The 144179-nt window shown below is 37.0% G+C and overlaps 1 protein-coding gene across 2 annotated transcripts; it reads right to left on the bottom strand.

Annotated features, from left to right (window-relative positions):
• Positions 1-26359: 26359 nt before the first annotated feature.
• TRPC6 (transient receptor potential cation channel subfamily C member 6) lies at positions 26360-141867 on the bottom strand. Of its 2 annotated transcripts, XM_019714510.2 has the most exons (13): positions 141104-141866; positions 71170-71944; positions 63361-63546; positions 58082-58246; positions 52617-52833; positions 47422-47655; positions 45301-45565; positions 43889-44084; positions 42955-43158; positions 38275-38349; positions 30252-30335; positions 28940-29015; positions 26360-28402 (listed from the first exon to the last, which is right to left on the bottom strand). In XM_019714510.2, the coding sequence occupies exons 1-13, from the start codon at positions 141271-141273 to the stop codon at positions 28251-28253; spliced, it is 2799 nt and encodes a 932-aa protein (XP_019570069.2). In that variant the 5' UTR covers positions 141274-141866; the 3' UTR covers positions 26360-28250. The 2 variants fall into 2 exon arrangements, with proteins under 2 accessions (XP_019570069.2, XP_019570070.2); XM_019714511.2 differs by lacking the exon at positions 30252-30335 and having other exon boundaries at positions 141104-141867.
• Positions 141868-144179: the final 2312 nt, after the last annotated feature.

Below are 144179 nucleotides of genomic sequence, written 5' to 3'. Positions count from 1 at the left end.
GATGTTGTCTTTGTGAATAAGATCATAAGCCTGAGTTAATAGTCTTTTTCTGTGGAAAATGGTCATCTGAATGTCCCCCAGGCCATGTAAGTTCTTAGAATTCTGATAATGCCCATTCACCACAGTCCTTTTTAATGCAAACCAAGAGTTGTGGTCTGTGTATTCAAATCTCTTTATTTCCTTAGCAATTTTTACATCTAGATAATTTTTGATAACCTTTACTGTCTAAGTAGCAACACCTAGAAAATACATCAGTATCTCTTCAGTGGTATTGGAGAAAAAGTTTGTGTTGTGTGAACTAATGAAAAGTACACAGAATAACCTATTATGCAAATGTTATGCTCCTACTGGGGCTGTGAAGACAAAGGACAGAGATAAGCGAAGGACTGAATATGAGCAGTTTGCTGTGTGCCATACCCAGCTCTTCCTTTCATCTATTCAATCACCAATCATGTGAATTCTGCTTAATACCTTTTGAATCTGTACACATCTCTTTAACTTCACTACCACTACCCCAGTCAAAGCCACCAACATCCTTCTTTGGTGTCTTGCTGTAGTTTTTTTTTAACTGTCTGCCAACATTCTCTCTGGCTACAGAAGGAATGGCCTGGGTGGAGGGTGGGAGTGACCTCTTATAAATGCAATTCTAGTCACTTCACTCCTTTGCTTAAAACCCTTTAATGGCTATGTAGGCCTTTTATGAGGAATTCATTCTTAAAAAACCTAAACAGATCAATGTCCTTTTAAGAAATCAAAAAGTTATCAAAATAACCTAACACAAGATAGATAATTTATATTTCCTTATAAATTCATCCATCTCATTTACCTATTTAAATCTGTTTGCATAGTTTTCAAAGTACTGTTAATTTCTGATAGAATCCTTTTTTTTTTCTTTCAGTGTTCATTTTTTTGTCTTTGCACCTGCTTTTTGTTTGTTTGTTTTGTTCGTTTATGTTAGCTAGTGTCATACCTATTTTATTGTGCTATTGTGTGTACCTTTAAAAGCACATTATATGTGTATTAGTGATTCTACTATTTTTCTCTTATCTAACTCACTAACCTTTAAGATGTTATTGCTTCCTTTCTTCTTATTCTTTGGGTTCATTTTGTTGCTCTTTTCTGGCTTCTTTAGTTGAGTACTTACATAGCTAAAAATTATTTAAACAATTGATTTTGAAAGCTGTGAATTTTCTTATAGTCTTAGATTTAGTCATATTTGTAGACTTTTTATATATATATTAATATTAATAGTATATGAATTATGAGTGTCTCAGATATTCTGAAATTTTGTTTTTTATTGCTTTGAAAAAAGTTATTTAGTAGAGTTTTTTAATTGAATAAATGGGAATTTTTTGTTTGTTTTGTATGTTTCTTTGGAATTATTTTCTAGTCGTATTACATTTATGTCAGATAATTTCTAGTTTGGTAAATTTATTGAGGTTTTTTTTTTTTTTTTTGGTTGGTGTTTGGCACCTTAATTTTGGTCAGTTTTCCTGGAATGTTCCATGGTCACTTAACCATCAGTCTGATGAAAATGTCTATTCTGTTAAGATACATTAAGTCATGTTGATGAAGAGAAGCTGCAGTAGTTATAAGGTTATGAGGGGATTACAAAGATGATTGATGTCTCAGAGGAATAGTCAAGGTTTAAAATTTTTGATTGGAATAATTTCAGATGGGACCAAGTTCTAAGGTATAACCATGGGAGTGGTTAGTGATAAACAAGATGATGAGAAGGTGCTATGATCAGATGCATGAACCTCCAGAGGTAATGGAACTATACTGTGAAAACATTTTTGAGGAATTAGGAGAATACTGGCTACACCTCTGACCTCCTCTTAGATAAAATGTAAGAGAAGATGCAGTGCTCATGAAAGAGACCTTCAGAGGAAGTTGCTATGATTTAGTTAAATCAAGGAGGCTTAGGGAAAGTTCTTTAAAAATAGTCAGTGTATAGTTAGGGTTGACTCTATGTTTCTGTTTGTCCAGGACAAACCCAGTCCAAAGTGTCTTAGTTTGGAAGAAAAATTACACAGTCATCCTAGAAAAAAAAAGGATTGTTTTAAAAATCCATATGAAAATCATAAAAAGATTCCAAGTAAATATTAGGAAAAGGAAAAAAATGAAAGTAATGATCAAGGGATAGGCGTCACAGAAAGGTTTGGGAATAAGAACTTTCCCTTGTCTCCAGTTTTAAAGAGAAAATTAAAGCCAACAGATGGTAACTCCTTAAATACTCTCCCACAAGACTCACATAGTTATGGAATCCACTCCTGTATCCTTCCTCTTTCTTATCCATTAAAGAGACACCACCATCCTGACTAAGGATAGCTCTCCTCTGTACTCTTGCACAGCCTCTTATTTCTACAGGTAACTACTTTCTACTTTACCAATCTCTCTCTCTCTCTCTCTCTCTCTCCCTCCCTCCCTCCCTCCCTCCCTCCCTCCCCCCCTCCCTCCCTCCCTCTCTCTCTGTCTTCCACTTGTGGCTCACCAGCATTTAAATATGCTTAAATGTGTCCTATCTTAAAACAATAACCTCTCTCCAAAATAATCTTCCAGCTACTGAATGTGGTTCTCTACACCTATTATCACTTCTTCACCTTCCATTCACTCATCAATCCTCTGCAATCTGGCCCCAGCTTCTTCAGCTTCTTTGAAACTATAATTTTAAAGAAAACCAATGATTTCTGTTTTTGCTAAATCTAAAGTCACTTTTACATTCAAATGTTATATGACCATATACTGAAGGTGCTGATGATTCCTGTCCTATCTTGAAACCATCTCTTCTCTTAGGAATAGCACATTCTCTAATGTTCTTTCTAACTCTCTCAAATTCCTTGCTAAAGTTTCCTTCTCAGCTTCTTTGTCATTGTCCCCCCCTTTCGTTACTGGCATTCATTAGGGTTTTGTCCAGGTACCTCTGACTTTCTCATTCTTCTTGGTCACTCTTACCCATGCCTATTGTTTTAACTATTATATATTAGCTGATGACCCTAAAGTCTCTCTCTCCCACCCACATCCTGCTCCCCTCTCCTGAAGTCCAGATCGGGCTTGCTGAACATCATCTCTCATTTAACTTTCCCACAAATACTTCAAATGAGCATGTTTACAACTAAAATAATTATCTTGTCTTCAAACATGCTGTTCCCCATGTTCCTCATCTAGGTAAATGGCACTGCCATTCATTCAGTTGCTCAGACTGGAAACACTGACGTTATTCTGACCACTCCTCCTTCCCCCACCCCCAATTTACATTAATGTAATTCACATTTCAAAATGCATCTACTTATCTCTATTTCCACTGAAACTACTTCACCTACAACCCATTCTCCATATGGTGCCAAGTGATTTCTCTAAATGTGAATATGATCAGACTACCTTCTTCATTAATAGAGTTCGATGTTACCTCATTGCCCTGAGGAAAACTTCAAATTCTTATAACTCGCTTCTTGGAGTGTCTCAGTTTGGTGGAGTATAACCTTGAAATGGTTCTAATTTTCTCCATTTACTGCTAGTGGTCAATATTGACTATCTCTTCCCTACTAGAACCAGGGGTCTCCTAACATTTGGGGGAGATACTTTAACACCCACGTCATTTTTTTTTCTATTAAAAATCTATTGAGTTTTAAACGCCACTCTCCTAGTAGGGATTACTGTAACCTCCTCCTCTGTTTTTCGTCTTAGTGAGGTGGGTGAAATGGTGGGTGGAAAACCTCTTTCTTGCCCTCTCTGCTTGGGTCAGATAGTGAGAAGCATGATCTGCCTCTGGGACACTTACTTCTCTTTTTTTTTAAAGTTCCAACTCCCAAGCTATTCCAAGGCAGAGTCAGGGCAGGCAGCATTGTCCTCCCCTAAGCTGCTGGTGGCTGTTGCAATCCTCTCTCCGTTGGTTGTTGCTGCTTCTGTGACTAACACTGATGACACCCTTCCTTATTTTCTGGCTTCTACTTTGCTTTCGGATATTCATTTTGAGGGAGAAGAGGCACGACTCCATCCTTCAGTTTGGGTGTCCTTTTACCACTTGATCCTACATTCTCCTCTGCCTCTTGGCTCCCTCACCTCTTTCATTTGGAGAATTGTTGGTAGGAGTCAGTCATAGGAATAATTTGTTGTTTATAGAACAGTCCTCTTCAAGGTATACACAGACTTCTCCAGAATGCCACTTCAATGTCAAGCAGGGCTTAAGGACAGCTACACAATATCAGGGAGGATGCAATGCCATGAAAATGTGCCACTTAGATCTCCAGCTGCAAGAAACATAACTGGTCAGTGGCCTCTGCTGCTGCTTTTTTGGGCAGCATGCCAACATGCTCGCCATGGGTTCCTCCCAGCTAGCAAATGAGCATGGTCAAAGACCTAATGCAGGACTATTCCAGCAAAACACAAGGACCCCTATAATAGGCAGCTTTGCTTGAGAACTTCCAATTGGCTGAAATTTTCTTAGAACTGTGCTGCAGTCAGAGACTCCTACTACTCTATTCTCTTTGCTGTCTCCTGGTCTTCACAGGTTTAAGACCTGTATCATGGACCAAAGTCTCTCCCTGCCTTCTCTAGTGATTTCTCCTGAATTCTTAATTGATGTCTCCCCCAGTACATCAAGTCCCATCATGACATCTGCTTCTCACAAGAACTGAACTAACACAAGTAGAGCTCAGAGCGATTCAAGAAAAAGGCAGTAAGATGGCAATTTGGGACTGACTTACTCATTGTCCCATGTCCAATGAGGATACTGTCCTGAGTGGTATATGGTGGTGTATGGATAGTCTCTGGCACAAGGTGGCATCTCAAATGCTAAAGATTTCATAAGTAGGGACCTGGAGAAACTCTGCAGTGGAGGGGAATATCATTGCAGGTACAGTGATTCAAGAGTTTAAAAGCTATGGGAATGCAATGTCTATAGAACAGCAGAGCTGCTCAGTGACTGCTAAACTATACCGATGCCGGGCAGGGGGCTGATGAAAAACTGAGGGCTTTTATCAAGCATTTAAATGTTAAGTGTGAGAGCCAGTGGGCTTCTCTAGTAGCTTATCTCTTGCAGTGGAAAAGCTGACACAGTTGAGTAGCTTATTGGATCTTCGAATGTTAAAGACAGAGCTCTTAAGATGTTTAAATGTCCAGAAAGCTTTGAAAATGTTGGGAAAACTTGGGACCCTGAAAAATGTGATGAGGGCATCTGGGGATAGACAAGGACCCTAGGGGATGGGCCAAACTTACTACTAGGGTGGCTATTAGAAGCCTCATGGAAGTAGTGGCCCAGCTTGAGTAAAGTGCAGATGCTTGAGTTACCTTGGAAGACAATAGAGGAAGGAATAAAGAGTCTGAGAGATGTGGGCATGTGTATATTCTGTGAGGTCATAAGACCCAGCAGAGAATTCTGTTTTACAAGAAGGTCCCGAGGGCACACCATTCACCAAGGCCATCAATAATGTGCTGATGACAGGGGCAGGAGAATCACTAGAAGATGTAGTGGTGGCTCTCATCTGCAGGCCAGGGTTGAGAGTGGGAGAGGCCGTCTTGGAGTTGGCAGAGCTGGGCTTATTAGTATCTATGGGGATGATGGAGCCTTGAAGTATTAGAGGTTAAGTGGCGGCACTTAACTGCCAGAAGCCAAAAGACCCTAATTACCATAACTGGCAGGGAAAGAGGGCAACCAAGGGGGCTTATTTTCAGGGAGTTTTGGAGATGAGGAGCAAAATAGACGGCAGACAAAAAGGCTTCTATAAAAATCTACAGCCAGAAAAAGGAAGAATGAAGGAGTGGGAGGCTGAGAACAGTTATCCCAACTAAGTCAAGATTCTTTGCTCAGTTCCCAGACCTGAGTCAAATTTCAGACGTGGAGCTGATTGACATAGCTCATCCTAGGAGAGATGGTGCCACCATTAAACACCTGAAGGGCGCAGTGGTTGTTGTCCTTATTGTATCTTTATTTAATTCAACAGTTTGGCCTCTACAGCAATAAGATGAATCCTGAAGATAGACTGCCACAAGCTCAGCTGAGTAGCAGACCTGATTACACTGGTCTATTACTTCAGTGACAACAGGATGATCAGGCAGGACAAGAAAGCTGTGGCTAGTGGAGACACATGCATTCCACAGAGTGGGAGGTAAACCCTGGGAAGATTCAAGTATCTGCCATGTCAGTGACATTGCGAGGATTCCAGTAGCCGGGGGTATACTGGGTTATCCCTTCCAAGGTACAAGACAAATTGCATCTTGCCTCTCCTACCACAAAGAAGGAGCACAGTGGCCAGTAGGCCTTTTGGGGTCTAGAGGCAACGCATTCCTCCCATAGGAGTGCTGATTTGGCCCAGGGGCCAGGTGCCATAGAAGACTACCAGCCTCGAGAGAGGCTCAGAGTGGCAGATCCAGGCAATAGTGCAAGCAGCCCTGCTCATTGGGAAATACAGTCCAGCTAACTCTGCGGGCCACGCAGTCCAGCCAAGGGTGGGAAAATATTCCATGTGGAGCTTGTGGTAAACCCATTGGGAGAATCACAATTCAGGTCCTTGGTATTCTGGAGCAGGGCTATGGCTTCTACAGCAGAGAATTCATTATACAGCTTTTGAGAAAGAGCTCCCAGTATGGAATATTTGACTGTGGCATGCCAAATGACCAGGCAACCCAAATTGTCCATTATGAGTTGGGTTCTATCAGAGCCACCAAGTAATAAAGTGGGACAGGCCACACTTGTATGAGGCTGTCCCAGTCAACGACTGAGCACGGTGGGGCTAAACTGCAGGTCCATTCTTGTGAGAAACAGGATTTCTTCCACAGGTACCTTTGGCTGCAGCATTCTCCATTGGCCTTGCTGGAACCTTCCTTAGAGCTGTACTGCATTTTGCTGCAGGTGGAGTCTCCTCCTACCCAGCCATCTTTCTTTCACCCTTTCCCTCTCAGGTGCCTGTCTCTGCCCACCTTCTCAATTCCCCTTCCCTTTACCCTTATAGTCATTCCCTTCAAAGAATCTCTTGAGCAACTAATCCAATCTTGCTTTTAAGAGGGTCCAAACTAACACAGAGGAGACTTTTGGTGTTAGTCTATGAGGGAAAGAGCCAGAAAGAGTAAGAAATTCCATAAGGACTTGTTTTTCTTGAGGAATTTTTTTCCCACTGGATATTTTCAGCAAATCTCTGGTAAACAACTTCAAAGTTGTTTGTCCCCAAGCTACCCCTATACACTTAGACTCAGAACTCTATTTCCCAAGGCTTCTCCCCTGCACAACAGTGTTATAAATTATAACTGACTACAGCAGGATTGAAGAATGTCCGAGTCAGCCTCCCAGGGAGGAAGACTCTCATTTTACGCTCAGGCCACCCATTCCAAATCAGCTTTAACTGGTGATCATTAAAATGAAAGGAAGCTTGCTGATCTTAGTCTTGTGTGGTCTCTCCCTCCCTCCGTCCCTTTACTTTTATTCTTAATGGTGCTGTAGGTGGCCCATTAGGGAGCCACAGGGCCTGTGTACACACATGGCCCACTCAGATGAATCCTTGTGTGGTTCTGATAAGGTTTCAGGATCCACCCTGTCCAGGGCTTTTGTGAGCTAACAGGAAAAGTCCCCTTGGGGTTTGATGGAAGTATCTAGAGGTGAGAGCCCTGCTATGCAAATCACCTTCCATTTGAGCCAAAATTAGCAATTAGCAATGACTTCCACCAAGTGTACCCTCACTTGTGTGCCAGAAATCACCTGGCCACTATTGACTGCCTTCATCATAGTATCCCTGATGGTCAGAGAGCATGGATTTCTACAAATATTCTCTAGTTCCCTCCTCACCTGCAAGTAGTTGTAAACATTCACTTGCGTGTGTGAGGTGCACGTAACTTTGGTATGCTTTTTCCAAAATGTGTATTGTCGAACATTGATTCCTGGAGATGTTCATATTCTGCAAAAATGATTTCATGGGATTAATTCAATTAAACAGGAGGCCATTAGACTGAGGTGGCTCTAATGCGATGGTAGACTAAGCAAACCAAAATCCAAGCCTATAAATGCCTCAAGGTTAAGAAATCGAAACCTAAGGGCAACCAATCAGAAATAGCCAATCAAATAAGTCCCTTTTTTCCGCTTCCTCACTTTCTCTATATTACTCTTTCCCCCGGCTCCTGTCAGATTCCTCCTCACCTCTTCAGTTTGTCATTGCCCGATTCAAATTGGTTTTTGCTCAAATAAACCCTTAACATTTTTAATATGCCTCAGTTTATGTTTTAACGATGGTTAAATCAAATTTTAAAATGCTGGACTAAAAAATATGTAATGGAATGCAAAAAAATGAAAACGTTTTGACTTTAGGACTTGTCAAAGTCATTAAGATTACTAAGAGCATTGTGAGTCTTCAAGAGGAAGATAGAATATATAACATTTGCCCAAATTGTTTATCGTAAGACCCAGTGAGTTCATCATGATTTCTGCAGGGCAACTTTCTATAAGTAATTCCTCAGGGACCGGCATTCATAAAATTCAAGGCTGAGTGGTAGAAAGGATGTAGGGTGCCATCCACGGTCTAAGAAGGAGTCTCACCTGGAATAAGGCATGTCCCTGTTGCCCCTCTCCATGGAGCTTCTTGCATCCAGAGCCATCAAGACTGGGAACAATTTTATTTTAAAGTCTGAGATTCTTCTCTCACAACGTAAGTGTTTAATTCCAGTCCCTGCCTTCAACCTGAAACAATAGAAGACCCAGACTATAAGGTATACTGTTCATTATTTCAGTTCCTTTTTTCCCAGATTCAATTGGGTCCTATCAGAAAACAAAGCTCATGGTGGCTGAGAAAAACAGGTCACAGATTGACTTCATTTGGCAATGAAGAATAATAGCATACGTCCCTGAATCTCTCCTTTGGCAACACTAAAACTTCCACGTGTTTGCAGAATAAACTGTCCGTGTTTATGCGACACACTGGAGCAGCCAAGAGTCCAGACTAACCTGTTTGAAGGCCTCCTAAGCTGTGATTTGTAGTCAAACCTATTGCACATCCTAACCCGATGTTTAACAAACCCCTTCAGGACACATATATTTTCAGAGGCTTCCTGGGATGAGCTGTAGTCTAAACATAACCTGGATTGCTTTAGAGTGAACATCTTTGTCAATTCCTCTCTGCAGTCAGGGGCTCATTTCCACATAGATGAGTATGACAGACCCAAGGAGGGAAGACGGCCTGGATCAAATGGAAAAGATTTAAGTGCTTGGCAGAAGCTCAAAGCAAATCCTAGGGATCTAGGCTTTGGGTGGAGTGCTCTTTCAGGAGATTTTGTTGTTGGTTGTCTTACAGTCTTGACATCCAGTCTGATGGTTGGGTATAATTTAATTTTTAAATACCCCATGGCTAACACAGGGACACTAGCCTCAGGCGACTGTCCCACAATGTAAAGGGAATTGCTGCTGTACAGTGTAATATTCAGTTGTTACAAGCAATTTCTTTTAAAATCTCCATAAATTTTTCTTCATATATAATATTGAAGATATATTTCAATATTTTTATATTTATGTGTTTTTATTTACTTCTTTTCAGTAGGATCTGAGGGCACAGTTTTATTACACAAATATGAGATTTTTCAACATACAAGCTTGTTTTTCATCCTTATGTTGCTTATTCTGCATCAGTGCCCAAAAAGTTAACTACATCACCACTCCTATAGCAATAGAACACTACGACTTTCCTCTTTCGTTTTTGCCACTTTTTTTTTTTTTTCCTGAAGAAGTGTCACGGTAGTGATAAAGTTAATTTATGTATTGGGACCCACAAAATGGAGGCCATCCCAGTGGTCCAGTCCATGCCACAAATCTAAACCTCAGTGTCAAGGAAACCTAACAAACACCAATCACAATCCTCCAACTCAGCTGTAGCTAGCTTACCTGACCTCAGAAAAATATGACCTGCTGGACTTATAAGGAAATCCCCAACCTGCTAGCCAATCGTGGCCTGTTTCTTTCTTTCTTTCTTTTTTTAATTAAAGATTATTGGGGTGACAATTGTTAGAAAGTTACATAGACTTCAGGTATACAATTCTGTAATACATCATCTGTGTATCACACTGTGTGTTCACTACCCAGAATCAGTTCTCTTTCCAGCACCATATATTAGATTTCCTTTACCCTCATCTACGACCCTCCTCCCCTTACCCTCTGGTAACCACTAAACTATTATCAGTGTCTATGAGTTTTTGTTTCTTCATTTATTTGTCTTGTTCATTTGTTGTTTTCAGTTTTATACACCACCTATCAGTGAAATCACGTGGTTCTTGACTTTTTCTGTCCGACTTATTTCGCTTAGCATAATAATCTCAAGATCCATCCATGTTCTCACAAATGGCACTATTTCATCTTTTCCTCTACTTAACCACGGATGCTAAAGACCTATACACTGAAAACTATAAGACATTTTTTAAAGAAATTGAAGACACAAAGAAATGAAAATACATTCCGTGTTCATGGATTGGAAGAATGACCATAGTTAAAATGGCCATATTACCCAAAGCAATATGCAGATTTAATGCAATCCCCATCAAAATCCCAATAGCATTTTTTAAAGAAATAGAACGAAAAAATCATCAGACTTGGGTAGAGCCACAAAATTGTGGCCATTTCTGCTTTGCTTCTCCTTAGGCTTCCAGAACTGCTCTTGCCCAAATCCCTTGGGAAGCATGCTCCATCGCTTCTGAGGCTCTGCACTCCCCCAACCCATGGACTTTTCCCTCTAGAATAATGGACATCAAACTCATTACTAAATTGTTTTAGTTTTGTCATTTGACAGTTTATACAAGGAGGTTAATTTGTTGAGATGTAACAGGCAGGCAGGCAGGGAGAGGGCCTATAAAATGTGGGTTGGTGGAAGGTGTGGTTGAGAAGGGATTAGGGGAAATGAGGACAGAATTAATGACCATGTAAACATCCACTGGAAGATGTCAGGAAACCCTGTGTATTTGACCATCTAAAGTAACCCATTTAATCACTCCCTTATCTGTACAGCATGTTGCAGCTTTTGTGCATTCACGTGGCTTAACTACATGGGATTTTGACAATGCCCTTTCCCTAAGGGAAATGTTGTCACTTCTGACCTGCAAAAGACAAGAACACTCTAGCTGAATATATTTTCCAAGATTTTTTTTTTTATGTCTAAAGGAAATGAAATGAAAATCACAGACAATTTTATAGGAGAAAAAAATAAAGACATGAAATGAAGCTGGGCGCACAAACCTTTATGGTACCCTCCTGGGGGCATAGGTGGAGCAGCTACAAGGGGAACAGTGAAAGCAAGGAGGTGTATCCCTTGGCATGGGGTGGGAGAGCTCCGGGGGTCAGGCTGGAAGGAATCTATACCTACTGGATGAGATGGTCCTTTCATCTGTCAGCTCTTTTCTAATCAGTTTACAGGAGGCAAAATTTCAGATTATGTGCTGGAAAGCCATTTGGATTCCTCAGTATGGTGTTCTCATTTCCACAACCTGAGGACTTTTCTACAATTCTCCTTATTCTACAGAAGCAGAATAAATCGTTCCTTTATCTGTACTGCATCTTGTAGCTTGCGCACATCGATCTAGTGTCACAATTACCACCCTATTTGATTACTTATCCTTCTGTATTTCAGTAATTCTGGAGGCACAGCTAGCACACCATATTCATCTCACTTCCTCAGTGCCTAGCATAGTGCCAGGTGTTTAATAAGCGTTCAGTTGATGTTTGTTAGACTTAATTGAATTGAATGTGGCCACAGTGGGAGTAGAGAGGGGAAAAGGAGAGGTGTAAACTGACTTTCTTTTTATACTCAGAAGGAAATTAAGGGCAGAGTTCTTAGAATCATTAAGCTTCATTTTTCCCACCTGCAGCAAGAAATCCGTTAACTCCTAAGTTGGTGCAGACATGCAAGCATTCACCACACACCCTACCTTCTTTATAGCTCAGCCTGAAAACTGAGGCTCTGTCTCCATAGTTCACAGCCTGAACAAGCCAATCTGGGTTTGTACCAGCCACCAGCTGCTCCCTGTCCTTGTCAGACAGAAAAATAGATACATGACCTATAGCTGTCACAAATTACAGTGCTCATGCTGCCCAGAATAGTACAAACTGTTCTTTCTTTTCTCAACAGTCAATCAACCTAGATGTGGAAAACCCATTAGGGCATCTTTGCTGCGCTTGCCCTGCCTCTCTCCTCTGCTCATCGCATCCCTGGAAGAAGGCCTCTGGGCCTATTTCTTTTTCTAAGTTAGTTAAGGTCGGGGACAGCCACTGCTACCGATGGGATGCGATTACACACACACACACACACACACACACACACACACACACACACGCAGATTTTATTCTTAATCTCTCTCCCTTAAACTGCTCCATACTCAATTTTTCACGGCTGAGTTTTGTCTATTACTCCTCATTAGAGACAGCTGTTACCTCCTCAATTCATCAGGTATTCGTGAAGTATCTTACGAGTGTAAGGCTATGTATGTAACTATTGGCAGGCAAAGGACAAATATAAACGTCATCTCTGCTTGATCTGACCATGATCACTACTGATGCGTGTAAGTGGGACAGCTCAAGACCCTGTAGGGAGGTGTAACTGGGGTAGGTGGTGATCACCTTGTTACTATTAGGAGTATTTAGGCAGAGATTTCACCCATTCATTTGTGTGTTTATTCATTCACCCAGCAGTTATTAAGTGCTCACTGTGGACAGAAACCCCTGTATTGCCCACTGTTTTACTCCCATGTCTAGGAAGGTGGCTGGATGAGAATTATGAACTGGTGGTTGTAGTGGTTGGGGGATGAGATTAAAGCTCATTCTATATCAGTTTAAATTCTCTGACTCTCTTGATAGAACTGGGCAAAGCTGATTATTCACAGATTAATCCTCTCTATATAAAAAAGTAAATTAAACCTATTCCAAGAAAGACAACATGAGATGTTGTTTTCCTTCCTGGATCGCATATATTCATTTTTATATATTTTCTACTGAATTAAAAAAAACGAACAAACAAAAAATCTTCAAAGACAGTTATCAAGTTATCTGTATCCATAAACTTCCCTATTTGCTTAAAGCAAAATTTTCTTACTGAGCTCTTGAATTTTTTGGAAAGCAGATGCAGGGGCCTTATGTCCTCAGAAGTTTGGGGACCTCTCCCCTGGGCTTCTTCCTTTGGACAAGCTGGGCATTACCACACTATAGAGAGGGACAATGATACCCTCTAGTGGCTGAGTTTTGTCAAGATGCTTTTTGCTGCTCTCCTTGCCTAGTGAATGGAGACAATTTGTTCTTTCCCCAACTTCACTGCTCACAGACAGGAGCAACTTGACCTGAGTATGGTGGTTATTTCAACATTCTTCCTCATGGAGATAGTATCTTCTTTGACCATTATGTACTTGCACGCACAAAGCACCAGCCTTGGCATTAAAAAAACAAAACAAAACAAAACAAAACACCCACTGGGATTAGAATCCTGGTCTCAAGCAAGAACAATGGTTGCAAGTTCTTTTCTCTAAACCTCAATATGGGGACTGCTGTGAGGATTAAAACACGTGAATGTATTAAGATATCACAGGTAGCACACCAAGATGCAAATAGTACATTAATCAACTATTCTCCAAAGGGACTGCTCACCTATTTTTTCTTACTCTGGGTATTAGAAATTTGACTTTAATTGTCACATGGGATCCAAATATATGAACATACCCAGAAGGGCACAGTGATTCTTAACAAAACCTTTGAAATACTTCTATAAAGTATTGAGTTAAATGCTCTGCCAGGAGAATTAAACACAACTTATTCTACACACTTACCAGAACATTCTGTGTACATCTGGGATCATTTGTAGAGCTCAAACTCCAAGTGGATCTGGGGTTTATTTTACTCAAGTGATAAGGAAATGAAAGAGAATTCAGACTGGACCAACAGCAAAACTAAGAGTCTCATCTGATTAGGCCATTCTTTGTGGGTTAGTTTTTTGTTTTGTTTTGTTGTGTTTTGGGGTAGTGGGGAACAGCGCAGAGCAGAAGCTCTCTTGGTAACCTGTACTTCTGCAGATCTCTGCTGTCACAACTTTCCTGAGGAATCATGTTCTCAGTGGATTCTGATAGTATGTGAGTTGGGAATGAAGTGGGAGCTGAAAATATATTCTTCTACTTGTGCAACACTGTTACGTCCCAGTGCAACACCATTAAACATGTGCAAACCATCTTCTGTCCACAAAAGTGGCCACAGCTATGTGAACTAAAGGCATTTTAACGCCATCACCTGTGCTCTTTCCACTTCACTGTAGTTTTCAAACAAACATGTGTTTAATTCCTGGTTCTACGGCATATTAGCTGTATGGTTTGGGGCAAATGATTTGACCTAACTGAGCTTAAATGTTCTCATCTCTGATAAAATAATATCTACTTCATAAGATTGTCGTGAAGATTACCTGAAATAATGCAGATAGCAACGTAGTACAAAATCTGACATGTATGTGTGTTGAATATCTCACAACTATCGCTGATTGCTATTACTAAATATTCTACAAATAATAAATATTTTTAAATAATAAAAATTTTAAATGATAAAATTTTAAAGTTATTAAGAATCTTTAAAATTTTAGATGTGCTCCATGGTATATTTGAACACATTTACCTGCAAAATCCAAACATCACAGCACACTCCCACTCACTGTTGGAGAAGATAATGTGACAGAAAAATTTGTACTTGGCCGTTGTACAAGTCAAGGCCATAATTGCATTCACTCTTCAGACAGTCTTCAGGGCCCCATCTTAAACGCCATGGCTATGAACAGGATTATTAGAACCTACCTTATAAAAGCCCTCCAGCCAGCCTGTGTCAGAGTTCTCTGCGCTGTCTGACAGGCTGTCCAGAAGCTGGAACATGGGCTTCCTAGGAGCCAGCCAACTAAACTGCCCGCGTCGTCCCTTCTCCACCACAGAGTGGCGCCAGAGAGTCACTCCGGAATGTGGCTCACACTGGCCAGGGCCTGCTTAAGGAGGGGGGATGGGGAAATGGGGTCAAATATATGGTGATGGAAGGAGAACGGACTCTGGGTGGTGAGCAGACAGTGTGATATATAGATGATGTTTACAGAATTGCACACTTTAAACCTATGTAATTTTACTAACCATTGTCACCACAATAAATTTAAAAAAGGAGGGTGTGTTTACAAGCGTGTTTCATTTGCCCTGAAACCCTGGCTCAAGTCAGTCAATTTGAAAAAGAAAAAAGACTCGATTTTTTAAAGCAGTTCTCTGCAGGGCCTATAATTCCTGAGGCAAGCACTGTGCTGCTTTTATTGTCATTTCATGATAGAAGTGGACAGAGAGGAAGGCACTGAATCTTCCCCTCTAATCACCAGGCAGCTTGGCGTCGGTCACTAGCTTCTAGTAGACATTTAGGAAACCCTGAGGCTAGTGCCAGTTTCAGGGCATATGAAGGGGCAAAATAGTCCATTTCAAGGGAATTATGGGGAAAGGATGTGGGGAAAGAGGAGAAAGAAAGAGTCATCTAGAAGTGTGCAGGAATGAGGAGGGAGCGGGGAGAGCGTCCGTTGTGATCAGAGAGAGTGTAAACAGGGGCATGGTTGAGCCAGTCCAGTGCCTGCAGGTATGTCAAGAGCAAAGGTATGCAGAGAACATCACCACGCTGGTCTCTGACTCAGCCAATTCTAATGCTCACAACATCGCCACACCAAACTGCCAACCAGGTAACAACGGTAATGTAAAATGAGGAAAGACAAGACACAGCTGCTAAAAAATGAGGGTAAGAAAAAGGCCCAGATAGCTGGAGAACAATCTTGCGTTCACTGACTTCAAGATCTTGCTATGGCTTCCAATTCCACTCAGAGTAAAAGCTATGGCCTTCAAGGCCCTCCACGACCAGGCCAGCACTTGTTTCCGGCCTGATCTCATCTCCTCTTGCTCTCCTCCTCCCTTCTTCTGCCCTAATCTCACTCTTTTCCTCCCTTCCTTGCTACTCCTCAACATTCCAGATACGCTCCTGCCTCAATGTCCTTGTACTCCGGTTCACCCTGAAAGGGTAGGTAGAAAGGTAGAAATGAGCAGGAGAAGGAGAGCCCTAGTCCCGGTTCGGAGGCCCCCTGCCGCTGCCCTCACTTGTTCAGCAAACACCTCGCTTGTTCAGCAAGATATTGAGAACAAGATGTGTTGTTAGAGGAAGGAAAACTGCCAGAGAGGGAGAGAAACCATCCCGCTTATCAGAATATGCATGCTGCTTCTCAGGACCATTTTTAATGAGCTTCTCAAATAAATTATAGGAAATTAACAGGTTCACACTTAATGCCCTGAGAAAAACCTTGGGACCCAGAGGGGAGGATGGGACACCTCAGCAGAGAGAGAGAAAGAACAGAGAGGGAGAGGGGGAGACAATTCTACCATAGAGATGAAAACCCTCACACAATGAAGGTGAGTCAGCTTCCCTCCCTTGGGTCGGCCTGCGCCATGTTTCGGAGTGGACTCACTTTTACTAACAAACTTCTTGCTCTTCTGTTTTGCACAAACTCTGTCTCTTGACTGAATTATTTCCTTCAAAAAGACAAGAGCCGAGGTACAAATGCCATTCCCAGTAACAGCGCTGCCTAGAATGCCCTCCTTACATGTCTGCTTAACTCCCTCCCTTACCACCTTCAGGGCTTTTGTGTGTGTGTGTGTGTGTGTGTGTGTGTGTGTGTGTGTGTGTGTGAGACCTCTTTATGGCTACTCTGTTTAAAATTGCAACTCTCTCACCTCTTTATTTTTCTTCATGGCATATGTCACCTTTTAACACACTATGTGCTTCACTTATTTATTTTATTTATAGTCAGCTTTCCCCTTCCTGAATACAAATTCCATGAGGAGGCAGAGGTTTTCCCTGTGCTCTTCATCACCCAGAACAGTGCTTAGCACACAGCAGGCACTCAGTGCAGATTTGTTGTACAACAATAAACGCTGGACTTGCTGTTCTCAGCACCATATTGGTGGGCATAGACGCTCCAGGGAGTCATCAGCCCTGAACACAGGGCCTTACACAGAGCTGTCAAGGTCAGGTTCTAACCCAGAAGGCTCTCAGAGTGCCGATGTGTATGAGACTCAGCAATAGAGTCCTTCCGGTCTGTGGCCTGATCACCCAACTGACTCCGAAGAATAGACATCAGATTGGGAGCACCAGTGTGTAAGCCCCTGTCATCAGAACACTAGGGGTGTCAGAAAATAAGCCCAGCATGAAGGTTGGTCCCCATGAGAGAGAGAAGCCATATATTGAAGGCAACATATGAAGGTCTGACAATTAAGTTTGAGAACTCATCCTAGAAAAAGTGCTACATACACCTCATTGCTGAATATCACTAAGATCACCTCTGAAGTACTCCCCTAGGGAAGCTGTGCACTGATGCCAGTGCTTAGTCTACCCTTCAAAGCAATTTTGGAACTCTTTTTCTGGAATGGCCATCAGAACTGTTGTTGTATTACCCTTGATGTCCTGAATGTCATCAAAATGTCTTCCTTTCAATATTTCCTTTATTTTCATTTAAAGAGAGAAGTCATTGGGGGCCAGATAAGGTGAGTAGGGAGGATGTTCCAATACACTTATTTATTTACTGGCTAAAAACTCCTTCACAGACAGTGTCGTGTCAGCTGGTGCATTATCGTGATGTAAGAGCCATGAATTGTTGGCAAAAAGTTCAGGTCATGTAACTTTTTGATGCAGCCCTTTCAGCACTTCCAAATAGCAAACCTGGTTAACTCTTTGTCCAGTTGGTACAAATTCATAATGCACAATCCCTCTGATATTTAAAAAAAAAAGGGGGGGGGGGGTAGCAACATCACTGCAACAAGTTTGTGAACTTAATTGTCAGATCTCGTGTGGGTCTAGAGCCAGTAGTACAGTTTCAAGGCTCTTGGTCTCACATGGAAAAGTGCTGGCTTGGGTGGTAAATGGCCATCAACTGTGATCGGATGGCCATCAGCTGTGGCTAGTTGGCCGTCAGCTGTAACCTGTGAGCCATTGGCCACTAATATGACTTCTGTGGCTACACTGGCAGCGGATAGTGGTTGGCAAGCACGGATTGCAGTTAGCAAGTGAGATTGGAGGGCAGAGAAGTGGATGGCAGTTTACAGATCGTGTGGCTCCTGCTTCCTGTGTCTCCAACCCGGCCACCAGTGAGAATATAGTGGTATGACTCCCCTATATATTGCTCTGTGGGTGTTCCTTTTTGGCCTCACCATATCCTGTGTTCTTATGTGGGGAGCAGGAGCTGAGACCCTACATGACACCCTACATGACACCTCATATATATGAAGTTTGGAGGCAAACCTTAGGATCCAGATTACCCAAGGGCTATAGACGAGATAGAGGTGTGTGTGCTTTAATGTGGCTCTCCCCAACCCCACCACTGGCAAAAGTCAGCTCACATCTCAGCCTGGTCCTTTGTGGCCCAGATGCACATCCTGAGGCTTATCCTGGGATTATTTTACAGGCGTGGATGGCATATCAAAATTGAGTTGGGTTCTGGAGTAGGTAAAAGATGTCTGACGATTATATCACCCAGTTCCTAGCAGAGATGCTCAATTGTGAGATCCTGAAAGGCCTAGTGTTTCTTGTATATATTCTTATTTTATCCTCATAACAGAGACATTTTTAAACAACTAAGGAAAATGGGCCCTGGAAAGGTTCAATGTTCGTCCAAGCTCACATGGGAGGTGACAAGTGATGACGTGGGGGTTTTCCTCCAGTTTTGTCTCTGAAGCTACGTGCATTTGTCTGAACCACAGTGCCACATGACATCAGTGCCAGAGGCTGGGCCCTTCCTGCCTGGTTCCTCACAAGTCCTGCCACCAGCCTGCCTGAACTGCTTCAGTGTGACCTCCTAGATCTGGCTGGTTAGAACACGTGGTTCAGCCAGCAGCCAGGCATAATGGGAACAAAAAGAGCCCAGATTGGTTTTAATGTATAGGATGGTAACTATAGTTAACAATATGTAGTGCATATTTGAAAGTTGTTAAGAGAGTAGACCTTAAAATTTCTCATCAAAAAAATGTGTAACTATATATGGTAACAGATGTTAACTAGACTTATTGTGGTGCTCATTTCACAATAAAGACAAATATCAAATCATTGTGTTTTACCCCTGAAACTAATATAATATTATACGTCAATTATGTCTCCATTAAAAAAAAAAATGAAGGAGGAATTTTGAGAGGAGAAAGCCAAAGTAATCAGAGGACTTGACTCCATGGACCCACAGAATATCTCCTTCCAGGAAACCAGTTAAAGGCTGGGTTGACATTTGCTCTCTTCTCATTTGTTGTAAATGAGATTTTGGTAAAAGATAGTCTTAATTATTCTAAGCAAAGGATACCCTGTAAGGAATGAAATGCCATCACCTGAATTCATTCCATCACTGGGTTTGTGTGCAAGGAGGCTGCCTAGCTCTATGGAGCAATTCTACAACACTTTAGAGACATTATTGTTTTGCACCTCACCATTATCTCAGAATGTCAAGTATACAGCAAGGATGGCTCCCCTCCTCCTACGATGAAGGCAACGGAAGTGGCAGAAATAAAAGCTGCGTCCTGCTGCCTCTTTCTTTCCAGCAATTCTGATCTCCAGGCAGACCTCTTCTCATCTTTAATCTGTCTTTCAGTGAGGATGATGAAAGGTGATCCCAGACAGGTGGGATAAGAATAAAGTCCTCACCAGTGGGGAAAAGAAAAGCCCAAGTTAAGCCAGATTTGAGTGTTCTTCCTGTCAGTGTGTAGGTAGTTCCTGTGGCAGCCAGACAAAGATAGCTTCCTCAGGCATTAGAGAGCCATGTCCTTCACCAGGTCTCGATGCTGACTGAGCCTGGAGAAGGTCACTGAGACAATGGTCCCCTTCAGGAGTTTTCTCTGCCTGAAGCCTGTTCTATTTTACTTCTTCCAGGATGTGGCTACAAGCCCTAGTGAGGTAGCAAGTGGTACCAAATGCAGAATTCATCCAGCAAATGTATTTATACAACAAATATTTTTTGAGCACTCAGTATATGCTGGAAACTCTGAAAATGCGTGTGAAATAAATCCTTGAGTTATGGGTCTCCAAGGGTCATGCAAAGTCTTTTTTTGGTGGCGATAGGAACATGAGTATTATGAACTAGGCCATATAAGGAAAAATTAGTCATTGGTGCTTGCTACTCGATGCAGTTTATGAAGGCTGCCCTTGGCTCTTGCATTTCCCACAGTTCTCTATTACATTTCTGCTTTACCTTAGACCAGAGACATTTCTATAGCGCTCTTGCTTATAAAGTAGCTTAATTGAATGTCTTCATATTCTGGATTTTTTCCTTAGAACTACCCTCATCTAAAGTTACCAATTCTGGGTCTCATTATTTAGAGGTCCAGATAAATTTATTCAGGTTAATACTCGTAATTGGTTAATGTATCACCCTTATTAACGTTACATTTCAAAACAACGTGTTATACCTCCACTTAGAGGAATGATAACTAGCGGGCAACTTGCAGAGGCTAGCTGCCTCATGAGGTATATCGGTCCACGATGAATGTGTAACTCACATCACATGTCATTTCATTTAATGGAGTGGCAGCCACCTGTGGAGACAGCCTTGTTTCCAGAGGGTACAGATATCCCCTGGTTTAACCCCAAGTAAGCCAGACGCTCCTTGATTTCAAGAGGATCCCATCCATCTCCTCTGCAGACTCCACAACAGATAATGTTTCTCAAATTTCTCTAAAACGCCATTGGAACACTTAGAATTCTGATGCGATCTATGCTTACAAAGAATGATGTCCTTGGCACTGTACATCGAGTGCGGAGGGGACTCTGCTGGTGCTTCGCCAGATGCTGGCGACCCCTTTGCAGCGTGTCCCTCCCTGACGTCAGCGCACTTTTGCTTCTAAGCGTCTACTGCTCTCTGGAGGGCTGCTCTCAGGGCCGCTGGAGCCTTTGCTGAAAGTGTCTGGGTGTGTACGTCCCCGTGGGTTAGCCCTTAGCCAAGAACTGAGGGGCAAGAGGGATGAAAGTCTCGCTCAGAGGCTGAACTTCAGAATTCCTCCCAGGACCAGGTTGACGTCACCCTTAGGAAGATTTTGCCTGAGTCACACAGTTGTTTGCCTTTCTCCTCCCCTGTTCTGCTTTCTCCAGCTCTTTCTCAGTTTTTTTCCTGGGCCTGGGAGAACTCCCTTCATAAATCACTTGCACATCCTCATTCCAGATCTCCTGGGGAACTCTAAAACAGGGTACATGAAGACAAGTAGCACACCAAACCATTGCCCCCAGGGATGAAAGCAACAGTTTCAGTCTCAATGCAGGCTTTCCCGAAATATGTTACTAGGAACCAGATACCCCTTTAACATGAAATACATGAGCACCTTCCCCAACCTTGATGTTCCTCCTGGTGGCTTTCACAGCATTTAACAGGCTACATGTCTGACTCCTGTGTCTGACTAAAAACTCCTGGGGGTAGGAACTCTGTTCTGATTATTGTTTGAATTTTAAACAATAATTGAAATGATTAAATAAACCACATATTGTGGGGCACCCACAAAGTCCCAGGAGCTCTGTTGGGCATGGAGCACAAAAACCATTGGGATGGAAGTGGCCTTAAATACTCTTTTTGTAAAGCACAAGTCAAAATACACAGAGTAGTGCGTTAATTTTCTGTTAATGCATTTGGTAGAAATATTTTTGCAATTTTGATGAAATAGTGTAAAATACTTGCAGGCTGCAGGCCCGGCCCCTGCTTGGAAGAGGAGGAGCAATGAGATGATGCAGCTTATCCTTGGTTGAAGACAGCAGCAGACAGGTTGCAATTAATGTCTAAACTCTCCCTCTTACTGGGCATTCGTGAATTGCTGAAAGAAATCATTACTTTCCCATGATGTTACAACCTCAGCCCAGATTCCTTACGGGAGAAAGTTTAAAAAATATATTTGCTGATCCTGTGACACACTAAATGCTTTTACTAACCACAAACAGTATTTCAGGACTTCTGATTTGTCCTGAGGGATAGCCATTCAAATGGCTATAAAGGGCCCTAATTGCTCCTCACACCAAAGTTTTCTTTATAAAACCGCTTTGAGATCTTAAACTGTCAGCAACAGTGATTGGTTTAAGAGGTTCAAGCTAATACGTATCCCAGAGTCAAACCTAACTGAATTGGCGATTTGTGAGGAAAAGTAGTTAGGTCGCAGAATGCATAGAATCAGGCAGAAGCAACAAACTGAGACAGTCTGCTTGTGTCTTCCTCATTAGTGAGGCTAAATTAGTGAGGCCAAATGAACTTATGCTACCAACCAAGGGTTGACCATATCCTATTAGTCAATCATGAAAGCCGACTGGATGATGTCTGTGAGGCAACTCTATTGGGTAGACCCATAAATTAATTAATAAGAAAAAGCAGCATATGATTAATTCATTACTTACTATTACTTTTTGAGTCAAAGGATAACTTTCTTATTGAATAAAGTATGAAGTGAATGAGTCAAGTTGCTTACCGTCTAAGAGGGAGATGGAAATTAATCGGAAACTACCCAAGGACTAGATAATGCCCCAAATTTCTTACATGGGTTTGGTACACCCTCTACCAATTAAGATGAAACTACAAACCATAGCAGATAAACTACCCCTACCACAGAAGGGTCCAGGCTTCATTTTCTACTTTGTGGATGTTGAAAAATTTCTTCTCAAGCATGGTATAGCTATCTGGGATGAATAAATTAAGAAGTCCTTATGGAACTAGTTTGTATTAATTAGGTCAGTGGCTTATAAATTGACTACTTGTATTCCATTTCTAGTACTGCTACTGGCAATAGCACCCAGCACATTGCAATGACTATAGTAGGTTTTAAGTAAAAGTTTTATGAGTGAGATCTAATATGATACCTACCCTAAACCATCTTATACTATTATAAAACGATGCAAAATTATTGTAATCAAAATTAATATGTAAATGTGCCCTGAAACTTTTCCAAATATTGTTCAAATATAATTCATTTTCATCAAAATGGCAGATGTGTGGCATGAAGGCCAACTTCCCATGTCCATGGTGCATCGTTCATTGTCTCTATGTCATTCTTTCCTACTTATCCTGATGGGGCCTCAGACACTTAGCACCATGCTCCGGATACTAGGTACCAATTAATCAGAGAAGCATGAGTTGAAACCTAAATTTCATTAGACTTTATGAGCTTTAAGAGGGGGTGGTTTAAGACAGGGTACAAAAGGGAATTTAAGAGCTACATCCTTTCTGCACAATTGCTACATTAACTGAATTGCTTATATATGCTAAGTACTATTTTCTGAGCCTAAAATGTATTAACTCATTTCAATATCACAAAAACTGTAGTTTTTTTTTTTGTTTTTTGTTTTTTCAATCTGTAGAAGTGGGATACTGAGGCCCAGAAAGTTTAAGAAACTTAGTGAAGAATGCACAACTGATAATTTTTAGAGCTGGGATTCAAGTCCACATGTTCTGGCTCCAGATCCTATACTACTGGGCTGGAAAAAAAAAACTCAGCAGAAGAGGTATATACATATAGAGGCTAGAAAAAACGTTAAAAATCATTGAAATTTAAAAAAAAAGAAAGAAAGGACAAGTGAGACAAGAAACAAACAAACAAAAAAACCCATATTTGTAGCATAATGTTTTTTCCTAGGAACCTAACAATGCTTTGAAAAATGTCTTTGACTATATGTTCATTATATGCATATATTATATATGCATTATGTGGTTATATATTATACATCATGACAAACTGTATATGTATATATGTGGATATATATTCTACATATCACCAATAGTAGCAACAATATGATGTTAACATTTTTTGAAATGTAAGGTAACACTAAAATTTGACCTTTGCCAATTTTTCTGAGGAGTAGTCTATTTTCTGAAGAGGGAAGGGTAAATGTCAGATGGCTGAATCACAGAATACTGAAAAGGTTAAGGCAAAAGCAGAGCACCATCGTTCTTTTAGTCTGAGATACGATAATACATAAACTTACTTTATTCTGAGATTGTTCTTATGGTGACATGAAAGTCTGTTTTCATGGACAATGATTAGGACAAAAATGCAGTGTAGTGAAGTTCAAGACTCACTTCTTGAATGTCAATATCAAGGTTTTCTCTAATGATTTAGGGAGAAAACATTCATAATGTCCTGTGCATTTCCCAGAGGACATGCCTGTCTATCTATCTGTCACACAGTTTATCAGCGGACAACGAAAAAAGCCTATGGCTTACAGGATGAGCATTAGATAAAGAAGAAAGGTGAGAAATTCTTGGATTCTATATATACCAACTTTTTGATGGTTTTACTTCAATGTCCTAGATAACATTATACTCAAGGAGTGCTATGACTATTGTGAATATATGATCATTTTAGTAGGTATAAGTTCCCTTACCATTGAATGAGATGGCTATTCAATATGATGTTTTCATGAATTTGAACAATGTGAATCAATATCCCTATGATCCACTTACACTGGATAAATTGATTATCCATCAGATAGTACTAATATGAAAACAAAACTATCATATAGTTGGTCAGTGTCTCCAGCTATTTATTCAGTTGTACAAAAATCTCTGCAAAAAATGGATTCTAAAATGAAAGCTTTTTGTGACTTGTCAATAGGTGTTGTTATCATCAAATTCATCTTGGGAAATGTTTTAGAAAGTGTCTGTGGAAACTTTTATGGCTGTAGCTGGAAATACAGAGTAAAGAAGAAAACTCAAGAAATCATTCTAATGATTCAAGAAAAAAAACCCAATATGCTTTAATTACCTAGGTCTTTCAGAGAGTCCATGGTGTATCTCTCACCTCCGCTGGTCAGACACATAAATAAAGACTCAGACTATGAGTCAGTGTTTTGTATGATAACAGATATTTAGTTTCCATCCACGGTAGGATGCTGGGCTGGACCCCTACACAACCTTTGATTAACTTGCTCCCTTGGAAAGCTAATTAGATGTTTCCTGAGTACAACACAGATGTCTGGGTCAGGAATTCATGTCCTTTTCTCCTTCTCCAATGATTCAATCTGCACACTCTACCTCAAAGGATAGAGACTCTGAACTATAGCCTAAGCACTTATATCCAGCACCAATCAACAGAGCTGCAGGCACAACTGACAGACTCTCATAAACCCAGCCTGGCGCATGATGACAAAGGAAGGCTTCAGAGTAAAGAAGGAGACTGTATCTGCTTGTTAGAATCTGAACAGATGCTGGCCATAGTTAGAATGTGGCACGTGGAGAAGCATCTCTTCCTTGGCCTGATGCTGGAAATTTGTCCTGATACGCAGTGATTCTATTAGGAGACTCCTCTGGCAGTCTACTTGGTTGGCAAATACTACCATATAGTGTCTCCATTTTAATGGGATGTTTGGGTTGTTTTTACTATTTACATGGCGGTAAAAATTATTTCATACTGGAATAGTCTAGGATTCGTGGGACCTACTGCCCAGATAAGTCAATCTGTTCTCCACAGAGTCACGGTCATTGAATATACTATTTCTCTCTGAAAACTTCCTTAGTGTTCCATACTGAAGCCCAACTCTTGGCTTGGTCACACTATTCCCACCCCTTCATATACATCACCATCTTTTATTCTTTTTTATGTCTATATTTCTTCCGAAGCAAAATCTTTTCACCCATAGCCTTCCTTGATTAATACTATTGTCTGTTTCTAAGCTAAGTATGTATTGGAACTAAGTATGTTTGTAACAAAACCCAGGCAGTCCTGGGTTTTGTTACAAACTCTGACACTTAACTCTAGGTGCAAGTTACCTAGCCTCTAAAAGCCTCCATTTTCTCATTTCTAAAATGAGGAGAATAATAGTATTTACCTCATACAGTTGTTCTAAGCACTGAGTTAGATTAAATTAGATAATGCATGGAAAGCATTTATCACAGTGCCAGGCCCATGGTAGGTGCTCAGTGAACATTTTTTATAGTTGTATTAACTCCCATTTCTTTACTTGGTTGCCAGCTCCTTGAGGTCAGACACTCATTTTCTATTCCTTTCAATTTCTGGCTCATTTTAAGCAGACAGTAGATTCTGCTAATTCATTTTATATGCTGAGTAAAATCATATTGAATTTGTGTTATTTCTCCATTTCAGAATAATAAAAACAGCAGACAGTAAAACTAGGCATTGCAAAAAGAGAGACTTCAGTTTGTTTGCTGGTGGGTCTGACATGAGGAGTAGAAATGGCTTGGACTCAAGGAGCAGCTATGTGGTCAGAGGGTTAGACACCACTGTTCTATCCCTTTATGGTACCCAAACTTCCCAAAAGCACCAAATCTGAGAGGAGAAACATGACAGAGAGAGAGAGAGAACAGTTTGGATAAATAAATTTCAACTTATTAATCACTTTATTTCAAAATGTTAAGCTGACTGCAACACAAATACAGGATTTAAAGCCAGTGGTCTTGAGACTTATGAAGGATGGTCCTGCCTATGACCATCTTTTGGTGATATACCTTTAATTAACCTCTTGCTGGAATTTTTAAAAACCTTTCTTAAAATATAATTGGTTTATCTTCTCATCTTCCAATTAAAAAGAAATGAGAAGAGGTGCCAACTCAGTTGACCTTTGAGGAAAATCTGTTGACGTTAGGACATATTAATTTTGAGCAATAACAGGTGACACTTTATGGCAATGCGTTTTACTGAAGAACCCACAGTCAAGACTGGTACATTTCCCAAAACTTTTTTGTCAGGTCAGCCCAACTTAAAAGACACTGAGGACTTTGAGTATCTTTTCTAGACTCTTCTAGAGTCAAGCTCATTTGGTGTCATAGAATGTTCCTTGTCATGAAAGCCAAGCTCCTGCATGGCACAATACAGAAGCTTTGTGGATACTAGATTATTTTAATTTGCTGATAGCACATTTGGTGGAGGTTAATTTTTGCACCCTCTGATTCAAATACTGTCACAAAACATTTGAAAATAGACCTTTTCTGTATCACTAAAAAAAAAATAACTTCTCAATAAATAATACCCACAAAGACAAAAATAACTGAATATAAAATTTCAGCTATATTTTCTGCTGGTTGTGTCAAAGTTCTTTGATTTAACTTCAGCCAAATTTGGGGCTAAACAGATGTTCTGTGACCATTTTATCTTTAAAATGAAGTTAAAATTTTGCATTTGAAGCTTCTCTTTATTGAATTTAAAGCTACACTTTCAGTTAATGGCCAGCATCATCTAAGTATTGATAGTCTTCAGGTAGTTGAACAGATGAATCACCATTTCTCTCTTTTAGTTGTTTTTGCTGTTGCCTCACATCATTGGTAATTAGTAATAACCTCTTAGTGGATGCTCACAAATGCAATTTTCTATTTTGTATATTTTGAAAGGAGGGTAAACATACTGACTATAGCAGGTAAGTATTTGCAAGTAACTTCAGCACTTTTTTCCTTTACATTCAATGCCAAATGTGGGACTTCACCTGTAAAGGCCCTTGGAAATGGGACAAAACTGCCATAATTGGGCCAAATGACCACAATTGTTTGTAGCTTTGATACTTCTCCAATAAAGTATTTTTATTTGGTCAATAATTTTTCAGTCACAATAAAAAATTATAACATAAAGAGCTTTGAGGGTCTATATTGGCTGCAAAAGCAAATAGGGCAAGAATTTCATGTGTGTGCATGTGCGCACACACAAACACACACAATTGAACCATGTTTCCAGGGTTCAGCGGAGGAAGCATTTTTTAACTGGTAAATGTAACGTTTTCAAAGAGATGAATCAGAAAATTTAGGAAAGACTTAACCCCATTTTGCACCAACATTATCAATCATATTCTATAAGGGCTAAGTGGGGTAGATGATTAAACAACATTCTCCAAATGGCCATAGATTATTTTTCTCTAGGTTTCAGGTCTGGAAATCACCATCAGGGGATCCACAGAGCAGGCAGGAAGGTGCCTGAAATCACCATCAGAATGGTATGACTGCCCCCTGCCAGCTGAGATAATTCCCAGGCAGATGCTACATGGCAACCACATCATCACAACACTTATACCCAAGAAAGCAGTTTCTAAAATAAGCACCAAACAACTGGGCATAATCTGCATCACAATCTTCAATCTCCAGCCTGAACAATGAAATTTATCCATGAAAAATATTTAATATCAGGGTTCTGGATGATAGGATGACTCAAGTTATCTTTGAACATTTTCTTATTGAAAAGGTGGTCACACTGGTACTTAAAAAAATAAATCAGAAAATAATATGGCTTCAAGTGAACAAATAAATATGGATTTTGGGGGAGTCTTTGCATTATCTATTGCTTTCCTCTTGATTTGTTTCCACTGACAATTTCTCCCCAAGTTTTCTAATAAGTTCTGCTAGATCTTCTGAATTTTGAGTTTTTTCTTCTAGGAGTTCATAGCGGAGACTTGAGATGTCCTGTTTAATTTCCTTTAGTTCCCCTTTAAAAAACAAGAGTGACAAGAAGTCAACTGTAAATACATAATGCAGAGAAACTATCCATTCTAGAGTAGAGTGAAATCAGTCCTAATTCCACACAAATCTGTATTTTGAATCCTTTCAAAGGAAATAACTTCCTAATGGGGCAGGTTTCTATTTTCTCAGCTAAGTATTTTGGTTAATGGAAAGATTATAAAGAAAAATGATAACAAAAGTCCTCTGAAAGTAAATTAAAGGGAAACGCTGGTGGCAAATGTTTCAGATATTGAGAGGAACAGCGCTTCACCTTTCCCAACCACTTCCTCCTCCCTCCAAGTCCCCCATATACATAATACTTATCTAGCAAGTGGCATCTGTTCCCCAACTGTGGAGAAATAGCCGATTTCCCCAGAATTTAATAGTATTGATGATTGGTGAAGTCCCGTCTTACCCTTGAAGCTCCCCCTTCCCACACCCCTTTCCATCCCTCCCTCAGCTCTGCATCAGGCCGCACATCCTGCTCACGTTCAGGGGCCAACTTGTCCCTGTGTTCAACTCACCTTCGTTCACTTCGTCACTCTCCTTATCAGTCTGGGCTTTTAGTACGTATCTTTTAATAAGCCTCTTCATTATTTTCTAGAGAGAGAAAAGAAAAATCCATCTCAGTTTTAGGTCCATGACCAATCTCTTAAGTGGCACAGGTTTGACTCTTTCTTCCAGTAGTGAGCACTTTAGAAGCTATGGCTACCAAAGATTAAGATGATTTACCTGCCCAGGAATGCATACTATCTCCAGGTTGTTAAAGCAATTTTCACATCACCTGGGCTAATGACTCAACAGTTAATTCTTGAGAAAAGAGCAAGTTTAGAGTAAACATCTAATCCTTGACTCATCGTGCATATTTTCTTTGAAAAGTATTAGAGCAAGACAAACCCTTTCAGTTGGACAGGTTAAAGGTGTTCAGTACTGCATGTGGAAAGGGGAAATTAAGCAAATATGCATTCATTCATGTTTTTGCCCCTCCCTTAACCAAGGAATGTAACCAGCTTTGACTTTATGCTTGCTAGAAATTTATGAATGGCCAGTTTCAACATAATACAATTTCTCCGGTACTTGGGCTTCTACCATGAGAATGTTGCTTTTACTACATACTTTTGATGAAAAGTAGGAGGCTCAGCATGTGTACAGGAAATTCTGAGGAGATATGTAGTGAAACCAAATCTTACTACCTAAGCCCAAAATGAAATGGCAGACAGTAAAATTCCACTTTCAAGAGCTTATTCTAAGGATGTAATTGGGTTCATGGACAAATATATTCATAGTAGCACTATGCATAAGAGTAGAAAAATAAACCCTTAAATAGGGGATTATTTTAATAAATAATCAAGTATTTGTACAAAAGAATATTATATATCATTAAAGTTAATATGAATATGTTACATTAAGTATTATCTTACTTGTTACATAAGCATTAACTCATTAATACAATAATATTAAAATACATGTAAAATTATGAGTATACATATACATATGCAGAATATTCACCAAAAGTAAGTAGTTTTTATTTTTCAGTGGTGGGGTTTTACTCTTTTCTTTATGATTTTAGGAAGGATAGACTTTTTACAATAAACATGGAGCCTCTAAGCTCCATGATACCAAGACTTCATTTATTTTGTTTACCTAAGAATCTCCAGTACTTAGAAATTGGCTGGTACATGGTAGTTACTCAATAAATATTTGTTGTACTAGTGCATTATTTTGATATCAAGAAAAAAAATCATAGCAGTTTATTTTCAATTAAAGAATCACATAGTTTGAGATTCTAAATATTAACCAAAAACTGGCCTTATTTATTTAAAAATTCCTGCTTACCTGATACTGTTTTGGAGGATTATTGAAACTATTTAATTGAAAATCTTCTGAGCTCCTTATACTTGATTGTTTACTATGCCCAAGCTGTAATTTGGGGGGAAAAAAAAAAAAGATTCTTATCTAATTTTTCTTTTAAACAATGTGATGAGATTTATTAATTACATATATGAACTAATAAATAGTCTCATATATTGTGTACGAGTATAAGTAATTCTATCACTATATGTAGTGCCAATTTAACTTAACTTGCTTCTTATTCTGTCTTCCAAGACAAATCATGGGCACTTCAGGTGTGTTCAGTCACTCAGTGGCTATTAGAGGTTGTCTGAGGAGTCTTTTAGACTTCATGGCTATCAATGATGTTAGCATGAGAGTCATGCTTTAACCTTCCCATAGATACATCTATGACAGAGGAAAAGGCAGACAAGTTGGGAAAATAATGGCGGTGACCTCAGAAGTCCACTGATGACAGATCAACAGGCCAGCACAATGGACGACAACATCTATGCATGCACTAGGGTGTGTGATGCGATCCTGAAGAAACATCAGGGTAAGACTCCTGTGGGACGGAATTCAGATGCTAAGAAAGCACTATCTAATCCATTTGAATTTTAGGGTCTGTGTAGTATCCCATTTGGGCAGTACTTTTCAAATAATATATTTGCTTGAGCAAGCAAATATCAAAGAATTAAAGCAATCTGCAATATAGGTTTTAACATACCATGTTAACATGCTAAGAGGATGATTAAAAAAACTGTTGAAGGCATTTTCCAAAGGGAAAAAAATGGTTTTACAAATAAACAATAAAGAGAATGTGAGTGAAACAGAGCAGCTCCAAATTTGTATGTTTTGAGTACACAACTGTTTCCAGGGAACAAGAAACTTCAGGAAAGTCTTCAGAGACAGCTCCGATCCATATTTCCCAATGACATCTAAGTTATTATAAGAATAGCTCAGTGAGATTCAATGAAAATCCTTGACTTCGATGTTTTAATTTTTAAATGCCCACAGGCTGAATTAAAACAGCTATGTACACATTCACCTATTGAACAAGTATGTACCGTGTTTCCCCAAAAATAACACCTAGCCGGACCATCAGCTTTAATGCGTCTTTTGGAGCAAAAAAACAAGACCCGGTCTTATATTATTATCTCATCTTATCTTATCTTATCTTATCTTTCCTTTCCTTTCCTTTCCTTTCCTTTCCTTTCCTTTCCTTTCCTTTCCTTTCCCTTCCCTTCCCTTCCCTTCCCTTCCCTTCCCTTCCCTTCCCTTACATTATATTATATTAAAGACCCAGTCTTATAGTAAAATAAGACTGGTTCTAACATTAATTTTTGCTCCAAAAGACACATTAGAGCTGATAGTCCAGCTAGGTCTTATTTTCAGGGAAACACGGTATTGAATGTCCTTATATTTACGGTTCTATGCTAGGTTATGGGTACTAATGAAGAATGTAAACAATTATGGTCTAGCTGAGTTATAATAATAGAAAATATGGCAAGGCTGATAAAATCTATAAAAAAATATACTATTTTGATAATATTGTTTAAATAACACCCTTTTTCATGTAGCTATTTTCCTTTTTCTTTCACCTTCTCTAAAAATATCAGCAAACTGTCCATGTTTATTTTATATTATATTTACTTTAAAAAAATTAAGATAAAATTATACAATTGCCCAAATTAACCAAAGAGAGACAGCTTAGGTTCTTAAGAAGAGCACTTGACAGATACCTGAAGACTACAATCTGGCTCTGCCACAGTGCTAGCTGTGGAACACGAGGCAAGATGCTGAAAATTTCTATAATCTCTTCTGACAATGAAGGGAGTGATCTAGTCAACCTTTCATAGGCCTTCAAGTTCTGCTAATTTATGAATTTGTGAAATTAATGCAAACTTCAATGTATTTTAATATTATAATATTTAATTTATTTTAAAATAATATAATTATTCATTTACTTTTATAATGTTATAATTATTCATGGCTTTCAAATTATGATTTATACCTTAAGGATATCATTAAATGTGATGGCCAGGTTCAAGCTCACTTTCATCCCCCAATTGTAATGATAAAGAATTGTAATGATAAATGAGGATGAGGACAGGTTCATAATCAGAGGGAAAAGATCCAGACAAAGGGAATCTTTGTGCATAATAATCAATAATTATTAATCATAATAATCAATAAGCAATAATCTTTGTGCTCAATTATTTACTATCCATTCATGAACTCACAACCTACGGTTGCAAATCATTAATTTGATATCTTTTTCTTTCAATAGAGGCTATTAATACACCCAAAAGGAGCTTGTGGAAATAGAAAAGTGAAAAAGTGTGCTTCTTTGAGGTTTTTTTTTTTAACTAAATTTATTGGGGTGACATTGGTTAGTAAAATTATATAGGTTTCAAGTGTTTCAATTCTATAATACATCAAATATATATTACGTTGGGATTTTTTTGAAGGCAAATGTATGATCCTTAATACTCTACATGTCAATCGTCTTCCATTAGGGCAGCTCCAGGACCCACCATGCCTGTGGAGATAACCTATTTTTTTTGAAAGTTAATATTATATTAGTGTCACACAGACCTTCTTTCATTCACTCTTTTCTAATTTAAGGCCTCTGGGTTTGCTGTTCCCAATTCCTGAAACCCTCTTTGCCTGGTTCTTTGCTTGACTGAATTGCTGTTTCATCCTTTGAATTTTTGCTTAAAACATAAGTTTCTCAGAGAAGCTTTCCCTGCCCAACCCATGAAAAATAGATCTGGAGCCAGCTTGGCCTTTTGTTTCTTTCATAATCTACTTCACAACTGACAATTATTTTATTCATTGGCTTAGTCACATGTTTATTGTCTACATTCTCTAGGCTCTATGGAAGGACCAACTTTGTTTAGTTCATCCCACTATCCCTGTGCCAGCACTGCCCAGCATGTGGCAAGTGCTCAAAAATTGTCAGTTGGTAAAATCAGTGAAATAAGTACTTTGGGGTCACTAATGGACTTAACTTGCTACATAAGACATGTACAGTCTAGGTTTATGAATCAGTTGGTTACAGCTCAACTACATTATAAAGATACATCTGGAAACAGGGTGAATTGGTTTCAAAGCATGAGGCAGATGCCTTATAATGTAACACACTGGATGGCACAGAAGAGGTAATAAATCTCCCCAAACCAGAAAACGATATTCTGTTCATTTGAGAATGTGTGTATGATTGTGGATTTTCCAGAGTGTAGATGTTGTAGAGACCACAGCTACAGTGTGTTGGTAGTTTCTGCCCAACACACAGCTCTCCCCTTCATGTACTCAGTGAACAGAATTTAGGGTTTCTAAATTGAGACATTTTTGACACTTTGCGCTAGGCAATTCTTTATTGTGAGGGGCTTTATGTGCATTGTAGAATGTTTAGCAGCATCCATGGCCTCTACCCACTAGATGACAATAACAATTCCCCTCTCTGATTGTGACAACCATAAATTACAAATGCACCCTGGGAATGCTGGTGGTAGGGGCGCAAAATTACCCCTGTTGGGAACTACTGGTATATGTAGTTAAATGGTATATGACTAAACAATTGTAAATTCATTTGGATCATTTTTATGTAACTAGTTCTGCTCTCCATCTGAAATATGAATTTGGACGCAGATATATAACATTTTTTTCAGGAAATTTTATAATCAGTTTCTAGCACATAGTAGGTATTCAATAAGTACATGTTGAAATTGAATAATACAATAGTATGTAAGGAAAAACTTGCTCAATGGTGCAAAGAAGCATTATTACCACTTGGTGGCAGAAAATTCTAATATATAATTGTTTCTATGTACAGCTACTAACATACACTGGAAAGTTAAGGGAATTCAATTTGCACTATCAATACTATTTAAACCTTAGGGATTTGGGTATTTATAGATTGTATTGACATGTATGACGAGATGGGAGTGGGAAGGGTGACCTGGTGGAGTGGGAGCAGGAAGAATTGGGTATAAGCTTTGTTCCTGATTAATATGCAAATATACACTCCAATTCTGAATGAGCCATTGCCTATCCTTTTTTAAAATACCTTCTACCACACATTTCCTGCATTCTTTATGTTTTGTCTCTTTTTCATTTTCATGTCCATTTCCTAGTAATTAGTTTATTAGCATTTCTCATCTTTTGGTAACTTCACTGTAGAATTAGAGTGAGGAACACTAAATAACTTGTTTGTTATTCATTAGGAGGAATGAGTAGGCTGTAGTCTTTGGAATGTATTAATTTGTTGGAGGTAGCAACAATTCTGGGTGTCTCCCATTCCCCACAGCCATTAAATGGCCTGAAGTCAGGGGCAAAACTACAAACTGAAAAGGTGTAAGCCATATACTGAATCAGCAGGAAATGCAGACATGAAATGAAACCATGTGGTACAGTGCTTGTAAACCTCTTGCTTTGAAATCAAGTAGATGAGAATTTGAATTCTGGCTCTGTCACTTGTCTGAAATGGGACTTTGGGCAAAACATTTTACCTCTATTGGATCCCAATGTATAAAATAGGGAAGATAATATATTACCGACCTTCTAGAGCTACTGCAAGGATTAAGGAGATAAGGTATGAAGAATACATAGCTTGGCATACAATAGATGTTCTACCAGTGTCAGTAGCTGTTATTATTGTACAGAAGTTAAAACTATCTACTATGTGACTTTAGGCCTATTTCATGGCTAGTTTTAATCTAGTTTATTTATACTGGAACTACTTTGTCAAATATTGCTTTTTACTGACATGCCTAAGCTCATGACTAAGTTATTCAGAGAATGAAATATTCAGTGATTCCCATACTCAGCTAAGCATTAGAATCTCCTGAGATTTTACTGACATGCGTATTTCCAGGCCTCATTCCAGGCCAGAGACCGTAACTCAATAGACCTCGAGAAGAGGACTGGGAATTTGTACAAAAACACCCAGAAAAATGGTCGTGGTGAGAGTGACAAATTGGAATCACTACTTTATGTGATTGTTTCATAGGATGATTAAAAAGCTAGCCTCTGATTTAATTAAAAGTTAACGGATATAATCCTGGATATGTAACTGATTTTTTAAAATTTCCACATCTGAGTCCAGTGCAGAATGGACCAAAAATGCTAAAATAGCATGTCTATGCTCCATATTGGCTTACTGTATATGGTGTAAAAATCTGCTCTAAAACTGACAACTTGAAAGTGATCTGTTCTGGAGCTGGAAACAGCCATTATTCAAGAAGTTAGTTGGCATTTTCAGATTTACACATGTAACACATTATGGTAGAGATCGACTTTTAATTTATGCTATCCTTTCCGACTGCATATCTGAAAAGCTAATGCTAGCAACCACCAAAGTCAGTGGATTTTATAAGTATATGATCAAAAACAATAAATAGGTTTTGCTTACTTTGTTTCAAAAACTATTTTTATACGGCTCATCCTAGTGATTTGTATGGTGTACCTGAAGCAGATGTGAAGGAAGCCTTTGTACAACCCAACCACCTTAAACTTCAAGGAGTCAGAGAGAAAACCTGAGTGAAATAGAAACTTAGCTGTGTAATTTTAGATATAGACTTTATGAAAAGGAATGAGCAAAAGCCACGTGACTTGGATAAGGAAGAATGAACAATAAGAGTTTTTCTTAGCGCATATCGGAGCTAAACAGGTTCCAGTAGGAGCCCATCTCAGTAACAAAAGGCAAAAAATGATTGGGAATGTAAATGATTGCTTTAAAAAACATTTTCTCAGGAAAATAGTTCCTGAAATAATGTATCATGAAAAAAGTAAGCTATGTGAAATTTGCCTCAACTTTTGTTCATCAGAAGCTTACATGGCAAGGGAAAATAAAGTAGACACTTGTATTGATTTGGTTCTCCAGGAATCAAATTCCAAGACAAAGTTAGAAGTGTGAGATGCATTTAGATTTATGCCTATGAGAGATAATGGGGAGTGGGAACAGAAGAAGGCAGAAAAAGCTTCCAGGCTGTGAGGCTCAGCTCCCCTGTGAAAGAGGGAAAGGTAAAAAGATTGTCTGAGAAAGTCAGCCAGCCCAACAGGAAGCTCCAGTGAAACAATTGCCCCAAGAGGGGTCCTGTGCTGGCAAGAAATGCCCAGGACCTAAAGAGCATGTCCATGGTGGGGGAGCTTAGTGGGATCCCAAAGGTGATGCAGCTGGAGGCTGTCAGCTGACCACACTCCTTGAAGCAGACTCTCTCCTGAAGGAGGTTATGAGTGACACATCTCCATGGTTGCCAAAATAAATGATTACGCAAAAGGGTCTCTAGATGGTTAAACTGATATTGGAATCAATATTTTGTTGATCCACAACTAGGGTCAGATACCAGAGGCTTTGTAGTGCTCTTACAGAGTTTGTTTTAATCTAGGATTAAAATACATGCTATTGAAAAGTGTAAGGGGATCCAAACCTTGTTTAAAAAACATAAAATGTATTTTTCAGATGATTAAAGCAAACTTTAATTTTATACATTTTTGGAGAAACTACAAAGAAAATACAATTATTTGATTTGAGAGATACTATAGCCTGTATCATAAAGAAAAAAACGCATTTGACTCTCCTTGAATTTTTCTCATATTTGCCCAATGATTTTTGGTATCATGCATTCATTATAATTTCAGCACAAGTAGTTTCTCACTGGAAAACTATACAATCCAACTTACCCTGACTTATTTGTGCTAAAGTTTTATTGAGTTATTTATACCCAAATGGCAAAAGAGCCACTTATCTACGACAAGTACTTTAGATTTGTATGGTGTTTGTAATTTACAATTTAATCCTCCCAACAATCCTGTGTGATGGGTTGTACAATTTGATCATTCCTGTTTTGTAGCTGAGGACATTGAGGTTCAGAGAAGTTCAATGAATTGCTAAAGGGGCAGAGATGAGATGATATCCCAACCTTTTGAGTACTTAGTTCAATGCTCTTATGATATCAATACTTAATTAACAGTATTCTATTTTGTTGAGGGAGGGAGCATACTTCGCTTAAAAACTAAACAAAATACCCTCCCTCCTCAGCATTTATGTCCCAGGAGGTGGCCCCTTCGCATAGTTCTGGCTAACGTGATATAACAACAGAAATTGTGGAAGGCCCTTCTGAGAGTGGTAGCAGATTCAGCGGCACGTCTCACATTTCCTTTGCCCTTATTCCTTCCCCTATGTCTAAACAGTGGATGTGACGGCTAGCGGTGAAGCTGTCATCTTGCATCTGACTATCACAAAAATCCAAGAAAATCACATAGACCCACCCTGGCAACAGTCCCGTACTGCCTAACTCTAGAGATTTAAATGGGGGCAGAGGGAGGATACAACTGTCTTGTAAAACACCGTGATGTGGGGTTTTTTTTATTATGTGCAACTGAACATAAGTCCTATGTGATACATTGCCATTCTCCCGATTAATTCATTTATAATGTCCCTTAGCAATAAGCATTTATTGTGCCCCTTATACGCATGCTACAAGAAGCAAGCAAATGTCCTCATTACTGGGGATTCTGCCACTCCAAATTAAGGAACTGATGCATTTTCAGCGCACACTGCTCATTATGAACAGTGCCGACTACAATAGCCATTGAATTCTAGTGGTGCCTTTTTTAACAGCTTCTTGATTACTGACAAATAAGGTTCTGCTAGATGTGTATAATGTCCACCTGAACTGCCAATAGTTTAGTTTATCATAGCTCCATCAGGTGCCTGGCAAGTTCTTCTATTATTTTAACTTTTCCTTCTTTACATCACTATTCCTATATTCTATCACCCATCAGTTTCCAAAAATATGTTTAGTATGTCTTAAATACATGTGTAATTCTTTTTCCTGACTAATTGAACATAAGCATTTTTCCATCTCTTAATAACAGATTCTTTGAGCTCTGTTAAAATAGTTAAATTCTTTAATGTGTCTATTAACTTTTTTTTTGAAATTGCATCTAAACATGTGTTCTTTTCTCTGAAAAGATTAGCCTGATCATATGCTTGACTTCATATTTTCAAAGATGATCTTACCTGTTTTTTATCAAGTGATAAGTTTGAAAGGTCTTCATGACTTCCCAACATTCCAAATTTCTTTTCTTCATTTCTCTTTTAAAAAAATAGATGATTAAAACACTTAACAAAATGGGTACAGAAGAAAAGTACCTCAACATAATAAAGGCCATATAAGACAAACCCTCAGCTAATAGCATACTTAATGGTGAAAACTGAAAGCTTTCCCACTACAATCAGGAATAAGACAGGGATGGCCCTGTCACCACTGTTATTCAACATAGTATTGGAAGTCCTAGGCAGAGCAATCAGGCAAAAGAAAGAAACAAAAAGCATCCAAATTGGGAACAAAGGAGTCAAATTGTCACTTTTTGCAGATGACATGATTTTTCATATAGAAAACTCGAAAGACACCACCAAAAAACTACTAGAAACAATAAATAAATACAGTCAAGTTGCAGGACACAAAATCAATGTAACAAAGATCCATTGCATTCCTATATACTAACAATAAAATTTCAGAAAGAGAAATGAAAAAAACAAAACAAAAATAATTCCTTTTGCAATGGCAACAAAAAGAATAAAATACCTAGGAATAAACTTAATAAAAGACGTGAAGAACCTATACACTGAAAACTATAAGACTTTATTTAAAAAAATTGAAGAAGACACAAAGAAATGGAAAGATATTCTGTATTTATGGATTGGAAGAATCAACATAGTTAAAAAGGCTATATTACCCAAAGTAATATACAGAGTTAATGCAATCCCCATCAAAAATCCCAATAACATTTTTTAAATAGACAGAACAAAAAATCATCAGATTTGTATGGAATCACAAAAGACTCCAAATATCCAAAGCAATCCTGAGAAAAAAGAACAAGGCCAGAGGTATCACACTCCCTGACTTCAGTTTATACTACGAAGCTATAATAATCAAAATAGCATGGTATTAGCAGAAAAACAGACACACAGACTAATGGAACAGAATTGAGAGCCCAGAAAAAAAAAACACATATAAATGAGCAGATAATTTTTGACAGGGGAGTCAAAAGAAAGCCTCTTCAATAAATGGTGCTGGGAAAATTGGAAAGCCATGTGCAAAAGAATTAAACTAAACTGGTAGCTGTCATATACCAAAATTAACTCAAAATGGATCAAAGACCTAAATATAAGATCTGAAACAATAAACTGTATAGAAGAAAGCATAGGTACTAAACTTATGGACCTTGGGTTCAAAGAGGATTTTATGAATTTGACCTCAAAAGCAAGGGAAGTGAAAGCAAAAATAAATGAATGTGACTATACTAAACTAAAAAGCTTCTGCACAGCAAAAGAAACCATCAGCAAAACAAAGAGGCAACCAACTGAATGGGAGAAAATATTTGCAAACAGTGCTTCCGATAAGGGGCTAATATCCAAAATATATAGAACTCATAAAGCTCAACAACAAATAACAAACAATCCAATTTAAAAATGGGCAGAGGAACTGAACAGACACTTCTCCCTAGAAGATATACAAATGGCCAACAGATGTAAAAAGAAATGCTCAACTTCACTAGCTATTAGGGAAATGCAAATCAAAACCAAAATAAGATACCACCTCACACCTATTAGAATAGCTATTATCAACAAGACAAGCAATAACAAGTGTTGGAAAGGTTGTGGAGAAAAAGGAACCCTCATACACTGCTTGTGGGAATGTAAATTGGTACAGCCACTCTGGAAAACAGTATGGTTCCTCAAATAATTAAGAATAGAATTACCACATGACTCAGCAATCTCGTTCTGGGTAGCTACTCAAAAAATCTGAAAACATTTATCGGTAAATATATATGCACCCCCATGTTCATGGCAGCATTATTCACAGTGGCCAACACATGGAAAGTGTCCTTTGATTAATGATTGGATAAAGAAGATGTGGTACATATATACAATGGAATATTACTCTGTCATAAGAAAAGATGAAATACTGCCATTTGCGACAATATCGATGGATCTTGAGATTGTCATGCTAAGCAAATTAGTCAGACAGAAAAGATCGAGAAGCATATGATTTCACTCATATGTGGAATATAAAACTGAAAGCAACAAATGAATAAGACAAACAAACAAAAACTCATAGACAACAGACAACAGTTTAGTGGTTACCAGAGAGGTAGGGAGAGGGGTAGTAGAAGAGGGTAAAGGAGATCAAATATATGGTGATGGAAGGAGAACTGACTCTGGGTGATGAGCACAATGCAATATACAGATGCTGTATTATAGAAATGTACACTTGAAACCTATGTAATTTTACTAACAAATATCATCCCAATAAATATAATAAAAATTATTTTTAAAATTACTAATTAAATAAAAGAAAAAATACTTTTATAGAGGAATGGCTTAAAATAGCAACACTGAAAGTAAGCAAAAAACAGAGATTAAAGCAATTGGTGAAAATTGATTTAATCAAGCATGGGATCAAACTTAAGATAAACAACTGATATCTCTAAATGGAACTGCAAACTATGATGGCCCAACTATTCGATGACAAAAATGGAACTCACACAAGTTACAGATTTGAGAAGAAGTTACAGAACAAGAGGGAGATTTTAGTCCAATATAAGATAAAACCTTTTGGCAAGTAGGGTTGCTCAATCATCAAATGCTTTGAAATAACCACAATTTGGGAGCAGTTCTATTATTGAAAGTATTTAGACAAGGGTTAGGCAACCACCTACAAAAACCAAGAGAGATATTCTTCATTGGGGGTTGGGGGGAGGATTGAACTGTATATTTAAAACCTTTTCTGACTCTAGGATTCTTGGAATTTGCAACTGGACATGCTAAAGTGGTCCTTAGGAATTCAGAAGAAAACTTGTAAAGTCAGGTAAAAATTGCTTAATGAAAAGTGTCCTGTAAATACACTAATCACTTTTGTCTCTTGGACATTTCCCAAGTTGTGCTTAGGTTATCACTTTGAACATAGTATAATTTTTCTGTCATTCATAAACTCACTATTAAATAATATTACATTATGGACAATAAAAATGATAGATAATAAAATGAGTATTGTTTCTAATTGTACATTTGGAATTATGAAGCCAATTTCATTCTTCCTTTATTCCATATTTTAAAAGTCATCTGGTCTAACTCTCCAGCAAGTTTCAATGAGAGAAACTCAACTCTTATTGGGGTCTTCCCTTTGATAAGTGCTTAGACATTTCTTCTGGACATTGCATTCTCTCAAATTGCAGTTCTAATCATACCTCTAAACTACACACTTAATTATATTATGTCAAGTACGGGAAATTTTTGCCACTCAACCCACTGAATTCAATAAGTTATATATCTGAAAGAATACCATAGATGGCATATTTTTCCCAAATTCCAACACAAAATAATTATATTACTAACTACATTAAAAGTGGGACTTAGAATTCTCAAAGCACTTTCTCATATTCATTTCATTTGATCTTCATGATGTAAACATAATTTTTATATCTAGTTGAGGAAACTAGAGCTCAGAGAGTTTATTACTCACTTGAGACCCCAAGTAGTAAGCAGCAAATGGAACAGGAATTAGAATGCTTCCCTTTTATTCAATGGTATAATCTTATAATCACAAGGCATTTTTATAATCATTTGACTTAATTGCCTACCCAGTGTAAGAAGATCTTCTATATATTCTAAAGTTGGCCATCCAGTATCTATTGATTACTTGCATTGATAGGGAGCTCATTACTTCCTAAGATAGCCCATCACTCTTTTGGCAGATTTCGTTATTACAAGTTTGTTTTTACATAGAATTAAAATTGAACTATTTGTCACTTTCACCTGTTGCCTCTCTTCCTGTTTTTGAAGGGACAAAACTCAATTGTCCTTCCTACACAAAAGTGGGAATTTGAAAGTATTAATCTGTCCCCCTTCGGTTCTCTTTCTTTAGATGAAATAGCCAGCTCCTTCAATTCCCCATCATATGAAACCCTATCCCCACCTCTCCCCATCCTGGTACTCCTTCTCCCGATGCATCTAGTCCTCCTGGACTTAGAGCACTGCAGTCAGCAGAGTAAGCACCCCTCCCCACCCCCTATTCCACACACAGTTATACACAACATTCCACATGTGCTCTAAAGATTTCTGAACATACTGTGACCATCCTATCCCCTCATCTAAGCAATACACCTCTTTTATGGTTTCTTGAGATTGCATTGCCTCATGGGATTATCGTTTCCACTTTAGTACCCTTAGATCTTTCCTGAACAATTTACTGCCAAGCCTCATCTTCCACATTGCATGTGAGAAATTGATTTCTGAACTTTTCAATGTAGAAGTTACTTAAGAGTCTGTCAAATTCCCCCAAATCATAACCAGCTACCGACACTTTACCTCATTGTATAAATTGAAGGTGAAGTGACGGACATATAGCAGCAACAGCAAAAATGGGACCCAGAATAGCTCTCCCTTTCAGTATCAAATGTAACATATATTATTTTAGGTACATTTCATTATTTTTTATATGCCTTTAAGTAGGAAATATCCAATATACTCCTGTTAAACAGACCTAAGCCAAAGGCGCATACTGAGCCAGGTGACTACTTTCGGAATGGATGGACCTGTTATAATGGACTGCTTTTTTTTTTAAGGAATGCAGTACAGTATTTATAATGGCCACAACATTTAAAAGTATAATTATAAATTATCAAGTCAAATTACCTTGTTCATCTCTGCATCCTCCTGGAAACCTTTTTTATGACGCTGGAACAGCTCAGAAATCCATTTTTTAAGCCTCAGTAAGAGATAAAACAGGGACTTTGGACTTGGCAGCAGGTTGAAGGGAACAGGAAGAGTTCTTCCCTCCTCAAAGTAGGAAAACCAAAGCTTGGCCCTTGCAAATTTCCATTCCACATCAGCATCATCCTATACAAATACACATGACAGTTTAGCAAGGAAATTCATAAACAAAATTACTGGGATGCTTCCAACATTGTGGGTTTAGATGCAAGTAATGATGCCTGAGAACACTCTCAGCCCCCAAAGACTGCTCCAAGATTTTTATCAAAATGTTAGGGCTCTATTCACACACTTTCCTAAATCTGTCTAAAATTTTATCAGGCTTACAGGACTACAGATCTCAAAACTTGCATGTGTTTATAAATACACTGAAAGATATAAATGTATTTTCCTACAGTCTAAAAAAAACTATACAAATCTTTCACTCTTTTATTCTGCAACGAATCACTCATTTGATTAATTTAGGACACTGACAGATTTCTGGAATAAAAATTTATAATCACTCTAAATTTGAGAAACGGTCAATTTTGAACATTACTCAAAAAAGAGAACAGTGATATTCATAAGCAATATATTTTTAAATGAAATATATATTCATGCTGATATAGTATTTCTAATTTAAAAAAATAATAATGAATCAGATAACATTTCTCTTCCTCTTGCCTTACTCTTCCACCATACCCATCGATGCTGCATTTGGAATGAAGGAATTAAAAATTTCTAGATTACTGGTCAAACAAGTACATCAAACAGGCAAAGAACAAAGGAGGGAAAGCAGTCTGTATTTTCTCCACCACTGCTGGTAGAATAGTTGAAATTTGTAGACACAGAATATACACGTGTATAGAGATTATACCTCAATTTCCTGGAATGAACTGTTGATCATTGCAATTAACATGTTCAGCAAAACAATGACCATTGTAACGTTATAGACTCCATAAAGAACATAACCAATGTTTTCAATGAATTTGTGATTATAGTTGATGACCACAGATTTCACTTCAGAAAGCCCAAATATAGCCCAGAACAGTGTCTTAAAACTCTCCTCGACTCTGGGAAAAAAATAAAGAGAGAAAGGAAATAATAAAATGTATAAATAAATGACAGTGGTACCATAATAAAAGTGAGTTAGTTTAATGTCTGCAAAATCTTTACTTCCTTGGACCTGAGTTGTTTTTTTCTGTAAAATAGGTACAATAACTTTTATTTCTAGTGTTGTTGCACGGATGAGGTGATATGAAGCATATAACTCAATATCTGGCACATAATAAGCACTCAGTAAATGTTAGTAACATAACTTCATAACTAAAGATATTAACATTTAAATAATCAATAGCTTTGGCATTGAAAGTGTTACATGTATTATTTAATAAAAATAATACAATTTGTTAGAGTCCTTTTAGGTTTCCTGCTCATCTATACTTCTACTTACATCCAATAAATAGCTAATAATTGTCTGCATCGTAAGGAAAATATGACAATATAAACATAGACCCTGTTACCAAAATCACCGACATGTCTTGGTAGGTATTTCAATGCTTTAGACATAATTACTGACCAAAGCTCAGCTCTTCTGCTTAACCTGGGTGGTTTCGTTTCTCTGATAAACTGCACTTCATAAAAACATGGGTAACAATAGGTTATGCTTCAGTCAAGTCTTCTCGTTGTGAGCATGAAGACCTAATATTTGAGTAAATTATTCCAAACATAATTAAAAAACAAACAAATGTGTGTGTCCATTGTGAACATAAGTGAAAACTCTAGTCACGATAAATATCTTTTCAATGATAAGATCCAATAAACTGAATTAAAGCAGTTGTTCTCATTGTCAGTGCCCCAGGCATCTCATAAGCGTGAGGGCACAGTGGTCAAGTCAGTGGACAAGGGGTTACTCCAGATTTTCTACTAGCAGCTATGCAACATTCAGCAAATTATTTAATTTTTCTGGATTTCAGTTTCCTTATATTTTGGTGAAAGGGAAATAATAAAATGGTGCATGTGAGGGATTTATTACACTGCCTGGCTCTAAACATGTTAGCTAGTATTACTTAATATAGGAAGGTGCTTATATTTTTGAGCTCTTCCAACTCATTTAAAAATCATCTCATTTTGCTAAAGAAGAACTGGAGATAAATCTTTACCAAAGCATTATTTATCCCATGGACACATTTAAACACTTTTAAGCTAACATTGATTAAATTTGTAATCATTTAAACTCAGATTATTTCATCTGAAATCACCATCAACAAAACATCTTAGGTCACATACGTTGTGAAGGCTTCATTTTGTTTTGCACCAATATAGTAGGAGTAGAGGTTGAACATTCCAATCATGAAGGCCACAAACACCATGATGAATATGACCATAAACTTGAAGATGTCTTTTACTGTTCTTCCAAGTGATATCTGCAGAGGTCCAAAGCTTTCATTTGCTGGTAAGATATAAGCTATCCTGGAGAAACTTAAAACTACAGCAATTGCATAAAGACCTTCAGATATAATTTGAGGATCAGAGGGGTCCCACTTTATCCTGGCTGGGAAAAAGCAAAGACAGTAGTTATGGTGAGTTTCTTTAAGCTGTTTATTTAGGTAACTTCTTTTCTGGTTAAGAATATAATTACATTACCAATCTACTTTCCACTGGAAGTCTCTAATCTTAAAGGGCTTATTTAAGTGTCAGGTATATTTGAGCTCATGAATTTATTGAGAAAAATGCCCCTCCTGGATTGCTGGCAATTTGCCATAAAGGTGTAGAACAATGATTAAGAGCTCAAACTATGGCCTCAGTATATGTAAAAATTCCAGTATATAGATGTAGTTATAGAGATGATAGAGATATAGAGATAGAGATAGGGATGTCTCATCTGGAAAAAACTGGTATGAATTACTTAACTTCTTTTAGTCTTATTTTGTTATGCTTAAAAGTGAGATAATACCACTCTTACCTCTCTCTTTTGTTGTGAAAATTCAATAAGTCAACATATGTTCCATGTTTAAAAAGTGTTTGGCACTAAATAAATGGTAGCATTTATTATTTAATTTTAAACTATAATTACACTATAGTGTAATTTGGGGCTGTGGAATATTTGTAATTATTTAAACTTACTAAAGTAAATTTTATTGGTCACTTAAGTCTATTTTTATCACAAAAATGTAGTAATTATGCACTTACGAATTTTTCTGACATTATTATATCAGGTCATGGAAAACCCAATTAAGAAAGCATCATGAAGAAAACACAAAAACAATGTGTAAGAAAGAAGAAAAATATGATTATAAATTTGTGTTTGCTTATTTGCTGAGAAATGGAATTAGGAGAGGATACAAGAAACTAATAAAAGTAATTTCCTTTTTATAATGTTTTGGATGTAAGTACTACATATAAATAGCTTTAACTTTTTAAAAGTCTGTATATAAAATTTAATTAAACAAAATAATTATTAAAAGTTAATAAAAGAAATCCTTATGTGATATAACCAATAAATCTATGTCTGTTGAATGTGAACTGTATTCTTATCCGAGTGTTTAAAATAAGTATTCAAAAGGAATCTATTTTTCCCACTCCAGGTTTCTACAAGAAGAGGTTCTCCCTAAGCAAGTAACTGAACCTATTTCCATCCCTTAGTCACTTTCTTCCTAGGGAGATGGAATGACTTCTTAGATTGCTAAATTGGGATGGATAATTGCATACTTGGTTTCTTGAGAATTCTCTTGAGAATTCTCCTCTGATCTTCCACAGAGGAATCGCACATGATCAAGCACGTGTTGCCATCCCCCTCTAGGGGAGGACTGCCCTGTCCATTGCTGTCTAGATATTGGAGGATACATCTGCCTAACTCTGGGGTTCAATATCATTGAGCCCATTGACAAGTAGACTCAGAACTATGTCATCCACCCTGAATTTATCATATTAGAGATGATGATCTGGCCTCCATATTAACTTTTTGTTTTATTTCTCAACCAGTTCAAAGCCTGGGAGGTGTTATTTATTGGGGGCCCTCTCAGAGACTTCAACAATTCCCTTGCTTTCCAATAATTTATATATCTTAAATGGAAGTGGTACTCAAATGTGTATTATTTTTCGTAGGCAAAAGGAAAAATATAAATATAAGACATAAGACAGACCTCCTCAGTGGTGTTTGGTAATTAGCCAAGTGATCCAAGAGGTAATTAAATGATTCTTGTGATTAAGAGAGGTTTCTATCCAGAGGAAAAATCAAAAGAAGAAGTAGAAAACTTGCTTCTTCAGATACAGATACTCTGAAGAAGCTGGAAACTAACCATCAATTCAATGAGAATTGAGTAGCAATCAAACTACTACTGACATATACTTTTATAAGAAAATTCTGCATTTCTATTAACATATATTGACTGTGTACTATAAACTCACCCAAATTGTAGTATTTCACATTGTCCCCCAAAGTGACTTTTGTCAAATCCTTCAAAGTATCATTTGCATCGATGATGCTCTGGGCTTTGGAAGCATGCCAAAATGCCATGAATCTTGCAATGAATGATGCTGCAAAGATCGCTAACATACCAAAATCAAGCATATTCCACAACTCAAACAAGTATTCCTTGGGGCCTTGAGTCCAAATTTCTTTACATTCAGCCCATATCATGCCTGCATTGGAAAGGGGTTAAAACAGCAATTCTATTTCATTCCAGCCTTAGCTCTTTAATAAGACAAATTAAATTTGAAAGGTTTCACCCTGATATTCAAAACCCTTCAAAATTTGGCCCTGAACCAACCTTCCAGCCATAATTCCCATGTCCCCCACAAATCCCACAGTCCAGCAATAGCAGTGCATTATCTGAAAACAATTTGACAAAGGCCATCAAGATTCCTAAAACATCTTTGATCCATTAACTCTATACATAAAAATATATATTAAAAAGGTGTTCATTGTAGGATTCTTTATAACGAAAATATACAAACCTACCCACACTCATAAACTCAAAATCGAAGTAATTATGGGACTTCTACAAATGGAGTAGTATGCAGCCATTTGGTACGATATTTTAATTGCCATGGAATAGTATCTCACAGACCTCCAACTACAGGAATTTAATTGAGCATGGGCCTCAGCTACTGCATTCTGAAAAATGTTGCCACTTTTGTCCCAAGGTCATGCTTCCAATGGGCTGCTCCCAGAGAACAACTGAGGGCACTCTTTCTTGAAAGATGTGGGACTCCGCTGGTGGCTGATTTTGGCTCAAGGATTTCCTGGCAGCCTTGCCAAACTTTCCTTAGACTGCACGGAGAGCTAGGATCCTTCTTCCCAACTTTCCTGACCTCTCTCCTTTGCTCAGGGTCAGACTTGCATCACAGTCTGATAGCCCTTGCAATCTTCCTCAGCTCCCTCCCCATTTTCTCTCACATAAAATTTCCCTTAAAAAAATTTCAGTCTCCCTTAATAAAGCTGTCATACATTTAATCCTGTTTTTGCATGTGCTTCTTGGAGGACCTGAACTAATACATAGTGGAAAATGTTTATGTCATAAGCATTTAAATATGTTAAGTAAAAAAGTCAAGTATGTTGTATATTCTATGACTATGTTTAAAGCAAGCAGAGTAAAAGACTAGAAGGAATTAAAGGATCCTATTAATAGTCGTTGTCTCTTGCTGGTGAAATTATTAATAATATTGCACTAAATTGAGTGTCGTACCTAGGAACATAGGTTTGGGGATCAGACTGCCATGGATTTGAGAGCTTGTCCCTCCACTTATTAGCTGTGTGATCTTTGGCAAGTTACCTCCCTCATAGGATTGTTATGAGATTTAAATAAAATAACACATGAAAATTGCACGGCATAGCGTCTGGCACTTAGAAAAAATGACTAACATTTATTGAGCACTTACTATTTTTAAATTTCTATAATTGGCACATATCTTCTTTCTTGATTTGAGGAATCTTACTTTATTAAAAAGAAGTGACTTTCCCCTTATTATCTTTAAGATACCCTACTCTCTGATATCCTATCCTGCCTCCCCTTAGATACATGTGGAGGAATACAGTCTTTGGATTTCTACAATCAATCAAAACCTACCTCCATCAAGAAGTCTTTTATAATCCCCTAGTTGAAATTAATCTTCTCCCCTTCCTCCCAGGAACCACCTGCCCCAAATTCTTACATTTGTCATGAACCTCTATCCCAGAACCTGCCGTGTGAATGGCTGTGGAGCTGGCCTGTAGGAATGAAGACAGTGCCCAAATCTCTGCTCATCAACAGTTTACTCTGTGCTTTTCTCAAAACCAATATTCAGTGAAGCACAGAGGACATGGTTTTCTGAGAAAACAACTTCAATTATTACTTAGTTTTAATTATTCCATGGTAAGAGGAGACGAGGATTAAATTGATACATATTTTAGTGGATCAGATTTAGAACAGGAACTATTACATGTGTATACTCAAACACACATATACCTCCTCCCTCAACCCCCAAAACTAGGAGCAGGCATGAAAAAATCTGAAGGCAGCTTGCCTTTTATGGTCCTGCTAGCCTCTTACCAGGACAAGGATAGTTTAGAGTAACTGAAGCATAGGGATTAGTGGGACATTTAAACTCATATGGTCTAGTTGTTTTCAAAGCTTCTCCTTCTTCCTCCCATCTCTCCCTCTCCTCTCCCCTTCCCTCTTCTTCTTCTCTCTGCTCTCTCTTCTCTCTCTCTCTCTCTCTCTCTCTCTCTCTCTCTCTCTCTCTCTCTCTCATAGAATTCTTGGTAAAAATGATATCTTACCAAAGTTTCAAAACCAAAACAAATACAGTAAACTATTCTGCCTGAAGAAAGACTTCCTGTTTCATTTCACCTGAAAGCCCCCAGTAGTTGCCAAGCATAATTTGAAATCCCCAATCTAGTCCAACTTCTCTGGCAAGCAAGAGACTTCACGGGGGTCAAGCTTCTGCTTGACTATGTCTGGATATGAGGTGCTTACTACTTCTGAAGGCTGCTCATCCTGTTGTTGAATTTTCAGAAAGTAGTCCCTCCTTGTGGATCTGTTGGTGCTCATTCAGCCCTCTAGGGCGCTAGAGAATGAATCTGCTCCCTCTGCTTTAAATTTCTTAAAATAAAACAAAGCAAAACCGCCTGTGCACTCATTAAATCTATTCTTCTCCATCAGAGGCAGGTTTACCACGAAGCTAATGAAACTTAACTTTCAAGATACTTATTTGCCTAGGCTCCTTCTAAAGCAGTTTTGTCTTCTTTTTCTCTAAATAGGGCCCTTCAAACAAATAAACTTCAGGCTCCACAATCCCTGGGTTCCACTCCTCCCCCACCCTCCAAAGCAAGCTTCCCAGTCCCCTGAAGTGCTGTCCTGTGGACAGTCACTCACTTTTCTGGTTGCTTTCCTTGGGAGGCTCCCTAGTGTGCCTGCAAGTGGTACCCAGAGCCACACACAATCCTGCAGGTGTGGTCTGGCCAGAGCATGGGACAGTGGGCAATGACAGCCCTTGGCTGCAGTCCTCTCCTTTTGTGGAAGAGTCACCCTAAGCACCACATTTGCTTTCTCTTCAGCTCACACTAGATGTTAAGTTAAAAGTGCTCTTTAGGACCTTTTCACATGAAGTATTATCAAGCATCTCCCCTGCCTGCATCCCTGCTTCACCTCCTCTCATTGATTTGGGCTCAACATTTAGCCTTGTCAAAATCCCCTGGAATGTCAAGTCTGTCATTCAGCCTTTTGACTTTCTTTTTTAAATTGAAGTTTATTGGGGTGACAATTGTTAGCAAAGATTTTTTGCCAACCAAAAATTAAATACGTTTGCTTTCTGTGACCAATAATGAGAGTCCTTTCCCTCAAGATGACCAGCATCTGAGCTAAGTAGATCACTTCTTATTCGTATTTCCAGGAGGCACAACAACTTTCTTTCATGAATAACTTCAAAAAGAAAACTACCAGCGTCAGAAACTGAACCAGGAATCTAAAATTGAGCCCTCTTCTCTTTATACCCTATATCTTTTCACCCTAGATGATTTCATGTACAGTCAGGGCCTTAAGTGCCATCTAGGAAATAAAGATTGCTGAAACTTTATAAACAGCCCAGGCTTCTCCCAGGGGATGTATTTTCTGTTATTTAGTGGACATCTTCACATGGAAATCCCATGGGCGTTCAAGGTCGATCACAACCCAAACTTTATTATCAGCTTTTCATTTTCCCAGACCCCAGGATGATCTTCCTTCTATATTCTCCCTCTTAGAGAAGTGCAGTCACCAACTAGTAATCCAAGGCAGATTCCACAGCTTGCCCTTTCCATGTACAATCATTCATCAAGTTCTCTGAAATGTATCTTTTAAGAAGCCCTCAGGGCCTTCCCTCCACCCCCTGAATTCTGGCCCTCATCCTCCTCACAGGGATCATTTCAGTTGTCTCTTAGAGTCCAGACTTACCTCTCCTCCCAGCCACCCTCTACCTCACAATCACTGTGACCTTTAAAACGTGATCTGATCACATCACCAATGTTGAAAATCATCCTCTGGCCATCTTACCACCCTTATCTCCTGTCATCCGTATCCATAAATGCACCTGTCCTCCAGCCGGGCCTAACATCATATTTCAAGTGTGCCAGGTGTTGTTCTAGTTCCAGATCTTCACCTCTCAGGCCTTGTAGTATCCTTCTCCTCCATAAATACTGGATTCAGTTAACATTTCTTTCTCTTCAAAGTCTCAGATTGAAGGTACTGTCCAAGGAGGCCTTCTCTGCCTCTTCCACATTCCACCTCATTCAAATTTAGATGAATCTGTGTACGTTCATAATTCCCTAACAGCTCCTCAATTATAGTATTCATCATTTAGGTTTTAATTACTGATTTATTTATTGACCTGCCCCCAGACTTAAACCTCCTTGAGTGTAAGGACTGTGTCTCATTCACTTCAGTATCCTCATTACCTTACAAAGGAACTTAATAGCTATTAAATTTATTCAACCATAAATATCCAATTGAAATATCTCTCTCATTTGCACTATATTTAAGGACAAGTCATACATATGATTGAATGACAAATAGTGTAGTCGTCAACACTGCATTCCCTCTGCTTCACTTGCCATCTGGAAGATCTAAAGCAAATTACTTAATCCTCACATAAATGCTGTAAAGTTGATGTAATTATTATGTTACAGATTAGAAACCTGAGGCCCAGAAAGATTGTGTGATTTGACGCATGTAAAATGCTTTGAACAGTTTCTGGTACATAATGTTCAAAAATACGAGTGGCTATTAGCTTCAGTTCCTATTAAATCTCAACATAAAATCATGTGGTTGTTTTTAAGCTTCAAGTCACAGCTCTCCCACAATATGAATGGCAGTTTTTCGTTACTGATGAGGTTTGATTAATACTGTCCTGTTCATTTTCTTCCTGGGTTTTTCTTGGAAATTCAAAAGCCCTGTGGTGTGAGAAGACTGTGGCACTGATAATGAACCCAAGATAACTCCTCTTTAAAAACACAAAGCAAATCACGGTGTGTGGTGCATTGTATCATGCTGTATACATTTGTATAACTGATGTGTGAAAGAATCATTGTCATTCAGTCCAACTGCTAACGCTGCAAAAATAAATGATGACAGAAAATCAGCCTTTACCTATTACCCACGAGATAATGAGCATCTCCATCCACGAGAAGCAGGATGTTTTCATCCTGAACAGCTGTTTTGCATTATCTGTGCTGGTTTCATTAGGAAGGAGTTTAGTGCCTTCAAATCTGTCAGCTGCATTCATGACTAGCAGTCCCAGAAAAATGGTGAAGGAGGCTGCATGCGCTACGAACTTCATAAATGGTCCACGCATTACCTTCCCCATCTGCCACAACACACACAAAAAGAAAATCTTAACTTTGTTTGGTACACTTTGCAAGACACCTACATATACATAAGACTCAACATCTGTGTATTCAGTGTTCTCCTAAGGTAATTATGTGTGTGTGTGTGTGTGTGTGTGTGTGTGTGTGTGTGTATATATATATATATATATATATATATATATATATATATATGTAACTAATGATAGAATAATAATTTTTATGCTGCTATAAAATTTTGGTCACATTTCTCATCTAGATATGTTGATATTCTGGATTTATATTTAAATAAATTAACTCTTCTATTAAATGAGATTTAAGTTCTTAAAATATTTTATAACTGGCAAAATAATATTAATATAATGACAAAAGGCAGAGCACTGTGTCATCATCATTCATGAAAAGTAAACTAATTTAAAGGGCATGAAGTATTGAGGAAGCAGCACTGAAACAATTAAACTGAGTCTACTTGACAAGGCACAGAGCCTTGGTTGGGTATTTGCCTTGCCTGTTGTCCTCGTGTATATTTCATTGACATGAGCACAGTCAGGCATCAAGTGATGTCACTATGTTGGTGATGCTGTAAGTGGAGTAAAAGTCATGAGCACCAAGAAGAGAACTCCCAGCTGAGGAGAGGACAGCAGGATAGTTCCCATAATAGACTGGATCAATGTCCTGGAATGACACTAGATTTAAAGTCCAACATTTTAGGTTCAAGTTCCAGTTTCATTCCCTCATTAGCTGAGTGGCAATAAGAGCATTTCCTAAATTATGTGAAAATCAGATTCTTCATATGAAATATGGGGACAGTAAAAGCTCTCATTCCTGTATAGTACAGGATTCATTTCCCTCTGAGATGCACAAACTCTAGCTGGTGCACAGGGGTGGTGTGTGCCAGGTTGTGTCTCAAGTGCTCTATGCATCCCCTGAAACGGTAAGCAAAACTCAGCGTGTGTGTGCAGTGTTTCTTTCCTTAGGAGAGGGACCATGACTTTCTGTTAGCAGCTTTTCAAATAAGTTTATTACCACAGATAAAGACATAAACTAATAATAATACCTACAACACAGCCAGTATTTGTTATGTGCCAAGAACTGTTTTTAAGTGCTTTACTTTGCTCACTCATGTAATCATTACAACCCAAAGGGGTAGTTGCTGTTAAATGCAAATTTTACAGATAAAAAAGAAACTGAGGAAGTGAGGGCCTGAAACTTGCTTAAAGGTCACACAAATTATAAATGGTAGAGTTGGAATTGGAACCCAGACATTCTTGTGTCAGGGTTAATTTTGTTTGCAAAATACTTTCATATTCTATCATTTAAGTACAGGTATATGTAAATTCTTAGAGAAAACAAAGAAAGTTCTTTTTAAGTCAATAATATTGCAATAATATGTAAGCTGCCAGGTATGTACTAGACTTATCGACGGGATCACTTCGTAAATGATATAAATGTCTAACCACTATGCTATAGACCTGAAACTAATATAAATTGAATGTCAACTGTAATTGAAAAACAAACCAAAAAAAATACAAAAAAGCTAAATGCTATCATAGAATGAATGAAATCAATGAAGTCAATGTTTTTTGTTCCTATAAGCTTTGTCTTTATTGTTATTGTTTTCAAAATCATACAAGTTAGAGCTAGAATGAATCATATAGTTCAGTTCCTTGTCTCTTGATATTTAGACTCTCAGGTCAGAGAACATCAGGATGTGTGTGTGTGTGTGTGTGTGTGTGTGTGTGTGTGTGTGTGTATCTTTCCATATAGTTTTAAGCAAATGGGTACATCTAGTTAGATACATTGTAGAGCCAATCCAAAGTTACTCTGTAAAAACCTCCTATAAAAATGATCTCTAAAAACCATATTTCCATAAGAATGTTCATTAATAGACCCAAAAAGCATTTTTTGTTTTTGTTTTCTTAGATCCTATTTAAATAGAACTCTCAAATAATCAAATGAGGGCAAAGTTAAAACAAATGGAAAACAAAGTAGGATTGATTTTTCCTTTGCTTGTTGTCCTTAGCTATTTTTAAAAAATATAGATTGTTAACAATTAATGCGTCTTTAATTTCTTTTTTCAATGTGTGTACAATTTTCATTCTACAATTTTTAAAAAGTGCTCAATTTATTTGACTGCTACGGAAAACTGGGATTGGGACAATGACTGTTAGCAGTGAAATCCATGGAAAATTTATTTATTCCCTGCCTTATTCCAGAAAAGAATCAGGGGCAGCTTTCAAAATACAAGAGTACGCAAAACATGAGACAGCACAAATTAAAATAGGAGAAGGAGAGGGCAAAGGAGAAGGAGAAGAGAAAAGGTTGGGGACACAGAACAGAGTTGAGAATAAACAAGCCACATTAGAGTGGGCCACAAAGCTGAGAACTGGAACTTCAGTTTTGTCGTCCAGGACACATCTAAAGTCAATGTTCACTTACTCAGGGCAGAATGTCTGATCTGTGCCTCATTCGTGACCTGCCTTGCCTGCCTTCTTCATTTAATTACTGGCCCTTATGTAATATTACTCCTTTATTTTATTCAGAAGGAGAGAGGAGAACAAAGCCAGGTGTTTTGCTCCTTATTAAACGTTCTAGCTCAAAGAAAAACAAACAAATAAAAAACAAAAAGTTGGCAGGAAACTAAAATGGTGTGTTTGGATAGTCATATCCTCTACTTCCTATTGAAAATGATTGAGAGTCATGTTTCTCTTTAAACTAAGGCAGATTTTGCCACCATTTAATGGACTTTAGGAATTTAAGTGAGTTATCCATTTTAGTAACATTTGTCATTTATATCTTCTGAGATGTAAACAAATTTCTTAAAACTAACTGTAAAAGAGGGAACTCATCAGTTGAACAAGGTGAACAATTGATATACCTGGCAAATTATTGAGCAGAAGCATTGAAAGAAATATTTGCCTTTAAATATTATATGTCAGTACTCTTTTCAAGTATTTATTGATGACCAAATACCTAACTATCAAGCACCAGTAGAAATAAAAAAGGTTGACACTAACTTAGACCAAAATAATTTGAAATCACACCATGACCTATTTTTATTTTAATGAGCATAAGACAATTGATGTTTGGGTTACAGTGGAAAAGGAGAACAAGTAAGAACAAAAACGTTTCTGAAAGGAGAAGAGAAAGCGTGAGCAAAGAAAACCAACTTTAAACAGAAATGGGACTCTGACAAGGTGCATAGGCCTGCAATTTGATCTGGCTTAACTTGCATGGATGTATTGGAAATTTTAAATATTTAAAATACTACTTTAAATAAAGACATCGATATAGTTTAAGCAATCTCCCCCCATAAACAAATCAATTCTGTAACCTGTAAATAATGTTTATATTCATTGCTAAATGAAAAAATTGTAAAATAAATTTTATCGTCATGCTTCAAAAGCTAAATAAGTCAGTAAAATAAATTTTAGATATGAGAAAAAAATATCTTGACAGTGTCCTTTTAATTTGATTATTTACCTCATTGTCATAAACCAGGATGGAAAACAGATACAAGAAAGTAACATAGCAAGGGAAGAAGAAATAGTGAAGGAAATCAGGTTAATTAGGATTCAATCAAAATTTAGGAAACGTGTAACTATAAGGACAGCCAAAAATAATCTGTCAAAACACCAAATAGTCTGGAGGGCATTATGCTTTTGAACTCACTGGTTATGGGAAAGGACAATTATTCAGTTTACAAAAGATATAGTTATAATTTAACTGGTCACAGAGTGATAACAAGGATAATTTAGAAACTCCTCCCTATTTAATTCATGTTAAATCTCTGAAGACTCAGGAAATGCGAGTAGAAGCAGAACAGAGACTCCATACATAGATGTAGCCCATGTTCTATTGAGGAAAATAAAAAATTTTGTTTTCAAAGTGAAATCTGTGATTTCTATCAAAGAGAGAAGAAACAATTATAATTTTCTAGAAGAAAAACTATGCTATATATTTGTAATTCTGGTAAATTTTACTATTTTCATTTTATTTTCCTCATTTATATTTTATTTATAAGAGATCAATTTGGCCTTATATATTTTAAGGGGGAAAAAGTCTGTGATGATAGATTTTACACTTGTGAAAAATACCCAGTTTCCAGCAGTTACTATCATCATCACTAGAAGTAATTACGAAGTTCCCACTGTAAAAGGCTTTGCACCATCTTTCTACCAAAAGCCAGTTACTATATATCTAGTGTTATAGAAAAGTCCCTATAACACTAAAGCATCAAATATGTAACTAAGTAATAAAATAGTATGTTGGTAATGGTGATACTTGTGTTTGCACCCACTTGTTATAAATGTTTGAAAATAAATCAAGTCCATGTTTAAGAACTGCATGTGATTCAACTGACATTTCCGCACAGTACATAAATAGATGGTCCAGACGACATTTCAGCTCTATAGCTTTAGAAATATTTCAGTCTGACTCGCAGAGTTGTAACTTAAAACAGTTACAGAAATGTGGCTTCAAAAACATGAAGAATAAGATTGTTGGCAATTCAAGACAGACAAATTTCTGTGTTTGTTAACAGAATCAAACATCTGAACATTTTTCAAACTTGTTTTGTTACACTAATGGAAGTCTAGGTCCATTTGGACATATTTTCACCAAAGCCTGGGCAGATTTTGCTGAAAAAACAAAAACAAACAAACAAACAAAACCCAGGTTTTCTTTGCTGCCAGGTAAAATGTCCTCTGTCTATAAAATAGATATTCTTCACTGAAACAAGAATTCCATTAATATTTACATGATTGCTTTTATTTCAACTAAGATTTATCTGGTCATATTAGCTAAAATAAATACAAAACAAAAATTTTCATATCAAATTTTGCCAGAGGATAAATAAAGACAGGAAATATGTTCATCTTTTAGGATATTATTTGAAAGATCTGCTCAATGCATCCTATAAGTTCATTTAAAAATATAAAAGTATATTCATAGACATGACTAGAGGGAAGACAAAAAAGGAAATATACTAACATAGTAACTGAGATTCCTTTTACATATTAATAGTGGTGATATTATAGGTCAATTTTCTCGTTTTTCCATTTCTTTCTCTATTCCCTAGCTAATATGTGTTATTTTTGTAACATTAAAGACAATAAGATTATTTAAACCCAACTCTGACCTTCCTAAAATTTTCATTTGGGAAATAGAATTTCCCGTGTGTAACTGGCTCTGATATATTCAACTAAACATACTTCTAGGAGATAAGAGATCCAGATTTCACAGACATACCTTGCTGCACGGAGCAAACCAGTAAATGAGAGCCAGGAAGGGCAATCCGATGGCAACAGCGAGGACTATGAGAAACTTGATTGCCATTGTCTGCTGCCGCAAACCGGAAAGGTTCTCATACCATATGGATAGAAGCTGCTGTTGACAGTTTGGATGAGCTACAAACTAGCAAGAAAGTGACAAAACATTTCAGTGTGCTGTTAAAGTTCAACATAACTTTATGTTGAAGTTCCACATAAACAATTTTACTGTGTTCTAATATTTTGTTTGGTGCTTTCCCATGAAAAATGTTGTTAGAATTAAGGAACAAACATAAAACATCTGGTTGACAGGCATCAAGTTAAATGGCAAGTCATTCTACCATGTATCATATAAATTAGAAGATTCTGATTCATCAGACTTCTCCTTTATGACAAATGGGCTTTCTTTCAAAGCATAGAAAAATTTTTGAAATTTAGTATTATAAAAAGATTCATGAATGTTTTACACAAGGACTTTTATAATTATATGTTTTTTCTACCTAGAAGGAACAATGTGAAGACCCTTCTAGTCCAGAAGTCTAAATACATTTTTAGGCTTCTGGTCAAGATGGCAAAGTACATAAACACTGTGCTTGCTTCCTCTCATGACCACAACTAAACTACAAAGCAACCATGATTGAGAATTGCCTGAAGTCTAGCTGAATAGAAATCTTATCACTAACTATATTCAGAAGCCACCTCAAGACTGGTAGGAGGGGCAGAGACATGGAACAGACTGGTCACATACCCACGTGTGTGGTGGTTAAAAATCAGGAGGATATCTCGGATGTGGAGGTCCACTGGAAGAGTGAGTGTTCCCAACCCTACATCAGCCTCCCCAGCCCAGGGTTCCAGTGGGGAGAGAAGTCCCCATGTGAAAACCAGTGGAAACTGTGGTTAAATGAGATGGAGAGCAGCTGGAGTTCCAGGTATTCCTCTTAAAAGGCCCACACACGGACTTACTCTGTGAGCTCCAGAGCTGGGACAACAGCTCAAAAGGCTCTAGGGGCATATGGGGAGGAACTGAATTGTCTGACCTCAGGGTGAGGGCTAGATGGGCAGCTTTCTCCCAGACAGAAAGTTTTGCAGAAGCCATTGTTCCTCTGTTGAGCCCTCTCCCCACCCAGCATGCGAACATAGGCAGGCACCGTATCTGAGTCTCCATCAACTTGTCTAACACTATTCATCCCACTCTAGTGATTCCTGCCCCATCCAACTTGCAGGTCCACCCAACCCTTCCAACAGCTTTTCCATACAAATGGCCTATCTTGGCTCACACTGCAGACTTTTGACTGAAATCTCTCAAAGGTTCACAAACCCCAAATAAGCAGCATCTTGCCTCAGCATGCCCTGTACCACTGGTTAAGCAGCCCCAAAGCTCAGCACCAGCAGCAGCCAACCTCAGTTCACAGCTTAGCCTCTCCAGGCACTTCCAAGCCCAGCAAAGGTGGCAACCATCTGCAGATCCCTTTGCAGCTCATGCCAAGTGGCACAGGCAGTGCTGGGCACAGGCAGTGCTGATGTTGGCCTGCAACAGAGCCCCTCCAAAAAGGCCCCAGAACCAAAATACCCAGTAGCCATCTTTGACCACACCAGAGCACCACCCAACCACCTCCACAAATAACACACCCAAAGGGCAGCCTGGGCAGGCACCAGAGCCCTGCTAAAGCAAATCCTACTCCATAGGGTCAGCCCTTGCACAAGAGCTCCTCCACTGTAGTCATGGCCAATCCTCACAACCAATCAGCCCAAGGGTCAATCCTTGTCATTGATGTACAAACAGTAACCAAGGCTCAACTATAACAGGGGGAACAAACAACCCACACAAGTGACACACCTGCAGCACCCAGCTCAGGTGACTAGGGAGACTGTGCCACTGGGCCCCACAGCACAGCTACTATGTAAGACCATTCTACTAAGACCAGGAGACATTGTAGCTCTATCTAATACATACAAACAAACACACACAGGGAGACATCCAAAATGTGGAGACAAAGATACATGTCCCAAGTGAAAGAACAGAACGAAGTTCCAGAGAAAGAACTAAGCAAAATGGAGACAATAAATCTACCAGATACCAAGTTCAAGACACTGGTTATAAGGATGTTCAGGGATTTCAGTGAGAACTTCAACAGAGATAGGAAACATAAAAATGTACATAGAAAAAAAAAATAAGCACTAAGAAATGAAGACTACAATAACTAAAATAAATAATACATTGAAGGGAATCAACAGTAAAAAAGGTGAAATAGAGGCTCAAATCAGAGATTTGGAAGACAAGGTAGCAGAGAACACCCAATCAGAACAGCAGAAAGAGAAAAGAATCCAAAAAATTGGGGAGAGTTTAAGGGGCCTCGGGGACAACATCAAGTGTACCAACATTTGTATTATAAGTGTGCCAGAAGGAGAAGAAAGGGAACAAGGAATTGAAAATCTATGTGAAGAAATAATGATAGAAAACTTCCCCAACCTGGTGAAGGAAATACTCAATCCCAGAAAGTACAGAGAATCCCAAATAAGATGAACCCAAAGAGGCCCACACCAAGACACAACATAATTAAAATACCAAAGATTAAAGACAAAGAGAGACTAAAAAGCAGCAAGAGAAAAGCAGTTAGTTACCTACAAGGGAGCCCCCATAAGACTGTCAGCTGATTTCTCAACAGAAACTTTGCAAGCCAAAAGGGATTGGCAGGAAATATTCAAAGTGATGAAAAGCAAGGACCTACAACCAAGATTACTCTACCCAGCAAAACTATCATTTAGAATTGAAGGACAGATAAAGAGCTTCCCAGACAAGAAAAAGCTAAAGGAGTTCATCAGCACCAAACCAGTATTACAAGGAATCTCAGAGGGACTTCTTTAAGATGGGAGTTGGGTTAGAGATGGATGAAAAGGGGAAGGGATTAAGAAGCACAAATTGGTTGTTACACAGTAGTCATGGGGATGTAGGGTATAGTGTAAGGAATATAGTCGATAATATCATAATAACTATGTATGGTGCCAGATAGGTATTAGATCTATCAGGATGATAGATGGGAATAGGATAGGGGGCAGGGTGAAAAAGGTGAGATATTAAGAAATACACAAATTGGTAGTTACAAAATAGTCATAGGGATATAAAGTATAAGGAATATACTCAATAATATGGTAATAACTATGTATGTAACTATGTCAGGTGGTACTAGTTAGGGGGATTACTTTCTAAATTACATAAATAGCTAACCACTATACTATACACTTGAAACTTATATAAAATAATATTGAATGTCAACACTAATTGAAAAATTTTAAAAAGGTGGGGGAAGATCAATAATATTGTGATAGCATGGTACAGGTCAGATGGTTGCTAGACTTATCATAGTGATCACTTCTTTAGCACAGGGAATAAAATCAATAATGTGGTAATAACTCTTTATAGTGCTAGGTGAGTACTGTTGAATAACTATGAGGTACAACTGAAACTAATACAATATTGCATGTTAGCTGTAATTAAATAAAAAATCTTTAGAAAAAGAATATAGTCAATAATATTGTAATAACTATTTATGGTTACTAGATTAATTGGAGTGATCACTTCATAAGTTATAAAAATGCCTGGTCCCTGTGTTGTATACTTGAAACTAATATAATATTGTATGTCAACTGTAATTGAAAAATGAAAAATTATAAATATACCATCTTTCCTGTACTCATATAAAAATTCTCGTTTATATATATGGATCTGTTTGTGGACTGCCTATTTATTCTATTGATATTGCTTTCTATTCCTGTTCCTTAAACACTTTCAATTAAGAAAACTTTACAAATAAATTTCACTTTTTATTTTTCATAGTTTTATTCTCACATACTTAATTTTTAAATTAAATATATTGGGGTAGCTTTTGTTAATAACATTACATAATTTTCAGGTATACAATTCTATAATACATCATCTGTATATTGCATTGTGTGCTCACTACCCAAATCTAGTCTCCTTCCATCACCATATGTTTGATTCCATTTACCCTCTTCATTCTCCCCCACCCCGCCTTCTTCCCTCTGGTAACCACCATACTGTTATTTAAGTCTATGAGTTTGCTTCATATATTTATTTTTTTAAATGATCTCTATATAGGACAAAAGATAGTGTTATCTAATATACAAAAAGCAACAACCCAAAATAAAAAAATTGGTAAAGAATATTAAAAGGTTGGCTAAAGGGCAGGTTACATAAAGGAATTACAAATGATTCCTAAGGATGGTTAACCTCAAAGACAAAACACGATACGATGTTCATCATCACAGAATGGTAAAGTTTAATAATAGCCATTGTAAGCAGAAGAAATAAGCCCTCTCATACACCGTTGGCCTGTGTAAACTGGTGCGCCTTTTTTGAAGGGAAACTTAGCAAATGTTTTGAAATCAAAATATAAAAATGTGCCATATTAATTCCACATCTGGGAATTTTGTCTGCAGATAAATCTCATGCAAGTAAGCAAGCTATATAAACAAGTGTGTTTAGTGTAGCATCTTGTAATAACAATAACCAACTTAAAGAAAATAATGAACATCCTTAAATAGTAAAGCAATTAAGTGAACAGAATGATATAACAATGCAGCCTTTGAAAAGATGAAGTGGATGTTTATTTATTAATAAAGACATCTAAGATGTAAATTTGTAGAGAGAAATATAATAGTGATCAACTGCCTTCTATAAGAATTGAGGAGATAGAAAGGGGATATGTCTGTACTATTTGAGAATTTACCATAAGCATGTATTATTTTTATTATAAAACTTAGCTTTAAAAACTTTTAAAAAAACATATCTTACCTAACCTAAGAAAGTAGTCAAGAACTGGATTACTGCATGAAGACAGAGACTAAAAATATTCCTCCATACAGTTGGAGGAGATTCAATGCACTAAAGAAAGAATTGGAATACAATAACAAAGGGGAAAATGGAGTTGGGTCTTAAATAATGATGTTTCTGTCATATAACACCTGTCTTGTAATTTGGACACATGAAAGTCATGGTTATGTCATTAGTTAAGTAAAGGAAAGTGGCAATCACTGCATAAACAGGTCTAGATTTTAAAGAGCAGCATTCAGTGTAGGTTAGATGCCTCACAACTAGGCTCTTAGGATTCATTACAGAATCTGCCTAATGCAAAGGTTAATTAGAAAATCCCAGCTCAATTTAACTATGCCAACCCTTCATCCTTATTTAGCATGAATAAAAACTGAAGTAATGTAAACAGGCTTCATGCCTGACCTTACTTTTTTTACTTCATATTTAATGGCAAGTTTTAAACGGCTGAGATTTGGACGACTGTGATCTCCACCACTGTGGTGTACTTCAACATCCCCATTCAGAATGGCCTCTACTTCTTCGGTATTTCTGCACAGATCAAGGAGTCCAACAACAAAATCTTTGCACTGCATTGATAGCTTTTTGTAGTCATTCTAGGAAAGATAAAGCACAACAACAACAAAAATCATACTGTAGAAGTAGCACCTTTTACTGTGTTACTCAGCAGAATTCATCAGTGACTTGGCTTGTAGAGAAAACAAAGAGAAAATGTCTTGTTTTAGATTTACTGTTCTTTTAACGTGCTTTAATTGCTGTTCTGCTGAGTGATCTCTAAAATATCTTCGCGCCATAAAGATTTTCTTCATATCCTAAAAAAAGAAGTGTATCTAAAACATAATCAAAGTCATAAAAAATTAGGATACTGTGCCAAACTCACCTGTTGATTCAGGAGAAATATAAAGCAATTTTTCCCGCTATTTTGTGTACATTATGTCTCTTATGTCTATAACTTCATCAGCTAGGCACATAATATACATTTGATAGATCTTTGGAAGACTTTGTAAACTGTATTGGCTAACTTGAAAAACATAGGACATTTGGAGAGGTTACAGAGAAAAACAAAACACATCGATCATCTATTTAATAAATTGTTATTGAGGAACTTTATGTGCCGAGCATAGTGTCAAAAGGCAAATGTAATACAAAATCTGCAAACTGAGATTCTGCTCTTCGGAGCAAAGAGAGTTGAATGAAAATAATTTCATTGTAATTTATTGTCAATGATCTAGTACTACGCTACAAAGATTTACAGAGTGCAGATCGTATTTAAACATCAAAGCTCATGTCAAACTCATACACAGCATGTATTCACATCTTTATTCAGATCTTTCTAATAGTCCCTTCTTCTTTATTCTCTTACATTGAAATAAGACCATTTGTAACCCAATGTTAATCAAGAAAGCCTGCCAGCTGGAGCTTGTTACATAGCAAGTGAATTACATTATCTCATTTAATCTTCACAGTCTCCTCCTCTGTTAGGTTAAATAATGTGTCCAAGACCACGCAACCACTGCCAAAATTAGGCTTTAAACCTAATTCTGTTGGGCTCCATACCCTTTGCCTTTAAGAATATATCACTTTGTTGCTTCTTTGTAAAACGCTTTCTATTTTTATTTTGAAGAACTGAGAGGCAAGGAGGGCAAATACTATTCTCATTTTGCACATAAATAAAAGTCAGGTGCCCTGAAGTCACACAGCTTCAGGGGCAGTGTTCTCTTAAAGCCAGCTTTGCAGATTCAGAGTTAGTGTCTCCTCCATCCTGAAACCACTGATGTGTTTTAGGATGAAGGATGCAAAGATCCCTTGGAAAGATCCAGAAAGGAAGATGTTGGAGAAATATGATTGGCTCTGGGTGTCAATCAATAAGGCAATATTTTGAGGCAGTCTATATGGAAAATAGCTTTATACTGGGTTTATGTAAAGCACCTACTAGAGCTCCTCTCTGTAAATCATGTCAAGTGACCTTTCAATACAGTTCAGTAACTTTGAAACAGGCTATACTTTGCTACCTGTAGGTCCAAACAGATTCTATAAAAGCAAATTGGGAAAACAAATTATGTCTTAGCTGAGAATGGCTCAAACTAGTTCTAAACAGATATCTGGTAAGATGGTATAAGCAGAGTTATAAGGAAACAACTTTACCCCTTTCATGAAATAGTCAGTTAGGGTCCTGGGGACAAACTTTGGGGTGTGGAAGGGCAGACATTGTGCACATCCACTATACCACAGTATAGTAGTTAGGAGTTTGGGCATTTAGAGTTAAATATACCTGGACTCAAAACCCAGGTCTTCCATTTTTAACCACGCGCTCTTAAATAAGTTAAAACCACTGTATGAGGTAGGGGCTATTACTATTCTCATTTTACAAATGAGAAAACTGACACTTAATGAAATTAAATAAGAGTTAAAGAGATCACACATGCAAAGTTCATGGCATGGTGCTGAGCATTTATTTAGCAAGGATTCGATAAAACATAATTATTTTATTTTATGTTATCAGAGGCAAGATCCGAAAACAGGCCATTTCTTGACATTGGTAAGAACCCATGCGCTAAGACAAAATCTAATATACCTAGCCTCGCTTGTATGTATCACTCAATTCTGGATGTATTCTTAGTTATTTTAAAGTAAAAAAAAAGTAATAGTCAATGCTCTTTTAGGATTTTAAAAAGGCTCATGGTGAAATTAGACTTTTAAAAAGAGAGCATGATCCATCAACTGTGGGGGTAACACTTTTTAGTAGAAACCATGTGGACTGAAAAGGTAAAGTACAGGAGCATTGTGCTGTTTAATACCTGTTTCCAATTTACTGCCAATTCTTAAGACATATTCTCAAGCAAAAAAAAAAAAAAACAAAAAACAAACAAAAAAAAAATATATATATATATATATATATATATATATATATGAAAAAAAGGAAAGAATAAGACTCCACTTTTAGAAATACATGTTTTTTTTCTTTCATCTTGGGAATCCATTTACAAATGTTTTCATATTTTAAATCCTCTAAAGTTGATATCTAAACTCACTTATAATGAAACGTGGGCAGTAGTTCATTATCCAGATGCAGTATTGTGATTTTGGTTCCTTGAATGGAAAAGTGAAGCTGGCGGGTTGATTTAATTCTGGGTCATGTCTTGGGGTCGCACACCCACACCATACACTATAAATCAGATGTGGGTACTTGCCTATTAACCTTTGAGTTGAAAAGAGATGACTGATAGTGAACTAATAGAACAGAGTTTAGAGATTATAAGACACAAAAATGTCTCTGTTAAAAATTATCTTTTCAAAGAGTCATCTTAGCTGGATTTTATATAGTGGAAGAGATGTTAAGGTCTGTAATTTTAATGTCTGGCTCTTCTTCCTATATAAAGAATGAAGTTTGCTTCATAAAAATTAACAGGGAAAATGCAAGCCTTCTCACTAATCCACCGTCTGGGATTTGGAGACAGGCAGACCTGGGTTTGAAACTAGGCACACCCACTTTACTAGCTGTATGACTTGGGGCAAATGACTTAATCCCTTAAAGCCTCAAAATCCTCATGTGTGAAATGAGGATAATAGCAGTAACCACTTTCAGGGTTGCTGTGAAGTTTATAAGAAATAAAAAATGCCAACTTCCTGGTAATTATTATGATTATTATTGTTTCCATTGTTTCATAAACAATATTCAGGTGTTCTCAGTCCCTCATCCCAAAGTTATGCTAACAAATACAAAGGCATGTTAGGATTCCTGGGTAGCATTTGTACATACATTGAAAAACAAAACAATTATTCATTCTTGGGTTCTTTCAATACCCTACACACCGGTTCTGTGATACCATACTCTTACTAAGACAGCTGTTTTGTAAAATGACATGTACTTGGAAACTAAGGTAAATATAGCATATTATTATCTATTAGCCAGCCATGCTTCTGGAGACTACATGTAATGCTAGGTGTTTCCTGTTCTTCAGAATAATTGTCACTAATGTCACATTGACCACTGAGCTCTGTCACAGCTGATGTTGTGACAATTAGCAAGCATTTACACAGCACCTACTATGTGGGGCTGTAAGGGACGTAAAAGTTAATCAGACCCTACTCTAGAGAAAAGGTGAAGACATAAATACAATTTCAAATGTGAATTAAAGATGTTTTTCTAAATATGTCAGATGCTACTGACTTTTATATTCATTGTTGTCATCATCAGTCCCTATGTATATAACTTAATATAGTGTTTGATAACCAGCTTTTATTGTTCTCTTCACATAGAAATTCTCAAGTCCCACTGAAGCTAGGAAGCTTGAGGAGCAGCAAGGAAGTAAACATGTATTTTCAGGGCTTGAGGCCTCTTATAATGCAAATTGCTGTATGTAACTTCCCTCCCTACCTGTTGACTAGCCTTTGATCTAAACTTCTGCCAGAATGAGATTTTCTCCATCTGTCTATTTTGAACTAGGACAGGAAATTCAAAGGTAAGAACACACAGACATTCATGCACTTCAGTGCATTTATTTTTTTACGTATCTGCCTCTCTTGAGTAGATTCAAATATCCGTCAGAACAAGGACTGTATCTTACTTATCTTTGAGTTCACACATCCTAGCAGTGTGTGGCACATAGTAGGTAATCAAAAATTTTGTGGAATGATATAAAGAAAGGAACATAGCTGGGTACAACACATACCTGGATTTTAATTCTTGTCCTGCGATTTAATAACTATGTGATCTTAGAAAGGTTACTTTATTTTCTGGCCTTCTGCTAATTTCTTCTAATTGTGGGGAACATAAACACTGCTATATCTGAAAGTTAGAGTGTAAATCACTTAGAACAATTCATAAAGCTCAACGAAGGTCCGTTTCCTCCTTGCTCTTTGGTCTAGATCCCATCCCTGTGCTTCTGAGGCAGTGATTCTGCCTTGTAGCTTCTTACCTCTTGGCTACGAAGTGACACCCTTTGTCACCCTGCTAAGGTCTGATACAGTCACACCGCTTTTCTGCTAACAAAAACTACTTTTCAGCTCAGTCACTTTGCTAGAGGTTATTTCTCTTTCAGACAATGCCAGATGTGTTTGAACATTTGAACACCAGAACATAGCAACGGTTTAAAAACAGACACGGCAGGAGTTTCTGTGTCTCCCTCTTTCTTAAAACCAACAGCAGAGGCATCTGGAGAGCCATGTACAAGTTCAGGCACAGCCCCAGGAGGACAGGAAAGGTCTGGCAAAGCTCCAGAAAAGTTACTTATCCAGAATGACAGGGAAGAGGGCAAGCTCTGATGTCTAAAAGAGGTGATTTGGAGGTAACTAAGGAAAACATTGTTTGTTAACACAAACAATCTAAAACATAAATAGGTTCAAAAGAGGTTTAGAGACATAAGTCATAGGTACATATTGAGATCCTAAAAGGAAATTAGAAATTTGGGAGAAGACATTTGCTCTTAAAACTACCCTTGGTACCGATCTTCTTGTCTGTAAGATTATTCTGCCTTACCTGAGCTTAGTCTTGAGTCAAGGAGAGAAGCCAGGAGTTATGCTCTCTTCAGTATCAAAAACAGTGAAAGTTCTGGGCATTACGTTTTTCGTTTTGTTTTGTTTTTAATTGATTTGGTGTTTGCTGCAAAAATTAAGCTTAACCCAAGTTCAAGTTTAAGGTGGCTGAGGTTTCATGCTACCAAAGCAAAAAATTATTGATAAAAATTCAATATAAAAATTGAATTTGAATGGTTGAAAAACTTTTGAATCTGGTTTCTCCCCACTCTTTTTAAAGACCTGCATGCAATTCCTCAGGCCTATTGTTTTTCTTCTTGTTCCTATGGCTCCATCAAATTGTTACATTTCTCTGATGTTGTCTGATTGTTACCTCTGCATACAGACCTGGTTATATGAGTAGTAAATGCAATTTGTTCAGTTTAGAAGATTCTAGGCACAAGATCAATTGCCTGAGGAACTCAGTAGCAACTCCTCCGGCCTTATTATGGAAGGGGAGAATTTGGGAGGAGCTTAGAAAAACTGTTAGAGCTTAAAAAGTTTTTGTGAAAGTTTTCATTTTCTGACTCATAAAACAGATTTGTTGCCTTCAAACAGAGATATGTGAAGATTTTCCAAGGGGCTATAGAACATTAATAGTTTTAAAGGAATCAGTTTCCAGATCCTCACCTTTCCTAAAACTGATTTCCTTGAAAATAGATTTTTAACCCTTTACAAAAGAATTCTCCCCTTCCCCCACTGATGTAGCAAACAATGAGGAGTCCTACCTTAACTATTAATCCAGGTACCATAGACCTTGAGGGGTTTCTGAATTCCCCTTCCCTAATACACATTTCTGTTGAAGATAAAGCTTAGTGATAAAAGCACAATATGCTGGTTCATGTTAGGATGTTCTGAATTTAGATGTATGGTGCTGGTGGTGACAGGAACAATGATAATTTTTGTCCTCATTAACGTACTCACCATTTCATTCTTCAAAAATTGTCAAAGAGTACATCACTCTTGAATGAGAGTCCAGTGAGAAGATGGCAAAGAAGGCATCAGTATCCGGGAATACTGAATGCAAAAATAATGTTTTTAAATGTAAGTGGTTCTTTTAAACTATTCTTAATACTTATCTTTATGATGCATCATTAGCTAGAAAGAAAAGCAGATCAAATGGGCAAGGCAGAAGAGATTAGTGAGGCTGAGTCTTTTTAATGTGACTTGAAATGGTTTCCAGAACTCAAAATTTTCATGGGACATTGGCTAAAATACATGGATTTCTTTCAGACTCAGTGTGAGTAATTCAGTAAGGTATTTATCAAATCATATCAAGATGTATTTATTCCACCTACTGTCATCCCTCTTTCATTTTTATTCCATATAATCTTTAATTATATGTATATATAATTAAAGCCCCCCAAAATATATACACATCTTAAGAGATTAACACTTTGGTCAATGTTGCTCAAGCAGTAGTTCACCGTAATCAGAAGTGTCTGGATGCTGATGGTAACCACTTTGAGCACCTCTTGTAATTGCAGAAGTCAAACATGACTTGTATTCATCTTTTGTTATTGCTATATATTAATATAGTTTTTTCCTTTCTTAAAATGTATATACACTTTTCTGGTGCCCTGCGTGTATGTGTGCATGTGTGTATACTGAAGTAACATACCAAGATACTTTTAGCAGGATATACCTTTTTCTTTTGTTAAATACATAGCAAAAACTGTGAACATGGTTAATCCAACTAAAAATTCATTTCCAGTATTGTGTCATATATTCAAAATTAATTTTTCAAAATTTGTATTTATTTTTTATTTTGAACAACGGTGTTCAATGTATGTAGTTTTATTCAATGCACAAATAATAGATGTAATAGTAACTCCAGAATATTTTTAATATCCAGAGCCTTATAACCACAGGAAATAAAAAATTCTAAAATTTCATGTATATATTTCATATATACATATGTAAGTATATACATATATAAAATTTCACATACATATAGTAATTATGAGAGACTTTACAAAAAAACTATTATATTAGGAATCACATTTGTGGAGGAAATTAGACTGGAAATACAAGCTCAAGGAGAAGAAGGAAAGATGTAGCTATTCTGAATGTTAAGGAAGAAGTCATTCACTTATTTTTAAACTAGGTGATGACGGGCATCACATCATTGTAGCAGTGAGAAGCTCCCGGATACACTTGAAGGAGCAATTTCAGAGTTCTATGTTTCAATGTCAGTATTTACACTATGCAGCAAGTGTGTATGTATGTGTTTCTGAAGTCTAACTGTGACTGCCTTCAGCTTATTCATCTTTCTGACATCAACAGCATCTATCACCATGCTCTGAATACAGAAACAGAGTTTTAGAGGAGAAAGAACATGGGTGTTAGAGTACAGCATACCTGGATTCTGATCCCAGCTCTGTCATTTACCAGTTGTTGATCTTGGGCCTTACTTAACCTTTTTATACCTCCATTTCTCCATCTGAAAAGGAACTAATATCTTCTCAAGGTTGTGACAGAGATTAGACATAATAAATATAAAATGTCTAGTACATAGTAGAATATCTCTAAATGGTAGCGATCACCACTTGTACTACATATAATAATAACCGAGTTTGTTGAAAAACCATAACATTACCTACTGTCCACCATAACTAGCACAATGCTGAGCACACAGTGGAAGCTTGTAAATAGACCTTGACTTCCTCTTGTAGAGGGTGAAGTCCTTATTGTTAAAGACCTACCTTGAATTCTTTCTCAATGTTGGCCAGCACTGCCAGCTCATTGCTAAGTTCTAAAGCTGTCATGACTGGATCTTCACTTGACAATGACAGGTAAGCTGGACTTGCCAGGCCTTTATAAGCATTAATCCTAGACCTGGAGTGGCTAAAGGAGTCATGCTTCTGTTTCTGGTTGCATTTGCTGCACTTGCAGAAATAATCATGAGGCCGTTCAATCCGAGCACCCTTCCGCAAGAGGGTGTGTACAATTTCATATTCCTGGCACTGGGCAGCCAGAATGATTGGAGTCACATCATGGGAGAACCGTGTCCCATCTTCGTCATAGGCATAAAAATCATCTTGCTGGAGTTCAGACTGGCTGGGGCTGGTTGCTAACCTCTTTCCTTCAGCAAAAGCTGGATGACTAAGAATGGCTTCCACAATCCGAACATAACCCTTACTAATAGCTAGAAGCAAGGCATCCCCAACACGTGAGAGATTTTCTTTCTTGAGTAGAAGTTCTGTAATTTCCAGATGCTCATTGGCCACTGCCAACTGCAGGGCATTCTGGCCCATGTAATCCACACAGTTAACATTGAGTGAGAGACATTCTTCTAACATCTTCCTCACCACTGGGATGTTGCCATATTCAGCTGCATCTAAAAAGCGTTCCTCTTCAAAAGACAGGCTTGTTGAATGATCATTAAACATATATGCTGGTCCTCGGTTAGCTAACCTTCTCCCCTTCTCCCGGAGAACTGTCTGCCGCCGGTGAGCCATTCTATTGTCGGTGCTTCGGCTGTAATAAAATAGAAAGATTGTGAACAAATCATATTAAGAGCATTTTAGTGTGCCAAATGACTTGCCATCTAATGCAATCCTCCAGCATATTAGATGGTGTCTCATGGTCTCTAGACCAACTGTAATGTAAAATGAAGATGCATTTATTTGTTAATGAATTCCAAGAACTTCTCCTTTAAGAAAGCAAGCACTTTGCATATGCTAACATTCCAATTTGGGGTGGAGACTCTTGCAATTCCCATCATCTCTCTGTGGCAATCACATAGAGACTAACTTGTGTTTTACCATTACAGATACTATAGACATAAGAAAGACCAATAATCAGTCACCATTACGATATAGAGTATGAAGATATTTTTTAAAAAGTAGAAAAATAGCAAATCCATTCAAGTCAACACATATTTATTGAGGGTCTCCTACGCCAGGCCCAGACATTGTGCAAGGCCCAGAAAAACCAATGGTGAAAAAAAACAGAAACTTTTGTGCCCTTATAATTCTTGTAGTCTAAAGAGAAACTGGGCAATGAGCATATTACCTTGTTGTCAGCTGTTTAATTGTCATGATAAACCAATGACTTGCCAGGATCATCTAACCTAGCTTTTAGGAGAAAGTGACATGCTAAAAATGGAAGGATGAGTAGGAGTCAGGTGAGAGTGTGTATAGGAGGGTGGCACATGGGTCAGGTGCAGGTGGAGAGCTTTCTCCAGCAGAGGGATCAACTAGATGCTACAGCATAGGTTTCATTAACAGGGACCATTAATGCTTGGACTCTGCTAGGTGTTGTTCTAAAAATTATTAGAAACTTGAGGAAACTGTGATCAAGGTGCTAGGTGGGAAGGAATTCTTCTGTGATGAAGACAGTTTTAAAAGAGGTGGCCTGCCTTCAATGTGGGCCTTCAGTCTGTGATAATAAGTGACTGCTCCTCTGATCAAAATGCTACAATGGCGATTTTTTTTTTCCTTACTGAGTCATAACTTTATGTCTTAAGGTCTTTTTGAGCTTGAAAGGCTCAAGCGTTCTCATTACCACTAACTGAAAACCCAAAGAGAACAAGTTCCTACAGAACAGGGAAGGGCCAGGTTATGGGGGAGTCTGAAGAGAGGGAAAAAGTTGTGATTGATTATTGATGTAATAGATGCTTCCTGTCTTTATAAATGTTCTAAGAGCCCTCCTTCTTTAAAGACAATCACATACTTCCCAGCATTAAGAAAATTTAAATAAATCCAAAGACCCCATAAACCATCTTCACCTCCAATGTGTCCAGGCCTAGATAACTTAAATCTCTTTCTCTCCTAACACAGATCCCTCTTGATACCAAATCTCCAGGCAATGTTGTCTGTGGTAGTGTTGATGCCCTAATAAGTTAGCAACTCAGAAATAGATTATGGTTCTCAAAGTAGCTTGAAGGGTGTGCTGCCATATTCACAAATATTTGTCACAGATTTTCATTCAACAGTGAATCTTTGAGCTATCCAAGGCCTCTTCAAAACCAACCGGGCTGATGTTTTATTAAAGAGACAACCTTGTAAATGATGGAAAGGGCCAATAGCCAGACATACATTATAAAATTAATAGTTTCCAACATGCATCTTTAGATAATGTACATGTAACTTTTATTAAGTAATAAAGGAGTGATTTCTACAACTGTTTTGTTTTCAAAAACTATTGTTTTGTTTTCAATTCCATTTTTAATTTTATTCAAGTTACACATGTACATATTTTAAGGACGCTGTAAGCTTGATACAAAAAACAGCAGTCCCTTGTTCTTCATTTTCTCTACTTCTGGATCCCCAGAGGCAATACATGTCAACTGTTTTATCTGATTATTTGATAAGTTAAATCCTTATATCCATATGACTTGGTAATGTTGCTATTTCTTGATTTTCGAGGTTTAGCATTATCTATGGGCTTCCCATTAAAAAAGTTCAGGATTTAACTCACTCTCAAAATTTCCTACCATACCTTCACACCTTTCTCACATATACACCCACATAGACACACACAAACAAGCTTCATGGTCCCTTATTATTCCAAGATAGTTATATCATAACCTTTGTTAGATACTATTTACATTATAACAATGCAAATGCTAGGCATAGCTATGACAAGCAATATACTGTGGTGTCTTTTCTGGTGCAGCTGCCCTATGTCCTGAAACCCAGCAGTTAAAAATTCTCTTTCTTCAATTGAATTCTCATAATTCAATACTATGAATTAAGTATTCATATGCTTAATGTCCTAGGTACTTATGACTAATTCAGCAAAATTCTCTTCTTCAATGTAAATCTTATTTTAATACATTCAACACACTTTGTGTGCGTATGTGTGTTTTCAATTTTAACTTCTGGAGGAATCTCTTCTGTAGCCTTCTGATTTGCTAATCTGGACTGGTTGCTGTGTAAATGTGAAAAATGTATGTTGTTCTTGAATCTTCCTTTTAGCATCATCCCCAAGATTCTCTTTTGTGTTGGGTTTCTTGTTTTCTGTATTGCAGATCCTTCTCTATCTTAGTTTACTCCCTTGTTTAGTACAGCACCTCCTCCAGTAGCTGACTGAGAAAGCATACAGGGGCGGTAAATTTCTTGAAATATTGCATGTCCAGAAATGACTCTCTACTATCACCAACCTTAACTGGTAATTTGGCTGGGTAGAGAATTCTAGGTTGATACTAATTTTGAAAGTCTTGTTCTGTTAGATTCTAGTTTTTGTAGTTGCTATTAAGAAATATGGTTCTGGATATTCTCTTGGTGTCTGGTAACCTAAAATTTCATGATTTTTTTATTGGCGGGAATTTCTTTTCCTCCATAGTTCTGAGCACTCAGTAAACCTTTTAATCTGGAAAAGTGTGTCCTTCTTTTCTGAAAAAAACATTTTTGACTTATTAATATTTTCCGATAATTTTGTTTGCCACTTTCAATGCTGTTTCTGGAACTCCTTTTTGGATGTTGGACATTCTGGAATTATACTTTAACTTTCTTATCTTTTCTTTCCCATTTTTCCAAATGTTTATTGTTTTGCATTATACTGTGGAGCACTGCTTTAATTTTATGCTCCAATGTATCTTTTGAAATTTTTCTCTGCTGTTATGTTTTTAATTTTTAATAACATCTTTTTGTTCTTCAACTGTTTCTTTTTATAACACCTTTTCAGCTTTCAAAGACACACTATCTTCTCTTATCTAATTCTGGAGATGCTGGTGATAAAGACCACATAGAACAGAGCACTTCAGAAAATTTACGCCTAAGTTACTTTTTGATGTTTGTTTGCTTTGCTCTCTATATCTTATATTAGAGTTTTTCCTCAAATAGCTAGTGATCCTTGGTGGATATTCTTTTCCATTTAAAAAAATAATTATTAATTCTAATGTTTTTTTCAAAGAGAGTGCAATTTTCCCTCAGAATTAGCCAGACACTAATACTGATTTGGACAAAAGATGATTCTTGGGGGTGAGTTTCTAGAAGAGCAGAATTATTTCTGAGTTAACAGGATGGATGAGGTAGAAGAAACAAGAGGTCACCAAAGACTTGCTATATGAGCAACCATATATCATCTTCCATCTGAAATTCTGATCTCACTTCTTTCCTCTCTGGCACTTTTCCGGTCTAGTGACTCTTTAGCCTTTACCTCCTCTCTTGTTTTTTGTAAATATTGCATTTTATAGTTTCTGTGTAGACAAGAGGAAGTTCAATGATTAGGGGGAAGGGAGGTATCTGCTGAACATGGATAATGCTTTGCAAAAGAAAAAAAATGTAAAATTAAGGGAGAAAAGAGCTATGATCATGGGATTTATAAAAGTGAAATACAAGTACTAAGAGTGAGAACTTGCAAGAAAATTTCTACTGTAACTGAAAAAAACAAAAAAAAATAGTACCAAGTACTAAAAGACCAGAACCAAGCCTGTTTTGGGCTCTTTGTATTCCTAAGAATGGGAGAAATAATTATTCCAGCCTGTCACAGGATTATTTCCAGAGTCAATTAAAATTATGAATGTGAAAAGTGAAATTTGGATTTCATTGTTTTTTTATAGTTACAGGAATGTGCACTCACATGAACAAGAAGGACACTGATTTTATCATTTTTTCAGCTGTTATTCAATTAAAAGACCCATGAAAAGGCAAGGACGGCAATGGTAATTGTTGTAAATGGTTTTTGTCTCTTTACAGAAAGAACAAATATAATCAGTAGCTTTACTCATACCTCAATTTTTAATCTGGTTTCCAAATTTTATTTTTTCACATAACACCTCTAAATTATTTATACTAAGGTAGAATAATAAGCCTGAGTTGTGACATCTTTAATTCTAAAATTTTAAAATAATGATTTATAATTTAAATCGCTGTTTATTTGAGTAATAGCAAGTTCTACTTTAGCAAATCACTACTGTTAATAATATGTCTTATTCCCTTCTAAACTATCATGGCTTTCATACCTATAACTTCCATCCTTTTGAAAGAACAACAAAAATATTTCCATAGAAAATGTTTTCTTCAGTTTTAAAGCATCTCCTGTCTCTGTCATTGGGATCATAAATATTAATCAGATATGCAGTTATATCATGATTTTTTTAAAGGCCTGGATTATCATCTCTTTAGCACTCCATCAACACAAAAGTCAGATACAGAATGTTTATAGAGGTTATTTACAATTGCTCCAGAAAGATAACTATTGCTTGCACAATGAAGGCAGTACCCCTTGCCAGGATAGTGAGAGAAAGGGAAAGTTGTTTTTATGTTGACAGAACAAAATGTGTACTTTGTTGTTTCCGTATCTTCCCTAACTGCAGTCTAAAGCAACAAAAGTCTCCATACCTACTATTTTTTCACAAGTGCTATTGCTTAATCCCTGACTTTCAGAGGCAAAAGTAAAAGGTGTACAACAACTTTTTAACTAACAAACATTTGTAGCCTTTTAAGAAAGATACTACATATTGCTAGGTTAGATTACCTCCCTGAGAATGGATTTCATAACACTATATTGTAGAATTCTACATTAATTATATGTGTAACCTAGAAAAATCATCTACTAGAAAGACGAACAGCCCAAAGAACTATGTCAACAAAAGAAATATTTTCATTCCACCTAAAGGGAACACATTTTGCAAAGGTGGTTCTTCTATGGAAAATATTTATTAAGAATTTTTCTTCATCCATTTAGCCATATTTAGCATGGTTAAATATTTAGTTATGTACATTTTATGTCTGTATTTTTAAAATTTGTTAAATCACAATATATAAATACCAGTTCTAGGACAGAGCGTAAAAATAGCCTCCATTGGTATTCAAATATTTATTATTAGGTCATGAAAATCAACAGTTTTTACATACCTCATTTTCCTGATTCTTTTTGCTGGCGGAATAGTGCCTGTTGCCCCAGATAGTGAGAGATGAAATAATTCATCTCTGTTGAAAATGCCAGCAACACAAATTAGTTTCTGAGTCAAATGGACTGTGTACTTGAGTCCAGAGCCTGTGCAGTAATTTCCCCTACTTCCTGTTCAAACATGATGCACTTTTATCAAATGAAACTGTTCCTATATAAACTAAGCTCCATATTGAGTATCTAGCTTAACTTTTGCTTTTTGATTCAAAATCCTTGAAAATATTTGAATTCTAACACAATTCTACTAAAGCAAAAGCATTAGAAATGTAAATAACATGTAACTATTCCTGGCAGCATGGAAGAGTCAGAAGAGTAGACTTTTAGATTCACCCTAGGAAGGCGAAAACAAAGGAAATTCCAGAATATGTATTTTATCACATGAAGTTATCCATGGAAAAAATTAGACTTGGGTATTTAGAGATTAACAATCAACACAACTAGCAATTTTGTTGACTACTTTAGGATGAATAATAAAACTAGTTTGATTCTGATTTTATTAAAATGAGAGTGTTATTACTCTGTCTACTTCATCCATGATTACCCTGCCCTTCCTCCAGGGTTGAGGGAGCAGTAAACAATTAAAGTGGTCTCCCTTCATCCCATGAGAACAAGGACTTTTTTGCCTTAGTGACCACTGAATCCCAAGTGCTCAGCAGACAGGCACATTGTAAGCACTATGTACATAACTGTCAAATGCATGAATCCCTCTCGCCAAAGGAATAAAGTTCAAAGCCTGTTTGTTCCCCATTAAGCTGATAGCAAATCACTATGAGGTACAATCCTACAAACAGAAAAGAAACACAACATAAAGGTTGAACCACAGTGTGTCCCAGTGTATATAAGATATTTTATATTCTTTTCAAATAAGCAACAAGCTCAGTAGGGAACAAAGAAAGTTGAAAGGCATCTTTTTTTTTTTTTAAATTTTATTAGTTTCAGGTGCACAAGACAAAGTAATACTTAGATGTTTATCACTTATATCCCTCACACTGTGTGAACCCCCCTCCCCCCATCCACTATCCCTCTGACATCGCACACAGCCATTACATTTCCACTGTCTCTATTCCTAATGCTGTACTCCGCTTCCTGTAACCATATACATACATACATATATATATATATATATATATATATATATATATATATACACATATATATGTGTGTGTGTGTATATATATATATATATATAATTATACTTGGCATTCATTATTGTTCAGCTTCAGGTGTACAGTTCAGAGATCAGGCATCTACATCATCCCTGAGGTGGTCTCCCAACTGGGACACATGTCCATCGGATACCCTACAAAATCTTTACATTATTGATTACGTTCCCCAAATTAATTTTCAAAACCCCGTGGCCATCGTGTGGTTACCGACTATTTTCTAAACCCTTCACCTTCCCCTTTACCCCCACCTCCACTACCATCTTTTTTAAGGACACCCTTGTGACTTGTCTTTGATCCAGAAATGGAGATTTTCTTGTCCTTAAAGGCAGAACTAATATTCTCTCATCTCTCCTGCTCTCTGTGCCCACCCTTGACATTGCATGTAGAGAGAGCATAACTACCCATTTTCATAATCCCTTACCAAATCCCCTTAACCTCCAGATAGTTTATTTTGATTCAATCAGTTCTGATTTTCCCCATGGACTCCTCTCATTTCATCAAAATACTAACTTTCCTTTTGATCAGTCACACGACACCATACCACTGCCTTATTACTTCTCAAGCAAAATGATAGTAGCCTGAACTGCTTGTCACTTTTAGTTGGGAACCAGCAAAAGTGTGAGTGAAAAATGTCTTGTGTGTGTTACATATTTTTTGCTTATTTTTATCACCAATTTTTGTATAGATTAGAAACCTAACTATGTGAAAGAATAAAAACATGAGTAAATAATGGAACAGTTATAGAAACTTAACTTTTTTAATAAAGCAATTAAGTTTGAAATATCATTGTTTCTTTTCAGCCTACTGTTTGTGGTTTAATTTATTTCATGTGTGATGTCTTCCCTGTTTGAAATGTTCTTCAGGAGATCTCTGGGTGCATGCATTTATTTTGATCTATTTAGATAGTGTACTCTTGGAAATATTAAAAACTTTATGTGTAATACAAGCAAAATATATCCCAATTATCACGTTAAAACCGAGGTTTAAACTCTGTTTCCATTACCAATAGCCACCACATTACACAAGCACATTTCCCCACTCTGCAAATAACTTCTGTGTAAGACAGATTCCAGGAAAGAAAAAGACAGCATATTTAAATTGGGCAATCTGAGGAGTTTAATGAAGAAACTCTAGGAATACGTGAGTAGGAGTGAGGGAAATCCAACATGGCACCCTGGGGTACCCAGTTCTAAGAGAGTATAGTCTTAGGCCTGAAGGGGCATAAGGCGGGAGCAGTTACCAGAATTTAAACCAGGGAGGTAACTGTAAGGCAAGGGCCACTTGACAGAGTTTCTGGTAGAGATTAACAACCAACCCTCAAAGAGAGAGCCTGGGAAATTCATGCCCCAACCTCACTCTCCTGCCCTCTGCTATCTCATAGTGGCCTCCCATGGGCTGCACCAACTGAAAGCCTGGGAACAAAGGATACCATCGATCAATCCACACAGGTCTGCACTGATGCCATCTGTCCAGGCAGAGGACAATGTGCAAATGGTGGAGAGTGGCCAGGAGAGCCAAGACAACAACAGCCAGCACACACTTATAAGTGAATTTGACTGCTATGATTAATCAAATGATAAGTGTGTAATTTTTTATTATGAGTCACTGATATATCATCAGTTCTCACCTTTCTGAGCTTATTTTTCCCTTCTATAAGCTATCAGGAAAAACACCCACATTCAATTTCAGGCAGTCCATTATCTTAAAAATTAAAAAATGAACCTTTAAGATTCATCCATCTGCATTTTAAGCTGATGCTCATATGAGACTTAGGATGAACAACTCTGATTCTGAGGGTGAAGAGGGTAATGTGATGTCACAGAAACACTCAGAATTGTTGAAATTGTGTGTACATCACAAGCCAAAGCTGCTGACTGCAGAGATGATGGTGCTAAAGAAATGGACTTCCACAACAGCTCTGGAACGTGCCCTCAACCATTACCACATGGGCCAACTGTTCACAATGCAGGTGTAAGTCTATGTGAGTCGGGCATGTCTAAAGAGGGCAATGTAGAGAAATGGAAGTTTGGACAATGCTGTACATAGTTTAATTTATTTAGAAATAAAAATTGTGGATGTCTTTCTTTGCTGATGTGGTATGATTTTTATATAACACTATCAAACCTCACATCCACCATCAGGATCTTAACAGTTCATTCATTCATTAGTTCGAATATTTACAGTTCCAGGCACTGTGCTAGGTACATGGGGAATACAGCAGGAAAAAAACACTTAAGCATGGCAGAAAAAAAGAGAAGTAAATAAAAGATTACAGGGCAATCTTTTATCAACGGGAAGATGGGATGTACTATGTAAATGACAGTCTATGGGTCAGGGAAAGCCTTCTGAAGAGATATCTCTTATTCTAAGAATGAGGAAAGGCTAGAAGAGAGGAGAGAAAAGAAGAAGCCCTATAGGCAGAGAGAACCACATTTACTATGTAAATCAATAACCCAGAGAAAACAGAAAGATGTCCATTGTAGCTGGGATGCACACGAGTTCCCTCCCTCAAGGCACTTCTGATTCCTGGCTCAGTTTAAATGCAGGTAGAAGGCTAGGGTCTGGGTTCCATTGCTGTTCTCAGTTCAGCACTTAGGACTACACCCTAGAGCTGAAATATGAAAATTTAGGTAACTCCCAAAGAGCTAAGGATTCCAATTTAGGAGATTCAAGCTTCAGAACTCAAGTATTGAGTCCCCAGCTCAAGGAGTTTTGCTCTGAGCCATATGCAGCTTACATAATTCAAGGTCCCAAGTTTAGAAAAAATTAAGGATAAATTTAGGATTGCTGAGACCTGAGTCCTTAGGGATCTGAACTTGAAGCAACTCTGGGGAGCCATGTGCAATATTGGAAAGAACATAACTTGGAAGAAAGCCAGGCTTTATCGGAAATCCTGATTTGCTGTTTACCAGCTATGTCATCTCCCTGAGCCTCAGACTCCCTAGCTATACAATGGGTGGTGAGGTGGGGGAAGGGATAGTAAGTTACTTTGCAGGGTTACTGTGAAATTCCTGATTGGTGAAATTCAGTTTAAGGTAATCCGATCCCTCATCTATTATGGATTTCATGCTCTTCTTAATCATGATTGCTTAATGCTGACCAGGTTTAAAATGGTATGCTTAATAAACAAGATGAAAGCTAAGTAGCCATTAAACAGCTTCTCTTTCCCCAATGTCATCTCTTACATTTGTACAATGTGCCCCAAACAACAGATTGACCTTTCCTCTTTTCCTTTTCTTGCTCTGTACATAAACATGGCTAAAAAAGCATTTTCATTGCCTTAGTGTTTTTGTTTTTTGTTTTTAATCTTCAGCATATTCTGTGTTGCAGCCTTGTTTGCAGTATTCTTAAAACGTGTTCCATTCTTTTCTCTTCATCCCCATTTATGTATTTCCCTTACCCTTCTTGTATACATGGGCTCTTAAAACCTGAGCTCACCTTATATTCCAGTGCTGATTACAAGGAGAGGCACAAAATGTTTTATGAATCAATGTCATAATGGATGAATACTAGAAAGAAAAGGGTATGGATAAAAGAAATGAATAGAGATCATCTTGTTTTGTCCCATTTTTTAGGAGTCTCCAAAACTCTTTTATTCCATATCAAGAACCTATTTTTTACTATACAGTTAGAATGTCATTTATCAATAACCAAATGTGTATCAACCATATTACACAAACTACCTCTGCCTTCAGAAAGTTAAATTTTGAAAAGTGTATCCTGTATTTATGAAGTCAACGTGACTCTTCCTAATGTTCCTGCATCATTCAGGCAGCTGAGGGGAAGGTAGACAGACCACTCTGAAGCTGTAACCACATTTGCTTCACTTCCCATAAAAATGACAGTCTATTCATTTAGTATTTCTCCTACCAGAGGATGTGATCTCATTAGTAACACACCAGTTTTTAGATCATAGATCTGTGGGAATAAGAGAATTTTATATTTGAATATGAATATGGTCACAAAACTAAGTCAACCAAGTTTTACATAGTAATATGATAAGATCTTCCAGTAATTCACACTGCCCTCTTTTAAATGGGCTGCTGCCTTTGAAACAAAGGCCAAAAGGTTAGAAAGCATCATAAATAGTAAATGTTGCCCAATGACTTTCAAAACTTATGTATATTTCATAATTTTGTCCTTTATATCATTCCTAGCATCATAATATCAGACATTTTCTAGCTACAATTTTTTTTCCTCCTGTAGGGCCCAAATTCATAAATTTCCATCAAACACCCCAGATTCACAGTCGATAAAAACACAGATGCTGAAGTAACCAGACATGTGTTCCAGTTCTGACCTGGCCATTTGTTGATTCTCTGGCTTCCTCCAAAATAAAGATTATAATGTTCCTATTTCACATTATGTGCATTTTACTTGAAAATATTACTTATAGCCCTGGCATAATACTAAGTGTTCTACAAGTCTTAACTCAATTAATCTTCTTAACAATTGAGGTAAAGATAATGTAAAGCATTTACTACTTGATAATAATAAGTGTTCAATAAGTAGTCTTAATTGTTACTATTCTACTATATTTTAAAGTAATTTTACTTGCCATATTTATCCTCTCTCAGTAAAAATGAAATATGGCAATTTGGTTGTTTGATTTTGTGCAAACTAATTTGTGTCAAGTAAATTGTAAGTTTACTATATACATACACTTACTTTTCCAGCTTTATAAATAAAACTACTGGATAAACTCTTATGAACATATATTAACTTAATTTGACTAGAATTGGGAGAATGGGAACTGATATTTACTATATGTTTACTTTGTGCCAGTCTCTTATCAATGTTATTTCATTTAATTTTACTGTAGCTGGTAAGGTTGTTGCTTCAACTTCACACATGAAGAAATGTTTCAGGATTGACCCAAAATAGGGATGGTATACGAGAACATCAGGAAAAGTGTTATTTTTTAATACAGCTGAAAAGAGCTAAGATTGAATACCCTTAAAACAACAACAACAACAACAACAAAAACACCCTACAATGTCTAGGACTAGTCATGATATACAGAAAATGTTTTCTTAAGTTCATACTTACCACAAATGGTAAAGCAAGATTATAAATTTAGGTTTATAGATGTCATATTTCATTTTTTAAATCTTATTTTTATTATCAGAAAACATACATGAAGAGAGCCACATTTTAAGTTTAATAATAAAATCAATATAACTTGCCTCCCCTGCATCTAAAACCACGTTAGACCACTGATAACTTTGAAGACCTCCGTGTGCCAATTTTGAATTACTATCTCCCCCTCCACTTCAACAAGTGACCACCATACCACCTCGTCTTTGTTTTAAACATTCTCTTGACTTTATTTTTACAGCTTTTCTATCTTTGTATGTCCTAAAGAATATAGATTAGTTTGGAAAAAGTAAGTATTTAGTACAAACCCGGCATAATAAGGAAAGGGAAATATTGACACTGTTACCTTATTGGAGGAAAGCTCCAATCATATGATAGGCAAAGCAGAGTTTGGTTCACTGTTTCACTCCAGCTTCCCTGAGAGTTTGCAAAGGCCCCTGTGGGTTAGGTAGAGGCTGATCACGAGTGAGCGGCATCCTCTTCTGTCAGAATTGCAAAATTCAGATACCTTAGTGTATTGTTGGTTGTTTTGGTGGTGAGCGATGGTGTTGCTCCTTCAATATTTTGATTATCTACTGAATTCCAAGACAAAAGCTTTTTCCCTTTTGCCTCTTTTCTCTTTTACTACTTAACAAACAAAAGATGCTTTTCACTTCATTTTTGCCTTTCCCCTAGAAGGTACACATTTTGAAGAACTGTCTTTCAAACTGTGCCTACTTTTAAGTTATTTCCCTGAAAGTTCATGCCCTGATCTACAAGAACACCTTTTTTTTCAGACTTAGGGTAGGCGTAGTTTTTGTGACAGTAGTTTTAGATCAACCTGAGGCTATTCACTAGCTTTCTTCTTTTCTCTTCCCTGTAGATTTTCTTAGTACTCATTTGCTCCAAAGCAGGCCAGGGTGGAGGAGGTGTGGCAGGAGGATGAGAGAGTCCATATTAGGATTATCAAAGAGAAAAACCACAAACCCAAAATGGTGCCACTTGTGCTAAAGTCCATGATACCAAACCTAGATTTAATATCTGACCTACTTGCTGTTTCATCCTCTCCCATAATCTTAATCAACCAGTCTGGAATTTTGTGGTCAACATCATGAGGTAATCTGTCACATAGGTCTTCTCCATCCTCATTGAAAGAAGAGGCAATCTGCATAACAAAAACCCCTACAGTTCAATTCCCCCCCAAATATGTCCTACTCTAAAATAATCCTTTTTTTTCTTTTGTTAATACATCCCTTAGCCCATGCCTCTTCCTTATAAAAACCTTCCATTTTGTACAGCCCCTAGTAGTGCCCTTACAGTTGGGAGATGAGATGCTGCCTGATTCATGAATAATTTAATAAAGCCAATTAGATCTTCCAATTTACTTGGTTGAATTTTGTTCTTTTAAGGATTTTAGTAGGTGTTTTCTTTTTCTTCCTTCAGTTATTTTAAAGTTTGGTCATTCCCTGTCTTCAAGTTATGCCATAGACATGATTTCTATGAGGTTTTACTTACTCTTTCTTGTTCTGTATAGTTTCTAAGATATATTAGAAGATGAAACTAGGCAGTTCCCAGTGTCCTCAACTACCTGGAATTTTCTGTACTTTTGTCTTTCTCATAAAATATTTTAAATAAAACAGAGATTCCACTAAACTTTGAAGAGACTAACTCTGTGGTGAAACAAACTTTGATCTTCAGTGGAGAGTAAAAAAGCAAAAATTCTATATTTTCTCATAGAGTTAGACAGCATTTCACCTAATAGAGATTTATTGTTGGCTAAAATTAAATACAATGAATTGAGAAAGAATAAATCATTTCAGTGGTACTACATTTGAGATTTTAAAAAAGTATCCAATCATTACTCAAATATTCTGCTCTACTTGAAATCATTATTCAAGGCACTTGTAAGTGGAAAATAAAGTAGTTCAAAATTGTTCTAATGTTGCATAAAACATTAAGAATGGATATGGTATTCATAGCAATGCAGGCCTAACAAAACAAGAAAAATCTCAAATCAACAGTTTATCCTTACACCTAAGGGAACTGGAAAAAGTACAGCAAAATAAGCCAAAAGGGAGCACAAGGAAGGAGATAATAAAAATCAGAGCAGAAATAAATGAAATAGAGACCAAAAAAAAAAAAAAAATACGAAAGATCAATGAAACCAAGAGCTGGTTTTTTGAGAATATAAACAAAATCGACAAACCTTTAGCTAGATTCATCAAAAAAGAGACAGGACCCAAATAAATAAAATCAGAAATGAAAGTGGAGAAGTGACAACAGACACCACAGAAATACAAAATAATTTAAGAAAATACTATGAGGAACTATACACCAATAAATTAGACAATTTGGAAGAAATGGATAATCTTCTAGAAGCATACAACCTTCCAAGGCTAACTCAAGAAGAAATGGAAAATCTGAATAGACTGATTACTACCAGTGAAATTGAATAAGTAATCAACAGGCTCCCAACAAACAAAAGCCCTGGACCAGATGGCTTTACAGGTGACTTTTACGAAGTGTTCAAAAAAGAATTATCACCTATTCTCCTCAAACTATTCCAACAAAGCCAGGAGGGAAGCCTCCCAAACTGTTTTTGTGAGACCACTATCACCCTGATTCCCAAATCAGACAAAGACATTACAAAAAAAGAAAACTACAGGCCAATATCCTTAATGAATATAAATGCAAAAATCTTCAATAAAATATTAGCAAACAGAATTCAGCAAATATTAAGAAGATCATATACTACAATCAAGTGGGATTCATTCCTGGTATGCAAGGTTGGTTCACTATCCACAGATCAATTAATGTGATACACCACATTAAAAAAATGAAAATCATATGGTCATATCAATAGACGCAGAAAAAGCATTTGACAAAATCCAGCAGCTATTTATGATAAAAACTCTTAAAAACACGGGAATAGGTGGATCATATCTCAACATACTAATGGCCATATAATATAAACCCACAGCTAACATCATACTCAATGGGGAAAAGCTAAAACCATTCTCCTTAAGATCAGGAACAAGGCAAGGTTGCCCATTTTCTCCACTTTTATTCAACAGAGTTCTGGAAATTCTAGTTACAGCAATCAGACAAGAAAAAGCAATAAAAGGCATCCAAATTGGTAAGGAGGAAGTAAAATTGTCATTATATGCAGATGACATCATACTATATATAGAGAACCCCACAGACTCCACCAAAAAAACTGTTAGAACTGATACATGAATTTAGTAAAGTAGCAGGATAAAAAATTAATTGCTTTTGTATACACCAATAATAAACTATCAGAAGGAGAAATTAAGAAAACAGTCCCATTTACAATTGCTTCAAAAACTATAAATACTTAGGAATAAATTTAACCAAAGAAGTTAAAGACCTGTACTCAGAAATTTATAAGACACTGAAGAGAGAAATTAAAAAAGGTACAAATAAATGGAAACACATACCACACTCATGGATAGGAAGAATTAATATAGTTAAAATGTCCATACTGCCTAAGGCAATATACAGATTCAACGCAATTCCTTTCAAACTACCAAGGACATTTTTCACAGAAATAGAACATATAATCCTAAAATTTATATGGAACCATAAAAGATCCCAAATAGCCACAGCAATCTTGAGAAATAAGAACAAAGTGGGAGGTATCACAATATCTGACATCAAACCATAATACAAGGTTATAGTAATCAAAACATCATGGTATTAGCATAAAAACAGACACATAGATCAATGGAACAGAATAGAGAGTCCAGAAATAAATCCATGCTTATATGGTCATTTAATCTATGACAATGGAAATAAGAATTTACATTGGCGTAAAAACAGTCTATTAAATAAATGGTACTGGGAAATCTGGGCAGACATATGCAAAAAAATGAAGCTGGACCACCTCGTTATACCATATGCAAGAATAAATTTAAATGGATTAAAGGTTTAAATGTAAGACCTGAAACCATAAAACTCCTAGAAGAAAATATAGGAAGTAAATTTGCAGATATTACCCTTAGTAATATTTTTACTGATATATCCTCTCAAGCAAGGGAAGTAAGAGAAAAAATAAATATATGGGAATACAACAAACTAAAAAGTTTTTTCACAGCAAAGGAAACCATCAATAAAACAAAAAGGCATCCTATTGAATGGAAGAAGATATTCGTTAATGATACATCAGATAAGGGGTTAATATCCAAAATTAATCCAAAAAAAAAGAAAGAAATAAAAACTCATTCAACTCAACACCAAAAAACCAAACAACCCAATTAAAAAATCAGCAGAGGACATGAAGAGACATTTTTCTAAAGAGGACATACAGATGGCAAACAGACATATGAAAAAATGCTCAACATCACTAGTCATTAGAGAAATGCAAATAAAAACCACAATGAGATACCACCTCACTCCATTCAGAATGGCTATCATCAATAAATCAACAAACAACAAGTGCTGGCAAGGATGTGGAGAAAAGGGAACCCTCGTGCACTGCTGGTGGGATTGCAGATTGGTGCAGCCACTAAGGAAATCAGTATGGCGATATCTCAAAAAAATGGAAATGGAACTACTTTATGACCCAGCAATTCTACTGTTAGGTATGTATCCAGAGAAACCCAAAACACTAATTCAAAAAAATTTATGCTCTCCTATGTTTATTGCAGTGCTATTCACAATGGCCAGGGCATGGAAACGACTGAAATGCCAATTGGTAGGTGACTGGATTAAGAAACTGTGGTACATTTATACAATGGTACGTTTATACTTGGCCATAAAGAAGAATGAAATCTTACCATTTGCAACGATATGGATGGACCTAGAGAACATTTTGCTAAGTGAAATAAGTCAGACAGAGAAAGACAAATACCATATAACCTCACTTATATGTGGAATCTAAAGTATATAATGAATGAACAAACTAATCAAAAACAGTCTCAGAGATATAGAGAAAAAACTGACCGTTGCTAGATGGGAGGGGGTGGAGATGAGGGAGAAGGTGAGGGGATTAGAAAGCACAATTGGTAACCACAAGATTGCCACGGGGATACAAAAGACAGTTTGGGGAATATAATCAATAATGTTGTAAAGATTTTGTAGGGTATCCAATGGACACTTGTCTTATTAAGGAGACCACTTCATGGATGATGTAGGTGCCTGACCACTGCAGTGTACACCTGAAGCTGAAGCTGAATAATAATGAATGTCAACTATGATTTTATACATATACATACATATATATATATATATATATATATATATATATATATATATATATATATATATATAGTCATAGGATGTGGAGTACAGCATGAGGAATAGAGTCAGTGGAACTGTAACAGGTATATACGATGTCAGAGGGGTAGTAGATTGGGGAGGGGGGTTATCACTTTGTGAGGGGTATAAATGTCTAACTATTACATTGTTTTGTACACCTGAAACTAATAATAACAAAAAAGAATGGATATGGTGATTCCATATGAAATTTTCTGCCCTTCTTACATCAACATTTGATGAAATATTCTTTCTTTTACTCTTACTTCTCATCCCTGAATTCATTTGTGGTTTTAAAATTATAATGGCTGTTAATTTGAAAGATATCTCCCTAAAATGGACAGGCTTTGTCTTTGCCAAAGTCAATACACGATTACTCAATGACAGCCAACTGCCTGGATGTAACAAATTCATTAGTATTCCTCCAAATTAAAAGTAGCCTCTCCTTCATATTACTTTTTATCTTTACTTTTATAAATTTGGAATTGTAGGCCCATCATTGCCACTCAGGTAAACTTATTAACATATGGAGAGACAAGGGCTTCAACATGCCAGGCCTTTATTGTTCCTTATACCTGAATGTATTTATGTCAAAACATAATTCTACCATCAAACGTAATTCTACCATACTCCAAAAGCTTTTTTTTTTTTTTTTTTTTAAGCCTGGGTCTTTCATTTCAATATCCCTCATTTCTCAAAATGGTGAGTTGCAGATCATATGTGTATATACAGTGTTATATATACAATCTTTATAAAACACAGCAAAATTTGATAACAAGAGCTATGGATAGCTGGGTGATAGGATTTCCTACAGTGTGTTTGCAATATTTTTTATTTATTTATCTCCTTGTTTATTTATTATTTGTATAGCAGATCCAGAACTTTAATGACATTTTTTCCTGATAAGAATTTCATTTTGTTTTTAATAAAAATTGAATATATTTAAGGTATACAACATGATGATTTGACATACATTACATAGTGAAATGATTGCTCCAGTCAACCTAATTAACATATCCATCTCTTCACATAGTAATCTTTTTCTTCATGAGGTGAGAGCACCTGAAATCTACTGCTAGCAAATTTCTAATATTCAGTACAGTATCATTAGCTATCAGTATCATGCTCCTCATTAGATCTCCAGACTTACTTATCCTGCATAATTGCAACTTTGTACCCTTTGACCAACATCTCTCCATTCTCCCCCCTCCCCACCCCGGTAACCTCTGTTCTACTCTCTGCTTCTAGTTACTCAACTTTGTTAGATTCCACATGTGAGATCCACCTACAATATTTTTTAAGTAATTTATTTTCTTTGATTCAAAAACGCCTACTTCATTCACTTTCTAATTATTTCTCACTTTTTAACTCTTAGAAATACATATGCAACTCTCAAGTTTCATTGTCTCACTTAAAATAGCCACTGCTAAGTAGAAATCTTAAAGAGTTGAAAATGTGTAAAAGCCTAGGGTCCAATTACATTAACCACTCATTTTTGTATAACCATGGAAAAAACAATGAAATGAAATGAAGTTAAATATCCCAAAGTAATAACATTTTTGGAACAAACACATAATGGTCATTAGTATATCTCTTGCTTTGGAAAGGCAATGCAGTAGAGCATTTTGGCTTTGGAATCAAATGAAATTTGAATCTCTGATTTGTGACATGTTAAGTGTGTGATCCTAACCCAGTAACTTAAGCTCTCTTAGCTTCAGTTTCACTTCCTATGAAAGGGGAATAAGAATACCAACTTTTCAGGTTTGTTTTAATAAGTAGGAAAATATTTTTAAATAGCCCACAGCAAAGATGCTTAGTCTTAGAATTTTCGAGATTTGGTGATCAATTAAATGGAAAGAAGATAAAGGGAAGAGACTAGGATGACACTCACATATCTGGTTTGGATGAACATGTCTGAGCTGAGAATTAGACAGGTAAACGTGCAGTAAGGAAAAAGAGAATGTTCTAGAAAGAAGAAATTCATGAACAAAGGGCAGAAGGTGAGCGAGAACATAACATATCCTTGGAACTCAAATGAGTTTAGTGTACCTTGAGGATCAAGTATAACAGAGTAGCTAGAGATTAGGATATGAAAAAAAAAAAAAAAATAGCTGCCAAATCATGAAAGACCTTGTGAATTATAATGCTGTGTTTGGAATTTATCCTGAGAGGGAAATGAAAAGACTGAAAGCATCTGCAACAGATTTGGAGAAGAGAGGAACAAGGGACAGGAAGAAGGAGGACCAGTGAGGAGACTATAGCTAAAAGCTGAGTATGAGACAACAAAGGCCTAAAGTAAGGTAGCCAGAATGGGGACTAAAGGACACATCAAGAAAGTCTTATCAGATCCTCTAGGATGGGGGCATCTGCTTCTCTTCTGTGGTCCATAGCCCTTCATGCTCACTACCCTCATCAAAGATGCTTATCACAGTACATTTCAATTACATAGTAGAATATAAGTCCCAGGAGGACAAGAATCATGTCTTATTTCCAGTTCCTCACATAATTTCCGGCATGTGAAGTGTGTTCAGTTTGTATGTGTTAATGAACGAGTGTAAATAGGAATCTCCCTCTCCCACTCTGAACCTCTCCTTTTAACAATGGCCATTCATGAGAACAATGAAGATACCTCTAACTACTGGAATTGTTTCCACCAATAGAAACAGGATCACCATTAACCTCATAAAAGTTTTGAGTGCCAATTTCCATGTGAACTGTATTAAACACTAAACAGTAAGTCAATTATAGTATATTTTCTGCCCTTAGAAGCTTATATATAAGGTATATATTTTTTAATTTTCAGAAAAAATAAGTGTCCGTATATTTTACTTTTCCTTTCACCTTTCACCTTTTAAAATCAAGATTATCAACTGTGCTTATTTTTCACTGAGTGGACTCTTCCAGGTGTATCATTCCTAAATTGTTTCTTTGTTTGTATATATGAATCTTTTGTAGAATATTCTGAATATAAAAAAATGCTTTAATTAAATAGGTTTAGCTTCCAAAATATAGGAAAAATTTTAAAGCATAACTGATCAGTTTGTTTCTAATGAATTATACTATTCACTATACATAACTATACACATAAATGATGAAGGGATGGCTAAGGCTACAATATCAAACACATTGTATAGGTGCAAGACTGCAGTTACGAAGCATAGTACTGACACTGGTGAAGGAAATATGTAAGAGCAATTTTAATTATAATTTTTCAAGAATAAAAAGAATTTACTTTTATTTTTTTATTTCCTACAACGTATTTATTTCCCTCTGAAATTTGCACTTTCCCTGAAAATGCCAAATGAGATTTCCAGGTTTTGCAAGCTCTATTGAATTATTGTCTCTAAGTCTTGGTTAAACATGTTTTTACCAATTACTCTCAAGTTTGAAAAACAACACTTAAAATCGTTATATTCCATTAAAATAGATGCCTCTAGGACTATTAAAAAATTTATGAAGCAAAATCTTTTTGCTTTTTATCATTTTATGCCCATATGATTGGACCGAGAAAGCAAGTATTCTTACATAACATTGAGGGAAAACAATTTACATTTTTTTCATGACAGAGTCCCAATCCTACATACTAGGTTAACAAGAGACTATACGCATTTGTAAAGTAGGGTATGTTTATGTATGAGTGTATAAATGTGAGATATTATTTAATTATTTGCATGGACGTTTTGCAGCTTTTATAAGAACAATGGTACACAATTTGAAATTTATTAATTAATCAACTTCATGAAATTATTTACTTCATTTTATGTTGTTTTTAGTTCTTTGTTCAAATTATTGCCACCCCAAATCCTTTCTGAAATGCAGTGGTGTATGTCTGTCTGTATATCTGTATCTACAGCCAGATTTATATCTATCTATTTGAATAAATAAATGTATGTTACTTTTATGTATTATTTCTTATTTTAAGTGTGTATGATGGAAAATAAAAGTCAGACTAATGAAGTATTATCCAACTGTTCGATCTTGAGATACTGATATCAAAAGATGTCTACCAACTATGACCGGCAAACACAATGCAGACCATTAAGTAGTATATGCACTGTGATCTCATCTACTAATATGAACTTACTCTGAAATACTATGGCTAAAAATTATCTTTAACATTTGGTATTACCTTGGAGTGTTATTGCCCTGTATATACGAGCAACTCATAAAAGAGCTGCTTAGCTTGGCACTTGGCACACTTTAAACACTCAGTGAATGCTATTATCATTATTTTATTATTGTTGTTGTTATTAACTCTCATATGTAGTCTGTTTTCTCTCATCATATAAATCTATGGGGATGCAGGAGCGTTGCTTTTGCCACTTAAGATGCTTTCTGAGCCTGTTAGAAAAATATAAACATACTTAGGAGTGTGAGGTTATAATAATGTAATGTGTCAATGAAAATTCTTGGAGCCAAACAGAATTTTGACCGAAAAGATTCTTAGGTGTTTCTGGAAGGCTAAGTTGACTGACAAGTACATATGAAAGAATAATTTATAAAATGATTCCACAAGCCAATTGATATCTAGAATCATAAAAATATTAATGATTCTTTCCAAGCCATACATCCTGAATATTTATAACTAATGAGTGAAAGCAGGGAGGAGGCATGAACTATGAACAGGCACCACTTTCGTCCTATTAACGACTAAGAAACTTAATTTCAATTGAAAGTAAAGAATAATAAATACATTTTTCTAAGGACTCCACACGTATTTTAAATACCAGACTTGTGGATCCACAAAACTTTATTTTGTGACACAGGGGTTTATGGATCAAAAGATGAGAAAAAGCTTCAAATTTCGCCAAAAGCCTAGAAAATTCAGGAAGGATTAAAGGAGTTCACATACTGCTGAAGATGGGAGTAGGGTAATGCACATCCGTCTATTAACCGGGAAAATGTAGCGACATAGAGGAAATGGAAATCTAGGCTAAACAGCAGGGCGGCATCCTGACTCAGAAAGCCATGCCATTGGAGCACTGTCGTCAAGGAACCAGCAGAGGCTGCTGCTTCATTAAAAGAATTAAATGGCCTGGGTGAAAGCAAGAGTGTGCACTGAGCAGTTTGTATCTTTTAACTAGGTCCTCTGACATACACAGTGTTTTTCAAATTGTCTTAATACAGAATTATCTGAAGGCAAAGTGAAACAATGCTAATGGTTGGGAAGAAGAGACTATTCTATAGAACTGTATAATCTCAGAATTAGGAGGGATCTTAGAAAACATTTATTTATGAAATACTTAGATACCACTTATTCTGTACATGTCAGGTGCAATTATAAACATTGTTTTATAAATAATAACCCCATCCTCATAATAACCCTGTGATGTACACACTATCAGTATCCCCACTGTACAAATGGAAAAGCTAAGAAACAAGAGCGTAAGTAACTTGCTTTTGGCCACACAGCTCCCAAGCGGCAGAGCAGGGACTTGACCCCAGGAAGTCTGACCCCCAACTCTGCGCCTTTCACCTCTTTAATGTGTTGCCTTTTATCCAGGTAGACACTCAGTGTTACTTTTTCTAGATATGAAAGGATATGACAGAGTGTACAGGCAACATGTATAGCCTCTATGCAAGAAATATTTAGACAAACAATTTTGATTCTAAGAAAATCTGTTTGGTTTTACCAAAGAAGATTATTTGCCAAAAACTCCCCCTGAATCCCATGAATATGATGAATGAAGTGAACCTAATTTTGAGGCTTTTCATATTTAACACAATTTCACTATCTGCCATGTCTTCAACTAATCTAAATATGCAGGCCCAAATCAGAAACTTTTCCACATCTATTTCCTATCTCCAGTCATATGGTATTGGCATTATGTATTGCTTTTCTTTTTCCATCCCCTGTAACCAATCAAGTAAGTTCCTTACCTCTTCTCTCATTCTCTCTGCTTCATTGCAACTGAAACTCTTATTACCCAGACTATTGCAGAAGTGCCCTAAGTGTTCTCTCCATCTACCCTCTGCCTGCTTTAGTCATAGCAGAGAAGGGTTGGTCAGGGGGACTTGAGAAGGCGACAGCTCTGCAGATTGGAAGTGAGGTGAGCTATATCCTAAGATAGAGGCATAGTTGTATGGACAAGAACCAACATCAGACCAATCACTCATGGTGCTACGGCAAAAGCAAGCTCAAAGGTCAGATCAAGCAAACCGCACTCCGCAGTTGAACCCAAGGCACATTTATCCCCAAGCTAAGAAGCTCAACCTTCAGGGCCTCTCACTTGCACAGGTCCCTTCCAAAGGCTCCCAAGGTCCCTTCCAAGGGACTCTAGCAAGTTTGTACTCATAACTTTGTAATCTGTTTATTATTATTATTATTTAACAGGACCCTTAACATTATATAAGCATCAGGCCCCACAAAGCCTTCATCTTCTTCTGGTTGAACTTGGTTTTAATCATACTTTCCAGGTGAAATTTGGGTAAGGTACTTGGAAAATTGGAAATCAAATGAAATGTTTCTCATGTCCACAGGCTGCCTCCCACTGCTTTTGAGGAATTACTTTGTTTCATGAAGTATTGAGGCTAACTTGAATGTGAAGTAGCTCTTCCCTCTATACAAAATCTTCTCCCCCACCTCCATGCCTGCTAGGTTCCTCGATGCTGGACTCCACACGCCTATCTGAAAGCTTCCATTCCATCTAGTCTAGGACACTACTCTTTCATAATAAGTCTCTGCCATCAGGAAGTTCCCTCAGTTAATGTCCTTCCTGAGTGTTCGATTCTGCATTCAGCACTAGCTCCCCTTCACTTCTTATATAATCTGTGCTACTACCCATGCTCAAGTGATCATTACAAGATATAACAGTAAGGATTTGGTGTACAGTTATTTAAACCACATTACCCCAAACAAGCAAATTCATCTAGAGTTACACTTGAAGTTTTAAAAAAATAGGAAGGAGAACTGATTCTGGGTGATGAACACACAATGCAATACATATATAGATGATATATTATAGAATTATACACTTGAAACCTATATGATTTTACTAACCAATGTCACCCCAATAATTTTAATAAAGAACAAAAATAGGTGGCAAAATAATACTATAGGCAAAAGATCAATATTTCCATACATTCCTAATCTTATTGAAGGAAAGATTAAATAATAACCAATATACATTGAGCAAGAGAGGGTTCACATCTTTTTAACACACCCATTTCACAGCAAAGTGAAGTTTTAATCTTGTGTGATTTTTCAGAAATTAAAACAGTGGTTTATCAGGAAATCCTTACTTCTACAGCAGAAACCACTTACAGTTCACACATTGCTATAAGATTTATGTGAGAAAAGAAATGCATATAAATCATTGAGGGGTGCCAAAGCAATTAAGAAATGTATAGCAAAAAGAGGAATTCAAAAGTTACCAGAATGCTCAAAAGTAACATGTTCTGGTTAACTTAGTTTATGGTTAATTTAGATACTAGCCAAGTAATTAATTTATTTTATTTTGTGTTTTGCTTTGACCTTTGTTACTGAAAGTCTTCATAAAAGATATTTAACCACTTTTATGCCAAGATAATTAAATCTGTTTTTCATGACTTGACTTCAGAGGACTATGGTGTCATTATTCTGAACATTTATGCTCATCCCAAATATAGAAAATATAGAAAATAGGCTGACTCTGGGATACGATTTAGTAGCTTTGCTTACATTTTAGTATAATCCCTGATAATAGACTTTTTCTCCATTATGATTTGACTAGTCTGTTAAAAGCTGAGCATAAAAGTTTTGCTAATTGGGGGTACTATTTAATCAGCTTGTATTGTATTTAACAGTTAGAATGGAAAGAATGAAATATTTTGCAGATAAATTAAATGACATGCCTGCGAAAGTTTTAACTAAAAAAGGTGACAGCCAGATTAATGGCTGTGGAATGTGAGAATATCTTTCAAATAATATTCCTATAAATTAAAATAGATGAAATCACACTTGCTTTAATAAACGCAAAGATTAGAGCAAAAATGATAACAGACATTGTTATGCTCCAATCCTGTCTAGATAGTCGATTCCTTATCCACTCAATAAATATTTAATCAGTATTTGCTATGTGCTAGGAAATAAGGGATAATACGGGAAATAGGTAGACAGGAAATAGGTTTCTCTCTTCATGGAATTTCTATGTTGATTGGTGGAAAATGGCATTGAAAATGTAATTACAAGTGCTCAGAATGTTACTAAGTAGTTCAGAGTGCTATGCACTCGGGGGCTTATTCTCTACTCTAGGGTAGGGATCAGGAAAATCTTCCTGCAAAAGGTGATATTTAAGCTGAAACTTGAAGGAAGAATAAGATGTAGGAGGAGGAGAATGCTTTGTAGGAAGAGTAAACAATTAATGTGATGGTTCTTAAGATTCTGGCATGTTTGAGTAGCCAAAAGAAGCCCAGTAGGGCTGGAGAATCGGAGAGCTGGATGAGAGCTCTAGAATTAGTCAGGGCCTATATGCTTCAGGCCATTGTTGCCACTCTTAGGACTCTTGGAAGCCACTGGAGTGGTGATCATATGCGTCTCACAGAGATGACTTTGCCATGTGAGGAACAGATTGGAGGGTGGCAAGGCCAGATGCAAGGAGACCAGATAGGAGACTATTGCAGTACTCCAAGTGAGAGACGATGATGACAGGATAGAGACGAGTGGATGGATTTTAGAAATACTTGAAAGGTAGAATTGACAGGATTTGCAGACTTATTGTCTGTTAACAATGAGGATGAGGAAGGAGTTAAGGAATTTAAGGGATAAGTATGCTTATCAAGTCTCTGGACTGAGCGTCCAGGGTTGTAGTAGTGCAATCTACCCTTGGAGAAATAGGACTCTGGGATAACAATGCAGTCACTGAGGGCCACTTCTTTTAGGAACTCTTTTAAGATAATTTTATATTTTAAGATGAAATCATACTGATACTTCCAATTCAAATCCAAATTGAGGACAACAGGGTTTTTTACTTAACCTTTCATAATATATCCATATCTCTTTTGCCTACACTAACAATCCTATATATCAAGGATACAAGGGATGACAGAATATCCCATATATATTCGTTTACTTTACCCACATTACACACATAACAGTCTCAGAATAATAATACTAATACTACTATCACTTACATGGTAATTACTGGGAATAAGTTAATTTTTTTGCATATGTGCTTTTCTACTTCTATTTTGTGGTATAGTTGGATTTGTAGCCATTGTATACCATACTCTCTTCCATTCAACATCATTCAGTCGGAATTATTTAAGTAACTATACATTTAATGCTACCACATGGCCTTATGCTGATGCTTCTCTGTTATTTTAGTTGTTAAGAACATATTTCTAGAAACTTCTTCAGGGAGGAATCTTGAGAACTATTTCCCTGACTTATTGTATGTTGTTCACAGTTTATCTATACTCTTTATATCTGAAGGATAGTTTGCTGAAAAAATCCTTGGCTAACATTTCTTTCCCTGAGTATCTTAAACATGTTATTCCGTTTACTGCTAGCATAAAGTACTGTTATCAAAAAGGTCTTATTGTAAATTAATTTTTTCCCTTATTAATCATTTGCTGGTTTTGCCCAGATGCTAAATTACTTTTTATTTAAAGTGCAGTAATTTTACAAGACCATATCTTGATGTTGGTCATTCTGGGTTAATATTCTTAGGTACTCAGTGTGCTCACAATATATAATTTCAAATATTCATATTTTTAGAAAAGTTTTCTTAAGTTACTGTTGTTAGTGGGTTTGTTGTTGTTTTTTCCTGTTCCCTTGCTTTGTTTTTAATTTTTTCCAGGGATGTCAATTACCTTCATGGTTGAATCTTCATTGCCTATTCTCAATGTTTTTTAACTTTCTCTCTAATCCTATTTTAAATTTCTTTTTCCATTTTTTTTTTATATTTACTATGTTGTCTTTTTCCACTTCCTATTTTTCTTAAAGCATTCTCTGTTGTGTTTGTTCTCTCTTGTGCTGAATTTTTCCTTTTGTTTCTAATACCTACATTCTATTACCTCTTTTTGGAATTTTTCCCATTCTGATGAATACTGTTGTTTTACATGTTGTGTCATACTTAAAAAATATGACACAACATGTGAAAGAACAATCTTAGCTTGTTTTTAAATAAAGGGCTATATATATACTTTGCTTTTGCCTGTTTTTATGTAAAATTTCAGACTCAGAACAAACAGCTAAAATCATCCAGAATTCTGATCTATGAAACTGTGAGATACTTATTCTGTTTTAAGTCAGTGAATTTGTGGCAATCTTTTACAGTAGTAATTGAAAATAAACACACCTACTTTTTCAATAGACTTTAGTTTTTTGAGCAGTTTTAGGTTCACAGAAAAATTGAGTGGAAGGAACAAACATTTTCCATATATCCCCTGCCCCTCAGTCATGTATAGGCTCCTCTATTATCAACGTTCTCCACCGGAGCCATACATTTCTTACAATAGATGAACAAACAATGACACATCATTATCACCCAAAGATCATACATTAGCATTCACTCTTGGTGTTGTACATTCTGTGAGTTTAGACAAATGCACAATGACATATATTCATCATTATAATATCATACAGAGAAGTTTCACTGCCCTAAAATTCTTCTGTGCCCCGTCTATTCATCCCTCACTATACCGTCGCTCCTGGCAACTATCAATCATTTTATTGTCTCCATAATTTTGCCTTTTCCAGAATGTCATATAACTGGAATCACTTCAGATTATCTTCTTTCATTTAGTAATATGCATTTAAGTTTCTTCCATGTCTTTTCATGGCTCACCCACATTATTTGAACTTCCATTTTCCTTTCTCTTTGTCATCCTTACCATTCTCAATTTTGATCCCACTCTTCATTATGAGGGCTTGTCCAAGATAGCAGCTCTAAAAGCTCAGTTTTGAGATGTCACAGGGGTTAGGCTGCTCTCATGTTTAGGACTTACCATAAGCCTCTTGCCCTCTTGCTGTTGGAGTGAGCAAAACCCCTCTCATTTTCAGTTGCTGTTAACAAATTGGCCTGGGCCTTCTGGTAAATTCCTATTGACTGCTGTGAACTAACTTGTCAGTTTCTCAGATGCCACACTGAGTATCCCTCTGCTTTATGCAGTTCAGACACTGATACCAAGCAGGCCTTCTGGCTGTTGCTGGTTTATCCCATCAGCCTGCATTTTGGGGGTTTGTGGAACTACTCTGTCACCAATTTTTCTGTAACTGTTGTCCATTGGTTTCTGGTTTTGTTAAATAGGTGCCTTGGTTGTTTATATGTTTATATGTTTATAGGAATTTGAAGACATTTAAAAAACTATGCTTCTTCTGCTATCAGCATCTTCCCAGAATCCTGGGCCTAATGTAGACATATTTTTGAAAAATTGTTTGTAAACATTATTCTTAAAAATTGGGTTATAGTGCAATCCCCTAATGGCAGATCTTCTTGTAGGTGAACACACAATGGGATTTATAGATGATGTAATACAGAATTGTACACCTGAAATCTATGTAATTTCACTAACAATTGTCACCCCAATAAATTAAAAAAATAAATAAAACAAAACAAACAAACAGAAGCAAAAAAAAGAGAAACTGGAAAAAAAAGAAATTTAATAAGCTTGTCTGTAAAGAGGGTTACTTAAAAATTTATTAATTATGTCCTAGGCTATCCATTATATGAATTTAGGGTGTTTATAAAGTGAGCCCAATCTATAAAACACAGACAAGGTGCATCAATGCTAAGCAATTGTCAGGTGGTGAAGCAACAGCCATTCAGAGTCACTCATGGAAATTTCAATGGGATCATTTTTATCTGTGATTAATTATAGATTTAAAACATAAATTATTTTTGAGCTTCCAATTATGTCAAAATACAGCAGGGAATTGAGCAAGTTATATAAAAAGATAAAAATGTTATTCAAAACTTCTTTAGTTCCTCTTAGCACTGAGCAATGCATATGTGTAAAACTTTCGGTTTCTAGGAAATGCTGAAACAATTATCAGCAGTGGAAATGAGGTAACACCACAGAGCAGACACACAAAAAACTGTCTAAGGCTTCTGCTAAAAAGCTGCAAGGGTATAAGCAGATCAAGAGCAGATGAAGAAACAGAAAACAATGCAGGGTCTAAGGAATAATTGGAGAACTAAGTAGATTTAGGTACTCAAAACAATTATCATTTTTAATTTTTACCGTTCTTAAAGACATGAGAGAAAGGAAAAGCGTGGTGTTTTCACAGTACATATATCTAAAGATTTTTAATATGCATTTTCCCCAGGCTTATGTAGTGTTAAATGTCTACATTTATCATACGTGATTGGAGTATATTGAAATTCATTCTTTTTTAACTGGGTTGCGACATGTAAAAATGACTGTATTTCTCACAGTCTCTATGAGATGGAAAGCTTAGGCTGGGGCAGGCTGAATGGATGATATATGATCAGGGAATTCTTCATACACAATTTCTGATTAGGGGCTCCACTCATGTCTATAATTGATCACCAATTTTGACAAGAGCTGCAAAACACCTTGGAGGATGTTGGGCTAAAGGATGCCTTTTCCAATTGCCACTCAGTGCTGGGGAAAACTAGCATTACCCTAGTAGTAGTCTCTATACTTCAAGAAATAAAGCTCAGAGAGTGCTAACATACATACATGTTTATCATTATTAATGACAATGTACTTTTAAGTGGCTTAGAGGCAGGACATTAAGCAGAACTCTTCCAACCAGGAACCATCCATATAGTTTCTATTAACTTGAAAAATATACTGTGTCTGGAAGTCTGGAGTATCTGGAAATATCAGGCAATTCTTGAACTGCTCAGATTGGGATCGGGAATTGTCAGGTGTAAAGTGTTACTGGTAGACTGGCTGGTGGATGCTCTATTAAAAGAGAAGGCAAATCCCTGGGTAAACTCTTAAAAGAATTGAAATTGGAATTATTGTTGTACTTAGTTTACTGATTGTCTCTAATGTCTAGTGTCTTGGTCTCTACTGTTTTAACTATTGTAATTCAAGGACACAATCAGCTAGGACACAGAGTCAAATAGAAGTGCAGAGTTGGGTACCTGTCCCAACTCTGGGGACACCTATCTAAATCGATAATGAATTAACACTGGAATCAGTCATAAACATGGTGCCAACTAACTCTTCATGACTGAAAATATGTGAATTGGTCACTTACTCAGTCCCACTGAGGAAGATAGTGCCCTTAGACGAACATCTGAAAACCCATTTTACTGGACAGAACTAGCTCTGTTGGATGGTTTTGCCAGTTTGTCTTGTGTAAAAACCAATTTCAATTGGCTAATAATCATCATTAAAGTCGGCAGTCAAACCCAGTTGATATTCAGAAACCAAATGATGCCTATGTCATGAATTTTACTTTGAGTGAGTGTTTCATTATCCAAAATTTAAACCCGTTATTATGAGTCCTAAAAAGTAACACTATTCAGAAACACATACACACACACACACACACACACACACAGAAACTGAAGAGAGATTAGTGTCTAGTAAAATGTAAAAATATTTGCCATTGAGGCCAGTAAAATGAAGTGTCTAAACAAATTTTAAAGAAGTCTTTATAGCTAGATTTATATAAGCTATCATTATGCTTCGTGAATGTGACATATCTATAATTCTAAATGATAAAAAAAATGGAAATGAAAGATGAATCTAAATGGATTAACATGCTATGGACATTAGATCCCAAAATAAGAGATAAAAACATTAGAAGAAAACATATGACAAAACCTTTGTGACTTTAGATTAGACAAAGATTTCATATATAGCTTGAAACCATTAAAAATTGATAAACTATACTTCATTAAAATTAAAAACTTCTGCTCTTTGATAGACACTCAGAAAATGGAATGACAAACTGCCATTGGGGAGAAAAGTATTACAAAACATATATGTGATAAAGATTTTGTATCCAGAATACACATATATAGAACTTGTACAACTCAAAAAGACAAAAATTCAAAAAGGGGTGGGGAACAAAAGATTTAAAAGACACTTCAACAAAGCAAATATACAAATGGCCAATAAGCATGTGAAAAAGAAGCTCAACCTAATTATTTATGAAATGGATAATTAAAAAGACTGACAATACCAAGTTTGTCAAGGGTGTGGAGCACCAGCAGCTCACACATTGTTGTTGGGAATGCAAAATTGTACAGCCACTTTGAAAAGCACTTTGGCAGTTTCTTATAAAGTTAAACCTACATGTACACTATGATCCAGCAATCCTACTCCAAGACAGATGAAAACATATGTTTACACAAATATCTGTATACAAATATTCATAGCAACTTTACTCACAATTGAAAAAAAAATAGGAAAAACTCAAATGTCCATTAACTGGTGAATGAATATTATGGTACATCCATCTAATAAAATACTACTCATCAATAAAAATGAATAAGCTTTTGAGACATGCAATAACATGGATATACCTCAAAACATTCTGCTTAGCTAAAGAAGCCAGAAACAAAACATATGTGTGATTCCATCTGTATGAACTTCTAGAAAAGGCAAAATTATAGAACAAAAAAATAAGTCAGTGATTACAGAGGGGTGGGATCAAGAGAGGGAAGTGACTGCCAAGAGATAAATGGGACATTTGGGGATAATAAAATGTTCTATATTTTGATTTTGGTGGTGATTTCCTGACTGCATACATTTGCCAAAACTCGCTGAACTATATGCTTAAGAAGGGTGAATTTTATTGTATGTAATTTATAACTCAATTAAAGTTTTTCAAAAATTAGATTTTATGTCAACCGAATCTCTGAGATTCTTTAAAATGCCATGGGAATTTACTTTGTTCAAATCTCACTGTAAATTAACTGATATCCAATGAACCATGCACAGTCATTTTCAATGAATGACATGTTTACATGTTTACATTTAAGAAGAGCAATGTTTGAAGAAAGTCAAATTATTAGCTTGTCTAGATCCCACACATAATAAAATCCAATGCCATAAAAAAATACATAGAAAATAGATATCTGCCTTCAAATTACTTGACACTTTTTTAACTTCTCAAGGAATGGAATGGGAGCACCAGCAATCTGCTATATATAGAAACTCTGACCTTCAGCATCTTAGGAATTTGATGGGTTTGATTCATGAAGATTGCCTTTAAGCCCTTGAAGTGTGTGACTCCTCTAAGAGTTGTGCTTCTCAAGAAGAAACAGGTCTGTACTAGTCTTTATACATATCCATGTCACGTATATGGGTACATATTATGTACCCATAATATTGCCATCATATTTGAAAAAACAAAACTGATGTGTTTACAAGGCACAATGGCCTCTGTCTATAATCCATTAAAAAGCTTTCATGAGACATAGTGTCTAACAGTGTGCAAATCTAATACTCTATTCCCCATACCACAGAATCTCCTGCTGAAAACCCAACAGCTGGATAAAGCATTTATCTAGCTTTATTCATTCAGTTCTCATTCAGCCCCAAAACATTTCTTATTGGCTGACAGGGCAGAAGTTTTTCACCATTATTTAAAACAAAAAATGTTTAAGCAGATGATGGAGGTCTTTATTATTTTTTCATCCCTTAACTACTACGTCTCTCTCTTTGCCTTACTCTGCTAAGATGAACTTTATTTTTCACATCAGCTGCTAGAGATAGGCATCAGTTTTACCTGACCCATTTGCCCTTGTAGCACCCCCAGTGTCATCTAGTTGTCACATAGACGGGCCCTCCATGTATTTGTTTTGGCCTGTGACTATCAGCTTGTTTCATTCTATGAATACAGCAATAAAGAAGAGAGGAAAGTGAAGAAAAATTATCTGAGTTCACCGGAAACAGAAAAGTGATGGATTTAGGATCACATCATAGAACCCTTTCTATTCAGACTCAGGTGAAAAGGAGGTAAAAGTAGCAACTGCACAGATTTCAAGGCAACATAGAGGTTCCTCTGATGGGGAAACTGACCTTAAAATGGTTCCCTGCCATGTGGAACAAACCTAAAATGGTGGCCCAAGTGGAGAGAGAGGTCCCAGCCTAAGCCCCAGCCCACTGCCACATAATCCCCTCCAAGTCACACCTTGAGCCAATCACCAGATGACACCTACACCTTCCCTGACTCAAGAAAGTCCCCAACCCATAAAAACCTGCTCAAACCCTTGCTAGGGGCTCAGTCTTTTGGGAAGGATCCCGCTGAGCCCGCCGTTGTAATAAAGCTGACTTTCCTAAACTCTCTGAGTGCCACTTGGGTTCTTTCCAGTCTTGGATTCTGCAACACCTCAATAACAACTTATCGAATAAACACATGCATGAATTAATGAGTGAGTGCATGAAGTGGCCCAGAAAAGCCTGAGTTTGAATCCTAGCTCTTCCACTGAGTACCTGAAAATGTGGGCAAGCTACACAGCCTTTTTGAGCTTTTTTTTTTCCGCTTTCATTTACAAGATGGGAATTATAATACTTACTTTGCAAAACTGATTTGAAGATAGGATGTGTATAAAGCATCTAGCACACCATTTGGGATGTAGTGGATTTTCAAAAAAGTACAGTGCAGCTGCAGGAAAAATGTTTGATAAAATTCAAACACTATTTATGATTTAAAAAAAGAAGTCTCTTAGCACACCAGGAATAGAAGGGAACTTAGTCTGACAAACCAATTTATAAAAACTAGGAAATGCAAAGAGCCAATTGCAGCTGAGAAACTCTTGAAGAAAAAGAGCAAGTTAGGAAGACTTGCCCTATCAGATAAGACTTATTATAAGGTTTTAGTAATGAAGAAAGTATAATATTGGCATAGTGGTAGATGAAAAGACCAAAATTTAGAAATAAAAGTAGTATAAACAGGCCTATAGACATTTTTTATATAACAGGGATGACATCACACATTTTTAGAGAAAGAATAGAATTTTCCATAAATGATGCTGAGAAAACTGGTTTTTCTCTACTGAAAAAATAAGTTACCCCTACCTAACATAAACAAAAAACAATCTCAGGTAGAAAAATGATCTAAATGAGAAAAGCAAAGCTACAAGGCTTTTGGTAGACAATACAGAAAAACAAAATCTTTATAACCTCAGGATAAGTAAGGATTTCTTAAAAAGACACTAAAAGCACCAATCATAAAGGAAATCTTTATTATATTAGATGTGTTAAATTTAAGAATTTATTTTTATTAATCAAAATAAGTAAAGAGCAAACAACAGAGTAGGAAAAGATAATTGCAACACCTATAATCAAAAAAGCAGTAGGGTCTAGAATAGTAAAAGCAATCCTATAAAACAATATGGAAAAGTAGGCAGCCTAATAGAAAAAAAGGGTAAAAACCTTGACCGGGTCCTTAAAAAAAAAAGACTACCAAATGGGCAATAAATATGCAAAAATGTGCTCACCCTCTTCAGTAATTAAGAAAAATAAAATTAAAATTACAATGCAATACCATTATAATTCTACCAGATTGGCAAATGTTAAGACTTCCAAAACATATTACGGACTGAATTGTGCCCCTCCCCTCCAAATTCAAATGCTGAGGTTCTCAATCCCAGTATCTCAGAATGTGACTCTATTTGGAGATAGGATCTTTACAAAAGTGATCAAGTCAAAATGAGGTCATTAGGGTCGGCTCTAATACGATATAACTGATGTCCTTATAAGAAGGGAAAATTTGGACCCAAAGACACATACAGAGGCAAGACAATGTAAAGACATTGGTAGAAGACAGCCATCAAGAAGTCTAGAAATAGATTCTTCCCTCACAGCCCTGGGAAGGAACCAAGCATGACAACTTGATTTCGATCTCCAACTTCCAGCCTCCAGAATTGTGAGACAATAAATTGTTATTATTTCAGTCACCCAGTTTGTGGTACTTTGTTATATAGCAGCCCTAGCAAACTAATAGAATATCTAAACCAAGTGTTGTTGAGGATGTAAAAGAGTTAGGAGCAGGACTCTCAATGACTTTGTGAAGCGGAATATAAACTAGTACAACCACTTTGAAAAACAATTTGCCATTATCTGGTGAGGTTGAAGATATGTCTATCCCAGGTCCTAACAATTCCACTTAGGTATGTGCCACAAAACAGCTGTTCAATAGAACTTTCTGGAGTCATGGAAATATAATTGGTGCTACCAATACTATCACTATAAGTCACATATGGTTATGAACACTTGAAATGTGCTAACACAATTGAGGAATTATATTTTTAATTTTATTTAATCTTAACTAATTAAATTTAAATAGTCACTGTCTAGTGTTTGCCATAGTTGACAGTGCAGCCTTACAGCAATGCAAATAAACACACACTAAGATATACATATAAGGATGTTTAGAACAGCACTGATTATAATCGTCCAAACTTAGAAATAACACAAATATTGATTAATATTAGAATGGTAAAATAAATTATGGTATATTTATACAATGAGAACTGTACATTAATGAAAACAAAAGATCTAGAGCTACCCACCAACTTAATGAATCCCAAAATTATGTCAGTAAATTAAGCAAGAAATAAAAGAATACAAATGGCATGATCCATTTACATAGAGTTCAAACACTATTGTTTAAGGATAAATACATAGGTGGTAAACAATAAAGAAAGACAAAGAAATGATCATTATAAAAGTCAGGTTAGAAAGGCCCAGGGGAGTCGTCTGGGTTTTGGCAATGGTGTATTTCTTGAGCTTGGCATTGGTTACATAGGGTTCATTTTACGAGTATTAGTTAAATTGTACATGTTTGTTTTATTTATTTTTCTGTATATGTGACATGTCTCTAATAAAGAATGAGAACAAAATTACAGTTATCATTACTCTTAGACATCGATTGTTTTTAATTAATGTAGCTTTTCTTTCATAAACAAATGAAATCTATGTGCATGAAACCAGTCAGAGATTTTCAGTAAAATACAAACGCTTACATTAATTAATATACCTGCATTCTTCAACTTAAAGACACAATCTAACAACCATGCAACATACTCTCTTAAATGACCTCCTTTTATCTAACCTCTAGATTAACCAAAGCGGTACATTTGGGGAAAAAGAAAAATCAATGATGTTCTTACCACACTGAATGCTTACGGCTAGTGTACATGGCACTCTGTTTCAACAGCTCCAACAAAAATTATTTATGTATGTTTATTAATAGAATAGGAATGTAAAATGAGATCTGTCAATTTTATAAAGAGTAATTTGTGTTCTTTGGGAAGACTTAATAAGAGAGAGTGTATTAAGAAAAAAATTGCTATATAACTGAGCAAAGCAACTATAGATGAAAAATAAAAATCCTATACTCAGATTGCACTGGAGTTTTAACTTTGCATTCTATGTTTTAAAAAAAATGTTGTACATAAAAAATTATTCATTTTTCTGTAGTTGATAGAAGAAAGACACAAAGCACCAGTCAGTGACGCTGAGTCTTGAATATGTTCAATGAATAACCTTGGCACTACATCAAAATATCAGTGAATCAATCCTAATGTATGTTTTAACTTAAACTATAAAGCCTTTTTCATAATTTTCTGCTTCAATTCACTCTTTCAATTGAACTATTAACTACTGGTCCCAATAGGGCCACATAAAAGGACATTTTATTGCATTTTGAACAGGTTAATGTATGAAAAAAAAGAGGCAAGAAGAGGATACTGAAAGGCTCAAAAAATCTCACCATAGGTAGCAAAAGTTTTCAAGTGTTGCATAGACATATTGTCTCCATTTTCTTAAACCTATACTCTTCTCAACTTATTTTATCAGGATTTTTTACTTATTACTTCACTGAATACTTTACGTCAAGGTTGTTATTGACTTCTAGCTTGAAAATTCAACAATCGATTCATCTACTCACATCTTGCTTGTTGTCCCAGTATCAATGACACATGTAAGTATTTCCTCCTTCTTGAAAGATTTGTTTCCTCTAGGCTCTTGACATGTCAAATTCCCCTCTTCTTCTCCCATCTTACTAGCTTCTCCTTTTTAATCCCTCCCCCTCTGCCTGACCTCTAACTGTTAGAATGCCCAGGGCTCTTGTCCTGGTTCCCTTCTCTTCTCTATTTCTACTCACTTCTTAGAAGAGCTCGTTCAGTATCTGGCTTTAAATGTCAAATCAATATCCCCAGATCTGGGCTAATCTCTGAGTTCCAGACTTACTGATCCCACTTCCTCATGCTTAATAGGCACCTAAAATTTAATGGTACCCTTATATTTCATATTTTCCTGTTCTTCAGTCATTTTTAACTCAGCAAATGGCCGCTTCACCTACCTTAGGCCAGAAACCTTGGGGTAGTCCTTAATTTTTGTCTTTTCCCTATATCCAGTATCTACGTATCAATATGATTTTCATTGATTGTAATTCCAAAATACATTTGGAATCCAATACTTATCAAAATGCCTGCTTCTAAAGTCCTGGTCTAAGCCTCCATCTCCATTTCCCTGACCTCCTATAATAAATCCCTAACTGGTCTCTTTGCAGCCATCCTTGCCCCCTATGGAGAGGTTCAAATACTTTTTTCAAAATATAAAAGACAAACAAACAAACAAATTTTAATAACTCCCCATTGTTATCAAATAGTGTCAAACTCTTTCCCAAGGCAGATCAGGGGGGAAAAATCACGTAGGTAACTAGCAGTCTGATTATACATGGCTCATACTTCTCCCCATCTTTACTCTGTTCCAGAGACACTGGCTCATCATTGCTGTTCCTAGAATATGCCGGGTCCATCCATTTCTGTTTTAAGGTCTCTCTGATCTACCTGGAATGAACTTCCCTCCAGATTGACATATAATTGCCTCCGGGTCATCGTTTTAGCTCTCTGCTCCTCAGACACTACTTCCTTGCACAGCCTAGCTAAAGTAGCTCTCCCAAATTTATGTCCCACTGCACAAATTATTTTCCAAAAGCAAAGCTTACCACTCTCTAAAATTACTTTTTATGTTTAACTTATGTATTGGTCAGGTTTCCCCCCTGAAAATGTAGGCTTCATGGGGCAGAAACTTGGATGAAAATACTGGGTTACAGTTGTGAGCATGAAGGTGTTAACAAAAAAATAAATGATGGAATGAGTAAAAAATAAAAAAAATAAATAAAAAGAGGACATGATCTCAGGCTGTGGTCTCAAGTGGAGAGACATCAAAGAAAGAAACTCACAAAGGTGTTTTGCATCCAGTGTTCTCAGTATCCCTCAAAGTATCTTTACACCTAGGAGCTAGGTGGTCCCTAAGATTCCTAAGTTCTCACAAACATCAATACCATAAAATTTTCCTTTTGGATATGGGAAATGAGAAAGTAGTTCAAGTTCTCCAAAGTGTGCATAGGATGAATGGCATAGAACAAAAACTCTGCTGCCAAGAACATTTCTCAGGGTTCTAGTATCTGATTTAGAAAGCTCCAAAATCTCTTTGTTTCAAACTCAGAATTTATGATCCCTGCACTTGTGCCAAGCATACCCCCAGGGAACCATCGATTTCTGTTATACCTCAGTCTTATGACTTTCTCTTCCCGTCTGTAATTCAAAAAGCAGTGAGTTTGTACTGAAACTTTATACAGAAGGCAAACTATCCTAACACACATCCAGGTGGTAAGCTTTCTGTGAGTGTTTCAGACTTGTGTCCTATGAGGCTGCTAAAGTCCACATACACACCAACAAGGGACATGAAGAATGGAACAGATATACACAGTAATATTTCCTTTGGTCTCCGTGGGCACTATATGATCCTAGCCTGCTGCATCTCTTCTCCTACTCGTGAATTTCCAATAGTCACAATTACACAGCAAACGAAGCGACACTAAAATGAGACTACCAGCCGATTTTGACACCAAAATGTAACCGTTATGTCAATAAATATGCTACATTCAAATATATTTGCACATACTTCTCACATATAAACTGTCTCGAGGAGATGCCAATTATGACTATCAGACGCCTTAAAGGCTGTTCAGAGCGTGCAAGTCTCGTCATCTATATTGAAGCTATTATGTTAGTAATGAGTCTAAAATAGGATTTCTATAAAACCAACCATAATCCAAGTGAACTTCAACAAAGAAGGCTTGCTGTAATATAGTTCTCTCTTTCCTTTCCTTCTTGTCTTATATGCCAGGTATTTACAATTTACCACCTTGTTTAATCTTCCCAACAGCCTAAGAATATAGGTATTATACTTACATTAAAGATGAGAAATGTGAGATTTAAATAGTTTAAAATTCCCATACTACCCAAAGTGATGTACAAATTCATTGTAGTCCCTATCAAATTTTCAATGGCATTTTTCACAGAAATAGAAAAAGCAATCCTAAAATTCATACGGAACCAAAAAAGGGCCCTAATGTTGAGCAAGAAGAACAAAGCTGGAGGCATCACAATTCCTGATTTCAAACTATATTACAAAGCTATAGTAATCAAAACAGTGTAGTATTGGAATAAAAACAGACACATAGATCAATAGAACAGAATAAAAGCCCAAGAAATTAACCCATAATATACAGTCATTTAATTTTCAACAAGGTGCCAAGAACACACAAGTGGAAAGGATAGTCTATTCAATAAATGGTATTGGAAAGTTAGATATTTATTGTCAAAAGAATAAAATTGGACCCTTATCTTACACCATATACAAAAATAAACTCAAAATAGAGTATGATGGGAACGATTACCTTACCCAGAAAAAGGACACCCAAAATGTCCCATACATTTCATGGGGGCTTAGACCGTCACCACCTAGCCCGTCTCTAAAACTCATCCAACTCTGGATCATCTTGGAACCCATGGGCCCCAGATTAAGAAGCCTATCTTTAGACAATCCTGTTGGTTCTGCAGAGAAGGGCCTTATGAACAAGGTGAGCCTGACAGACTTGTTAACAGACTAATCAACCCCAAAACAAGAATGTCACTAATGCTAAGAGTCACAGCATTGTGGGAACAGCCATGCCCAGGGTACCTTGTCACCTGATCCTTCCTTCCTTCACCAACTTCCACAACTTGGGGCCACCCCAGAAGACTGCAGGGCTCATGGTTTACTGGGGAGAACAGATGTGTCCACAAGTTATTATAGCACTGTGATAAGGAGCACGTAACTATGGGAGTCTAGAAAGGGAACAGCCTCAGAACTATTTCCCATGAACAATGAGGGCTTGTTAAAGCTGTGTCTAGAGGATCCAAGTCCTCTTAACTATCCCCTATTAAGGAGATAGTTTGTCTGTGTAAGTTCCTTTCAAAAAATAATGCAAACCACCAAAGAGTATACACAAGTAATTTTAACAGTAACATAGCCATTATGAGAGTTCCAGTAGCTTCACATCCTCCAGAACTTTTGGTCTTGTCAGTGGTTTATTTTCACATTGTGGCCATGGGTAATGGTACCTCATGGAAGTTTTCATTTGCATTCTCCTAATGAGTAATCGTGTGGAGCACCTTTTAATAGATATACTTATTTTGATGTGGTTATCTTTTCTGTGAAGTGCTTACTCAAATCTGTGCCCATTTTTGGGGGGTGGATTATCTGTCTTTTTCTAAATGATTTATGGAAGTTAATCCTATATCTTAGATATAGGTGTTTTGTCAAATAATACAATATATGGCAAATGCTTAAAAAATACAAAATAAATAAACTCAAAATGGATTAGACTTGAATGTAAGATCCAAAAGCATAAAATTCCTAGAAGAAAACACACAAAAAAGCTCCTGATGTGGTCTTGGCAATGATTTTTTGGCTCTGACACAAAAAGTACAGGCAACAAAAACAAAAATAAACTAGTGGGACTACATTAAACTAAAGCCTTTCTGTAAAGGAAACAAACAAAAAAGTGAAAATGTAACCTACATAATGAAGAAAATATTTGCAAACCATCTATCTGATAAGGGGTTAATATCTAAAATATATAAGGAACTCTTACAAATCAAGAGCAAAAATAATAATAACCTAATTGAAAAATGGACAAAGGACCTGAATAAATATTTTTCCAAAGAAAACATGAAACAGCCAACAACAATATGAAAAGATTGATTCAACATCATTAATCACCAGAAAAATGCAAATCAAAACCATAATAAGATATTACCGCACACCTACAAGGATAGCTATTACCAAAAGGTCAAAAGTTAACAGAATTCTTTAGGCAATGAAAAAAAAAGGAACCTTTGTGCATTGGTGATAGGAATGAAAATTGGTATAGCCATTATAAAAACCAGTATGAAGTTTTCTTAAAAAACTAAGACTAGAACTACTATTTGATCCAGCAACCTCACTCTGGGTATAAAGCCAAAGGAAATAAAACCAGTACTTGAATATATAATTGTACTCCCATGTTCACTGCAGCATTATTTACAAGAGCAAAAATATGGAAGCAACCTAAATGTCCATAGATGGTTAAATGGTAAAGATATATATATATATATATATATATATATATATATATATATATATATATATATATCTTTAAAAATTCAACAACATGGATGAAACTTGAGGGCATTATGTTAAGTGAAATAAGTTAGACACAGAGAGACAAAAATGCATGATCTCATTTATATGTGGAATATTTTTTTTAAAAAAGAGCTGAATGCATGGTTACAGAGAGTAGAATGGTGGTTTACTAGAGGCTGGAGTGTGGGGTAAAAGGGAAGAGAAAGGAAGAAAGGGAGAAAGAGAGAAAGCAAGAGGGAGGGAGGAAGGGAGGGAGGAAGGAAGGGGGGAAGGAAGGGGAGGGAGGGAGGAAGAAACCAGACTGCTATCTGACACCATACACTAAAATCAACTCAAAGTGGATTGAACATTTGAATACAAGACTTGAAACAGTAAAATACATAAAGAAAACACAGGCACTAAACTTACGGACCTTGGTCTCACAGGGTTTTTTGTGAATTTGACCCCAAAAGCAAGGGAAGTAAAAGAAAAAATAAATAAATGGGACTACATCAAACTAAAAAGCTTCTGCACAGCAAAAAAACAAACAAACAAAAAAAACAAAAATAAAAACAATCAATAAAACAAAAAGGCAACCAACTGAAAGGGATAAAAGATATTTGTAAATGAAAGCTCTGATAAGGGCTAATATCCAAAACATATAAAGAAATCTACAACTCAACAATAATCAAAACAAACAATCCAATTAAAAAATGGGCAGAGGACCCGAATAGACACTTTTCCAAAGAAGATATACACGGATATATAAAAAGGTGCTCAACTTCACTAGTTATAAGGGAAATGCAAATCAAAACCACAAGGAGATACCACCTCACACTTGTTAAAATGGCTGCTATCAATAAGACAAGAAACAACAAGTGTTGGAGAGGATGTAGAGAAAAGGGAGCCCTCGAACACTGCTGGTGGGAATATAAGTTGGTGCAGCCACTATGGAAAACATTATGGAGGTTTCTCAAGAAATTAAGATTACAGCTACCATATGACTCAGCAATCCCTCTCCTGGATATCTACCCCCAAAATTTAAAACCACTTATATGTAAAGATATATGTATCCCTATGTTCATTGCAGCATTATGCATAATAGTTAAGACATGGAAACAACCTGTGTCCTTTAACAGATGACTAGGTAAAGAAGATGTGGTACATACGTACAGTGGAATACTACTCAACCATAAAAAAGAAATATTGCCATTTATGGCAATTTGATGTTAAGAGTATCATGCTAAGTGAACAAAGACAGATGGAAAAGGACAAGAACCATGTAATATCATTCATATTGGGATATAAAACAAAAAGCAACAAACAATCAAAGCAAACTCATAGATATAGATGGGTAACAGAGAAATATGATTTGATTTGTTAGAGTTTGAATGTATTGATACTTTTCTTCTTAATTTTAATTAGATTTCTGTTAATGAAAATATGTGTGCAACTAATAATAATTTTCATACAGTAAAACATATTGTGTTTTTAAGTAACAAAAGGAAAAAGAAAAATTAATTTCCATTGAAATTTTTTTAATTTGCCATAAGCATTAATAAATAGGGACAAAGGGCAGTTGAATAACTATATTATTGTTTATATAGTATAAATGTTTCTTAGAGACTTTGCAAAGTGATACATCATAAACCATTAACAGATTAAGTAAAAAAAAATACATGATACATGCAGAGCAAGTACTATAACTGATTACACTTTGTCAAAATGTGTTTGTATCAAATGTAGTACTTTTTCATATTCCACATTGATGTATTTCATTTTAATTTAGAAAATAATATACATGCTTAATTATATGTTTATTAGGTTTCTTTAATATTGTCACAGGACAAGAGATGATTTCTATTTTTTATTGGACTGTAATATTTAGAAGAAATTGAGCCATATGACTTAAAATTAAATATTTAATTTTGGTGATGCATTAACCAAACTTAAAATAATCATTTCCATTAAGAGCACTTATATGACTACCAATACACAAGTATTTAGGACAAAATAGTCAGCATCTACAGTCTGGCTTCATTGGAGAAACTGCTTCTGTACTTCAGTAATCAGAAAATAGTTTAACCATATAGGGACATAGTTTCATGTGAACATACTTCTATAAAAAAATAGTTCAATTTTAAACTTCCTGGAAATGAGTATTTAACATTTAATCAGTAAATGCATTCAGTGAAACTACTAAACGAATTAAAAGAACTAAATGAATATCATGAATTGGCACTCATTAAGCATGGCATACTTTAAAGCATTATAGAGTAAATTGTATTTATGGCTAATTTAGGGTGACGATCTTATTTTTTTTTAAATATTTTTATGAACAGTTGGTCAAAAAGAAAGCCAAAAATATATTAGATTTGATCATTTAAACTATTTTTCTTTTTCTGGCACAGTTTCTCTTTTCAAAAAATAAGTAATGTTATTGAAATTACTCTCCCAAGAGATAACATTTAGAAAAACCTACCATTTTCTAACCTAAGTTAAATTGCTTTTCTTTACTTCCTCATACAGTTATAGGTCTGCAAATATTTTCTGTAGTTGTAGATAATTTTTAAATCACTTATCTCCCTATATATTGTCTCTACCAATTACTTAGAAAGACTTCTGAAATCCAATTATTCACAGATGGGTCTACAGTTTCTTATGTGCCAGGTAATGATTGTGCTTTGTTCCAAACTACAATTTCAAGGATTTGGTAGAGCCAACATCCTTGGAAGACAGAGATAGTGTTTCCCTCCAGAGCATTTAGGTTCCCTAAGCTCAGAGTTTCTCTCCTGTAACACAACTCACTGTGAGTGAAGTGACATCTTGTCCTTTCATGTCTCCTTCTGGAAACTGAGGACTGGGGAACGAATCCAAAACTGAGAATACACTGACTACTGTTATTGTGGGGATAATAAACTATCCTTTACCTCTGTCCCTGGAGGTTTGTGTCTTCCACCAGTATCCATGTGACAGGCTATGTTGTAAGTTTGCAAGTGAAGTAAAATCTCAGACCCTTCACATTTCTGGACATCAATAAGATCATATAATTTACTTTTACAAATTAGAAATTATTCGCAGGATCTAGAGGTTATCTTTTTTTTTTTTTTTTTTAGGTCTGAAAACTGCATTTTCTTTCTTTCTTTATTAGTTTCAGGTGTACAAAACAATGAGGTTATCATTTTTTTAACTAAGTGAAGCCAGGGCCATTCAGTGTACATTTTCTATTGGGCAGCAGGTCACCCTTAGCTGTAAGAGACACGAGAAATATACAATGAAGAGAAATAAACATAACCCACATTGAAATACACAATGACCTATATTTGGAAAAATAATAACAAAGCCACATGAGGTAGAATTTTCTAATTATCCAAAATCACTTGGCTCTCAATATTTGTATCACCTTCTGTCTCTGTGGCTTATATATCAAGAACCAAAATGGTTCAGGAAGTGTGTGAACCAAATAATAAAACTTTAATAAATCCATCCTGGCACAAACCAGAAATTAAAGAGGTGAGCGAGAAATGTTTTGCTTTTGAGACACCTCTTCTTTCCACTTCGCTTTGTTTACTTGTTGTTTGAAGCAAAAAGAGAGCAGTGATCAATACTCCAACAAATTCTAAAAGAAATTTAGTCTTATTTATCAGATTACCTAACTTTTAAAACTTCTGCCTAATTAAGCTCATGTCTCAAACTCTGTACATTTGCTCTATAATTCCTGCATAATTATTTTTCTATTAGTATTGAATATTTATCTTTCCCCAGTGAATGAGGATCAGGTCTAATTCTCAGTTCTGGATAGTGCCTAGAAAAACGTGTAAATACGATGGCATGAACAAGAATGATAGTTACAAATACTGTCAGACAATATCCAGTGTGGTTTTTCTGTTTCGAGTGGCAGAAATGAAATGAAAATATCAGGACTGGGAAATTGCTCTTTACTCCAAAAATGGAAAAGAAACTAAGTTGTATCCAGTTAATTAAAAGAGAAGCTTCCTTAAAGTGTGAATTTGTAGACATTCAGGAAGTAGGGTATTAATGGGAAGTAAGATAGGGGCCATAAGATGAAGCATAATCAAAAAGAGGCAGTTAGGCCCTGCTTTCAGTGCCTGACTCAGCAGCTGGTGCTGAAGACCAAGAACCTGAGCTAGTCTTGACCAAAGCAATTACTTCAGCCTGTGAAGTTTAGAATTGAAACAGTCCTGATGCAAAAACCAAATTCCCCCTGTACTGTACTCTTCCTTATAACCTATCTCGTATCTGCCAACCTTGATGTCAGCCAATTTTTATTTTTATTTTTTTGCTTTTGTTTCTGCCTGACTAGGCTTTGTAATCTTCTCCCTGAATCTTTATTATAATGGGTATTATATTTCAAACTGGATAAATAAAAAATAATTCAGGTGACACCGTAGGATGAATCCCAATATCTCACTATCAGTTAACTCCTGCTGCCTGGCCACCCTTTGGATCAGATCTTTTGGGTATCACTGTTAACCTACACCAAGCAATATTAGACTCATGCCTTTGGACATTATAACCTAGACTGCTGATCAATACTTTAGAATCCTCCCAGATTGTGTTCCTAATAGTTTCCTGCTTTCTTACCTTCTTAAACAGCTCAACTGCTGAGATCTCAGCTTACAATACATCAGGCCCACTAAGAATTATAAAATATTCTACCACACATGTATGAAAAAGCTCCTTTATTCATATCTCCTTTGGCTCCCATAGTTCATTCTAGAAAAGTAAACAGCAATAGGATGTATATCAAGGAAAATAAGACACTTGCAAAAAGAGGCATTTTGTAAATGTCTGTTCTATACTAGATGCTGTTTTAAGTGTTCATAGCTCAGCAGAGAAACGGTCATATGAGCACGCTGCACATTTGGTTTAAATGCTGTCCTAGAGGTGCATACAATGCACATGAGCATACAGAAACAGACACAGTGAATTCAGCCTGAGTTGGAGCTGAATTCACAGGGAGGGGATTTTGAAGTACACGGATGCACTGATAGGATGCAAAGAGGTTCTATTAGTGAAGAGGAAGGGAGAATCTGCATTCCAGACAGACAAACCCATACATGCAATGAAAAAGGATGTATGAGACTGTCGACTGTGTCATTTCAACAGGAAGAACGGAAAGCGGAAATTGTTCCTTTTTATTTCTGCTTTGTTTTATTATTATTATTAAGGGGCCAGTTTCAGAGACGTTGTGCAGAAAAGTTTTGATTTGCATATATTCATGTTTTTAAAATTTTGTTTGCCTTTATATTATGCTTGGTATATTAACTAGGCACCTAAGTTTGTTGGAAAGTTGAGCACCAATACAAAATTTACCTCATTAAGAGAATAAGCAACAGCCTCAGTACGTGGGAATCCTTCATATTCCCCATGCCTGTATGACTCCATGTATAAAACATATAAGGATTAGGAATATGGTGACTTCCTGGCTCCAAGGAGAGATATTGACCTCTACAGTACTCCTTAGCTCCTGGCCAGTTTCAGCTCATGGCAGCCCAGCGCCAGGCAACAAGAAAAGGCAAGTTATCCATCTCACTGCATCCCTTTTTCTGCTTCACCCAGATGATGAGAAAAACATTAAAAACAAAAATGAAATACAAACAACCAACAAAATTCTTTATTAACTAAAGATTAAAGAAACTTATTCTACTCTCCAAGCGCAGACAGAGAGCAGCTTCTCCAGCTATCAGAACTCATGCTCCCTCAATAAATCCCAGCCCTATTTCCTCACCCCAGTGTGGGCACTGGCCCCCTTGCTCCCTCCCGTCACTAGTCTCCCTAAGCTTATCATGTTCTCTGCACTTCAGAGTCTTAAAACAGGCCACAAAGATTCTATTCGACAGGTTCAAGTTGCTCCAGGCTATATTAGAGTTTGCTTCCTCTTGTTTCCTACTGTTCATGATTTTTAGTGCTAGGACAGTGTGGCCTGATAGTCACTGAGCCCTCGCTCTGTGGCAACCCCTATGCTAGGCAATGTACATACTGTTGCGTTGTATGAGGCTTTGGAACTTATTCTCTATAACTAGTTAATGATGTGGAGAGCGCATTCACTAGGTGATACCACTGACTCTCTTGTAGGTGAAATCAGCTCTCTTCACCTATTCTTCAAAGGCAAGATGCTTTGGGCTGGTGTCAACTGGTCATAGAACATATGGGGTGCTCCATCTTATTTCTGCCGTTTCAAATACCTCTCCTTTCAACATTGTCACATGGCATCCTACTCTTTCACCATGTGAAATGGACCTTCCTGTTAACCCATTGTTTTAATGGCTCCCCTCTTGGCCCCTCTATCTACCTTTTCCTGTCTAGGAAGGTCTGATGTGCTCAGTATATGTGTTCATGATCTAAGTTTGAGGAGTGATTGAGTTGATATCTTCTGCTCATAGTCACTGATGTGAGTCACTCACTGGCTTTTCCCCATCCTGTTATGAGTACCCCCGAGCCTGTGGCGAGACCTAATGACATACAGAGTTATGAATAAACATATTACATCTTTTTGGAAGAAGGGGTGGTGGAAAACTATTTTCTTTTCAGATAAACATGGGAGCTTTATGGACTAGGATGAAAACGTTTAATGTAAAACAGATGTCAAAGACTATTTGTATTTACAGTGAGTTGTACCAGATTTCTATAAGAACCAGACATTTTTTTCTTCCTGTGCTTAGGACAAAAAATGCTGAAAATTTTTATGTAAATAAAATTTGATTTATAAAACTTTGAGGCACACTATCCCAGCTATTCCCTAGGAAGTGGTTTTCCATGAAGTTATCTCTATAGATTTTAACAGAGTAAATACTTTAAGCCTAATAGTCATGACATAACACAGACATACCTCTAAGTAAAGGTGAACTGATTTTTAACAGGGAGGTAACAGAATTTTTTGATAACTTGAAAGGAATTTTATTGCAGTGATTTTTCAAGATTTATTTCTCCATAAACATGAAAATATCTACTATAAATTCAATATCTTACATTTTCTTTGTAAAGCAATAGCTGGCCATCTTGTGAAAAAGTAACATCTGCCAGCCCAAGTTGAGAAATACAATTAATATGTGCGTGAAACCAAGATGATTACATGGTTGGAGGGCGCATGGGGGTCAATAGTGATATATTTCTTTATAGTGGCATATTAGCAAGTAAAATTTATTCAACCCTCAATTAGGGTTTCATGGAAACTGACCCCTTATGCATTCTAAATCTTTAAAAATGGTCAGTCTGGGAGTTAGAGCTGGCCTGTAGTCCTTTTAGACCATTTGGTGTTAAAAGTCGAAACCTTTCACATATAAAAATCTTTCTTCTCGCTTCTCTTTAAAAATCAGAGGATTTAAGAACACAGCCCTCTAGTCCCTCCCAATGACAATTGACCAGGGCTAAGTGGAGACTGCCACTTTTACATAGGTCACCCTCTCAAGGTCACTACATCCCCAGCTCTCCCTGCCTTTACATCAGACTTGCTTACTTGCCTAGGCATTTGAGTTGGCAAGACTGATTCATTCAACCAGCCTTCCACACAGCAGATAATTTTAGATATTGTGTATGACACACTGTTCTGGGACTAACAAGCATAATTACTAAGTCATATCCCCTACCCTGACATATCTGAAAGACCCATACAGCAGGCATAGAAATGAATCATTGAACTACAGTGTTGTTAAGAGCAATGAAGAAATTCTCTCAGAATGGAGAGAATGCTGAGGCAAAACAACACCAGCCTGGAGTGGTGGAGAGGGTTCAGGGAAGGAGAATCTGAAGGGGTGTGCCTGATAAAAAAGCAGGCAAAGGTAATCGAGGCAGAGTGAATTATCTAAAGAAAGGCATAGCAGTCAAGAGCATCAGTACATATATTGTGAGAACATAAAGATCAGGAAGAAGGTGAGGAGAATTGATGTTGGATAAAGAAGGAAGTCAGATGGTAGAAGCCAGGAGACAAGTTGTCCCACAGTAGGTCCTCAGATTATATTTGACTGTTGTCAATAAGCTAATCCACATACAGGAACATTCCAGTTTACTATCATGTCTTATAGCATGAACATTTTTGTTAACTATATTGGATTGAAAATCTTTCCAAAATGCATTGCATACGTCTCTCCTTTCTTGAATTATGTTCGGAATGATCAATTTAAGTTTCTTTTGATGACTCAAGGACACCACTATAGATGTAAATTCTTATACTATGTTGCCAATAAAATAGCAATGCTATAAGTGGGTTTAAGGGTTATGGGACTTTTCCTCTATAATATTCAATTTGAGCAACTTTTTTTCTTTTTTTTTTTTTTTGCTTTTAGGTAAATTGACAGCAATTGACAGAAAAGTAAGGTGTCTCAAGTACTGTCTCTCCCTTCTCATTTGTTTTTTGTTTTTGTTTTTTTGATACACTATAAGTTAAAAGTAAAGGATGAAGCTTACTAGAAATATATACATATAGTAAGTCTTTTATTTAGGTTGGGATGAGCAGTCATAAATTGTATTCATGAGCTTCATGTGAACTCTTTCATTTACTCAGAAGCACCCCCCAACTTTTTTTTTTTTTTTTTTTAACTTTCATGCAGCCTCTTGAGAATGTTCAAGAACAGTGGCTGTCCTCCTTTTTATCCTTCTACTCTGAATCTGACCTGGTGGAACGTCAAAAGGCAGAAAAGCTCCCGTAGGCTGCATATAGAGGGTATAGGCTGAGTTATACACTCTCCAGTCTCTCTTCCACTCAGGAAAACAGATGAAAAAGCATGTCAATATCAGGGGATTCTAGGGATTATTTTAAATCTCATAAACTATAATTTTTTAAAAAGCAAATTCTTTTGAGAGTTTGGTCCTTTAACTCTTATTATTAATGAATTGCCTGGGGTACACCTCCCAAATGCCTAAGATACATCATAGCATCACAGAAAGATGGTCTCATTTGCCAGGATAAATGAAGTGAATCTGTGGTAAAATAAATATTTTGACATACTGAAAATCCAAACATGCTTTGACTATGGGTGGTTCCTAATTCTGATCTCTATTCCTCCTCTAATCCTCCTGAAAATGGATAGACCAGGTCATAGAAAGGAAGAGAAAAAAACATACAGGGATTTAAAATAAAGATTGTATTTAACAATAAACAAAGAAGTGCAAAGAGGAAGAAGGATAGGAGAAATCACCCAATCTCAGTGGGACTTGCAAGGATTTGAATAAGCAGTTATATATTTAGTATCTATCAATTTGGGGCAGTCCCTAAATCAAGAAGCTATGACTTCATCCTAAGTCCCAGAATGTTGCAGGGTAAATCCCTTTGCAAATCACATGTTTTCAAATTCCTTCTCTATTCTCTTCCCTTTTTACACCTTTCATTAAATAAAGACACTTCTTTCTGCACAAGCTGAATTTTTAGCATAAGTGGCTTGGATTTTGTCCCAAATATTCCTACCAAAAATTCTACTTTGCCTAATAAAATACTGCAATTCATACTCATATGTATGTAGCTACCTACTGTTGTGAGTTCAAATGTAATAGGAAAAGTTCCTTTGTCTTTGTTTCTTACTCTTTGGAATATGATATTGGAAGTGGGTATTACAAATGCCTTATCTAAGAGGATATAGAGTAAGAATTTAGAATATAGACTCAGTAGTCAAACTGTCAATTACCTGTGTGACTTTGGAAAAGTTATTTTAGATGTCTGGCCTTACGTTTACTAATCTGGAAAATGGAGATAACGGTCTAGGTGGGTGGAGAGTGGGGTTTCCTAGGAAGGCAAACAGGGCACAATTGGAGCCCATACGGTGTGCAATGTGACATGTGGTGTGTTGGGGGAGTCAATTTGGGTCCTGATGGACAGGCAGGGACAGGATGGGCTGGGATGCGCTGAATGTCAGGGGTGCCTCAGACAGAAAAAATAATAAAAATAAAAATTGGCTGTTCTTTCTGGGTATTTATGATAAAAGATATGGAATACTCCATTTGAATAGTTGTGAAAGGTCACATAGATAACTTAATAAAAAAATCTACAAAAGTAAAAAACACTCTTATAAAACCCACTTAGTTTTATTATAAAAACACTTTTAATGTTTAAAACTGAGCATCATCTTTCCTTTCCTGTGAAACATAGAGGAGATGTGAGAAAAAAAAAAAAAAGGCACAAAATGACAATAGAGGATGTCAATTGCAAATAAGATCCTACAGGTTCTGCTCCTTCTCCCATCGAATGTCAGGGCTCAAGTCATCATCGGGAGAGAATTCTATTTTAAAAGTGTCATGTCAAACTGCAAGAATGCCCCCATAGGGTTACAGTGAGGTTTAAAGGAGTTCATATGTGTAAAATGCTTATGATAGTGTTTGGCACATAGTGTATTCCTTATGAATGTTTCCCCTGCTAAGAATCTGAAAAACAAAGCTGTGTAAAGGTGTAACAGCACTGTCCAATATGGTAGCCTGTAGCCACAAGTAGCAATTTAAATTTTAATTCAAATTAACTAAAATTAAATAACACTAAAAATGTAGTTATTTGGTTACACTAGCCACATTTCAAGTGCCCAGTACCAGCAGGCTGTCTGTCACCTTGTACAGAGCAGATATAGAATGCTTCCACCACTGCAGGAAGTTCCATTGCATCATGCTGTATTAGAAACTGGTAACAACAACAACAGAGACCCAAGGGAATGGATTAAGGACAAGAATGTGTTTTGTCAGGCAGTCAGTAAATGCTGAGTGAGGGTTTCCTGTGGACCAGATGCTGTATGAAGTACCGAGGACACTGTGTATGTGCACGTGTCTGTTTGTCCCATGTGCCTGCAAGGGCCACGGTGCGGGAGATGTATCAGGAAATGAAGTTTAAGGAGACATGAAGAGTGAATAGATTTTTAGGTAGGAAAACATTACAGCATTTTAAAGCTATTTATTGTCTGTCTCGCTGATTAGAATCTAGACTATGTCTGTCTTGTTCACCCTTTCTATTCCCTGTTCCTAGTACAAAGGTTAGGCATTCACCATACATTTGCTGAATTCATGGATTTAAAAAGTCAAATACAAATGGACTGAGGATGGTGAGGATGAGGTGTCTGGAAAGGAGGCTGAAAGGAGGGGGAAAGAGAAGGGCAGGAGGAAGAGAGACTAAGGGTTCTGTCAAAGCTGGGTACATGGAGCATATGAGGCGGGGGTGAGTGTGGAGAGGGTGTAGAGAAAAGTGAGCACAGTGGCCTCCTCATCCTTTTGCCTAGGAGCGCTCCAGCTAGTTTTATATGAAGTATTTTCTTTCTTTGTTCCATTTTCTACTTGTACATCCAGAGTGAGAAAAGACGGCCTGGGAGAAAGGGTTATGTGTTTACTGCGTGCAGCTATAGAAATGGTAACGTCCACGCACACATTGCAAGAGTCTAACAAACCTGGTCTCCCGTCTCCCATAAGAGCCTAAGGTGAGGGAAATTCAGGCAGACCTATGGGCAGCCTACAACTTCTTCTTAGGAATGTTGCATTATTATATTATTATTAGAAACAATAAATATTAGAAAGAATGATGTTTACATTGTTTGTTACATTGATGTTTGCACAAATGATGTTTACATTTGTTGTTACATTCCTGTGTATTTGTCCTGGTAAGAATTTGGGGCACATGGGTAAGAATTTCTCTCGGGCAGTGGCTCTCAAACTTTAGCAGGTATTTGGATCACCTGGAGAACTTGTTAAAACACAGGTTACTACACTTACAAGTGAAATAATAAATAAATAAATAAACAAATAAACAAATAAATAAATAAATAAACAAGATACTGAACTCATAGATACAGAGAACAGATTGGTAGTTGCCAGAGGCGTGAGATTGGGGAGGGGGGAGGTGCATAATGGGTGAAGGTGCTCAAAAGGTACAAGTAGTTATAAAATAAATAAGTCATGAGGATGTAATGTACACATGATGACTACAGTTAATAATCCTCTCCTATATATTTGATAGTAGTTAAGAGAGTAAATCTTAAAAGTTCTCATTACAGGAAAAAAAATTGTAACTATGTGTGGTGAGGGATGTTAAATAAACTTAAGGTGCTGATCATTTTGCAATATACACATATGAAATCACTTGCTGTACACCTGAAACTAATATAATGTTATATGTCAATTATATTTCAATAAAAATAAATTGTTTAATTATTTAAAGAATAAAAGCTTGAGAAACACTAGGATTTAAATTTTGCAACCCAGTGTAAGCAGATAAAATTTAAACATCAATTATTGTAAATAATTTTCCACACACAAAATTTCCTCTCAGGCTTTAGTAAATCTCAGCTGATACATTTATTACATTGTTAATTTAAAACATATGAATTGATTGCTATGAGACAGGTGCTAGGCACTAAGAAGATAGTGTGAAATGAAGCCCAGTCCCTTCTTTCACTGAGATTATACACTAATAAGGATACAAGGGGAAAAAGTCAAGCAAACAAACAATGTGGTTTCAGATAATGAAGAGACAAATACTAGCCAATCAAAGACTATTTCCTTATCTCCTGACTCTAATCCCATCTTCCTCACAGCAAAAGATATGCTGTCCCTTCTTTCACTGTCCAGTGGCTATTTCCATAGCCAAAGACAAGGCAAGTTCTCGAATTCCTACCTGACTACAATTCCTCATACCAGCCTACAGCCCCTTTCATAATCAGTCCATGAATCTACAGATGTTTATTAAGCATCTACTACCTCCTCAGGAAAACACAATAAACAAAGCAGCCCAATTTTGATGTGCACACAACAAGTATTTACTAAACACCTCACACTCAACTAAGCACTGGAAGGAGAGAGGAATACTAGTGAGGAAGCCAGGATTCTTGACAGCAGGGAGGCCCAGTCTTGTACACAAGGCAAGACCATATTTCATTCAATCTCAGACATCCATTTCTTCACGTTTTTAAGTCTGTAAAGCTGGACTTTATCTTACAGTGGTGATGCCTTCAACTGGATAAAATATAGTAACTGTAGCACCAAGTAGCATCATGCCCTGAGAGCTGTGTAGAGCCTATGGCAATTAGAACAGGAGTCCAAACAGAAGCTGCACATTAAAAAAAACAAAAACACACAGAGTTTCTGATTCAGTAGGTCCGCAGTAGGGCCTAATGGTTTGGAATCCTAACAAGTTCTCAGGTGATGCTGGGCACATACTTTGAGAAATCCTGTTCGAGGGCAATAGTCTTTAAACTGGAGAATACGTATCCATGGAGCATATAACATCTTTGCAAGAGATACAAGGACAGAAGTAGTTTTACTGAAATCTATTTTTGAGTCCTCTGTATCCATATGCATTTTTTTCCTAAAACTTCTCTCAGATTTCCCTTAGAACACTCTTGTAGTCACTTAGTCACACTAGTTCTCCATTTCCACTTTCCATTTCACAATCTACCTTCCCTCACTTTACTAAGGAAAGTATAACCCTTACCTATTCCGAGCATTGCCCTAATGTGTAAAGGCCTCTTGGATATTAAATAACTGTCCCAAAGTTCAAACTAAGCCTCCTATAATCAAGGCACCAAAAGTCTCCCCACCCATCCTTTTAAGAAATGCATTTCTAATCATTATTAAACCAAAAAAAAACTATTACTGATCAAAATGTGTGAGACTTTGATCCAAAAGAGTCTAAAATCTGGAGCCAAAATGCCTATGATCCAATCTGAAACCCACTACTACTTACTGTGAAATCTTCAGAATCTCCGTGTCTCAAATTCCTCATCTATAAAATTCAGATAATAATATTAAGTTCCTTTTAGGATGATTGTGAGCATCAGATGAGTTAGTATATATAAAGTGCTTAGAATTGTACCTGGCGCATAGGAAATGCTTTGTGTGAGCTACTCTGTTGTTGTTGTTGTGTTGTTGTAATCGTATTAATTGTAATAATAACTCAGAAGAATTTTATTACTTTTAAATTTTATATAGGTTTCCTTTTGTTTCAAGAAACTTATAGGGTCATCAATGAAAAGCTGTCAAGAAAAAAATTGTATAACATGATATTTAGGTTGTGTGAAAATATGATTTCAAGCAAAAGGAAGTAAAATATGTTCATTAAAAAGCTCGTGCATTTTTTAATTAATGGTGATGAATATTACATTGCTACCATTTAGGTTTAATGAAATATAATTTTAAAGGTGATGGATCAAATTTATTTACAAATGTTAATTTTCAAAATATACATTTGCAACCTTTGCAAGTGTTTAAACTTATGCTGAAAAATTTTAGAGGTTAAGTTAAAGATCTGTGGTGGTATTTGATGAGAATTTGCTGAATTAAAATATCCTGTTTCCCAGCTTCTCTAATAATATCTGATTACTGGATCCTCAGTTAAAAAAAAACAACAGATGTTTAATCTCATATTTTTACTGTTGAATGAATGAATATACAGTAATGGCTTTCTTGACTGAAATTAGATTTAGTGCTTAACTCTGGTTTTCATGGTGAATCTAAAGTATCTGAAACAATAGTTTTCTAAAATTGGCTCCTTATTAAAATCATCTGGAAAATTTTTTAAATGTTATTCCTAGGCCATATCCCCCCAAATTCTCATTTATTTAAACTCTTCTAATTCTTAGGTAATTTATATTTTAAAAAAATCATCCAGGTGATTCTTATAACCAGGTTTACAAACCGTTAATTAAAATCTTTCTTAATCCACGTCATCTGGTGTACGTGTTTAGCTAATATTTTCTCTGTGTTTACATCACTTAATGTGCAACATTCTTCCTTTAGTAATGTCTCTCACTATAGTTTTCTAGTCAGGGAATATCAGATTTTCGCATGGAAGGGGGATGAAGATCATTTCTAAGTTTTCCTGGTATAAGAGGAATTGTAATCCAATTTGAAAATAATTAATTTCTGGAAGACAGATTGCAATAAAAATCAACTATTGGACTTTGACTAAGTTTTACCCAGGCACTACTTGTCCAAATCAAGGTTATATTGTCAGCTATGTACGATGTCAGAGGGGTAATAGACTTGGGGGCGGGGGGGGTTATCACTTTGTGAGGGATGTAAATGTCTAATCATTATGTTGTTTTGTACACCTGAAACTAATTTAAAAAAATATTCAAAAAATTAGATTATCAACTGTATGTAACTTTCTAAACCAATTTCCATTTAACCATTCTTTTCTCACTTTCTTAATTTCAAATTGAATTATTTCATTTAAGTATTTAAGACTTTCTCGGAGGTAATGAGTTTTGATCTCAGGAAGTTCAGTTTTCACAAATTCTTTCAACTTAATTAAATAAAAATTCCAGTACCTTTCTTCTGTGTATTTTAGTAAACATAAACAAACAAAAAAGATAAATCCTCATGGGTGTTCTGTCAACACAATACAAAGGAAGAGTTTCTATTCATATTTTCTTGTCTGTAGGATTATATAAAAATATTTAAAAAGCACCATTTTAGAGATCAAGCATATCCTGCAAAGCTCTTAGAACTCATTAAGTGACCCAAGCTGCAAGAATATAAAATTCCAATATTGTAGGGTTCTGAAAAGGTTACAACAAAAACATGGTAAAGACAAAGTGTAGCAATACCATATCAGGCCCACATAGGAAAGAATTTTAGAGATAAGGCCAATCCACTGAAATCACTTTGTATAAGGGAGACATTGATTCATTCATCCACAATAACATTTTTTGAGTCCCCACCAAATGCAGTCAATGTTTATAGACAAGATCTCTGCCCTCATGGAGCTGCCATTCCACCGGAGGGGAAGTACAGACACTGACGGTCAAACACAAACAAGCAAACAAACAATCATATATGTGTTTTGGCTCAGTACTGGCTTAGATGCTGGAGAGCCATAAATTCTTAGGCACGTTACTTTACCTTTCTGATCTTCAGTTTCCTCATTTACAAGCAAAAATAACATTGCCTATCACACAGGTTTGCTTTGAAGACCAAATGAGCTAATGTAAATAAAGCAAAAGACTGTCATAGTCTTATCTGTGTTTTAAAGTGAGCTAGAGACTAAAGTTTAAACCTCTCAAACTTTGGACAGATCATAAAGGATATCTTGTTTCTTGCAATCTTTCATGTCTCATTTACCTTAACTCTAACACACCAAACACCATATTTCACTGATTTTAAGACACATATTTCTTCCATTTTAACTTATCTGCTAGAGAACACGTCTTATGATCTAAACCTTCTTGCCAGTCAGACATCAATCATTACCATGACATAGTTTTCGCAGCCAGTGCATGTACAAGCATTAAAAGCAATTGCATCCAAAATTTCAGAATGGATGGCAGTGGCTTGTAAATAGATCCTGGAAACAATAGCTAAGCATTCCTTCCAAGCCAAAGAAAAAAACACAAGGTCTGACAATTAAGTTTGCAAACTTGTTGCAATGATGTTGCTAACCTTTTTTGATATCAGAAGGATTATTCATTATGAATTTGTACCGACTGGACAAAGAGTTAAACAAGTTTACTGTTTGGAAGTGCTGAAAAGGCTGTGTGAAAAAGACGACCCAAATTTTTGCCAACAATTCATGGCTCTTGCATAACGACAATGCACCAGCTCACACGGCACTGTCTGTGAGGGGGTTTTTAGCCTGTAAACAAATAACTGTATTGGAACACCCTCCCTACTCACCTGATCTGGCCCCCAATGACTTGGTTCTTTACCCGAAGATAAAGGAAATATTGAAAGGAAGACACTTTGATGACATTCAGGACATCAAGGGTAATAAGATGACAACTCTGATGGCCATTCCAGAAAAAGAGTTCCAAAATTGCTTTGAAGGGTGGACTAGGCACTGGCATCAGTACATAGCTTCCCAAGGGGAGTACTTCAAAGTTGACTGTAATGATATTCAGCAATGAGGTATGTAGCACTTTTTCTAGGATGAGTTCGCAAATTTAATTGTGATACCTTGTATGTGTGTGTATGTGCATGTATGTGTTGGGGGAGGGTGGGACAAACATGAGGAGCAATGGTGAATCAGATTTGTTTAGCAACATCTAGGAACTGTTAATCAAAATAGTCTAGCTCTATGTAACGTAAAGTCAGTTTACTTGCCTAGCACCAAAAGCTTTTGGTCTACCATGGGTTCTTTGCATTCTTTAAAGAAATGCTGCATCAACAATATGCTTTTTGGCACAGAGGACAATCGTGTGTAGAAAAACATGGGCTTTGAAGATGCTAGGTTGAAAAGTAACCAAAAAGGTGACCATCTCTGAATGGAAAGGAGCTTTGGGAATACTTTAACTAAACTTTGTTTTAGATATGTTTTTACATGTGTGCATAACAGTTATGTATGACCCAAATCTATTGCAAAGAGCTGCTTCAATAGGTATAAAATAAAAATATAAGGTATAGTTTAATTGATAGCACCTTATTTTGCTTGTTTTTTGATGGTATATCTTATATCAAAGCAGTATACAATTAACGGAAACTTAGATTTGATAAAATATGATGTTTGTGGTTCTCAGTAAGGTACCTGGCACATCAAAGCTGCTTAAACAAACATCTGTTGAAAGCAATTAATGCATCCTTCAAGGTGGAATACAATGTCTGGCCCTGAACTCCCCTGCAAGTCAAGGGGTCCTGCAGAAAACATTTTCCTGGTAAGTAGCAAAGTTTATCACAGCTTTTCATAGCCACCACTGTCATTCTGCAACCTATTCAATGCAAAATTCTGTTTCATGGAGGGTTAACAGAGTAATAATAAAAATGAGTTTTATTTATAACAGTTTAACTGCATAAAAGAATTTTAAAAAGAGCTTTAGAAACCACATGATTTCCAATTCTTACCATAACTCTCTTAGTAATTCCCTCGAAGAAGGAAAATCTTTCCAGTTTTGTGCAAGGGTTTTGTGCTGACCAACTACATGTCAGGACAAAATGCTCTTTGTGCTGCAAACCAGAGCTGCTGTAACTGAAACATGAAATCTTCCATGAATAGGCAACCAATCTTAATATGACTATCCACACTGTAATTAATGTCTGGTAATATACACTTCCACATAAATACCATGTGAAATGCTTTTAAAATTTATGCAAAATCCTACAACGAAATCTCCAGCTTCATACTACGATTTGAGTCAGGTTCATTTTTCTGAAACAACCACATTGTAGCATACAAGCAATTTTATCCACATGATAGAGAGAAATCAAGAGTAAAAGAAAGGATCATTTGTAATCTTTAGAGTCTGCTAAGTTTGTGGACCATTTGGTAAAATAATCTACATATTACCTAGTTTGGGTACATTCATAACCCTCCTTTGGTGACAAAGATTGGCAGTTTTTGAAAACCTGTTTATCTAGATAAGTGATAAAAGATAATCTTCTGCTTCTTCTTTTGTTTCTTCCCATTTCTGTCAGCTACTAGTTATGTAATCTTTGATAAGTCACTTAACTTCTCTTTGCTGTTGTATTTTTCTCTTTCTTATTAGTAAAATTCTTATGAGTAGGGATTATAAAAGTACATATAAAACTCGTAGGTTTGTTTTAAGTATTAAATGAGTTAATATCTATAAATCATTTAGAGTAGGGATTACCACATAATATCCCCTAATAAATCTAGCTATTCTTTTTATAATTGCTCAACATAACCATATAAAAGATGAATGAATAAATAGATTAATGAATTGGTGAAAGAAGAAGTGAAATATAAAGGGCTTGACCTTAAAACATGGTTAAGATTTCAATAGAAAAAGAAGGTGGAGGTTAAACATACTTATTACTGCTATCTGTAACCTTTCTTCTTCTTTTCTCCTGTTACTCAGAATATAATTTAGATATAATGAGCACAGAATAGGAATCTTGGTTCAGTAGGTGAGAGCCAATCTGTGACTTCTTAAGGACTTATGGAATAAGAGGAAAAGGAATGGTGAATGTGCTCTCCAAGAGTTAAACCCACCAATGTATCCAGCTGTGCCAGGCACAAGCATGAGTCTATGGGATGCTGAAAGAACAGGAGACTCTGCAACCTACCTTCAGCCTTTCTGTCCATGTGTTCCATCCAGCCTGTGCTATCTACAATGTATGGGTTATTGTCCACTTCACAACAACTTACCAACTGTGTAACTTTCTGAACATTGCTTAACATCTCTGAATTCAAGTATTGTCATTTATAAAATGGAAATTTAACATAGCTAAGTGGCTTCTCTAAAGAGCAACTAGTTGCATGACAACTGGAAAAGGACCTGCTACTGGGTAGGTATTCAAAAAATGCCCCTACCCAAAATATATGTAGAGATTTTAGATTAGTCCTCTACAGAAATAGCAACTTGCATTGAACTGTAAGTAACTCTTGTTAACATCATTTCTCCCCTTTTCCTGGCTGAGTTACCTGAATTAGGTAGAGAACTGTTATAACACAATCATGTATGTTGCATGGGTATCTGTAACATTCATTTCTACTCATATGAGGTCAGACAATTAAGTTCGCGAACTCATCCTAGAAAAAGTGCTACATACCTCATTGCTAAATATCACTTTGAAGTACTCCCCTTGGGAATCTATGCAGTGCCTAGTCCACCCCTCAAAGCAATTTTGGAACTCTTTTTCTGGAATGGCCATCAGCGCTCTCTTATTATCTTTGATGTCCCGAATGTCATCAAAATATCTTCCTTTCAATATTTCCTTTATCTTCAGGTAAAGAAAGAAGTCATTGGGGACCAGATCAGGTGAGTAGGGAGGGTGTTCCAATACAGTGATTTTTTTACTGGCTGAAACCTCCCTTAGAGACAGTGCCATGTGAGCTGGTGCATTGTCGTGGTGCAAGAGCCATGAATTGTTGGCAAAAAGTTCAGTTCGTTTTCGTCTTTTTCACCCAGTCTTTTCAGCACTTCCAAATAGTAAACTTGGTTAACTGTTTGTCCAGTTGGTACAAATTCATAATGAATAATCCCTCTGGTATCAAAAAAGGTTAGCAACTTCGTTGCAACAAGTTTGCGAACTTAATTGTCAGACCTCATGTATGCTGTTACAAACAGACGTTCTATAGGAAATATCATTCAATCAATTCCAATGGTTTAAGAGTCTTGAACAGCATACCAAATTTTAGATGCCAAAGCTTAATTGAATTTTGGCATATAGATGAGCACTTTTCCTTGTACTGAGAGCAAGCAGAAGATTCATAAACAAAGAGCAATCACAGATGGTAATTTTATCCAACTGGATCCAATTATATTTAGCATTTTTTATAAAAAAGGGAGAAAAACAAGAATGGACTTAAGAAAATGTTTCACTTGTATGACTGACACTCTAAGGGAAAAAGATGAATTGCCTTGAAGTTCCTTCTTATAACTCAAGGAACATAACTGTCTAGAGAAAAAAAATTATGCAATGTCTTCCTAGAGGTAAACAAACATTCTGTTACAGAACAAGTGTTGGCATTTCAGCACATCTGGTAATAATAACTCCACAACCTATAATGTTGGTCCCCTAAGTTTCATGATACTAATTTGTTATCAACGGATGTTGATTACTTCAAGCCAGGGGAAGTTTGGAAACAAAACAGGTGGTTTCTGTCATGCAGAACACAGACCTCCAAAGTTGTAAATTAAAAGAGACCCACCATTAATCCAAGGTGCTGGGGAAGATGTTGATTCTTAAATGAAAGAAAAGCAGATCTAAAGGTGATTTTTTACACTTGCTTTTCCCCTGGGAACAGCTTCAAAATGCAAATCTATAAAGCAAGGGTCCTTGCTTTATGGTTATAGAAGTTATTTCAAAGGACATAACAGATACTAGAATTATCTCTAAATTCTAAACCATTGCATATGCAGAAGAAATCAAGATGTCACACACGCTCCTTTGATTGATTTTATTTATCATTAGATAAGTATGTTCTTGTAAAAAAAAAAAAAATGAGTCCCTTGGTTTTATCCTTATAACGCTGCTAGGTGGTTATATTCTAATGTGACTGCCATTTTGAGGGGTCTATGGGTAGGGGGTAAGGTCTTTGCTTTAAAAAAATGGACATACCTAATGTCAATGATTCAGAAAAGAAGACCCTACAAAAAGAAATGGAGTTTGAAAGTCATACCTTACACTGGAAGAGAGGTGGGTTGTCTGTCTGGGCTAGAATTTATTAAGGGTAGATTGTTTGAGGATGGCCTGAGGAAGGGAAGGGAGAATGCTCTCTTTCAGTGGGATGAAGCTTGATGCTAGGCAGGGAGGAGACTCCACATATAAGCTGGAAGAACAGTTATAGCCAGCCAGGAGTTCTTCTCTGTAGGTGAATTCTCTGGTTATCCCTGAGCATTTGACAGGTCCTGATAAAGGACCTCATGTCAGAAGAAACTTGAAGGGAAGAACTTGGGACTAAAGAGCTAAAAGGAGAGCAGCATGGTAGTGTCAGTACTGATCAGTAACCGATTCTCCAGAAGAATGTGATTCTCGGGGCAGGCAGCTGGAACATAAGATTTGTGTACCACCTTCTATGTGGACATTGGCTCTTCTGCCTAACTTAGAGGACTCAGATGCTATTTTATGAAAAGAGCCAGCATCACTTTATTCCTTATTAAAACAAATATTGAGCACAGGATCATATCTTTGCTGAGGAATAAATTAATTCATACCTTCTCTTTGCTAGACACTATGCTAAATGTACAGGGATGGAGGATCACCCCACCTCTAGAGGCTTACAGTCTAGTAGGAGACGGAAAGAGATATACCTCTGACAACTAAATTTGCAAGCTCACACTAGAAAAAGTGCTACAGACCTCAATATCACTACGGTCACCTTCGAAGTACTCCCTTTGGGAAGCTATGCATCAATGCCTGCCCCTAGTCCACCCTTCAAAGCAATTTTGAAACTCTTTTTCTGGAATGGCCGTCAGAGCTGTCATCGTGTTACCCTTGGTGTCCTGAACATCATCAAAATATCTTCCTTTCTGTATTTCCTTCATCTTCAGGTAAAGAAAGAAGTCATTGGGTCCAGATGAGGTGAGCAGGGAGAGTGTTACAGTTATTTGTTTACAGGCTAAAAACTCCCTCAGACAGTGCCATGTGAGTTGCTGCATTGTCCTGATGCAAGAGCCATGAATTGTTGGCAAAAAGTTCAGGTCGTCTAACTTTTTCACGCAGCCTTTTCAGCACTTCCAAATAGTAAACTTGGTTAACTGTTTTTCCAGTTGGTACAAATTCATAATGAACAATCCCTCTGTATTAAAAAAGGTTAGCAACATCGTTGCAACAAATTCACGAACTTAATTGTCCATAAGTAGACAAATGTAAAAAAGTGTAACAAATGTTTGAATAGACATATTTATTAGATAGATGAATGCAAAAATAAGGGAGAAATAACAAAGTACATAAAAATGTAATATGTTTCACAAGCTTGAGTCCATACTCTAATTTTAATCTTAAACTTCTGCAAGAGAATAGTGTGCTCTATCAACAATTAATGTCAGAAAACATTTCCTAGCCTGCAATCTGAAATTTTCATATGCTTATTTATACGTAAATGTGTTCAAGACACATTTTTTGCCTGGAGTAAAGAAGTCTGTGTTTGGGAAATTTTATTTACCTATGCTCTCTTAAATCAAGAGTTCAGAGTCTGGGTCCCAGGGTTCACAGATAGATTTCACCTAAAATCATATTGAAGTCAATAAAAATTTTGAAGAATTCATGACCCATTTAAAAAGTCATTTTTGTTTTTGTCATGTGGAATAAAGAACAGAATTAAGAATCTCTTTGGGTTTCTCCTAAGACTGTGATTCAATGACAAGTTGCCCCTTTTTCTTTTTTTCCAGGACTTTATTGGGGAACAGTGTGTACTTCCAGGACTTTTTTTTTTTTCCAAGTCAAGTTGTTGTCCTTTCAATCTTAATTGTGGAGGGTGCAGTTCAGCTTCAAGCTGTGGAGGGCACAGCTCAGCTCCAGGTCCAGTTGTCATTGCTAGTTGCCGGGGGCGCAGCCCACCATCCCTTGGGGGAGTGGAGGAATCGAATTGGCAACCTTGTGGTTGACAGCCTGTGCTCCAACCAACTGAGCCATCTGGGAGCTCAGTGGCAGCTCAGCTCAAGGTGCCGCATTCCATCTTAGTTGTAGGGGGCGCTGCCCACCATCCCTTGCAGGACTCGAGGAATTAAACCGGCAACTTTGTGGTTGAGAGCCCACTGGCCCACGTGGGAATCGAACCGGCAGCCTTCGGGGTTAGGAGCATGGAGCTCCAACCGCCTGAGCCACCGGGGCGACCCCTGACAAGTTGCCCTTTAAACAGGAACCCCTTCTTGTCCATATGCTTGTTTAAAGAGAGCTCATCAGCAATGGAACACTAACTTTGCATAAAACATTACATTAGTTCCTAGAGAACAAACAGCGCCTTTATGTAAAACAATAACCATAGTTCTTACAAGCCACACATTATATAACCTAAGTATGAAGATACATCAGGAGTGTATTTCCATTACATGTATTTTAAAACTTATTCAAGTCCCTTGTATTTTGGTTCATTTTAATATTCCTTCATCTTTAGTGCTCTGCAATTTCACTATATGTTTAAATCGGTTTATTTTTCTCTATTGCACTAATATTGTTGTATTTCATAAACATGAGAACTTCACGTTACTGGAAAATTATCACCCATTATCTATTCAAATGTTGCCTCTCCCCCATTCTCTATATTTTTTCCTTCTGTAATTCCTACTATCTTTATGCATGACTCAATAATATTTATTTTGCCATTTCATTATGTCTCTGCATACTAGGTATTGCCATCAATTATGCTACGTCTAATCTGCATTTTAGCCCTTCCACTGAGTTTTTCATTTCAAAATCATATTTTCACTTGTAGATTTTCTATTTGTTTTTTTTCAAAGTAAGTTTTATTCTTTTCTTAGGGTTTGATTTCTTCTTACATATTGTCACCATTTTATACATATTAATTTTATATTCTCTTTCATGTTGTTATATTATCTCAAGTTCCTAAGGATTCAATACTGCTGTTATGTCATATGTTGACTCTCCCTCATGGATTGTATCATCTGCTGACTCTCATTCTTGATTAATTGTTTCCTTGTATTATAGTGAGCATATCTTTAGCTGTGCTGTTGTATCTTTTGCTGTTTTCTTGAAAATCTTTGGCACTCGAGACGGCTGGTACTATTCTCTCAAAATGGTTTTGTGTTTTACTCTTCTAGGAGCCCCTGGAGTATTTTTCAGTGTGAAGATTTCTAGGTCAGCTAAGTAGTATACAGAAATTCACATGACACTCAGGCCCAAAGAATGAAATTCTCCTAGAGGAAGATTTCTTTTCCTCTTGCTAATAAAGTTTCTTGTTCTCACTATACTGGTGACATTTTTCTAGCCTAACTTGTCATTAAAATAAGGATCCTAGTTTTACCCGGCGGGGGAGGAGGGAGTAGGAATGTCTCAGTTCCAGCTCTGCCTCATCAGGAACCAAGGCCTTAGACTCCCTCCATTTCATATGGACATTAGATCCCAATCTCCTGGTCACTCAAATCCATAATCCCCAAGACAGCCACAGTATCAGTTCACAGGTTATACTCTGGCTTTGGCTTTTAATTTCTTTGCTTGTGGCACATGGTAATCCCTTTTACTTTTTGCAAAATTGGGTGATGTTTTAAAATTATTTTAAATGTTTCATCCAACATTGCTAGGGGTTTGCAACCATAAAATTTTTAGATTATTTCAGTCTACTGTATTGACAGAGCTTAGTCTACAGACAGTTTACTGTTTCATTTTTCATAATTATTAAGTCAGTTTTTCCCAAATAGAATGTTTAGTTGGACTGTGTTTCAGATCTTGAGAATTTAGAAACTCTTGACATTATTTTTTTATGTCCAGAATTCTTCCCCATGTTCAGAAGTGATGAACTAAAGACGTATTTTTAAATTCTAAATGAAGGAACTCTCTGCTACACCTTCTGGGATCCTAGCAGAACATTGATCATTTCTTACTAATGAGCATTACAAATTGATCCAAATAGTTGATAGTAATTGATTTTCCATTAAAAGTTGGAAAAGGGGAGAATTTGAGTATTTTCCTTCTAAACACCATTTCAAAATGTTACTACCTACACTGTTAAGGTCTGAGAATATGTAATTGCTCCCAAACAAGATAGTGTGCCACAATTTTCAGTAGCAAAATCATAAATATATGTAAAAATCTTTCTATGTAAGTGAACTATGAAACAGAATTTTTTTTAGAAAGAGTCACAGAATTTACCCCAGACAACTTGCAAAAAACCTGTGATGTTATAAGGGAAAAAGCTCAATGATTTGAGAAAATGGCAATACACATATCTAACGTGTACTAGTGATTGCCACCTTCACAAATAATACACCCCCAACTAGGGGAAAATGTATGAAATTGTTTAAATTACAAGTCAAAAGCCCATGGAAGGGTCTATTTGGACACTCTGCCAGAGAGAAGTAATTTTCTCAGCTCCTTCTCCTATATCATAGGCGTGAAGTACTGTGGTTAGTGGTTAAATTTTTTCCGTTACTTAATTTTTCAACTGGTGAAAATAAAAACCTTGCCAGAGTAAACAGTGATGAAAAGTAACTATAGAACCTTTTGGAAATAGATTCAGACACAAAGACCAAACTCTAATTTTGAAACAAGGCTCACTCTTAAATTTATTATAGAACCTCTGACATGACACGTTATGAATTGAAGCACCCTCAAATATTTCTGTTCATCTCTCTGCTGCCCAGGTCTATCCATTAAGAGTAGTGGTCTGGAATTCCTGAACTAAGGGAAAAAAATACTTATTCTCTAAATAGTAGAAAACTGACTTTGGCTGGTGAGAACGCAATGTGATATATAGATGATGTATTATGCACAATTGAAACTTATGTAATTTTACTAACCATTGTAACCCCAATACATTTAACTAAAAAAAATAAAAAATAAAAAACAAATAGTAGGTAATGTAAGAACTGGATAAATCAGTAAGGCAGTGAACCACATTTGAAGAAAGTATTGGGGAAAGTTTTCAGGACAACATGGAATTATTTAGTCTCTCTCACTAGTTTTTTTAAATCAAATTATTTTTCTCAGACACAATAAGTGATTATATACTGATCAGATAATTAAAAGAAAACAGAGAAGATTTTTGTCTATGGGACAGTCTGATTTTTTAAAAGCAACACAGCTTTTTTTAAGTTGCTTAACTTAGCCTCTTAGTAGATCTCAAGTCTAAGCCAATAAATAAGGTCCATCTATGTCTTAAACATATACCTTCAAAGCAATTTGACAATAGCTGTATTCACAATATCCAGGATTAATTTATTTTTCTTTCTATTTTCCTTGGCATATATCTCCTTGGTACTCAGAGAGGGGTCTACAGATGGCCCAGCAGCCTCCACGTTTCTCAGAGACTGTTAGAAATGCAGAATCTTGGGCTGCACCAAGAGCCTACCAAATCAGAATCTGCATTTTAACAAATCCCAAGATAATTCACATGCCTATGAAAGTTTGAGAAGATCTGTAGCATAAAACAGAAATATTTTCTAACTTAAAGTCAAGTACAAGATTTCTTTGGGGGGTGATGACAATGTGCTGGAATTAGATAGTGTTGTATTTTCTGGATATACGAACCACCACTGAACTGTATAACTGAAAGGGGTGAATTTTATGGTATGTGAAGTACATCTTGATTTAAAAAACAAAACAAAACAAAAAAACTTAATAGTAAATGCTTTCAAATTGTACAGCACATAGGCGAATGGAACCAGTTCCAACTTCTTTTCTATCCTGGGGGAAAATTAGATGTACCATTTCCTGGAGTCCACCTTTTACTGTGAAAGGGAATCGCAGCAGGCCTTGATTCTGGACAGCCCTGACCAAAGATTGGAAGGGGCGCCCATGTATCCTGAGGGTCTGGCAGGAGCCACCGGGGGGCGGGAACATCCTCCCCAACACACACATGTATTTCTAGAGCTGCTTAAGGAACTGCTACTGAAAACTGCTTTCCTCTGGAGGGAAACCGCACGTGGATGGATGTGATATTTCAGGAAACCAAACTACCCAATCAAGTAAAAGAGCACAAAGGCAGAAATGCTATCTGCCAGCTGCACGAGTGGGCCCAGGGGTGTGGAGGAGGGGAGACTTCGCCTGTATTCCGCGTTCTGCCCACTACTGCGACCTCCCCCCACTCAAAAAACAAACAAACAAAAAAACAGATTCTTAAATAAAATCTCGTAGTTACTCTCACAGTCCATTACAAATGACCTGATCCCCTCGTTTCTACAGTTTACTTGTCTCCAGGCTCTCACCTCTAACAGGCTCATCTCCCCTGGATGCGGTTGGTAAAAGCTTCGCGCGGTGGGTGGGGAAGCCTAAAAACTCTATTTCCCCGACTTAATCCGGTGACCCGGAGGCGGGGAGGAGGATATCCCCAGGACAAAACCACCCTCTCCCACGCACACCTTCGAACTTTCCCGCCGTCTGGGACCCCGAAGGCCTGTGCGCGCCACCTGAAGGGCTAAAGCCGGCAGAGCGTGTAGCCTGCTGCGCTCACCAGTTCGCGAGCTCCCCGGACGCACGAAGGCAGCGCCAAGGACCCTCAGCGTTCTAGTCATCTCTGCCACATGGGCTAAGAGTCACAGGAGCACAAATTTGAATCAGTCCCCTGCCCAGACCATGCCTTTGGCGCAGTGACTCTGTCTCTTTGAGGGCAAGAGGTGACATTAGAACTGAAAAAAATTGACCAGGTACCTGACCACCCGTAGTGGTGTCAGTCTCACTCTCGTGGGCAAAAACATACCCATACTTGCTCACCAAGAGCAAACCTAGACCCTCACGCACCCCCACTCTACGCCCCCCCGCTCCCTGGGGTCTCAGCCCAAGCTCGCAAGGCCCTCGGAGGGACACACGCGTGTTCACACGCGCGCCGATGCAGTTCGTACATTCCTGCGAGCGCACAGCCTCCCGCAGCGCAGACCGCGCCTGCCCGCCCGCCCACGGCGCCCGCACTTACAAGCCGGGGTAGTAGCCGTACAGAGGCAGCGGAGGCTGCGGGCAGCCGTCGTCCCCCATCTCCGAGTCTATGAGCAGGTAGTCCTGGCTCTCGTTGCGCGGCGCGCCGGCCCCAGCCGGGACCCGGGAAGAGCCGCCCCTCCGGGGCCCGAACGCTGAGCTCTGGTTCATGGCGGGAACGCCGGACTGGCCTAGGTCCTGTTCCTGGGGCGGCGCCTCAGCAGTTCCAAGGGGTCGCGGTGCGGAGGGGACGCGGTGCGGAGGCTCAGCGTCACCCGCCGGACTGGCCCGGAGCAGACCGGTGCCCAGGGGATGAGGGCGAGGCAGGGGGTGCGGACACCCAGCGGTCTGAGCTCCAAGAGAGGCTTCCCTGCTGACCCGGGGAGCAGTCACCACTTAGGGGGTCACTAAGGGGATCTTGACCTGAGCACGTCCGGCCTAGGGGACCCCGCAGGGAGGCGGCCGGGGCTCCTGAGCCGACCGAGCCCTGGCGGGGTGGCGGGTGGTAGTATAGCCTGAGAGCCAGGGAGACAGAGCTGAAGAGTTACTATGTCAACCGAGACTCTCCAGCCGTTGGCTCCCGCCTTCTTCCCCCGCATCCTCCGTCATGATCCCCACCTTTAAAGGGATCGGAACGACGTTCTAGAAAGCAGAGGCCAAAGCCTGTCCTGTAGCCACAACTTTCAGGGCTAGGAGGAACCTAAACGAGGCGGAGCCACATCCCCCCCAACCACCCTCAAGAGTCTGCTTATTTAGAAACCATACAAATTAAGAACTTTCTAGGAAGCTCCCCTTAAAGTAAGACTCCTGAAGAACGAAGGAAACCTGTTTTTTTAAAAGACACAAGCCTCTCCTTTCTCCAGGCTGCCTTTATTTTCTTAAGGCATTTTCTCTCTCATTCCCAACCCCCAAAGTTATTACAACTCTTCACTTTAAAATGAACAACGTCTGTGTTCCCAGTGCCAGATGTTCCCAATTCCTGAGCAAACTAACAAAAATAGGCAAGCATTTTCCGCTGATACCAATGGAGGCGAACAACCTGCTTACTTTAGAGAAAAACTTTCCTTCCATCACTGCAAATCCTGAAATTATTTCTCTGCCAGATGTTCCCCACATTTTCAAACTGTTTTTATTTTTTTTTTTAAGTTTGTTGGGGTGACACAAACTGTTTTTAATTTTAAGACTTAGTTTTAAATTCTGATTTAATCTTCATATAAGTGAGAATTAAAAACTTCTTAACAAGGATGAATCAGTATCTGTAGTAGTTCAAGCAGTAATTAATTAGGAATCCACTCATTCATTCAGCAAATATTCAATCAATGCCAAGTGTGTGCCAAGAACCATTTTAGGATTCAGAGGCAAACTAGCCAGACAAGGTTTTTGTCTGCCTTCAGAGTTTTCATGGAAGAGAGGGAAACAGAGATTAAACAAGCAACTGAGAAAATAAAGACAAACTGCAATGGAAATAAGACAAGTTGATATCATAGTAACTGGGGACTGACTGATTGGGTGTTTACAACAGGCCTTTCCAAAGGGGCTAGTCAAGTGGGGATGTTGGCAGCAAGGAGCCAGACATGAAAAGATCAGAAGCCCATGGCAAATGAATTGAAGAAAGCCAGGCTGAAATCCTGTCTGTAATGGTACCTTCGCTTTGGTGAACAATGGAATGGATGTTGCAAGTGTGAGCAACAGCAATCAAGATAGAGGGGGGAAAAGGTCACAGATTTACAGCTTTTGACTTAGACAGTATGCTAAGAACTAAAGCTCAGACAAGATAGGAACAATTGTATCCTGAGAGCCTGGTTATGTACTTGGCAAAGATGTATATGGAAGGAAGAAATGGATGGATGGATGAAGAGAAAGGGAAGGAAGGAAGGAAGGAAGGAAGGAAGGAAGGAAGGAAGGAAGGAAGGAAGGAAGGAAGGAAGACAAAGAAAGAAAGAAAACATTCTTGGGCATTAAAAGAACATCCCTGAAAAACTAATGTTGATCATTCTGAAGTATGTTAGTTCTGATTTAAGAATCTCCTATTTGATCTCTCAACACGTGGAGCCATAATTTAAAAATCTTATTATTTCCCAGTAAATATACATAGCAATAAACTACTTTGCTTGAAATGTGTTTTTTATAGCATCTGCTATAAAAAAAAAAAAAAAAAAAGAAAAGAAAAAAACCAACTCAACAGCTTTAATGCTTGAATGAATTAGTTAATAAATGTTTGATTTAAATAGTACGATTAGCCACTAACATAGTTGCCATGGCCACACTAGGGGGCTGGTTGGTTGGTTGTTTGGCAGAGAAGTGGATGGTAGATTGCGGCTCCTGCTTCCTGTGTCTCCAACCCAGCCACCATGGAGAATATAGTGGTATGACTCCCCTATCTATGGCTCCATGGGGGTTCCATTTTGGCCTCACCATGTCCTGCGTTCTCATGTGGGGAGCGGGACCAGAGACCCCGCATGACATCCGGCATGACAATAGGTCACGCTGTATTGAGTATTTGACTCCAGATATTTTTGTGTTTTTCTTTTCACATATAAACATGTTATTTGAGTGAAAATACTTTGTTTTCTTCCTTGAGCACAGTGCTCATCATTCATTAATGCTTCACCCATGCTTAGGTTTCTTACTCATTCTAGCTTTCAAGTTTTTCCTTCAAATTTCCTTCAAGGTCTTCAAAATATGTCTAAATTTTTTATTTTTATATGGCTTTTTATGAAGGTTCAGTTTGTGATTCTCTCAGTGGGTGCAATAGCTGGAAAGACTAATGGTAAATATATACTTTCACATAGTTAAATACTTCCTGGTTAAATACTCTCAACCATGTTTTAAGTAACTATTCCATCTTTTAACTCACTGTATCAACCCCACCCCCAAGAAGTGTCAGGTTCTGGTGTATTATATTTTGCTAAATAAAGGTTAAAGTGGTTGAATCGGTAAGACCCAAGGTATATTTCAGATGTGGCAAATAATCTTGTGAAATCATTTAAACCACAGAGACCTATAAATCTCAGTCTCACATAAAGGGTCAAAGCAAAGGTGTGGCCATGAGGCTCGCTGTTAGGTGCATGGAATAA

This window comes from Rhinolophus sinicus, linkage group LG06 (assembly GCF_036562045.2).
Source record: "Rhinolophus sinicus isolate RSC01 linkage group LG06, ASM3656204v1, whole genome shotgun sequence".
Taxonomy (NCBI): domain Eukaryota; kingdom Metazoa; phylum Chordata; class Mammalia; order Chiroptera; family Rhinolophidae; genus Rhinolophus; species Rhinolophus sinicus.
This window is presented reverse-complemented; position numbering and strand designations above follow the sequence as displayed.

What these genes read in the sequence shown, in the direction of transcription:
- TRPC6 (XM_019714510.2), bottom strand. Translation starts at nt 141,273, where the DNA reads ATGAACCAGAGCTCAGCGTTCGGGCCCCGGAGGGGCGGCTCTTCCCGG. An exon ending in TGTGAAATACTACAATTTGG is followed by an intron (nt 45,566 to 47,421) that starts GTGAGTTTATAG and finishes GCTTTTTCCCAG; the next exon opens with CCAGGATAAAGTGGGACCCC. An exon ending in TATCACTTGATAAAAAACAG is followed by an intron (nt 30,336 to 38,274) that starts GTAAGATCATCT and finishes CCCAAATTACAG; the next exon opens with CTTGGGCATAGTAAACAATC.